The sequence below is a fragment of the Hylobates moloch genome, unplaced genomic scaffold (assembly GCF_009828535.3).
Source record: "Hylobates moloch isolate HMO894 unplaced genomic scaffold, HMol_V3 SCAFFOLD_6, whole genome shotgun sequence".
Taxonomy (NCBI): Eukaryota; Metazoa; Chordata; class Mammalia; order Primates; family Hylobatidae; genus Hylobates; species Hylobates moloch.
Genome location: NW_026652281.1, coordinates 78,899,722 through 79,043,289, shown reverse-complemented (window position 1 = coordinate 79,043,289; position 143,568 = coordinate 78,899,722). Strand labels below are relative to the sequence as shown.

The window sequence follows — 143,568 nt, the reverse complement described above, 5'->3', positions numbered from 1 at the left end:
CTTCCTTTAACTCTAGGAAGGAAGCAAAGAAAGGGTTAAATGGCACCAACTCTACCAGAGGCCACATGGGGTGGGCATGGGGGGAAATGGGTCTGGGGTAGAGTGGAAGGTGGTAGGAGAGGCTGCTACTGCTAGTGTCTTGAAGTGAGATAGATCTGGGTTCAAATCTTGTTCTCATTCCTCACCCCAGGCAAGTAACTTCATTTCTCTGAGCCTCAGTTATCTCATCTGAAAAATGGGGTGATTCCCACTTCAGAGTTAGAAGAATCAAATGCCTGACAGAAGCAGCAGCTGGCACCCAACAGGGTCTGGCCAGCAGGGCCTCTAGAAATGTCACTGAAGGGATACATCTGAGGATGAACAACTGAATACCTCCCAGCTATGCCAGAAAGCTCAGGGCTTAGGGTGGCTAGAACGGGACAAGATTTGGTACCAGGAGTGGGGTGTCCATCCCAGCTTCACACCTACCCTCTGACTGGGTCTGAAAGATGACCGGGTCACTCCACTCACTCCAGGTCCCCTGGTAGGAGGAGCCAGGCATGGGCCCTGCCCGCACCTGCAGCTCATAGCTCGAGTCTTTGCGGAACTCCAGGGAGAGGAGGGAGACACTTCTTGAGTCCACTGAGATCAGCTTTCTCCTCGGACTCTGCCAGTACAAGGAAAGGATGCACCAGGTCAGGGTTAAACCATGCCAGCCCCTGTCTCCAGCAGAGCCACGTCTTTTCCCAGCTTCCATCAAAGGGGCTGAGTGTCTCTTCTCTTCCCACAAGAATCAAGCCTATGCTTGAGTAGCTGGACTCGGGCATGGGGAGCACAGACTCACCAGCACTGCCTGGCCCTTGCATGTGATAGGGTGCTCTGCTTGATTTCTCTTTGATCCCAATTCAGCCACTCACAGTCCTGGCAGTGGACTCTCCCTGCAGGACTGGGCATATCTCAGGATTGGCAATGGTCTGGCAGCATTCCAGGCAATGCATACTTTTGGAATTCTTCAACAGTTGAGGACATTCTCAACTGATGTATTGATATAAGTCTCGGTATATCAGTTGAGAATGCCTTCAACTGTTGAAGAATTCCAAGAGTTGACATACTGACATTCCCAACAGCAGGCATTTCTAGAACTCTAACTACAGATATCTTAGCAATGGATACCTCTGGAAGTCTTCCACTGGGGACTTTCTAAAGTATAGCACTCATGGACATCTTCAGCTGGGACCATCCTAAAGGATGGGCAATTCTAGAACTCTTTAGCTGTGACTGTTCTATCATTGTTACTATTTTTTATTTTTTAGAGACAGGATCTCACTTGTGACTGTTCTAAATAGTGGGCTGGAAGGACATCTCTCAAAGCCTTCATGTTTGAAACAATGGGGCCTCTAACACTGGACCTTTTTTTTTTTTTTTTTTTGAGATCAAGTCTCACTCTGTTGCCCAGGCTAGAGTGCAGTAGTGCGATCCCAGCTCACTGCAACCTCTGCCTCCTGGATTCAAGTGATTCTCCTGCCTAAGCCTCCAGAATAGCTGGATTACAGGTGCATGTCACCACACCAGGCTAATTTTTTGTATTTTTAGTAGAAACAGAGTTTCACCATGTTGACCCGGCTGGTCTCGAACTCCTGACCTCAAGAGATCCACCCGCCTCGGCCTCCAAAGTGCTAGGATTACAGGCGTGAGCCACCGCACCTGGCTGGACCTTCTTAATCATTGATACTTCTGGAACTCTCCAACTATGGCCATTCTAAGCAATTGGGAAGCTTCCAGATTGCCCCGTTTCTGAAACTTCTTCTATTGTGACTATACTAGATCTGGGGTGGAGTCTGGGGAAGGGACAGTCTCTTTGGCATGCTGACAGCCGAGGAGACAGGTTTGGGGAGGACAGATTATTCAGGGGTCTCCTGCCTTGGGGAGAAGTGAGGGGAGGAGGAGGGCCTGCTGTAAGGGAGTGTTCCCACCCTTGGTCTCTGTTCTTGGCCATGAATGATGTTGCTCACCCGTCTCTCCCACCCAGATGCCCTTGCACTCCCTCCTCTCCCCTCCCCTCCCACAAAGCTGCACTGATCCCCACATTCCTCACCACAGCCCAGGGGTCTCCCCGGTTCCTGTACTGCAGCTCATACTGAAGCTTGCCCTTCAGCATGTAGAAGGCAGGGTCTTCGTAATCTGAGTGCCAAGAGATATTATACTGTCCTGAGAAGGTCACGGTCACGTTGAAAGGGGGAGCCGGCTTGACTTGGTGGAAAAACCCAGGAAAAGAAAATGGGGTGAGAATTTGCTGTAGGTGAAAAGGATTTGGTGATGGGAAGAAGTCCTGCCTGCCCCCACCCCTGCCACCGTGCCTGACCCAACGTGGATGAGATGAAGACCAACAACCCTGAGTGACTTTGGGCAAAGTACTCCCGACTCTGGGCTTCAGTTTATTCATCTGGGACCTGAGAAATTTAGACCTGATCAGGGTTGCAAACTCAGGGGCGGGCAGGTCACAGAGAGGGGTGAAGCCGGTTTAGGGACTGTGACGAAATAAAAGAGTCGGGCCAGGTGCGGTGGCTCACGCCTGTAATCCCAGCACTTTGGGAGGCCGAGGCAGGTGGATCTCTTGAGGTCAGGAGTTCGAGACCAGCCAGGGCAACATGGTGAAACCCCATCTCTACTAAAAATACAAAAATTAGCCGGGCGTGGTGGCAGGTGCCTGTAGTCCCAGCTACTCGGGAGGCTGAGGCAGGAGAATGGCGTGAACCCGGGAGGCGGAGCTTGCAGTGAGCCACGATTGCGCCACTGTGCTCCAGCCTGGGCAACAGAGCAAGACTCCATCTCAAAAAAAAAAAGAAAGAAAGAAAGAAAAGAGTTAAAAGTGAATGGCTCCAGCAGCACAGAGTGGTCAGCTTTTCTAAGTTTTCTAGGGAAACACACACGCACACACATACACACATACGCCTACACATGCACACACAAACACACGTGCACATGCACACCCACACACATGCATGCCCACACATGCACACCCACACGCATGCCTACACATGCAACACACACGTGCATGCACACACACACACATGCACACGCACACACATGAAATCTGAAGCCCTGCATTCTATGCACTGAAGGGCAAGTTTCAATATGAGGTGAAGAACGGGAAACAGGAGACCCCTGGAATCATCGTGTGAAATCTCCAAGGGTTTTTCCCTCTAGAGACAGGATCTCACTGTGTTGCCCAGGCCTGAGTGCAGTGGTGCCATCATAGGTCACTTGCAGCCTCAACCTCCTGGGCTCAAGCCATCTTCCCACCTCAGCCTCCCAAGTAGCTGGGACTACAGGGGGGTGCTACCGCATCTGGCTAATTATTTGTCTATTTTGTAGAAACGGGGTCTCACTATATTTGCCCAGGCTGGTCTCAAACTCCTGGCCTCAAGTGATCCTCCCACCTCAGCCTCCCCAAATCCTGCGATTGCAGGTACAAGCCACTGTACCCAGCCTATCTTAAGTTTTAAAGTTAGCAATCCATCCAAAAATGTTCTCAGCAACGTGCTGGCAAATCCATTCATTTTCCATTTCTGTTCTAAATGATGGTATCATTTTCTTCAACCCCAGCTACTTCAAGCAGTTGAAGACTCTTCTTAGCATGCATGCTAATGGGGAGGGCTGCCATTTATGCAGAGCCTGCGTGGCTGCCGTGCTCTGGGCAGGTCGACACCCCACAGTGGCCCTGGGAGGCCAATCTGATGGTCCTCATCTTTCAGCATCTCCCGGCAAGTGCAAGAGCCGAGCTCTGAGCTATAACAGCAAGCTTTCATGGGCGGCCTCCAGGTGAAGGTCAAAGCCGGCATTCTGTTTTTGCCCTATTCGAAGGACATTTCATGAACTTGAACAGAACGCAATATGTTAAGGGCCTTAAATTCCTCGCTTGTAATATGGGCCCAGTTCCTGTATCATGGGGCTTCAAGTTCAAAGGGATGAAGCTATTTAGCAGAAGGCAGTAACTTCAGAGGAACTGAGTGACAAGTGTCTATTAGTGTTGGAGAGGAGTTGCAGGCCTCTGCCCTCACCATCTCCACTTTCTCTTCTTTTTTTGTTCGCCTGCCTTCCTTCCTTCCTTCCTTCCTTCCTTCCTTCCTTCCTTCCTTCCTTCCTTCCTTCCTTCCTTCCTTCCTTCCTTCCTTCCTTCCTTCCTTTCCTTCCTTCCTTCTTTCCTTCCTTCCTCCTTCCCTCCCTCCCTTCCTTCCTTTTTTTCTCTTCTTTCTTTCTTTTTTTCTTTTTTTTTTTGAGACAGAATCTCTGTGACCCAGAATGGAGTGCAGTGGCGTGATCTCTGCTCACTGCAGCCTCCGCCTCCCAAGCTCAAGTGATTACACGGCCTCAGCCTCCCAAGTAGCTGGGACTATAGGTGCGCACCACCACGCCTGGCTAATTTTTGTATTTTTAGTAGAGAAGGAGTTTCCCCATGTTGGCCAGACTGGTCCTGATCTTCTGAACTCAAGTGATCCACCTGCCTCAACCTCCCAAAGTGCTGGGATTACAGGTGTGAGCCACCACACCCAGCCACCTTCTGCACTTTCAATCTGCCACCATCTAACACTCTGCACCTCTCACCCTGTGATTTTGTTTACCATGTGCCTCCCTCGCTGGGCTCTTAGCTCCTTGGGGTGGAGGTTTTGTCCTCCAGGTTCAATCTGTGCCCACAGCCCCTAGAACACAGCCTGGGGCACAGTAGGCCCTCAATAAATATTTGGCAAATTAGGCTGGGCAAGATGGCTCATGCCAAAAATCTCAGCACTTTGGGGGGCTGAGGTGGGAGGATTGCTTGAGGCCAGGGGTTCAAGACCAGCCTGGACAACACAGCAAGATCCCAGCTCTACAAAAAATTTAAAAATTAGCCAGGGTGGTGATGTGCACCTGTAGTCCCAACTACTCAGGAGGCTGGAGTGGGAGGATCGCTTGAGCCCAGGAGTTCCAGGCTGCAATGAGCTATGATTGTGTCACTGCACCCCAGCCTGGAGGACAGAGCTACACCCTGGCACTCTCTCTCTCTCTCTCTCTCTATATATATATATATAATTTGTCAGGTTAACAAATGAACCTTTCGAGGCCTCCAGAAAGGAGCTCTAAGGCTGCCTGTGATCCTGAAACCCGCACTGAGGGCTCCCACCACGCCCCGAGGTGACAGAGGTGCACGTTTTACAGAATGCCATGGTGAACACTGGGTTGTTGCTGTTGCTGTTCCAGCGATGGGATGTTTTTGACTGAAATCGTTTCTAACACCTCTTTTTTTTTTTTTTTAACTTTTTATGAGATTTCAGTTTTTGAAATATACAACTCTTACAGCACAAACACAGTATTTACATTTCAAGTTCTTTGTACAAAAGATATATGCCATTTTGAAAGAATATTGTTGAGATCATGATCTAAAATACCTGTCAGAGTTACTCATGGAATCTGCTCTTCACAAATCCATTGTATTATGACATAAACAAAATATGGCTAGACGCCAAGGTTTAACCATACATAAAAATACTAATTCTCGGCTGGGTGCAGTGGCTTATGCCTGTAATCTCAGCACTTTGGGAGGCAGAGGCAGGTGGATCACCTGAGGTCAGGAGTTCGAGACCAGCCTGACCAATATGGTGGAACCCCCGTCTCTACTAAAAATACAAAAATTAGCCAGGTGTGGCGGCGTGCACCTGTAGTCCCAGCTACTTAGGAGGCTGAGACAGAACTGCTTGAACCCAGGAGGCAGAGGTTGCAGTGAGCCGAGATTGCGCCACTGCACCCCAGCCTGGGCAACAGAGCGAGACTCTGTCTCAAAAACAACAACAACAAAAACTAATTCTCAGTGACTGGCAAATGATGGCCTGTGGGTCACATCTGCCTGGTGGGCAGTTTTTGTACAGCTGCAAGCTAAACATGGTTTTTACATTTTTAGAGGGTCGTTTGAAAAAAACAAACTAAACAACAAGAAGAATGTATGACAAAGACACAGGTGGCCTGCAATAATTTACTATCCAGCCTTTTACAAAGAAAGTTTGCTGGCCTCTGTTCTATCAAAAACCGACTGAGAGAGATAGCTACTGGAATATACCAATGAGTATTAAACAAGACACCACTGTAATGTGCCAGTGCCATCAGCACTACTCATTTCTAAAATGAGGCACTTCTGTTTGAATATGTACATTTCCAAAACATAATTACATCTGGTAAGTAGTACTGTTACTAACTCTAGCCCTTTGAAATTAGACCTGCACATGAAATCATAGTATTCTTAGGGGCTGAAGTCAATAATTACAAAGCATTTCAGATGTCAATCGTTGAGCTCTTCAGTAGTTAGTGGTTTAAGACCATTTAAAGTCTTAAATATTAATAAAACTCATAATTTAGGTATTGTCAATGAAAGGTGATATTGCTGCATTATTTAAATAACATCTATAAAAATAGGTTTAGACATCCCGATTCATTATACTCAGAAGCAAGAATAACTAGTTAACTTAGTAACTACTTATTTTAAAAATGGGAAATGAAAAAAAAAGTGCAAAACTTTAGCAAAAGGCTGTGGAATGCAAAGACTGGGGCCTCTTAGCAATCACTCCCAGCTGGCATAGGCTTCTCATAATAAAGTTAGTCTGCAATGATTGCTGTGGGAAATTAACAGCTGTCTCTTGTCAGTGAGCCTTTTTATAAAAAGGATGACAGGTCCATGAGCAAATTCTTTAAAAGTAAAATCAGTTCAGAGCTGCTCAACACACAAGTTTGCAGTGGGTTGGTTAAATAATTCCTGGTCAGTGGGCTATATTCATGCCACAAAACAGTATGGTACTGGATATTTTTCTTCTTCGGACCAAACTGCTAAGCATCACATCACAAAGACATCTCTGTGAAGCTGAGTTTTAAAATTCTCAGTAAATGCTGAGGTAGATGGTTTTCAAATGAAGATCTATACTCTGATTCGATTGGGACTAGCTTCTTTGTCTAACACCTCTTTTGTCTTCCCTGGGGCAGGTGGAGGCCGGCTCTGGGCTTCCCTGTGTGGCTGGATGAGGATCAGTCCCGGAAGACACCAGGGTACTGAGAACTGCCCCGTGGGTACTCGGGAGATGTTTGCAGAGCCTGGGGGTCGTGAAGAGGGGCTGCTCAGCCCAGCGAGGCCCGGCGCCCAGGAGGAGGAAGGGACCCTGGGCGGGAGGTGGTTAGAAAATCACTTCCTGCCCCAGCTGGGCCCAGGCTAGCTGCAGATCCTGGCAGGGAGGGAGGGGATGCCAGAGAGAAATGCTTGGATTCACGCTGCAAGAGAAGTGGCAAGGATGGGGCCCCTTCTCTGCCCTGAGCTCTCCTCTGCTTCTGAGAAGCTGTGGGAGTGAGGGGTGTGGGGTAGCCTGGGTGGTGGGGCTGCTGCCTGCCTCAGTTTACTCAGCCCGGAGGGGCCCCTGCTCCAGATGGTGCATGCGTGTTGAGGGGACCTCGTGTCCTGGATCCCAGATCTGTGTGGCTGTGAAAGAGTATGTGTGTGAGTGTGTGTGAGAGTGTGTGTGTGCATGTGTGAGAGGATGCATGTGTGTGAGAGTGCATGTGGGTGAGTGTGTGCATGTGTGTGCCCGTGAGTGATGTATGTGTGTGAGTCTGTGCATGTGAGTGTGCATGTGTGTGAGAGGGCATATGTGAGTCTGTGCATGTGTGTGAGAGTGCATGTGTGTGTGTCCATGTGTGTGCCCGTGAGTGGTGTGTGTGTGTGTCTGTGCATATGTGTGTGCATGCATGAGAGAGGGCAGTGTGCATGTGTGTGTGCATGTGTGTATGTATGTGTGAGTGTGTATGTGAGAGAGAGAGAGAGCAAGAGAGAGAGGCAGTGTGGGCCTCTGTGTCCATGCCATGAAGGCTGGTGCTGGGGAGACATCTGTGAGTTTGAGGGCGCATCTATGAGTCTGTGTGTGCGTGAGTCTGTGACCCTGGGAATTTGCGTGAGTGTGCATGTGTCTGGGAGTGTGTGAAGCTTCACTCTCACGCTCTGTAGTGTGACATCCACTCAGCAAAGAGGTGCAAACCTGGACCCCCAGAGTGTGAATCACAGACACCTCTCATACCCCAGCCCCTCTGCTGGGAATCTAGGGGCAGAAACTCCCGAGCTCGTGGGCGGGGCCTTCCTGAGGGCAGGCTCCCTTTGCAGCCTGTGTTTGCCTCTGGGGCCGCTTTGGGTATACACACACACACACATACATACACACACACACACACACACACACACACACACACACACACACACCCCATGCCAAAGCCACCTCCCAGGCCCTTCCATGCCCTGCCTAGTTCTGCTTTGTTTTGAGACAGAGTCTCACTCTGACGCCCAGGCTGGAGTGCAGTGGCATGATCTTGGCTCATTGCAACCTCCGTCTCCCAGGTTCAAACAAGTCTCCTGCCTCAGCCTCCCGAGTAGCTGGGATTACAGGCGTGTGCCACCACGCCTGGCTAATTTTTTTGCATTTTTGGTAGAGATGGCGTTTCACCATGTTGCCCAGGCTGGCCTCAAACGCCTGACCTCAAATGATCCACCTGCCTCAGCCTCCCAAAGTGCTGGGATTACAGGCATGAGCCACCGCGCCTGGCCCCTGCCCTGGTTCTTGTTTTGTGTTTTGAGATGAGGTCTTGCTATATTGCCCAGGTTGGTCTCGAAGCCCCAGGTTCGAGCAATCATCCTGCCTCGGCCTCCCGAAGTGTTGGGATTACAGGCGTGAGCCACCTCGCCCCGCCACCTGCCCTAATTCTGAACTCACAGATAAAACTGCTCCCACCAACCAGGCCCTCCTGCCCCTGGGACCCCCCTCTACCTCCAGCCTGGAGGGAAATCCCAGGCCTCCCTGGAGCTTATGAAGGGGAAAAAACCCAAGAGGGTTTTTTTCTGTGACTCAGTGTCCTCCATTCACCTCATTATGGGGTCAGGATCCCAGAGAGTCAGGGTTAAAAGGATATTTGCTCTACAAATAGGGAAGCTGTCCCAGAGGTAGATATGCCTCATCCATGGTCACACAGACGGGCAGAGCTGAGTCGGAACATGAACCCAGAAGTCCCAGGTCCCAGCCTAGCTCCTTCAATACCTCTCAAACCTAATAACCTTTCACACTTTAGTAAAAAATAGAGCAACTCAAAACAGAACTCTAAGGTGTGGTGAGGACATAGGCCAGGTCAGATCTGATGGAATGAGGAGAGCTGGCCCAGAGGGCAGGGAGTAGGGGGCCCATCCCCTACCTATAATCCTAGCACTTTGGGAGGCCAAGGCGGGTGGATCACTTGAGCCCAGGAATTTGAGACTGGCCTGGGCAACATGGCAAGACCCCCGTCTCTACTAAAAGTACAAAAATTAGCTGGGTGTAGTGGCGTACACCTGTTGTCCCAGCTACACGGGAGGCTGAGGTGGGAGGATCACCTGAGCCCGGAGAGGTCAGGGCTGCAGTGAGCTAAGATTGAGCGCCACCCTAAGCCTGGGGTCCCAGGATACTCACTGCTCTCAGCCAGGAGAAAGCTGCCACACTCCTGGGAGTAGTTGCCAGACTGGTCTGTGATGTTGACACTGAAAATGTCGTCGGCCATGAAGTGGAATACATCCATGTGGCAGGTGTAGGTGGCATGGGTGGCATTGTGGGCCGACCTGTGGAGGCTGCAGGAGGTGGCCTCGCCCTTCAGCTCTTCATACTGGTCTTGCCTTCAAGGACAAAGCAGCCGGTCATGGCTGGAAGCCAGGGGCAGGGGGGATGGTGGTGGGCTCAGTGGTCAGGGCCAGGGCAGAAGCCCAGACTCTCAGGGCTGGGAGGGATTTGAGGCAGGGCTGGGGGGTGGTCACCTGGTCCAACCAACCTTTTCCCAGGGAAGGTATCACCTCCCCTGCAGCATCCTCAATGAATTGTGTCCCGGCTCAGCTTGCACACCTCCCAGGGGCCAGGAACTCACTGGCAGCAGCTCTCAATTTTGGAAATTTGGGCCATTCTTACTTGGACCAAGCCTAAATCTGTCCCTGTTGGTCCCAACAACCAGATGGCTGTCCTACAGGAAAGGCGCTAGGTATTTTGGGTTTCCTTCTCTCCTTTCTGTCCAAATCCACTTTTTTGAGATCTCTGTCTCACTCTGTCCCCCAGGCTGGAGTGTAGTTGTGTAATCACGGCTCACTGCAGCCTCGAACTTTCCAGGCTCAGCTGATCCTCCCACCTCAGCCTCCTCAGTAGCTGGGACTACATGCCTGCACCACCATGCCCAGCTAACTTTTTGTATTTTTTGTAGAGATGGGGTCCCACCATGTTGCTTAGGCTGGTCTCGAACTCCTGGGCTCAAGTGATCTGCCAGCCTCGGCCTCCCAAAGTGCTGGGATTATAGGACTGAGCCACCTCACCCGGTCCCCAAATCCACTGAATATCTAATAAGAGCCTGTGCTGAGGGACAGGGAAAGAGCTAAATAAACCTCATCTCCTCCTCTGGGTGGACTTCTGGGAAAGCTGGTGGGATGGGATTAGGGAAAATGCTGTGGCTTTTTAACTCCCACTGGACAAAAATGATGGGTTTTGAAGTATGTATAGGAGTTTACCAGATATTAATTTCCCTACCTAGATGTTCAGGATCTGAACATGACCACTCTCTAGGCCCAATAGGGATGTGTGGACTGAGTTCTCTGCTAAATTTGCTGGAATAGAAGTTCCTGCAGAGTAAATGCTCTCCAAGCCTCCCGGCCTGAACTTGCTCCTTATTCCCCCTCACCCTGCCTCACTCCACTCCAGCCACACTGACCTTCTCCCTATTCCTCAAACTCACTAGCTCTTCTCCCACAGGGCCTTTGCACTGGCAGTGCCCTCTGCCCAGCTCCCTGGCTGCCTCCTTCTCACTAAAAGTTGTTGTCCCTTTACCTGAGGTCCAGTGCTCTGTTCTTGATATAGCACCCAGTATTATTAGAAAGTATCCTGTTTGGGGCAGAACACAGTGGCTCATGCCTGTAATCCCAACACTTTGGGAGGCTGGCCATGCGGGAGACCAGCCATCCCGGGGTCCCAAAACCACGGCCGACCTGCGTGGGCGAGAGAGTGGTCTTTGAAGCTGGTGGATAGACCAACCCTGTGGGCTCCTGACTTTTCAAGTCCTGTGAGCCCTGAGTGGTTGTCTGAAAGGCGGGCACAGTGGGTGTTTCACTTGAGGACAAGAGTTCGAGACCAGCCAGGCTAACATGACAAAACCCTGTCTCTACTTAAAATACAAAAATTAGCCAGGCGTGGTGGTGCACACCTGGGTGCAATCCCAGATAGTTGGGAGGCTGAGGCAGGAGAATTGCTTGAACCCAGGAGGTGGAGGTTGCAGTGAGCCAAGATCATGCCACTGCACTCCAGCCTGGGCAACAGAGTGAGACTCCGTCTCCAAAAAAAAAGAAAGAAAGTATCCTGTTTGGGCCTGGCATGGTGGCTCACACCTGTAATCCCAGCACTTTGGGAGGCTGAGGTGGGCAGATTGTTTGAGCCCAGGAGTTTGAATCCAGCCTGGGTAACATGGCAAAACCCTGTCTTTACAAAAACTATAAAAATTATCCAGGTATGGTGATGCATGCCTGTAGTCCCAGCTACTCAGGAGGTTTAGGTGGAAGGATTGCTTGAGCTCAGGAGGTCGAGGCTACAATGAGTTCTGATCCCACCACTGCACTCCAGCCTGGGCAACAGAGCAAGACCCTGTCTCAAAAAAATAAAAGAAAAGAAAAAAAGAAAAAAAGAGAAAGCATCTTGTTGGTTGTTTTGTGTGTCTGTCTCCCCCAGCCTCCGCCCCACTGTGGTACGTCAATTCCAAGGCATCTGGGACCTGGTCAGTCTTGCTCTGCTGAATCCCCAGTGCCTGCAACAGTGTCTGGCAGGAACTTAATACATGTTTTGTTTTGTTTTGTTTTTGAGATGGGATCTTGCTCTGTCGTCCAGGCTGGAGTGCAGTGGCATGATCATAGCTCACTGCAGCCTCGACCTCCTGAGCTTGGTCCTCCCGCCTTAGACTCTCAAGTAGCTGGGACTACAGGATTGTGCCACCATGCCCGACTGATTTATTTTTTGTAGAGACAGGGTTTCGTGATGTTGCCCAGGCTGGTCTCAGACTCCTGGGCTCAAGTGATCCTCCTTCCTTGGCCTCCCAAAGTGCTAGGGTTAGAAGCATGAGCCACTGCACCTGGCCTATAAATGGTTTTGAATGAATGAAAGAGCTGGTGGATAACGGAAGTTCTTTTTTATCCTGAGCTGCATAGGGTCTAAAAGGGACCCATGGACTTTGGAGTTGGGTCGGTCTGAATTTGAATCCCAGCTCCAGCATTCACTGGCTGTGTGACCTTGGGTGAGTTGCTTAACCTCTCTGAGCCTCAATGTCCTCATCTGTAAAATGGGAGTAATCATTGTGAGGGTTGGGAGTGACCATTCATGGGAAGCATGTAGCTGGGGGCCTGGTACCTACTAAGTGCTTGAAAAGTCATGCGGGAGACCGGCCTTCCCGGCGTCTCAAAACCATGGCCGACCTGTGTGGGCGAGAGAGTGGCCTTTGAAGCTGGTGGATAGACTAACCCTGTGGGCTCCTGACTTTTCAAGCCCTGTGAGCCCTGAGCGGTTGTCTGAAAGGCGGGCACAGTGGTCCTCAGTGCACAGCGTCCTCCTGGGGTAATCACTGAGCAGGCACCCTGAGTTGCATCCCCGGGGACTGGTGAGGCCCGGCCACTTACCAAGTAAGGGTGAGCGTGCTGGGGTGGAGGTTCCACATCTCCAGGATGCAGATGACCGTCTGGAGGTAATCGGTGTAGCAGACGAGGTCGGGGCAGCCCCAGCCTGGAGGGTCAGTGGGGAGAGAGGCCTTGGTAGGGGGTGGCTTGGGACTGCAGAGCTTCCTCTCCACCCCTTCGAGGGCTGGAGGAAGAATGGGTGCAGGGGTCCCCAGGCCGGGACAAATATGAGGACTCAGGAGCTGCTAAGATGTAGGCCTGGCACCCAGGGGGCCTCACCACCTGGAAATTCGTTGTTTAAGCACCAATGTTTCAAGGCTGACTATGAAGACAGGATGCTTGTGATGGCAAATAATATTAAACTAGCTGGTCCCCAGCTCAGCACCCTCTGCCAGAGCCCTGTGCCCGGCCACCAGGTCTGTGTCCCTCCTGGCCAAGCTCCCACTCAGAATGGCAATATCCTAAACGTCCCAGATGCAGTAGGAACCCAGCCAGCGCACACCCACACACCCCAAGAGGGTCAGGACCTCATAGAGTCAACGACAGCTATGCTGAAAATGTCCCAAAACCCTGACAAGGAGGAGGTCTCGGCTCTACAGAAGTTGGCTCCACAGGACACTCACTCTCAGAGATTCAGAAAGTGCTTCAAGGAGTAGGAAACCGTGAGAGAATTAAGAAGCCCTCGGACACTTTTGCAGAAAGTTCCGCGTGATCCTGCGGCCAAAAATGCCACCACCACCGCCACCGCCACCGCCACCAAGAAGTCATCAAGGTATTGCCCTATGGGCAATTTTGTTGGAAAACTTAACACCTTTCCATCCTGCTCCCCAAACATTAATTGTTTCACTGTGTTCTAAAACAGGGGTGCAATCATCATCTAAATTTTGTTAAATGTTGGACAAAATCATTGGAATAATTTGTAGTTTTGTTTTGTATATTCGAGTGCCAATTCCACTATTTTTTGCTATTTACTAGAAACTTGTACCGCTCACCTCTTTTTTTGAGATAGAATCTCTTGCTCTGTTGCCCAGGCTGGAGTGCAGTGGTGTGATCTCAGCTCACTGCAGCCTCCACCTCCTGGGCTCAAGCAAACCTCCCACTTCAACTTCCTGAGTAGCTGAGACTACAGTTGTGCACCACCATGCCTGGATAATTTTTGTGTTTTTGTAGAGACAGGGTTTCACCATGTTGCCCAGGCTGGTCTCAATCTCCTGAGCTCAAGCGATCCACCCGCCTCGGCCTCCCAAAGTGCTGGGATTATAAGCATGAGCCATTGTGCCTGACCTTGTTCCCCTTTTTAAGTAGGTTCATTTTCGGTGGCTTTTTCCTATTTTCCCTTGACTAATGAAGACCCATGAGGTGGTGGTTGTAGGTTCCCTTCCTGGGTCTCACTCTAGGATCGAACCTATATTCGGAGCCAAGAATACTGTGTCTGGAAATATCCTTTAGTCCATTGTAGAGATGAGAACAATGAGGCTCCAAGACTAGACCACGCCTCTCATCTCTCTTGGTCTGGGCTGCTGAGACACTCACCCAGGGAAGGAAAAACCTAGTCTGTGCTAGTTTTTCATAGCTGCACACATGGCAGACATTGCTAATGGATCACAGCACTCCCTCCCCTGGGCGTGACCTCAGAATGCTTCTCAACTTCTCTCCAGGCAGTGGCTACCAAGGGGTCTGAGTCATGGAAATAAATCTTGCTCTAGGAGGGGGCTTTCCTCAGGGAGACACACAGGACTTGTTGGTGGTGTGCAAAGGAGCTAGTTCCAGCACTTGGTGGAGAAAACAGGACTGATTTTGGCAAAACCTCAACACAGAGCGTCTAAGTAGCTGTGTCGTCTCTGAGTTTGTATCCTCGTGATTCTTTCTCAGAGCTCTAGGAATTTGGAGAAGAGCTGCCATTCCTAGCCAGGCCCAAAGCTACTAAGGGACAGGGTTTGTCTCCAAACTTGGGGAGGCAACAGCAGCCCCCGAGTGGCATGGAGGTGGCACCAGGGATGAGAAGGTGGGAATATGCCTGGTCAGTACCCCAGCCACAGGGCAGAGAGCCCCAGGGCCGTCCCATGTCTGGGGTTATGAAAGCGTGCAGGAGGCAGTGAGAGGTGCACAAAGTGGCTGTGCTGTTCCTAGCTCTGTGACTGTAAACATGTGACTCAAAACTGCTTCTCCTCCCCATGTGTAAGCCGGAGACACTGCTTGCCCTAGAGGCTGTTGAGGTGTTGAGATGAGATCGTGCCTGTGCCTGCATGCTGCCCGCACATGGCTGTCACTCAACAGATAGCAGCACAGCGTGGTGAAGGCCATGCTACGGTTTGATGTCTGTGTCTCCCCAGAATTCATATGCTGAAACTCAGTTGCCAATGTGATCGTATAAAAAGGTGGGGACTCTAGGAGATGATTAAGCCATGGGGGCAGAGCCCCCCCCCCCGAATGAATTATTGATGCTATAAGAGGGCTGGACGAACCCAACATTCAGCCCCTTTTTGCCCTTCTGCCATATGAGGATGCAGCGTGTGTCCCCTCTGGGGGATGCAGTGTTCAAGGTGAGATCTTAAAGGCAAAGATGGGGGCTGGGTGCAGTGGCTCATGCCTGTAATTCCAGCACTTTGGGAGGCCGAGGTGGGTGGATCATTTGAGGTCAGGAGTTCAAGACCAGCCTGGCCAACATGGTGAAACCCCAACTCTACTAAAAATAGGAAAATTAGCCATGGCATGTGCCTATAATCCCAGCTACTCAGGAGGCTGAAGCATGAGAATTGCTTGAACCTGGGAGGCAGAGGTTGCAATGAGCCAAGATTGCACCATTGCACTCCAGCCTGGGTGAGAAAGAAAGGCTCAGTCCCCCACCCCAAAAAAAAGCAAAGATGGGGCCCTCACCAGAATCAAAGCTACTGCTGGTGTCTTGATCTTGGACTTCCCAGCCTCCAGAACTACGAGCAATAAAAGTCTATTATTTATAAATTACCCAGTCTCACGTATTCAGTCACAGCAGCACAGATGGACTAAGACAGACCCCAAGAGTGAACTGATCCCAGCTCTGCCTCTGCTCAGTGGTGTGGCTGTGCACCTGTCTCTTAGCCTCTCTGAGCCTCTTCAGCCAAAAAACTGGGTGTCATTACAACATGGGCCTTGCGGGGCTGTTGGGACAGTGGAATGGGATGATGCTCTGAGCTTTGCATGCAGCCAGGGCTTGTTATCTGCATCCACCAGATGTGGAGCCATGGTGGGTGACCCAAAGGCTTTTTAGAACCAAGATGAGGATGCTTGCCACTCAGAAAGGGAAAATCAAAGCTTGACATCTGTTTCCTGAAGGAGCTATTTGAGGTCCTGGGTCTTCTGGTAAAAACCAGAGAAAAATGCCCATGAGTCAGCAGAGCAGCCGTTGAGTTCCTCCCCTGCCCCTACGCCGGCCTCCACACAAGTCTGTGCTGGATCCTGCCTCCTCATGACCCCCTCCTCCAGGAAGCCCTCCAGGATCTCTTAGTCCAAGGCAGTGCCCTTTCAGTCAGACTCCTGGCCTTCCCAGTTCTGCTTTCTAATGTCACCCCCTCTAACCACAACATCTGGTCCTCCAGGGGCTGCCTACCAAGGTTCGGTCTCCTTTTGGCTCTTCCTCCTGTCCCCAGCCCAGGGACCACCAGTGCCTGCTAAGCATCCAGCGATTTTTTTGTTTGTTTACTGTTGTTGTTGTTGCTGTTGCTTTCAGACAGGGTCTCGCTCTGTTGCCCAGGCTGGAGTACAGTTGTCACCTTGACTCACTGCAACCTCCACCTCCCAGGTTCAAGCAATCTTCCCACCTCAGCCCCACAAAAAGCTGAGACTACAAGCATGCGCCTGGATAATTTTTTTTTTTTCTTTTGTAGAGACAGGGCTTCACCATGTTTCCCAGGCTGGTCTTGAGATCCCGAACTCAAGTGACTGCCCTCCTCGGCCTCCCGAAGGGCTGAAATTCCAGGTATGAGCCACCCCACCTGGCACAGCAATTGTTGAAAAACATTTCCAAGGAGAATCATTACATAAGGAGAAACTGAGGTTAGATGGAAGGCAGAACTTCCTCACTCAGAGAGTTGGGAGCCAGCCAAGGCAGAGGTCAGGGGAAATGAAGGATGAAGCCTCTCATCTCCACAGTGACACCCGAAGACACAGCCCATGGGCTGGGCCACCTGAGACTCATGTCTACCGCTTCTGGTTCGTGGAGCCCTTTGGTGGGTGGATTCTGGTTAGTGGAGAGCTGGCTACTGGACTCGTGTCAGCCTCAAGGGCACGGATGCCATCTGTTCTGAATCTGTGGACTCTAGCCATATTTTTGAGCCCACAAAGCCAGCCCGGTCCTGGCTCAGCTCTGTGATGGGGGCCCTCCCCACCCGCAGACCACGGGGCAGCCACTTACCTCCCTGGAGCAGCAGCAGGAGCAAGGGGGCGGCCCAGCCACACAGCATGCTGACTCCCACGGGCCTGCAAGAGACGTACAGCGGAGGGTGAGCCAGGTGGGGCTCAGGGCTCCCCCGATCTCCCCCCATCCCGTCTTTTCCCAGGTAGACTTGCCCCCGATTCTTGGAACTGTCTCAAGAAAAAAGCAAGATCCCAAGGGGCCTGTGGATGACCCCAAGAACTCCTACCTCTTAGAAATGGCAGATTCACCCTGAGAATCCCTTCTCCCACCTTCTTCCTGCCCCCGCCCCATCACATCACAAATGCAAAGTGAATTTGTTTTATTATTTTATTTTAATATTTTTAGAGATTGGGTCATGTTCTGTTGCCCAGGCTGGAGTGCAGTGGCTCAATCATGGCTCACTGCAGCCTCAACCTCTTGGGCTCAAGCGATCCTCCTGCATCAGCCTCCCGAGTAGCTGGGACCGAAGGCACGTGCCACCACGCCTGGCTAATTTTTAAAACATTTTTGTAGAGATGGCAACTTGCTATATTGCCCAGGCTGGTCTCAAACTCCTGGGATCACGTGATCCTCCTACCTCGGCCTCTCAAAGTGCTGGGATGACAGGTGTGAGCCACCATGTCCAGTACAAGGTGAATTTAAAGAGGGAGGAGATTGCTGACTATTTTGCCCTTGCTGAGTCTATTGATGTAGCATTGTGTGTGAAATTAAACTTATGTATTTATCTGTCTAACAAAGAAAGAGGGAGGGAAAAAGAGAGGAAGGGAGAGAGAAAAGGAGAAAAAAACTAGTTTGGAAAGTGGGATCTGCTGAGGGGCAATTTTGGATCTTCCTTCCTATAAACACCCATGTTGATAGCCCAGTAAATTGGCTTTTTTATTTTCATTTTTTAGACAAAGTCTCACTCTATCGCCCAGGCTGGAGTGCAGTGGCCTGATCTTGGCTCACTGCAACCTCTACCTCCCAGGTTCAAGCGATTCTCCTGCCTCAGCTTCCCAAGTAGCTGGGAATACAGGTGGCCGCCACCACACCCCACTAATTTTTGTATTTTTAGTAGAGACAGGGTTTTGCCATGTGGACCAGGCTGGTCTCGAACTCCTGGCCACAGGTGATCCACCCGCTTCAGCCTCTCGACGTGCTGGAATTACAGGCATGAGCCACTGCACCCAGCCATCAATAAACTGGCTTCTTACTGAATAATAAATCCAAAGTTTACCCATAAAGTTAACCACTGCTGAATACTTCAGATAAGGTCAGCCCAATAATGAGGCTCCTTACTCCATCACAAAGCCCAGATTAGCCCACTGGGGAGCATGCTAGGAAATCCAGGCCTGACGAAACAGAGACAACCTGACCTCCTAATTTGGGCCAGGATGGAGAAGGAAACTCTTTGGGGAAAGAGTGAGCTTATCCAGAAAGAGTGGCCTCTTCTGTCTTGGGCAGAGGAATGACCCACCAGGCTGGCGATGCCAGGCTCCTCCTGGGACTTGTCTGTTTCACCCACCAGCTCTGTGTCTGTTTGAGGAAGTGCCAGCCAGAGGGCAGTGGTCCACCTGCCCAGACTCAGGAGCCCCTCCCAGACCAGCCCCTATAGACAAGAATGGAGCTAAAGCTAAACCTAAGAGGGATGTCCCATGCAGGACCCAAGTCACAGGCATGGCTTTCTCCAGATGCCATCCCTGACTCCACAAGGGGAAGATCCTCCTCCTCTGTGCCAGGGTTCCCAAAGATCCTACTCTGGCCCCATCCATAGTTCCCTCTGACCTCCCTCACAGAGTCATCAAAGAACCCCGGGGCAGGGCTCAGGCTAGGGGGCCAGGGAGGTTCAGATGACCAGCTGTGTGGCTCCGGTCCAGTCCCTTGCCCTCTCTGAGCCTTGTAAAGTGGAAACAGCAAGGCCTGCTTCCAGGCTTCTTGTGAGAATTCAAGGAGGTGATTTGCATAAAACCCTGGGGATGGCTCCCATCACATAAACACTCAACCAACAGCTGTTAATTGATGGAGAATGTAGAGCATCAGAAACGAAGAGGGTCTCAGAATGATCTAGCCAAGAGTTGCCAAAATATCTCACTTCCAAAATTTTGGCCATATTTGTATATTGTGTGCACTGTTGTTTATTTTAATATATATTTTAATATATTTTCTATAGATAAGCACACTTAAAAATTTAACTCCAGCATCATCCTAAGCAATAACATCGCTACTTAAATAAAATAATGTTGGGGGAGATGCAGTTTCACCCTGCTTTTAGGAATATGAATCTTGTGTGATTCCAGCCCCCACAGAGGTCCCATTATCGCACTTTGAAGATGTGGCCTCTGATCGCAGGAGGGGGAGTCTGTGTCTGCCCCCCCACTATTCTGTCCACATCCATCACCCCAGCCATGGTGCGAGTCCTGACATAGCTCTGTTCCCGTCGCTCCCTGATGGCTTTATCTTGACCACAGCACAGCAAAAAGTGCAAACTCCTTTGCCCAGATTCAGTATTCCTCATCCCCAGCTTGATCAACATAGCAAGACCTTGTCTCTACCAAAAATAAAAATAGAAGTAAAAATAAGTTAGCTGGGTGCTGCGTGCCTGTGGTCCCAGCTATTCGGGAGGCTGAGGAAGGAGGATCACTTGAGTGAAGGAGGTCCAGGCTGCAGTGAGCCATGATTGCACTATTGCACTCCATCCTGAGTGAAAGAATGAGACCCTGTTTTTAAAAAAACAAACAGACAAACAAAAAACTCCTCATCCCTCCTAATTTCTTACCTCTGCCTACATCACAGAGCCCTAGGGATGCGGAGGGGGTACCCTGCTGCTTCTGCCTGCCCGGCGTCTCTTCCCAAAGAGCTCCTCTATCTGAGCTGCCTCTAGTGGTTTGCCTGAGGCTGACTCCACCCCATGCTCCACAAAGTGGGCTCCTGACCCAAGCTTGGCCAATCAAAACACCCCATCTGTCTGACCACAGTGATTGCATCAGGGATGGATGTCAACCCAGGCAAGGCCAGTGAAAGCAGTCCTGAGATTTTTTTTCTAGAACTCTAGAAAACTGATACTTTTTTTGGTATCTTCTCAGAGCTTGTAGCCATCTTTGTCACCTCTTAGAGACAGCCTCCTTGAAAATGACAGCCATACTGAGAAATACAAGTCAGGAATCCCCATGGCATCATGTGAGGTCCTGGATCCAGCCATATCTGATGTCCACCCCGTGGACTTCTCATTTCCATGAACCAAAAACCACCTATGTTGCTCAATCATGTTGAATTCTATTTCTGTCACTTGCCACCAAAGATCCCTGACACAGTAGAGTAGAGAAAAGGGCTCAGAATTTGAAGCCAGAAGATCTCGGAGCAAATAGTAGCTGTTCTCTGGCTCTTTTACTCTCTGAACTCAGTTATCATCTCTGAAATGGGGACAATACTCACTGCACCTGGCAGTGAAGAAGAGGCTGTGAGAAAGCAGATGTGGTAGTGCTTCATGGACTGTGAAGTGCTGTACCAGTGCATGGGTTTCCTGCCATTACTGGCTGACTGCCCTGAATTACTCATCGTCTCCCCAGCAGCCCAGGCTTCATCATGCATCTCTGCCTCTGCCGGAGCAGACTCCTCCCCTCCAACACCTTTCCCCTCCCATCCTCTCAACTCAACTTTCATGGTCCACGTGCTGTATCCCTGCAGCCACACTGGAGTGTTGCAGAATTCCTGCCACTGGCCTATTGCGTTTGAGGTTTTCACTGGTGCTACTATTAATTATCCACTTACTATTGATCTTTACCTTGCCTCCTATTTTTTACTCCAATAAACATGTCTCAAAAATATTATATCATGACCATCAGCAGATAGCTGGCATGAAATAGGCAGTGTGTGCCATGCTGGTTAAGACACAGACTACGGAGCTGGCCGGTCTCAGTTCAAATCCCAGCTCTGCCACTTACAGGCTTTGTGGCCTCGGGCAGTTTGCTTAACCTTTCTGGGCCTCATCTGTAAAATGGGAGTAATGATAATCACAGCACCTGCCTCATAGGTCTTTGGGAGAATTAAACTAGTCAACATTTATAAAGCATTTAGAACAGTACCTGGCATATAGTAGATATTATATAAGTGTTACTTGAACAAAACAATCAACTTACCGTAAAACTAAATACAATAAAACATAAAAACTAAATACAAGAAAAACAAAGGCAGTAATTGAATTTTAGTGAGATGCTACTGCCTGCCTGAGAGTCCTAGAAGCTGGAGATGTGATTTGTCTTTGTTTAAAGTTAAGAAAGGGAGGCGGGGCACACTGGCTCATGCCTGTAATCCCAGCACTTTGGGAGGCCGAGGTGGGAGGATCATTTGAGGTCAGGAGTTCGAGACCAGCCTAGCCAACACGGCGAAACCCCATCTCTACTAAAAATACAAAAATTAGCCAGGCATGATGGTGTGTGCCTATAATCCCAGCTACTCGGGAGGCTGAGACAGGAGAATTGCTTGAACACAGGAAGAGGCAGAGGTTGCAGTGAGCAGAGATTACACTACTGTACTCCAGCCTGGGCAACAGAGCAAGACACTTTGTCTCCAAAAAAAAAAAAAAGAGAGACAGTAGTGTTTAAGATGCGATAGCACCAAATCGAGAGTCTTGCCTCCTCCATCAGCAGGGTAAGTGATGAAAGGGCCTAACGCTTTCACTAGGGGATCCAGGGATATTTAACACTGTTTAAAATAAACTGCTCACTTCTGGGAAACATCAGCTTAAAAACACAGACTTTCTCCGTCACTCCCTCCTCATGCTCCCACAGCACCAAGTGGGGCCTATCCTAATTCCACTGCCTTCTCTGCCCCAAATCCATCCCCTTTTGGGTCTTTGCACGCAGGCTGACCCCTGAGGGCAACAGCACCTTATCCTCAGATACAGATCAGGCCACCATGTGTGTTTCCTGCAAGGACAGAAGGTGTCTTAGGAGGCTTCCTGCTACAGGAGCCCCTTGATATGGTTGGGATATTTGTCCCACCCAAATCTCATGTTGAAATGTCATCTCCGATGTTGGAGGTGGGCCTGGTGGGAGGTGATTGGTTCATGGGGGCAGATTTCTCATGATGGCTTAGCGCCATCCACTTGGTGATGAGTGAGTTCACCTGAGATCTAGTTGTTTAGAAGTGTGTGGTTCCTCTCCCTTCTCTTTTGCTCCAGCTCTCACTATGTGATGTGTCTGCTCCTGCTTCACCTTCAGCCTTGAGTAAAGGCTCCCTGAGGGCCTCCTTACCAGAAGCCAAGCAGATGCTGGCAGCATGCTTGTACAGCCTGCAGAACCATGAGCCAATTAAACCTCTTTTCTTTATAAATTACCCAGTCTCAGGTATTGCTTCGTGGCAATGCAAGAATGGCCTGACACACCTCTGCAGCACCCAGCCTCTGCAGTCTCCTACGGAGGAGTGAAGTGCACCTGAGTTGGAGTGTGCCAGGTCCCAGCTGTGTGTCTTTGGGCAAGTACTCTAACCCCTCTGATTCTCTGTTTTCTCATCTATAAAATGGAGGTCATCAATCTTTGCTGCAGGTTTGTCATGAGCATTAAAAGTGTCACGGAATTTGAAGTCCTGTAGGTGCGTTTACCCACCAGTTTCAGTGCTGAGAAATGTTTCCTGGAGTTGCTGTAATTCACACTAAAAGTTGACCAAATTTCAGGAGATTCTGGGGAAATGGAGAAGCTTGGGGCAGGAAATTAGATTGAAGTGAGTGCTATGGAGAATATAAGGTGCTTAACTTCATGGTCAACGTGGTGGCTCATGCCTGTAATCCCAATACTTTCGGAGGCCGAGGTGGGTAGATCACCTGAGGTCAGGAGTTCGAGACCAGCCTGGCCAACACGGTAAAACCCATCTCTACTAAAAATACAAAAATTAGCCAGGCGTGGTGGTGGACACCTGTAATCCCAGCTACTCTGGAGGCTGAGGCAGGAGAATCGCTTGAACCCGGGAGGTGGAGGTTGCAGTGAGCCAAGATCACGCCACTGCACACCAGCGTGAGTGACAGAGCAAGACTCCATCTCAAAAAAAAAAAAAAAAAGAAAAGAAAAGAAAAGAAAAACCACAATGACATACTATTTTAATTTTGTCAGATTGGCAAAAACTAAAAGTCTGATGACATCACATGTTGCTTAGGATATGACATAACAGGAATTCATTTATAGCCAGAGGAAATGTAAATTATTACAACTGGTCTGGTAAAAAGTTTGGCATGACCTAATAAAAGCAAACACAAGCCCTACCTAAAACCCAGTAACTTCACTCTTATGTAAATTGGCAAAGAAATTCTTCCTGCACGTCTATAGCAGCATTGATTTTAATAGTGAAAAATTGGAAACAATCTAAATAGCCGTCAGAAGAGTGAAAAAATAAATCACAATATTGTCACTTAGTGTAAACAAGAATCATTTACAGCCACACACAACAAAGTGAATGACTCTCACAAACAAAATTTGGAGTGAAAAAAGGAAGTTAGAGAACAGCATAGGCATAATAACACCATCGACACCACACTGAAAACCATACAAAATCATCCTATATATTGTTTAGGTGAGCATAACCATCACAAAAATATTTAAAAATTCACGGGGATAATAACATCAAATTTTGAATAGTATGGAAAAGGAGGGGGTGTGAGAAGGAGGAATGTTCAAGGGTCTCAACAGTTTGGTAAAGCTTGGTGAAGCTACCATGGGTGTTGATTATATTTTATGCCCTTTTGTATGTTCAAACTATTTCATAACATTTTAAATGTAAGTGAGACTTAGTTTTGTAAAATAAAATATGGATGAGGACTTCCACTTCTGGCTATAATGAAGTAGCTGTTGTCAGACTAATCCTCCCACTGAGGGCAACTACTAAGCAGAAAAAAAAACTGCACAAGAGAGTGCCAAGCTATATAGTACTTAAGAGAGGAAAAATGCATTGAAATTCTGCATGCAATTTCCCCTCAAATCATGTGCCAAGTAATTGAAAATAAGTAGCATGCCAAGAAATTTAGCAAAAAACACCTGCTAATAGGTGGGAAAACTAAGAAGGAATTTTCACAGTTTTACAAGCTGAGGGAAGAATTAGAGTTCAGGGCCTGGCAAAAAAAAAGGTGGGCCCTGGTGAGTACCCAGCTATTTAGAAAATACTATTCATTGGGAATAAGGAAAAATTAGAAATAGTTCATTCTTGACTGCATCAAGGTGTAATCTGCTTATATGCTATATGTCTGTTAGAAGAAAATTTAAACTGATCTAGAAAAAGTTAGCTTCATCCAAAGCCTCTATACTTTTTATACATAATGTCCAACATTCAGTTAAAATTACAAGGTAAAGCAGAAAACAGTATCAAATGATCAACAATGAAGATAAAATAGACAATAGAAACAGTTACATAGGTGAATTGGAAAATGACATTATCAGATATGGCTTAAAATAACTATGATTAATGTGTTCAAAAATTCTGCCAGAAATTTGGAATCTATTTAAAAAGTAGAAATCCTAGAACTGAAAAATATAATAACTGAAGTTTATAAGAACTGAAGAGATGGATTTGGCAACACACTAGCAACATCAGAAGCGAGGATTAGTAAACTGGAAGATTGGTCAATAGAAAATACCAAGATTGAAGCATGCAGAGAAAAAAAGTTCAAAAATACAGAAAAGAGCAAAAGAGACATAGAAGACATTGTGAAAAGATCTAACATACATGCATTTGCAATTAAGAAACAGAAGAGAGAGAAAACAAGTTAGAAGCAATAGCAGTGATCTTAAAATTTGTTTCCAAACTAACAAAAGACATTAAGCCACAGATTTAAATAGCTCTACAAACCAGGATAAATACAAAGAAAACCACATCTAGGCATATCATAGAAAAACTATTTTAAAAAATAAAAGACAAAGATATGCAGTATGCAGAAAAAAAAGACACTTCACCTTCAAGGAAGAAACAATAAGACTGGCAGCTGACTTTAACAAAATGATGGAAGACAGCAGACAATGGAACAACTTCTTTCGATGCTGAAATTTCAAAAGCCAACTTAGAATTTTATATCCAGAAAAAAAATCTCTTAAAAAATAAAGGCAAGGTCAATATGACATGGAGAGCTATAAAAGTATCACAGTTAACATCATACTTAATGGTAAAGAAATGAAAGCTTTGCTCCTAAGATCATGAAGAAGACAAGTATGTCCACTCTTGTGACTTTTATAAAACATTTTACTAGAGATTCTAGCCAAGGCAATTAGGTAAGGAAAAGAAATAAAAGACATTCAGATTGGAAAGGAAGAAGTAAGCCATTTCTCTTTGCAGATAGTATGATCTTGTATATACAAAACTAAAGGAATTTACACCTAAAACAAAAACCAATTAGAGCTAATAAACAAATTTAGCCTAGTTGTAGAATATAAGATCAATAGACACAAATAATGATATTTTATACACACTGGCAATAAATAATCTGAAGATGAAATTAAGAAAGTGATTTCATTTACAATAATACAAAACAGAATAAAATGGTTAAAGTAAATTTAACAAAATTCATTAGTTATGTTAACATGAGATGAATTCGTTTAATAGTGTGAGACTTGTGCAATAAAACCTACAAATGTTATTGAAATAAATTATAGAAAACCTAAATAAATGGAGGATATACCATGTTCACAGACTGGAAAACAATGTTATCAAGATGACACCTCAAATTGATCTACAGATTCAAAGTAATCTCTATAAAAATCCCAGCTGGCTCTTTTTTTTTTTTTTTTTTGCAGAAATTGACAAACTAGTCCTAAAATTTATAGGGAAATGTAAGGGACTAGAATAGCCAAAAAGATTTTGAGAAAGAACACAGTTGGAGGAGTCAAACTTCCTTATTTCAAAGCTTACTACGAAGCTACACTTATCAACACTGTGGTACTGACACATAGATGTACATATGGATAAATGGGATTGAACTGAGAGTTCAGAAATAAGTGCATACATTTATGTTTAACTGATTCTTGATGAGGGTGCCAAAACAATTCAATGGGGGGAAAGAATAGTCTTTAAAGCAAACGGTACTGCACAAATGGATATCCACAATGCAATACAATGAAGCTAGATTTCTACTTCACACCATATACAAAAATTTACTCAAAATAGATTAAAGACTAGATGTAAAACTATTAAACTCTTAGAATAAAACCTAGGTTTAAATCTTCATGACCTCATATGAGACAATAATAGTTTCTTAAATATGACATAAAAGCATAAGTAAACAAAGAAAAAATAGATCTATTAAACTGTATCAAAATTTAAAATGTTTATGCTTCAAAAGATACTATCAAGAAAATAAAACTATAACACACAGCATGGGAAAAAAGTATTTGCAAATCATGTATTTGTTAAAGGTCTGGTATTTAGAATATATAAAGAACTCTTGCAACTCAAGGTCTAAAAGACAAGAATTAAAATTTAAAATGGGCAAGAGATTTGAATAGACATTTCTCCAAAGAAGATATCCAAGCAACAAACACATGAAAAGGTGGCCATTGACATTACTCTCTAGAGAGATGCAAATCAAGAACATAATGAGATACCACTTCACATGCATTAGGATGGTAAGAATAATAATCAATCACAAATGTGAATGAGGGGGCAGAGGGTGAAAATGTAAAATGGTGCAGCCACTGTGGAAAACAGTTTTGCAGTTTCTCAAAATGTTAAATACAGTCATGTGCTGCATAATGACATTTCAGTCAATGACAGATTACATATACATAGGCGGGCCCATAGGCCTATAATGAAGGTGAATAATTCCTATTGTCTAGTGATATCATAACACAACACTTTACTCATGGGCTTGTGATGATGCTGGTGGAAACAAATTTACTGCACTGCCAGTCATATAAAAGTATAGCATATGCAGGGCTAGGTGCAGTGGCTCACGCCTGTAATCCCAGCACTTTGGGAGGCTGAGGCAGGCAGATCATTTGAGGTCAGGAGTTCGAGACGAGTGTGACAAACATGGTGAAACCCCGTTTCAACTAAAAATACAAAAAAATTAGCCAGGCGTGGTGACACATGCCTGTAGTCCCAGCTACTCAGGAGACTGAGGCAGGAGAATCACTTGAATGGGGATGCAGAGGTAGCAGTGAGCCAAGATCACACCACCGCACTCCAACCTGGACAACACAGCAAGACTCCATCTCAAAACAAAAAACAAAAAACAAAAAAAAGGATAGCATATACAATTATGTATTGTACATAATGCTTGATAATAATAATAATAAACTATGTTACTGGTGTATGTATTTACTATACTATATCTTAAATCGCTATTTTAGGGTGTACTCCTTGTACTTATTTAAAAAAAAATGTTGGATGGGCACAGTGGCTCACGCCTGTAATCCCAGCACTTTGGGAGGCTGAGGCAGGCAGATCACTTAAGGTCAGGAGTTGGAAACCAGCCTGGCCAACATGGTGAAACCCCGTCCCTATTAAAAATACTAAAATTAGCCAGGCACAGTGGTGTGTGCTTGTAATTCCAGCTATTCATGAGACTGAGGTACAAGAATCGCATGAACTCAGGAGGCGGAGGCTGCAGTGAGCCGAAATCGCACCGCTGCACTCCAGCCTGGGTGACAGAGCGAGACTCTTAAAAACAAACAAAAATGTTAACTGTAAAACAGCCTCAGGCAGGTCCTTCAGGATGGATTCCAGAAGAAGGCATCATTACCATAGGAGATGCCAGCTCCATGTGTGTTTTTGCCACTGAAAACCTTCCAGTGGGACAAAATACGGAGGTGGAAGACAGTCACATTGATGATCTTGACCTTGTGTAGGCCTAGGCTATTGTGTCTGCTTGTGTCTTAGATTTTTTGTTTTTTTGTTTTCTGGGTTTTTCTGAGATGGAGTTTTGCTCTTGTTGCACAGGCTGGAGTGCAATGGCGTGATCTTGGTTTTCCTGGGTTCAAGCGATTCTCCTGCCTCAGCTTCCCAAGTAGCTGGGATTACAGGCGCCCACCACCATGCTTGGCAAATTTTTATTTTTTTATTTTTTTGAGACAGAGTCTCGTTGTGTCCCCCAGGTTGGAGTGCAGTGGCGCGATCTTGGCTCACTGCAACCTCCGCCTCCTGGGTTCACGCCATTCTGCTGCCTCAGCCTCCCGAGTAGCTGGGACTACAGGTGCCCGCCAACACGCCCGGCTACTTTTTTTTGTATTTTTAGTAGAAACAGGGTTTCACCGTGTTAGCCAAGATGGTCTCGATCTCCTGACCTCGTGATCCGCCCGTCTCGGCCTCCCAAAGTGCTGGGATTACAGGCGTGAGCCACCGCGCCTGGCCTAATTTTGTATTTTTAGTACAGACGGGGTTTCACCATGTTGGCCAGGCTGGTCTCGAATTCCTAATTGCAGGTGATCTGCTGTCCTTGGCCTCCCAAAGTTCTGGGATTACAGGCATGAGCCACCATGCCTGGCGTGTCTTAGGTTTTAACAAAAAAAAATTTAAAAAGTTAAAAAAAAAAAAAAAATTTAAAAATATATAAAAAGGCTTTTAGAATAAGAATATAAAGAAAAAATATTTTGTATAGCTGTACAACGTGTTTGTGTCTTAAGTGTTAGTATAAGAGTGCACGAAAATACTTAAGTGTTATTACAATAAGATAACTGTTATTACAAAAGTGTTATTCAAAAAGTTTTAAAAAGCTAAAATGTTTATAAAGGAAAAATGTTGGCCGGGCGCAGTGGCTCACGCCTGTAATCCCAGCACTTTGGGAGGCCAAGGCGGGCAGATCACGAGGTCAGGAGATCAAGACTATCCTGGCTAACATGGTGAAACCCTGTCTCTACTAAAAATACAAAAAATTAGCTGAGCGTGGTGGCGCACGCCTATAGTCCCAGCTACTTGGGAGGCTGAGGCATGAGATTTGCCTGAACCTGGGAGGCGGAGGTTGCAGTGAGCATAGATCGCGACACTGCACTCCAGCCTGGGTGATAGAGTGAGACTCTGTCTCAAAAAATAAAATAAAATAAAGGAAAAATGTTACAGTAAGCTAAAGTTAATTTATTATTTTAAAAATTCAAATAAATTTAGAGGAGCCTAAAAGTTCAGTGTTGATAAAGTTTACAGGAGTGTACAGCAATGTCCTGGGACTTCACCTTCCCTCAGCACTTACTCACTGACATCCAGAGCAACTTCGAATCCTGCAAACTCCATTCATGGTAAGTGCCCTACACAGGTGTGCCATTTTTTCATATTTTATATCATGTTTTCACTGTACCTTTTCTATGTTTAGATATGCAAATACTTACAATTGTGTTACAATTGCCTACAGTATTCAGTGCCGTATCATGCTGTGCAGGTTTGTAGCCAATTTGCAATAGGCTGTAAGATACAGCCTAGGTGTGTAGTAGGCTATACCATCTAGGTTTGTGTAAGTATACTCTATGACGTTCACGCAACGACAAAATTACCTAATGACAATTTCTCAGAATGTATCCTCGTCTTTAAGCAATGTGTGACTGTTTCCATATGACCAAGAAACTTCACACCTAGGTATATAGTGAAAAGAATTGACCAGATGCAGTAGCTCGTGCCTGTAATCCCAGCATACTGGGAGGCCGAGGTGGGAGGGTTGCTTGAGCCCAGGAGTTTGAGACTAGCCTGGGTAACATGGCAAGACCTCATCTCTACAAAAATTAAAATTAAAACATTTTCTGGGCATGGTGGTATGCACCTGTGGCCCCAGCTACTCAGGAGGCTAAGGTGGGAGGATCACTTGAGCCCAAGAGTTTGAGGCTACAGTGAGCTGTTTTCACACCATTGCACTCCAGCCTGGGTAACAGAGTGTGACCCTGTCTCAAAAAAAAAAAAAAAAAAAGAAAGAAAGAAAAAAGAAAGAAAAAGGAAAGAAAACAATTGCGGATATATGTCCAGAAAGAAATTTACAAACCATTGTACACAAATGTTCACAGCAACATTATTCATAATACCAAAAAATTGGAAACAAGCAAAATTTCTATCAGCTGGTGAATGGATAAAGAAATGTAGTATATCCATGCAGTAGAATATTATTTAGCCATATAAGGGAATGAACAACTGATACGTGCTACAAAATGGATGAACTTTAAAAATTCATGCCAAAGTAAAGACACCAGACACAAAAGGCCTCATACTGTATGACTCCATATGTATGAAATGTCCAGCATTGGCAGATCCATAGAGACAGAAAGCAGGTTAGTGGTTGCCAGGAGCTGAGTCTGAGGGGCCGGGGGATAGAGAGTAACAGCAATGGGTGTAGGTTTGTTTTTGGAGTGATGAAAATATAGAGTTAGTGGTGATGGCTGCACAACTTCGTTGAATTGCACATCTTAAGAGTACATTTTCAGTTTTGTGAATTACATCTGAAATACAGATTTTTGAAAATGAAGGCAAAATAAGGATTTTTTTTTTCAGACAAAAATAAGCGAGAGATTTTGTTGCTGATAGACCTGCATCAAGAGATATACAACAGTGAATTTTTCAGGTAAAAGAAAAATAATTCCAGATGGGAAGCAAGGTACTGTAGGGTGAAATGAAGAGCAACAGAAACAATGCTAAATGTATGAATTAGGCCGGGCGCAGTGGTTCACGCCTGTAATCCCAGCGCTCTGGGAGGCCGAGGTGGGTGGATCACCTGAGGTCAGGAGTTCGAGATCAGCCTGGACAACATGGCAAAACCCAGTCTCTACTAAAAATACAAAAAATTAGCCGGGTGTGGTGGCACACACCTGTAGTGCAGCCTACTAGGGAGGCAGAGGCAGGAGAATCACTTGAATCCGGAAGGTGGAGCTTGTAGTGAGCTGCATCTCCAGCCTGAGTGAGAAAGTGAGACTCTGTCTCAAAATAAATAAATAAATAAGTGAATTACTATGATTTTTAATTTCTTAACATACTAATGATGTAAACTATATGCAGAATTAAAATACACGACCATGAAACCCCAAAGGTAAGAAGAGGTGAATAAAGTTAAAGAGGACTTTGTACAAGAGGACTTCAAATTTTACAAGAGGACTTCAAAAAGCTCATGGAAACATGGAACTAAAGATAACAATTTAAAAATAAACTTTATTTCTCAACAGAAATTCAGTCAAGGTCAAGGCACTTTTGTAAGTGATGATACCAGGCACATAGTCCATCTCCAAAGAACTGGGGGATGCTGGGAATGTAACCATATCAATGCAGGTTTTTTACATTATTAACTAAAGAAAAATGGGTGATCGTTAAAGATTGCTTAAGATTAGCAGACAAAAAGAAGTCAGAAGGTACCAAACAGGACTTTAAGGTGGATGCCTGATTTCTCATGGAAACTGTAAAATTGCCCTTGTTTGATGAGAAGAATGAGCAGGGCATTGCTATGGTGGAGGACTCTCTGGTGAAGCTTTCCTGCGCATTTTTGTGCTAAAGCTTTGGGTAATTTCCCCAAAATACTCTCATGATAAGCAGATGTTATCATTCTTTGGCTGTCTGGAAAGTCAACAAGCAAAATGCCTTGAGCATCCCAAAAACCTGTTGCCATGACCTTTGCTTTTCTTGACCAGTCTGCTTTTGCCTTGACTGAACCTCATCTACCTCTTTGGAGCCACTGCTTTGTCTTCAGGATGAACTGGTAAAGCCATGTTTAATCTCCTGTTACAATTATGTGAGGAAATGCTTCTGAATCTTGATCCCATTAGTTTAAAATTTGCACGGAAGTTTCTGCTGTTGTCTGCAGCTGATCTGGGCACAGTGGTTTGGCACCCAGTAAGTGGAAAGTTTGCTCAACTTTAATTTTTTGGTCAGAATTGTGTAACCTGAACTAATTGAGATGTCTATGGTGTTGGCTATTGTTTGGGCTGTTAATCGTTGGTCCTCTTCAATTAGAGCATGAACAAGATGAATTTTTTCCTAACAAATTGATGTGGATGATCGGCCACGGAGGGCTTTATCTTCATCATTGATTTCGCCATTCTTCTACCCTAGTTGCACCATAAATTTCATGTTTGTTCCTGCTTCAATTTTAGCAGAATTCATGTTGCAATGATAGGGGCTTTTTTGCAAATAGACGCCTTATCCTTCTTAGTGCCTCAAACTAGATCCTGTTCAGACATGTTATAGCAAGTTAGTACAAGTTTATTTTGGTGCAGAAAAAAGTTTGAACTTCCTGCATAGTTTTTTCATAGTTTGAATTTTCCACGAACTTTTGGAAGAATTCATATTAGGTAGATCCTAATAATAATAAGTATGCATGTTGTAATCTCTAAGATAAGCACAAAAAGAATTGTAAAAGAAAGTACAATGAACAAACTAATAGGAAAAATGGAATAATAATTTTTAAAACTTGATTTTCTAAAAACTAGAACAAAGAAGGAAGAATAGATAGGTCAAAAAAGAAAACAAATAGCAAGGTGGTAGACATAATCCCAAGCACATCAGTGCTTTCATTGATGTCTGAAATAAAAGGCAGTCTTAATACCATAACTTGACATTAAAGGAAAGTAGAATTACAGGTCAATCTTTCTCATAAACAATCTACAAAATATCTGAAACAAAATATTAACAAGTCATATCTAATAATATGTATAAAAATAGATAACATATTATTATCATATTGGTTTATTTCAGGAATGTAAGGTTAGTATGACATTTAGAAACCATAATCAATTTCACCACATTAACTCAATAAAGAAAATTTATATTATCACTTAATAAGTTCAGAAATCACATTTAGTAAATTGCAACACCCATTCATGATTTCTAAAACCTGTCAGGAAAGCAGAAATAGAGCCTTCTTTAATCTAATTATGATTACACACACACACACACACACACACACACACACACTACACATAGCTAACACTATCCTTAATTGTGAAATATTGAACACTTCCTCACGGAGGTCACGGCAAAAACAAAAACATCTTATACTAGAGGTGCTAATTAACATAATAAGGCAACAATAAGGAAATTTTAATTTATAAAGATTAGAAAACTATGTGTTTAAGTTATTTAAGAATTGAGGAACCAGAAAAGTCCACAATACTCAACAAATAAACTATTAGAATAATAATTGTTAAACAAAGAAGCTGAAGATGAGATCAGTATAAAAATCTATTGTATTTCTAACAATCAGCAAAATTGACAAACCCTTAGTTAAACTAAGAAAAAAAGAGAGAAGACTCAAATTAACTAAAATCAGAAATGAAAGAGGAGACATTGTAACTATGACACAGAGATAAAAAGGATTCTAAGAGACTACTATGAATAATTATATGCCAACGAGTTGGATACTTCAAATAAATTAATAAATTCCTAGACATATACAACCTACCCAGACTGAATCATGACAAAATAGAAAATATAAACAGACCTAAACTAGAAAGGAGATTGAATCAGTAATCAAAAACCTCCTAGAAAAAAAAAAAAAAGCCCAAGACCAAATGGCTTCACTAGAGAATGCTACCAAATATTTAAAGAATCAACACCAATTCATCCCTAACACTTCCAAAAAATCGAACAGAAGGGAACACTTCCAAACTCATTTTAGGAGGCCCCAGTACCAAAGCCAGACAAAGATGCAAGAAAACAAAACTACAGACCAATACTCTTGATGAATACTGATGCAAAAATCCTCAACAAAATGCTAGCAAACCAAATTTAACAACACATTAAAAGGCTATACACCTTGATCAAGTAGGATTTATCTGCAGAATTCAAGGATAGTTACAAAAATCAGATAAATGTAATACATGAAATTAACAGAACAAAGGACAAAAATCACATGGTCATCTCACTTGATGCAGAAAAAGTATTTGAAAAAATTCAATACTCTTTCATGATAAAGAAAACATTCAAGGAACTAGAAATAGAAACAAATTACCTCAACATAACAAAGGTTATATATAAAAAGCCCACAGTGAATATATTCAACAGTAAAAAACTGAAAGCTTTTCCTCTAAGATCAGGAACAAGGCAAGGATGCCCACACTTGCCATTCCTCTTCAACTGGAAGTTCTAGCCAAGCAATTAGGTAAGAAAAAGAAATAAAAGGTATCTAAATTGGAAAGGAAGAAATGCAATTATCTCTGTTCACAGATTACATGATTTTATATGTAGGAAACCCTAAATATTAAAAAAAAATGGTTAGAACTAATACATGCATTAAGCAAAGTTGCAGGATACAAAATCAACACTCAAAAGTCAGTTGCATTTTTTACATTAACAATGGACAATCCAAAAAGAAACTTAGGCAAAAAATTTCATTTACAATAGCATCAAAAAGAGAAAAGTACTTAGGAATAAACTTAGCCAAGGAGGAGAAAGACTTGTATAAAATATTTTTGAAGGAAATTAAAGAACACAGATAAGTGAAAAGACATCCCATGATCATGGATTGGAAGACTTAATATTGTTAAGATGACAATACTACTAACAGAAAACTGAATTTAATATAAACCCTATCAAAATCTCGATGACTGTTTTTGTAGAAATAAAAAAAGAACTCATCCTAAAATTCATACGGAATTTCAAGGGACCCTAAATAGCCAAAATAATCTTGAGAAAGAAGAACACTCAAAAAAAAAAAAAAAAAGAAGAAGAAGAAGAAGAAGAGAAGGAGAAGGAGAAGAAAGCTGGAGGCCTCACATTTCCCGATTTCAAAATGTATTAAAAAGCTACAGTAATCAATATAGTATGGTACTGGCATAAAGATAGCTATACAGACCAACGGAACAAAATAGAGAGCCCAGAAATAAACGCTAGTGTATATAGTCAAATTATCTACAAAGGCACTAAGTCTATACAAGAGGGAAAAGGAAGTTTGTTCAAGGAAATAGTGCTGGAAGAACCAAATATCCATATGCAAAAGAATGATGTTGGATCCTTATTTTACTCCATATGCAAACATTAACTCAAAATGGATTAAAGACCTAAACATAAGACCTGAAACTATAAAACTCCTAGAAGAAAACGTATGGGAAAATCTTCGTGAAATTGGAATGGGCGATGATTTCTTGTATATGATAACAAAAGCACAGGCAACAAAAGTAAAAATAGACATATGAGACTACATCAAACTTTAAAACTTCTGTTCAGCAGAGGAAATAATCAATGGAATCAAAAGGCAACCTATGGAATGGGACAAAATATTTGCAAACCATACAAGAGATATGGGGTTAATATCTAGAATATACAAAGAACTCCTACAACTCAATAACAACACAGAAACAAATAACTCAATTTAAAAATGGCCGGCAGTGTATGTACCACCACTTGTTTATGTTTTCTCTAATTTTTCTTAGTAATGTCTTGTAGGTTTCTGTGTAGAAGTCTTGTACATCAACCAGGTGCAGTGGCTGACACCTATAATCCCAGCATTTTGGGAGGCCAAGGCAGGCAAATCACTGAGGTCAGGAGTTCAAGACCAGCCTGGCCAACATGGTGAAATCCCATCTCTACTAACAAATACAAAAATTAGCCAGGCATAGTGGCAGGCGCCTGTAATTCCAGTTACTGAGGAGGCTGAGGCAGGAGAATTGCTTGAACCTGGGAGGCAGAGGTTGCAGTGAGCCAAGATCACACCACTGCACTCCAGCCTGGGTGACAGAGCAAGAATCTGTCTCAAAAAAAAAAAAAAATGGACAAAGGACATGAATAGACATTTCCCCAAAGAAGATCAGCAAATGGCCATTAAGCATATGAAAAGATGCTCAACATCACTACTCATCAGGGAAATACAAATTAAAACTACAATGAGATATCATCTTGCACTTGTTAGGATGGTCATTATAAAAAAAAAAGAAAAGAACAAGTGGTGGTGAAGATGTAGAGAATTGAAACCCTTGTGCACTTTTAATGGGATTGTAAAATGATGCAAAAGTTTTTAGATTTTTTTAAATTAAAAAAATAGAAACACCAGACATATATCTAGAAGAAATAAAAACAGCATCTCAAAGAGATATTTGCACTCCTGTTTCTGCAGCATTATTTACAATAGCTAAGATGAGCAAGTAACCTAAATTTATTGATAGGTGAATGGATAAAGAAAATGTAGTACATACATAATGGAATATTATTCAGCCTTTAAAAAGGAGGAAGTGCTGTTATATGTTACAACATGGATGCTTCTTGAGGACATTCTGCAAAGTCAAATAAACCAATGGCAAAAAAACAAATACTGCATTGTATCACTTATATGATGTATGTAAAGTAATCAATCTCATAGAAACAGAAAGTGGAATGCTGATTGCCAGGGACTGGGGGAGGGAGAAATGAAGAGTTGTTTTTCAATGGGTATAGAGTTTCACCCATGCAACAGGAAAAAGTTCTAGAGATCTCTTGTAAACCAATGTGCATACAGTTTACAATATTGTACTGTACATCTAAAATTGTTAAGGGTAAAAAAGATCTACTGGTTAATAAAATCCAAACCTGGGACACTATACTTTGCACTACAATACCCTCTCTTGTTAGATTAGCAGAGGAAAAGATCCATAAACATTACAAAAGCAAAGAAAGGCAGGAAGCCCTCAACTGGTGCTCAGTTGATGTGGGCTGGGTTTGATAGCTATTTCTTTTTACATCTGGAACTTTAGCTTTAAAAAGTGTTAATAAAGTTGTAAAGTATAAAAACTCATTATATTTCTGTACACTACAAACAGTCAAGAAATTTTAAAATTATGCCATTTACATCAGCATCAAAAAATCAAATATCCAAGAAGAAATCTAATGAAAGATGTACATGAATTTTTTATTTTGAGATGGAGTCTTACTTTGTCACTCAGCTGTGTCACTAGAGGCACAGTCTCTGCTCACTGCAACCTCCACCTCCTGGGTTCAAGCAATTATCCTGCCTCAGCCTCCCAAGTAGCTGGGATTACAAGCATGCACCATCACACTCAGCTAATTTTTGTATTTTTAGTGGAGACAGGGTTTCACCACATTGGCCAGGCTGGTCTTGAACTCCTGACCTCAAGAGATCCACCCACCTTGGCCTCCCAAAGTGCTGGGATTACAGGTATCAGCCACTGTACCTAGTTGATGTACAAGACTTCTACACAGAAACCTACAAGACATTACTAAGAAAAATTAGAGAAAACATAAATAAGTGGTGGTACATACTATGTTCATGGATTGGAAAATTTAATATTTTAAGGATGCTAGTCCCCCTCAAATTGAACTAAAGTTTCAGTAAAATCCAAAGTTTCAAGAAAAAAATCCCCAGCAAGATTTTCTTTGGTGGAAATTGACAAGATAGTTCTAAAATTTATATAGAAATGCAAAGGACTGAAAATAGTTTAGACAATTTTGAAGAAGAATGTCAAGATTTATAAAGTAATTTAGAAATTATGGCATTGTTGCAAGGAAAAACAAACTAACCAATGGAAAAGAACAGAAACAGTAGAAATAAACTCATGTATTCAACTACTTGATTTTCAGCAAGTCACCAGTGCAAGGCAGTGGAGAGAAAACGTGATGTTTTCTTAAATGATGGTATATTAATTGAATATTCATATGGAAAAAGTAAAGCTTGACCCTTACCTCACACCATACAGAAAAATAAACTACAGATAGGCTGTAGACCTAAATATGAAAGGTAAAACAATAAATCATCTAGAAGAAAACACAGAAAAATATTTTTGTCACTTCATTGCAGGCAACACTTCTTAAACAGCACATAGAAAGTTCTGGTCATAAAGAAAGACTTATAAATAAACTTCATTAAAATTAAGATTTTTTATTGATCAAAAGTTTCCATTAAGAGAATGGAAAAGAAACTGAAAGAGGAAGAGAGAAAGAATTACATATATATATGTAAATTTATAATAAAATATAAATATAAAAATATTTATTTATATATATTTATAAAATATAAATATATATAATAAATATATATAATTTATTTATATATATATATATGGAGAGAGAGAGAAATAAACACAAACAATTCCAAGTGCTGGAAAGGATACAGAGTAACTAAACTCTCTGTCTCTACTCAATATTCTGGCAAAAGTGTAAATTGACACAACCTCTTTGGAAAACTTCTGCTGAGCAGACTCAACATTTCCATTTCCAAGTTATATAACCAAAGAGAAATGCAAGCATATGCGCACAAGCAGACATGTACCAGCATGTTCATAGCAGCATTATTTACAACCTCCCCACACTGGAAAGAACCCAAGTTCTTGGTTTCCCTGTATCTTTTTTCTGTCACATGATAGAGGAATGGGATCCGTCTAGTTCGTCAAGTCAGCCATTCTCTCCAATGTGACCCAGGTGGGGACATGGGGCTGAAAGTGAAAGGTGGGGAGTGTGGTAAAAGTAAAATGGCCCTATTTCCCATAGGGATCACAAAGAAATGAGGTGGGCGAAGAGGGACTCCCCGAGGTGCCAGGAACAGGAGCCAACAGGTCATCAGAAGAGGAAGTGTTAAGGCGGAGGGACTTCCCGAGAGGGAACACAGAAGAAAGAACTCCTAAAGTTATCCAGGGTCTTCAAGGACTTCTGCCCACCTGCTCTCCTGCTGGTCCTCCTCCCTGACCTTCCTGCTATAGCTATAGAGCTGTGGTTTCTCCAGCTCCATTCTTACTCCAACCATGTCATTCCATGGCTCTCTGTTGTCCACAAGAGAAAAACCCCAAATTCCTTGTCTGGTATTCAAGGCATCTCAGGATCTAGCCCCCAGTATTCATACTGGACTTCAGGCTCATCAGACCACTGACAGCCTCACCAACATGCTCCATTCACCTGGCTTGCACACCTGTGCATGTGCTGTTTTAGCCACGGAAACTATCTGCCCTTTTTGACTGACTGTTAGCCTCCTACTCAGTCTTCAAAATCCCATTCAAATGGCAGCTCCTCTGTCAATCTTTGACTTCTCCAAAGAGCATGAGTCACTCCTTCCTCCGGGGTCCACCCTCCAAGTAGTACATAGCTCGTGGTGTTTTCATCTATATTCTGGGCACCATCTAGGCAGGGACAGTGTGTTTCTTTGTTACTGCTGAATCCCCAGTGACTAACCAGTGCCCACAGTGGGTGCTCAAAACATTTGCTACACGAGTGACTAAATGAAAGAGAATGCTTTCTATGGGAATGAATTGTGAACCAACATTATCCTCAATGTTAAGACCTATGTAGACCGTATACTCCAAAGTTAAATCTTACCCTTTTTGACCCCTTTTTCTGGAGCTTAGGGGATTGAGAGCCTTATGCATTTGGTGAGGATACGTTTTTTGTTGTTGTTTGTTTTGTTTTGTTTTTGAGATGGAGTCTCGCTCTGTCACCCACACTGGAGTGCAGTGGCATGATATTGGCTCACTGCAACCTTGGCCTCCTGGGTTCAAGTGAGTCTCCTGCCTCAGCCTTCCAAGTAGCTGGGATTACAGGCATAGGCTACCAAGCTTGGCTAACTTTGTATTTTTAGTAGAGACAGGGTTTCACCATGTTGGTCAGGCTGATCTCAAACTCCTGACCTCAGGTGATCCACCCTCCTCGGCCTCCCAAAATGCTGGGATTACAGGCATGAGCCACCGCACGTGGCCGAGGATAAAAGCTTTAATGTTTCAACCTTTTTTCCCTACATCAGGGCCTTTGCACATGCCATTCCCTCTGCCTAGAATGCTTTTCCCCCAGCTTCTTTCCTTTCTCATCCTCAGGTTTCAAGTTGCCTCTTCAAAGAGGCCATCCACCCTATCTGAACTGGGTCTATGCCACAGATCTCTGTACCCCACATCCCCTAGTTTGTCTCCTTCATAGCAGGTGTAATATGAGGAATAGTTTTGTAAATATCTCTGTGTATGTTTTTGTAACTTGTTTCTGTACTGAAGCATCAGCTCCCAGAGGCTGAGTAATTGACCTATTTTGTTCAGCACAGTATCCCTAGTGCAGAGAAGGGGACCTGTAGGTGCCCAATAAGTAGCTGAAGAAGAATGTTAAGTGAATGAATGAATGAATGAATGAATGAGGCTAAAAATTGAGACAGCCCCTAAGAGGTCCTGGTTTCCTCATTAGCTTCCTCACTGTCCCCAGAAACTCCCCCCAAACCCACCTCAGGGAACACCTTCTGCTCCCAGAGTGTGAATAATCATGAGTAATGTCATCAGATTAGTAACAAGGAACTTTCAGAGAAGGACAGTGAGCTGCCCAGGGTCACACAGCAAGTTCTCATCTCAGTGAGTTCTCAGGCTGGGGGAAGAACTAGCCCAGTGGCCCTGGGTCAGAAAGGAGATTCTGTCACTCACTCACAGTGGGAACTTGGCTGTATCTCTGCCTTTGTTTGAGCCTCAGCTTTCCTCATCTGTGGAATGGGGGCAGCAGGCTTAGCCTGGATGAGGAGCGTGAGGCAGGTTAGTGTGGTTAGTGTTAGGTGTGTGGTTAGTGTTAGTTGCTTTTCATCTTTTTTTTTTTTTCACCAGTGGCAAGGGGTGGGTTATGGGTGTCTGAAGACAGGTATGTTGGGGACCTCAGGCTTACAGCTTAATCAGTAGAAGATGAAGGTGAGAGGAACGGCCTTCCACTGCCCAGCTCGTGCAACCTCTGAGGCTGTGCGACCTCTCAGCCTATCTCTCTCTCCTAGCCAGGCAGCAAATTCTATTAGCTCCAGCAATCTTTCCCTTCTGGCACTTCTTCCAGCCTGTGCAACCTCTCCTAGCTGTGGAGCATGAGGTCCCAGTCCCAGCACCCACACCCCCCACTCCCCACCCCTGCTGCCTGTGCAACCTCTATCTCCCTGCAAGCCCTGCCATCCTCTGCAGCCTTGCCCAAACCTTGCAACCGCTCAGCCTCTGCAGCCAGATCTCACTCCAGCTCCATTTCCTCCAGCCTAGGAGGGGTTGCGCGTAGAGCAGTGAAAGAAGGCTTTGAACTATGCCACGAGGTGGAGCGGGGCTGGCCACCCACCCTCTCTCTCCCTTCAGTTCCCAGCAGCCCCCATCAGCCTGCCCTGGCCCTGGCCAAAGTGGACTGGTGTTACTGATTCATTCTGGGGAAAGTTGGCAAGCCTTCGTCCTAGTCAAGCCCACTTGGCAGATGGGGAAAGGAGGCCCAGAGAGGCCCAGGGCCTTGTCCTGTTCACACAGTGGGGGATGGCAGGGGCCTGGGCTGGGAGCCCAGCTGGTGCACTTGCCCCAGCTCCCTGGGGACAATTCAGGGCGGGGGTTGGGGTGGCCAGATCCTTCCTGTGGGCTGCAGAGACCAGCAGGCTGGATTCCTGATGCAGATGTCCTGAGCAGTTGGGGGCCCTCCATGGGGCCCCTGCCCCCCAGCCCGGGGAATATTCTCAGGTCGTTTCAGAAGTTCCAGGTTTACTCAGAGGTCTCATTTGAGCTGTCATGAAAAGTCCCTTTGGCCTGGGGCCAGGGCAGGGAGTGGGGGCGGTGGCACCTGTGAGCCAGGGGTGGGGGTGGGTTCCTCCCATTGCCCCCTCCCCTCCCCTTCACGTGTCTGGGGGCTCTGGAGGGCAGGGAAGGAGGGTGTGTGAGGAAGGGACTGCGAGGGCGAGAAGACCCTCTTCCTGGAGGAAGCATCTGTTCCCCTCTTCACTGCTCCCTTCTAGACGGTTCCCTGAGTGACCCTAGAAAAACCCCCACCCTGCTCTGAACCTCAGTTTCCCCATCTGTAAAAGGGGGGAAGCAGAATCATCGTAAGAGCTCTTATTTATTGAGGTCTCATATATGCCAATATGACCAATAATATTTACTATTTTGTTTTTTATCTGTATTTTCATAGCTAAAAGCAAACAGCTCTTACATATTTAAAGTAAAACATAGGCCGGTCACGGTGGCTCATGCCTGTAATCCCAGCACTTTGAGAGGCTGAGGCAGGCAGATCACTTGAGCCCAGGAGTTCAAGACCAGCCTGGCCAACATGGTGAAACCCCGTCTTCACTAAAAATACAAAAATTAGCCATGTGTGGTGGCAGGTGCCTGTAGTCCCAGCTACTCGGGAGGCTGAGGCAGGAGAATCTCTTGAACCTGGGGGATGGAGGTTGCAGTGACTTGAGATCACACCACTGCACTCCAGCCTGGGCAGCAGAGCAAGACTCTGTCTCAAAAAAAATTAAAAAAAAAAAAAAAGTAAAACATAATAGCGGCCACTTCTCATGAGCCATTTGTGCCCAGCTCTTTTGCCTTCCTCGTCACACTGGCTCTCTCTGTGTACCCCAGAGCTTCAGGACCTAGGGAGGTGCCTGGGCCATGGTAGATGCTCAATAAAGAATAGGGTGAGTAAATCCTCACCACAGACCTAAGACAGGCATTCTTATTCCTATTCCCACTCTTACAGATGCAGCAACTGAGCTGCAGAGAGGTTAAGTGGCTTCCTCAAGGTCACACAGGTACTAAGCAGTGGAGCTGGGACTTGAACCCAGGTCTGGCCAGTTCCACAGCTCAAAGTCACAAGGGGTGGTATGCTGGGAAGCCAGTTCCAGTGCCCCCATCTAACCATGGGCACCCCTTCCTAGTTATGTGGAGAAGGCCCCTGTGCCTGCCTGTGAGGATGCTGAAGGCACTAGCTTCCCTCTCTGGCTGTGGAAGGAATGGATACCCCGTTCCTTTCATTCATTTATTTATCAGGCACCCAGGTTGTCCTGATGCTACAAAGAGGTGGGTTCCTCCCAGAACTTCTGGTGGCTGGCTTTCTCTTGAATGGGCCTCCTCCTCCGGTATCCACCCCCTACTCTACTGCCCACAAGCCCCTTATTGGCTCTAACCCCCACCTCTCAGTTTCTTCTCCTGGCCTGACGCCAGGATTGCTGGGCAGTGGGAGCCTGCAGTCTGAGCTCAGAGCTGTCTTTGCCTTGCTCTCCCCACCTCTCCTGGTCCTGGATTCTGCCACCTCCTATCACAAGGGCTCTTAGCTACCTCCACTGTGGGACTGAGTAAGGATCCGGACACCCTCCTGGCAGAGGAGCTGGCAGGACAGGGGCATCACTGAGCCCACAGTGGGGAGCAAGTGAGCAGGGCCTCTCCTCTGGGGGTTGCCCATCCCCATGGGAATGAATACTCAACCATCCCCATCCAATGCTGCTTCCCAGAAACTACCCAGGACCACAAGTCTTGTTTTCATGTTATTCTATCTAGCAGGTGGTGGCTTTGTCCTACAGACTGGCATCCAATCCCAGCTCCATGTCATCTGGTCACAGTTAACCTGGGGCAAGGTTGTCCCCACTAAGCCTCACTCTTGTCATCTGTGAAATGGGCTGAATGAGGCTTCCCGCTTCACCTACTGAGGACTATGGGAGACCCTTAAGTACCTACAACATGTGAGTTGGCACTGGGGGGACCAGAGCCAGGTGGGTGGCCAGGCAGGACCACAGCAGCCTGAGTGTGTCCCTCACCCTCTGTCACTCTTGGAGTTGGGCCCTTCTCCATGGGCTCAAAGCTTCTCATGCCACAAACTCTCTTCCTCAAAGGAAAAGGGCCAGTTAGGAGCACAGCTTTCACCCTGTTCTGCCCTGAGGTCCCCACAACTAGCTCCACAAGGATGGAGGTATCTTGGTCCCCATTTCATAGATGAGAAAACCATGGCTTCTCGAGGCTAGAAGCAGAGAGACTTGCCCAAGTTCACCGAGTGAGGAAGGCGCGTGGCCGGGTTTTGACCTGGCAGGTTTTCCCCCACTCCACCATGTGCTTCTGAAAGCCCCACTCTCCCCCCAGGGAATCACAGACGTCCTCCTAGAAGCAGCCTCCTGGCTTTGAATGTCCCGCACCTGGTCTTCTGCCTTCACTGAGCAGAGACGTCATTCCTGCGGCAAGTCCTAAGTTCCCGCTCCCCAGGACTCCTCCACCAGAAATGTTTCTCCCTTTCCCATCCTTCAAGGCTCAGCCTCCACCGACCTCCCCACCCTCCTCTCCTCCACATGCACAGGGATCTGGGCTGGCCTCTTACCATCCGACCCATTCCCCGTGCTTCATGAGAAAGATGCAGCGACAGTTCATGGAGTCACCTGGCTTGACTGCCCGACCTGCTACGTCCTGGTTGAGTCACCAAGGGAAAATCACTCTACCTCTCACAGCCTCATTTCCTCATCTGCGAAATGGGCACACCAGCCCTTGTTTTGAATGACTGGGTGGAATCAAGGTGGTAAGACACAGAAACTGACACAGAATGGGTCCCATCAGGCTCTGCACCCATGCCCATCACCTCCCGGCTCAGCCGCCCAGAATTGGGTGATTGACATGTTAGGTTTGGCGTTCCTTCCCCAGCCCGCTACCTTTTGGAGGCTGGTTTTCAAGACAGAGGGTCATCTCAGCCACTTCCCTGCTGCCGGGCTCCTAAGCTGTGCTGAACAAGAGACCCCAACCTCAATTCTGCCCAGCCTCACTGCATGAACCTTCTTTGCCTCAGTGTCCCCAATTGTGACTTGGGCACAGTCCTCCGAGGCCTCCCACTGTGACACTAGATGCAGCAGGCAGGGAACAGTCTCTCCTGGGCAGAGAAGGCACCCTGGTCCCAGCAGAAAACCAGGGCTGGAATTACCTTCTGTTTCGGCTTCTTTCTCAGAAATCCATTCCGTGTGCTGGGGGCAATCTGATGGGCTTCTGGGGGTGGCAGCTGGGTTCAGCGTGGGGGTGACAGATGAGGGTCTGAGAAAGCAGGCAGAGGCCTGGGGTGAGAATCCACACCCAGCCCGAGTCACCAATCAGGCTGTCATAAGACCTGTCACTCCGATGACGGGCAGCTGGGCCTCCAGGCAGGTGTCCCACAGAGCAGCAGACGGAGGAAGGAGACGGCAAGGCAGGTACCAGGCGGCCGCAGCAGGGATGCACAGGCCGCAGACAGACAGACACAGCTGCGTGGCTGTCAGCCACACTCAGGGAGAGGCAGGCAGAGGGCCAGACGCCGAGCTTACGGTCACTCAACAGAGAGACGCCAGTGGGTCCGTCCGAGGCCGCTGGCTGCCACCCAGCCGCATGTGCAGAGTGGGGAGGAAGAGGAGGATGTGGTGAGCGGCTCCCCACCAGTCCCGCCCACCCGCAGCTGGGCTCCTCCTGGGAGGGAGTGAGAAAGAGGTGGGAGGGGGCCCGGCCCCACAGCAGGCACCCACTGTCACCAAAGGTCACCTGCAAGTAAGACATTTGGGGCCATCGGGGTGACACTTCCCTCTTAGGGAACTGTGACATCATCCCCACAGGCCTCTCAGTCATAACCCATGAAGCAGGCAGTGCCTCCGGGAACTACCACGTTGCACAGATGTGGAAACTGAGGCCAGAGGTGTGAAGATGTGGCACAGTTTGACCCGTGGACCTGGAGCCCTCAGTGGCCGAGTCCAACCCCTCAGCACAGAGAGAAGGACCAGAACCTTGCCCAAGGTCCCACGGAAGCCCCTTTTTCAGACTTTGCAAACCAGCCTGTTTCTTATTCTTGAGACTTACCTGCCTAGTAGGGTCTGAGCTTGGGACCCTCTGCTCTGGCTTGATCCCCATGCCTCTCTGCCTCCATTTCCTTTGGATCCAGTCTCCTGCTGCAGAGCTCCAGGAAACAGGACCCCTTGGGCACGTCACATCACCTCTCTGAATGCCTCACTTTGCCCATCTGTCAAATGGGGGTGCCTAGCTCTGAGGAAGAGGGCAGACTTTAACACATGGGAATTCAAGAAGAAAATAGAGAAAAGAAATTCTCAAGAGAGTTTTCATCTTGCTAACATGCCAGAGGCCCATGAGAGGGTCAGATGTTTCTGGAAGACATTTAAGAAACCAGGAGACAAAATTTAACAAGCTTAATGCCTAGCGCAGTCTCCAAAGAAGGAGAGCAAGAGAATTGCTACCACCACCACCACTACCACCACCACTGCTACCACTGCCATCACCACCACCTCCAATTACTTTGGTGCCTACATGATCTCACTTTATCCCACAAAGTGTGAGGCAGACAAGATTAGTCCCATTTTACAGATGGAGAGATTGAGGCCCAGAGGAGTGAAACGTCACACAAGCCAAGAAGAATTAGAGCTGGGATTTGAACCTGGTTGTATTTGATTCCTAAGCTTATACCAGGCTGTGAAAATAGGGCCATACCAGGATGAAATGTCCCACAGTTAAGGGAGGCTATTTTGTGCTGTTTTGATAACAAGGTCAGCTCAGATGCACTTGGTAGCTCTCCCTGCTGACTCATTTTTGGGAATCAACTTGCTGTTGACCTTCGTGACCACTCCAGAGAAAAAAGAGAAAGCGTCTTGCTATTCTTTCTTTTTTTTTCTAGCTGTTTTTGAGGAACTTGGTACAAATTCCCCTCTGGCTGATTTGGAGGATCCTGGCCCTGTAGAGCTCTTCCCAGCTACCGAAATGTGTCGTGTTCTCTGGAGAACGAATCTTGGGAAGATGCCAGCTTTTGTTTTTCTTTCTCTTGATCTTCAGGGTGCATTCTCTGATAACATGCACTGAAATTTGTGGTGGTTGAAAGATCAGGAGAAGAGACAGTAAAAAGAGCTAATATTTGCTGAAAGCTCACTGTGTGCCAGGGTTTTAAGGACTTTAAAGATGCACCCTCTCATTTAAACCTCAGAAATACTCGAGAAGGCTGTGTGCAGTGGTGCACACCTATAATTCCAGCATTTTGGGAGGCTGAGGTGGGAGGATCGCTTGAGGCTAGGAGTTCAAGACCAGTCTGGGCAACATAGCAAGACCCTGTCTCTACAAAAAAATTAAAAATTAGACAGTCATGGTGGTGCACGCCTGTAGTCCCAACTAGTCTGGAGGCTGAGGTGGGAGGACCACTTGAGCCAAGGAGCTGAAGGCTGCAGTGAGCTTTGACTGTAGTGCTGCACTCCAGCCTGGGCAACAGAGCAAGACTCTGTCTCCAAAAATAAAATCCCCAAAATGAAAAAGAATGAGTCTAGAAGATAGTTATCATCATCATCATCATCCCTGTTTTACAGATGAGGAAACTGAGGCTCAGAGAGGTTAAGTGACTTGTCCAAGATCACACAGCTGGTGAGTGACAGAGTTGGGATTTGAACTTAACCATTTGGGCTCCAGAGCCCGCACTGTTGTTAACTCACTACACTGCTCTGGGGTGTGTATTAAAACAAGGATGTTCAATTTCTCCTCCCTCCCTCCTGCCTGCCTTCCTTCTTTATCTACCTTCTTTCTACCCACCCACCTACCTATCCACCCATTCATTCTTCTCTGCCCCCACCCACCCAGCCATTCCTTGCTTCCTCCCCCTAATATTTATTGAGTAGGCTCAGAGAGGTTAAGTGACTTGTCCAAAATTACACAGTTTGGCTACGTCCTGGGGCTAGCCCACAGAAATATACACACAGTGACAGCCCCCATGGAGCCTATATTCTAGTAGAGAGAGTAGACGAAAAGAAGTAACAGACAAACTCAATGCAAGCTGTACCAAATGTCATAGAAAACCAATGAGAGATCAAGATTGTGACATTTGGGGGTACACTAGGTGCTAAGAAGGGACCAGCCATGGGAAGAACGTCATCAGCAGAAGGATCTGCAAGTGCAAAGGCACTGAGGTAGGAAAGAATGTGGCTGGCCCCAGGAACTTGAGAACAGCATGGCGTAATACAGTGAGCAAATGGAGGAACAGTAGAAGATGAAGGCATGGAAATCACACATCTACACCACACGGGACCTCACAGTTTCGGGTGAGGAAGGTAGATTGTTCCAAAGGAAATGGGAAGTCATCATTGGAGGGTTTCATCTTAAGAGTGGCTTAATTCAGTTTACATTTTCAATTCAGGCCAGGAGTTGGGGAGTGGGTGGGATCAGCAGGGGTCACAGTCCCTTGGTGCTTAAAAAGTAGATGTGTTTGGAGCTGCCAGGCCCATGTCCACTGGGGTAAACCTGAGTCCCCTCAGAAATAGACATGTGGTCCCTTGAGGGGTTCCTCTGGGTCTGTAAATGTCTCATAAGTATGGCCCCTATACCCTTGGAAGGAAGGTACCATAGGATCTCAGCAGCCCTCCAACCATGCCTCAGTACTCATAGCTGGTCAGCGGGGAGGAAGTGGTCACATTTGCATTTCAGCCAAGGGGCCTCCTGGGAAAAAATAATTGACACACCCCCTCCCTCAACCCGTTTCCTCTTTTTTATTTTTATTTTAAGAGCTTTATTTAGCTATGCTTTACATAACATAAAATCGAGCCACTGTAAATGTACAGTTCAATGATTTTTAGTGAATTTATCGAATGTGCAATTATAACCACAATCCAATTTTAAAACAATCCCATCACCCCTGATGGGTGCCTGCTTATAGTCAATCTCCATTCCCATTTCCAGGGCCACTTGTCTACTTTATGCCTCTACTGATTTTGCTTTTTTTTTTTTTTCTAGGCATCTCATATCAATATGTTGTCTTTTGTGTTTAGCTTCTTTCAGCATCGCGTGTTTGAGCTTCAACCACATTGTAGCATGTGTTGGCATCACATATCTAAAAATCCATTTTTAGGCCAGGCGCGGTGGCTCATGCCTGTAATCTCAACACTTTGGGAGGCCAAGGTGGGCGGATCACTTGAGATCAGGAGTTCGAGACCAGCTTGGACAACACGGTAAAACCCTGCCTTTACTAAAAATACAATAATTAGCCTGGTGTGGTTGCACACGCCAGGAGATCGAGACCAGCCTGGTCAACATGGTGAAACCCCGTTTCTACTAAAAATACAAAAATTAGCTAGGTATGGTGACGTGCACCTGTAGCCCTAGCTACTCGGGAGGCTGAGGCAGGAGAATTGCTTGAACCCGGGAAGTGGAGGTTGCAGTGAGCAGAGCTAGTGCCACTGCACTCCAGCCTGGGAGACAGAGCAAGACTCCATCTCAAAATAAATAAATAAATAAATAAAAATTCATTTTTATTGCTGAAGAATATTACATTGCATAGATATGCCACATTCATTTATCCTTTCATGATGATGGACATTTGGAGTATGTCCACTTTTTCCTTTACTACAAACAAGCATGCTGTGAGCACTTGCATGCGAGTCTTTGTGTAGACATGCATTTTCAAATCTTTTAGATATATACCCAGAAGGAGACTTGTTGAGTTAAAGGTAGTTTAACTTATTAACTTTTAAATAAGTTTAACTTATTAAGAAACCGACAAACTGTTTTTCACAGCAGCTGCCCTGTATTATATTCCCACCAGCAATGTCTGAAAGTTCCCACTTCTCTATGTCCTTGACAATATGTATTTTCTTTTTTTTTTCTTTTTCCTTTCTTTTTTTTTTTTATTTTTGAGATGGAGTCTTGGTCTGTCGCCCAGGCTGGAGTGCAGTGGCGCGATCTCGGCTCACTGCAAGCTCCGCCTCCCGGGTTCACGCCATTCTCCTGCCTCAGCTTCCCGAGTAGCTGGGACTACAGGCGTCTGCCACCACGCCTGGTTAATTTTTTGTATTTTCTTTAGTAGAGACGGGGTTTCACCGTGTTAGCCAGGATGGTCTCGATCTCCTGACCTCGTAATCTGCCCTCCTCGGCCGCCCAAAGTGCTGGGATTATAGGCATGAGCCACCGCGCCCGGCAGACAATATGTATTTTCTATTGGTTTTTATTATAGCCATCCTAGCGGATGTGAAGTGGTATCTCATTGTGGTTTTGATTTGCATTTCCCTAATGGCTAATGATGGTAACCATCTTTTCATGTGCTTGGTAGTCATTTGCATATCTTGTTTGGAGTAATGTCTATTCAAGTCCCTTGCCAAATTTTATTTTATTATTATTTTTAGACAGAGTCTTGCTCTGTCTCCCACACTGGAGTGCAGTGGTGTGACCTTGGCTCACTGAAACCTCTACCTCCTGAGTTCAAGCGATTCTTGTGCCTCGGCCTCCCGAGTAGCTGGGCTTACAAACGTGTGCCACCATATCCAGCTAATTTTTGTGGTTTTAGTAGAGACGGGTTTTCACCATGTTGACCAGGCTGGTCTCGAACCCCTAACCTCAGGTGATCCGCCCACCTCAGCCTCCCAAAGTGCTGGGATTACAGGCGTAAGCCACTGTGCCCAGCCCCTTGCCAATTTTTAAATTTGATTGTTCATCATTTGTTGTTGAATTTTAAGAGTTCTTTATATGTTCTGGAAACTCACCTGTATCAGATATATGAATTACAAATATTTTTCCCATTCTGTGGCTGTCTTTTCACTTTTTTGATAGTGTGCTTTAATGCAAAAAAAAATGAAAAAAATTGACTAGAGATTCATGGGTTTATTTCTGAACTCTAAGTTCAATTCCATTGATCTATATGTCTAGCCTTGTGCCAGTATTATCAAACTGTTTTGATTACTGTAGCTCTGCAGTAAGTTTTGGTTTTTTTTGTTTTATTTTTGTTTTTGTGTTGTTTTGAGACAGAGTTTCACTCATGTCGCCCAGGCTGGAGTGCAATGGCACAATCTTGGCTCTGCAGTAAATTTTAAAAGTGGGAATTTGAGTCCTCCAACTTTATTGTTTTGGCTTTTCTGGGTCCCTTGAAATTTCACATGATTTTTAGGATCAATTTTTCCATTTTTTAAAAAAGGCCATTGGGACTTTTATAGGAATTGCATTAAATCTATAAATTACTTTGAGGAGTGCAATGTTAAATCTTCCATTACATTAACATAGAATTTAAAAAACTTTATTTAGGTCTTCTCTAATTTTTTCAGCAATATTTTATAGTGTTCAGTGTACAAATCTTGCACCTCCTTGGTTAAATTTATTCTTAAGTGTTTTATTATTTTTGATGCTATTATAAATAGAATTTATTTAATTTCCTTTTGGGGTTGTTTATTGCTAGTATATACAAACACAATTTATTTTTGTATGTTGATCTTATACCCGTCACTTGGCTGAATTTATTAGCTCTAATAATTTCTTTGTGGGTTCTTTAGAATTTTCCATATATATGATCATGTCATCTGCGAAGAGCAGTAGTTTTTACTCCTTCCTTTTCCCGTTTGAATGCCTTTTATTTCTTTTTCTTGCTGAGTTTTTCTGGTTAAAACTTTCAGTACAATGTTGAATACCAGTGGTGAAAGTGGGCATCCTTTTTCGGGGGAAAAGTTTTCAGCCTTTCACTGATTTAGTGTGATGTTAACTTGTTAGCTGTGGGTGTTTCTTTCTCTCTCTTTCTTTCTTTCTTTCTTTTTCTTTCTTTCTTTCTTTTTCTTTCTTTCTTTCCTTCCTTCCTTCCTTCCTTCCTTCCTTCCTTCCTTCTTTCTTTCTTTCTTTCTTTCTTTCTTTCTTTCTTTCTTTCTTTCTTTCTTTCTTCTTTCTTTCTCTCTCTCTCTTTCTTTTTTTGAGATGGAGTCTCACTCTGGTCTAGGTTGGAGTACAGTGGCATGATCTCAGCTCACTGCAACATCCTGGGTTCAAGTGATTCTCCTGCCTCAGCCTCCCAAGTAGCTGGGATTACAGGTGTGTGCCACCATGTCCAGCTAATTTTTGTATTTTTAGTAGAGACGGGGTTTCACCATGTTGTCCAGGCTGGTCTCGAACTCCTGATTTCAGGTGATCTGCCTGCCTCAGCCTCCCAAAGTGCTGGGATTACAGGCATGAGCCACTGCGCCCAGCCAGGTTTTTCATATATGGTCTTTATCATGTTGAGGGAGTTCTCTCTTATTCCTAGTTTACTGTTTTTATCATGAAAGGGTGTTAAATTTTGTCAAATGCTTTTCTGCATCAATTTGGATGATCATGGGGGTTTTCTTATTCTATTAATGTTATGTATTGTGTTGATTAATTTTCTTATGTTGAACCACGCTTGCATTCCTGGGATAAATCCTGTTTGGTCACAGTGTAATCCTTTTAATGTGCTGTAGAATTAGTTTGCTTGTATTTTTGTGAAATTTTATATCTATATTCATAAGGAATATTAGTCTGTAGTTTTATTTTCTTGTGGTTCTGTTGTCTGGATTTCTCTCCTGTTTTGTGGAGGAGTTTGAGAAGAACTGATGTTAATTCTTCTTCCAATGTTTAGTGGAATTCACCAGTGAAGCCATCTGACTCTGGACTTTTCTTCATTGGGAGGTTTTTGATTCAATTCTTTACTTGTTGTATATTTATTAAGATTTTCTATTTTTTTTGAGTCAGTTTTGGCAATTTGTGTTACCAAACTTTAATATTTAAGTTGCCAATTATTATTATCTAGTTTGTTGGCATAAAGTCATTCACAGTACTCCCTTGTGATCCTTTTTATTTCTGTATGATTTGCAGTAATATTCCCACTTCCATTTCTGATTTTAGTGATTTGTATTTTTTCTTTTGCTTAGTCCAACTAAAGGTTTGTCAATTTTGTCAGTCTTTTTGAAGAAACGACTCTTTGTTTCTTTCATCTTCTCTATTGATTTTGTATTCTTTATTTTGCATTCTTTATTTTGCTTGTTTGCACTCTAATCTTTATTATTTCCTTCCTTCTGCTACCTTTGGGTTTCATTTGTTCTTCTTTTTTTAGTTCCTTAAAAAGTAAACTTAGGTTATGATTTGTGATCTTCTTTTTTCTTTTTTTTTAATGAAGGCACGTAGGGCTACACATTTCCCTGTTAGCACTGCTTTTGCTACATCCCATAATTCTGGGTGTGTTTTCGGTGCTTTCATTTTCATTTGTCTCTAAGTATTTTCTAATTTCCTTGTGATTTCTTCATTGACATATTGACTGTTTAAAAATATGCTATTTAATTTCCACATATTTGTAAAATTTCCAGTTTTCCTTCTGCTATTGATACCTAGCTTCATTGTGATCAGAGAAGATACTTCATATGATTTCAATCTTCTAAAATTTATCAAGACTTGTTTCGTGGCTTAACATATAGTCAGTCCTGGAGAATGTTCCATGTGCACTTCGTGGTCACTGTTACTGTTGGGTGGAGGGTTCTATGTGTGTCTATTAGCTCTCGTTGGTTTATAGTTGTGCAAGTCCCCTACTTTCTTAGTCTTCTGTCTAGATGGTCTCCAACTATTATTGTAGAACTGTCTGTTGCTCTATTCAGTTCTGTAAATATTTGCTTCATATATTTTTGGGCTCTGATGTTTAGCACATGTATGGTCATAATTATTATGTCTTCTTTTATTCGAGACAGAGTGTTGCTCTGTCACCCAGGCTGAGTGCAATGGTGCGATCTCAGCTCACTGCAACCTCTGCCTCCCAAGTTCAAGCAATTCTCGTGCCTCAGCCTCTCGAGTAGCTGGGACTACAGATGTGCACCACCATGCCCTGCTAATTTTTGTATTTTTAGTAGAGACAGGGTTTTGCCATGTTGGCCAGGCTGGCCTCGAACTCCTGACCTCAGGTGATCCACCCATCTTGGCCTCCCAAAGTGCTGGGATGACAGGCATGAGCCACCACCTGACCAATCTTCTTGACGAATTGACACATTTATCAACATATAATATCCTTGTTTGTCTCTTGTAACAATTTTTTACTTAAGACCCATTTTATCTGACATTAGTATAGCCACCTCAGCTCTCTCTTGGTTTCTATTTTCGTAGAATATCTTTTTCCATCCTTTCACTTTTAACTTATTTGCGTCTTTGGATATAAAGTGAGTCTCTTGTAGACAGCATAGAGTTGGATCATGTTTTTTATTCCTTCTGCCAATCCATTCTGTCTTCTAATCAGTGAGTTTAATCTACTTACATTTAAAGTGATTCATGATAAAAGGTTTACCTCTGCATTTTGCTAATTCATTTCATTTATATCAAATTTTCTTTTGTTATTCAATTCCCTCATTACCGCCTTCTCTTGTATTGATTGATTTTCTTCTAGTGCCCCATTTTGATAGCCTCCTCATTTCTTTTCTGTATATTTTTAGTTATTTTCTTAGTGGTTACCTTGAGGTTTACACTTAACAGGAAATTTATAACAATATAATCTGAATTGATAAAAACTTGGTTTAAATAGCAGTACAAAAACTCTACTCCTATACAGCTCCCTCTACTCTATTCTAGTCCTATCCCTGCCCCTCTTTTGTTGTCATTGTCACAAACTACATCTTTATGTGGCATGTGCTCATTAGCATAGATTTATAATTATTTTTATGTAGGTATCTTTTAAATAATATAGGAAACAAAAAGAGGAGTCATAAGCCAAAAATATAATTATACTAGTTTTTATATTTACCTTTACCGGTGTTCTGTATTTATTCATATGGCTTTGATTTACTGTCTAGTGTCCTTTCATCTCAGCCTGAAAGACTCCCTTTAGTGTTTTTCATAGGGAAGTCCTCCTAGTGATGAAGTACTTCACCTTTTTTTTTTCAATCTTTGAATGTTTTAATTTCTTAATCATTTTGGAAAGGAAGTTGTGCCAGATAAATAATTCTCAGTTGGCAGGGTTTTTTCCTTCAGCACTTTAAATATATCATCCTTCTGTCTTCTGGCCTTGTGGCTTCTGATGAGACTTTGGTCATTAATCTTGTTGAGGACCCCTCGTATGTGACAAGTTACTTCTCTCTTGCTAGTCTCCAGATTCTCGATTTGTCTTTGTCTTTCAACAGTTTGATTATAATGTGTCTTGGTGTAGATTTCTTTGGTTTTATTCTAGTTGGAGTTCACTGAGCTTCTTGGATGTACATACTCATCTCTTTCATCAAATTTTGGAAATGTTTGGCCTTTATTCAAATATTCTTTCTGGTCCTTTCTTTCCCCTCCTTCTGGGATTCACATAATGCATATGTTTATACACTTAATGGTGTCTCACAGGTCTCTCAGGCTCTGTTTATTTTTCTTCCTTTTTACTTTGTGCTCCTCAGACTGGAGTATCTCAATTTACCTAGCTTCAAGCTTATTGATTCTTTCATTTGCCTACTCCAATCTGGTGTTGGAGCTCTCTAATAAATTTTTCATTTTGGCTATTATATTTTTCAGGTCCAAAATTTCTATTTGGTTATTTTAAATAATGTCTAGCTCTTATTGATATTCTCTACTTGTTCTTACATAGCTCTAGTTTACCTTAGTTCTTCACTCATGGTTTCCTTTAGCTTTTTGAGCATATTTAAGACAATTGATTTAATGTCTTTGTCTAGCAGCTCCAATGTCTGGACTTCTTTAGGGACATTTTCTATCCATTCTTCCCCCTGTGAATGGGCTGGGTGTTCCTGTTTCTTTGTATACCTTATAGGTTTTTGTTGGAAACTTGGCACTTTGAATGTTACAATGTGGTAATTCTAGAAATTACATTCTCCCTTCCCCTGTCCACAAGCCTTGCTTTTGTCATTTGCTGTGAGCTTCAGCCATTCATTTATTTAGTGACTTTTCCAAACTATTTTTGCAAAGACTATATCCCTTTTTGTGTATGTTCACTGAAATCTCCATTCTGTTATCTCAGCAGTTAGTGAGAGATCTGTAAGAGGTTTCCTTAAATACCTGCAGCCAAAAAGAAAAACGAAATAAAAGATACTCCCCTAGTCTTTGCAAATTGGCTCTGAGCTGGGATACTTCTTTACACTTAGCCAGGCAGACTACAATTCTGTCTTAGCCTTCACCTCTGCTTGTGCAGAGCCCAATTAGCCAGAGGTGCAAGCCTAGGGTCATCTCGTATCATTTCTGTGCATGACTTCAGCCCTGTGCATATGTGTTATATTCTAGATTCCCTGGTATACATGGAAGCTTTTCAAAGCCCTTATTCCCCCATATATATTTCTCCTTAGTCTTTTTCTTCTCCCGCTTTTTGGTCGGTCTCTGCTTTTTGCTTTGTCTGTCATCCCTTGCCCCACATGGGTAGTTTGTGTCTTTAAAGTTTTTCAACAGACATTGCCTGGGAAGCTGCTCCAGCCTAGAGTTCAGGGGAAGGGGGAGGGCAAAACAAAGACAAGCACCTGAGTGGATCCTTTAGGGAGATGCCAAACAGATCAAGATGTAGAAACACAATTTTTTGAGACCAAGGCTTGTGTTGTTCTTTCTGGTACCAGCAAGCCATGCCAAGAATGCAGGCTACTGTACGCACAGCCATGACTAAGCTGATGAATGTGAGATGGTAGGCAAGTAAGCAAAAATGCTACAATATTTTCTTACCAAGAATTAGCAGCCTCTTCTGGTTGCTAAAGGGTTTTGATTAGATTTCAGAGTTCCAAAAAAGTTTCTTTTGACAGTTTCTTCCAGCTTAATGTTTGCTTTAGTGGAGGAGCTGATCCTTGGAGTTCCTTACTCTGCCATTTTTAAATAATGTACTGAATGGTTTTTTTTTTTTTTAAGCATAACCCTTTTAAATTTTATTGAAACCAAATTTATCCATTTTTTTTCTTTTGTGGATTGGACTTTTGGTGCCATATCTAAGAAATCTTCACCTAAACCAAAGTAGCAAAAATCTCCTCTCATATTTTCTTCTAAAAGTTTAATCGTTTTAGCTCTTGCATTTTTATTTTTTATTATTTGTTTATTTTCTGAGGCAGGGTTTTGCTCTGTTGCCCAGACTGGAGTCCAGTGGCTCACTGCAATCTCAGATCACTGCAACCTCCACCTCTTGGGTTCAAGCAATTCTCCTGCCTCAGCCTCCTGAGTAGCTGGGACTACAGGTGCACACCACCATGCCCACCTAATTTTTGTATTTTTGGTAGAGATGGGGTTTCTCCATGTTGCTCAGGCTGGTCTTGAACTCCGGGCTCAACTGATCCACCTGCCTCGACCTCCCAAAGTGAGCCATCGAGCCCAGCCTTACCTTTTTAAAATTATTATTTTTGACTTAATTTTGTGAACGCTGTGAGGTAAAGATCTAAATTTATCTTTTTTCATATAAATATCTAAATGTTTCAGCACAATATTTAGAAAAGATTGAATTGCCTCTCCCTATTGAATTGCCCTGGCACCTATTTTGATAGTTGACTATAAATATATGAGTTAATTTCTGGACCCTGTATTCTGATCCACTGCTTTATATGTCTGTCCGTTTACTAGCACCTTACTGCCTTGATTACTGCAGCTTTGTAGTAAGTTTTGAAATCAGGAAGTAGAAGTCTTCCAAATTTGTTCTGCTTTTTCAGAATTGTTTTGGCTATTCTGAGTCCTTTGCATTTCCATTATAAATATTAAGTTCCATATAAGTTTCAGCTTGCTAATTTCTGCAAAAACTCCTACTGGAATTTTGACAAGGATTGTCTTGAATCAATAGATCAATTTGAGGAAATCTACCACCTTAAAGACTTGGAGGCTTTCAATCCTGGATATAGGCACTCTCTCCATTTACTTAAATCTTTGAAAATTCTTCTCAGACAACCTCTTCCTCATCCATTCATTTTTTTAAATTAATTTTTATTGTAATAAATACATATCACATGACATGTATGACATGGTTTGGCTGTGTCCCCACCCAAATCTCATCTGGGATTGTAGCTCCCATAGTTCCCACATGTTGTGGGAGGGAGCCGGTGGGAGATAATTGAATCATGGGGGTGGTGTTCCCTATACTGTTCTTGTGGTAGTGAATAAGTCTCACGAGATCTGATGGTTTTATAAGGAGAAACCCCTTTCACTTGGTTCTCATTGTCTCTTGTCTGCCGCCATGTAAGATGTGCCCTTTGCTTTCTGCCTTTCACCATGATTGTGAGGCCTCCCCAGCCACATGAAACTGTGAGTCCATTAAACCTCTTTTTCTTTATAAACTACCCAGTCTTGGGTATGTCTTTATCAGCAGCATGAAAACAGACTAATGTGATGTACCATCTTATCCAATTTTAAGTGTAAGTTCAGTGGTATTAACTGATGCATTCCTTTCTGAGGTCCAACATTGTGGGGTTCCTCTAATAGACCAGATGGTCTGCTGAGGGCCACAGCCAAGAAAGGACAGGGGATGTTTCACGGGGAGCAAACCACAAAGGAAGGAGACGTCTAGAGGGCTGGATTGTGTGCAACATGTGGCTGAAACTGGGAACTCCCTTTTCACTCAGTTACCCTGAGACAGCAGGTTTAAGAGCAATGGCTGAATATAAAGAAAAAAACTAATAAATAGTGCCCTCAGTTATGAGTAACACAGAAAGAATATGTTTATCCTGCCTTAAAGGCTCATCTTGGTTTGTATTAGACTCTGGACTAATAGGGGTATCATTTAAGCAGATGATAACACTAAGAATTTTGTAAATTTCTTTCCAAAATTAGGATCTCTAATGGGCTGATCAGACTGCCCTTGCCATTGATCACATCAATTGCTGTTTGGCACATGAGCTGTGTCTTGGTTGGGTTCCCCCAGAAGCAAATTCTAAGACAAGGATTTAAGGATAAGTCATAGATTTGGGAAATAATCCTAGGAAACACTTACAGGGGAATGGAGAAGTGGGGCAGGGAAAGCGAGGAAGCCAGTAGAGGGCGCTTTAAGGAGAAGGCCACTGCTGTTGGCAAATGGAGCTGAATCCCACTGGGTACCTCTCTGGGAGACAATATAGAACATGTCTCCAACTTGTCCCAAAGGAGAAACAAGAAATCTGGGATATTTCTTTTCCAGGACTTCATTTGTTGTTAGTTGAGGGCTGCTTCCAGGGCCACGACTCTCCGACACTTCCAGCTTGCCGATTGTGTGCCTCTGCTGCCAAAAATGAACCCTCAAGCAGGGAGTTGCAAGTGTTTGCAGTAAAAATGCTTTGGTGTATAAAGCTGAGAAGTTAAGGTTAAGGCTTCAACATCTGCTACAGGGACCATGATAGGGACAATTAGTTGTGTCCCAGCTTCCATCTTGTCCTTCTTTCTCATATCAGGACCATAGCATAATTCTGGATGGCAACAGACCCAGCTAATAGACCACTTTCCAGTTTCCCTTGCAGCTAGTGATGGGAGTGTTCACATGGACCTTCTGGAAGCACCCTATGGCCCTTTCAGTATTCCCCTTCCTCCATTCTCTTGCCTAAAGTGTAGATGTGATGGCTGGAGCTCAAGCAGCCATTTGGAGCTAAAGAAAAAGAAGAGGATAATCACAGAGAACTTGGCCCTGATATCATGGGTCATGAACAAATGTCAGCAATCACTTGTCTCTAGACTTCTCATTCCATAAAGGAATTCGCTCTTAAGTGTTTAAGCCACTGTGGTTGGTCTCTATTAGAAGTTGGAACTTCTAATCATACAAGGGGATTGAGTGACTATCAAAAGGAGGAAGGGGCTTATCTGTGTGCCCAAACAGGTGAAGCAAGTTATGCTAGGTATAACCAGGTATGCTGTGTGTATAAAGTACTGACTAGGTTGAAATGAATCATGAAGAGAGGGTTGGATGAATAATTTATAAAACATCTGTGAAACAGAATACTCTGTAGCTATGCCATGTGAGGACATAGCAAGAAGGTGGCTGTCTGCAAGCTAGAAAGGTTGTTCAGAAAACAACCATCAACCACCTTGACTTAGACTACCAGCCTCCAGAAGTGTGGGAAAATAAACTGTTGCCTAAGCCACACAGTCTATGGTATTTTGCTATGGCAGCCTGAGCTGACTAAAACAGATGTATCTGTATTAGTCAGGGTTCTCCGGAGAAACAGAACTGTAACCAACACAATTATTAATAACAATAATACAAAATTGTTTACAGTTGTAAGGGACTTGCCATCTGCACGAAGCTATCAAAACCACCTTTTATTTTAATTTTGTATTTTTGAGGTGGGGTCTCACTCTGTCGCCCAAACTGGAGTGCAGTGGTGTGATCATGGTGTGATCACTGCAGCTTAAAGCTCCCAAACTCAAGCCATTCTCCCTCTTCACTCTCCCGAGTAGCTGGGACCACAGGCGTGCACCACCACGCTTGGTTAAGTTTTAAAAAGCTTTTTGCAGGGATGAAGTCTCATTATATTGCCAGGGCTGGTCTCAAACTCCTGGGCTCAAGTGGTCCTCCTGCCTCAGCCTCCTAAAGTGTTGGGATTACAGGCGTGAGCTACTGTGCCCAGCCCCAAACTACCTTTTAATATACCCATTTTAGACATAAGAAAACAGGTGCAGGAGACTAAGCAACTGGTTCACAAGCACACAGCCAGTAAGTGGCGGGGTCAAGATTTGAACCTGGACCGTCTAGCCTCAAAGGTTAATAGGCCCATTTCTGGGTGGCGGGAATTTTTATTTTTAATTTTTTATATTATTCTGTATTATCTGATTTTTAAAATGATATCTTACTTCTGGAATCTCGGAAAAATAACCAAGCCATTTCATTTTGAAGAGAAAAAAAAAGGAGGTCACAAAACATCAGTATGGTGGGAAAAGGGTGCAGAGAAGGGAAGGTATAAAAAAATCTATAGAGATGTGAGCCATGGTCCCCCCAAAGCATGCGACGTCCTTTACTTCAAGCCAGATTTCAATTACTTGTATATGAAGATTAGAACCACAGAACCAACATGTCACATGGAAAATGCTTGTGAGATTTTTGCAAAGTCAAGAGTATGTCACAGCCAAGGGGAACCTGAAGCACCCTAGGGTTGCATTAATAGAGGTATGGTGTCCAGAACAAGGGAGGCTATTCTCACTGCACCGGCCACACCTACAGTCTACATCCAGTTCTGGGCCTTCTTTTTTAAAGAACATTGGCAAATTGATGTATATTCAGAACAGGCAACCGAGAAGGTAGAGCAGCTGGTGTGGAGACAGTAAAAAAAAAACCATGAGACAGCAGAAGTATTTGGAAAGAGAAAACTCAGCGTGGGGGTCATGAGCAGGTCCAGACCAGCACAGTCAGAGTTGATGAACTGGAGAAGACAGTGAGCTCCCTGTCCCTGGTGGTATGTAAACAACTCCTCACTGTGGGGGTATGGTTGGATTAACTGAGTGTGTGGTTGGACCAAGGGCAATGAAGTCTCCTTTCATGCTGAGTGTCTGTGTGTCTCTGATTCTTAGAAAGACGTAGGAGGGCTTACAGTGGAAGGAGATAATTATGGACTGAATGTGCCGCTTTCAACCTCTGCCAAATTCATATGCTGAAGCCTTAACCCACAATGTGGCCGTATTTGGAGATGAGGCCTCTGACGAAGTAATTAAGGTAAAATGAGCTCAGAAGGGTGGGGCCCTGATCTGATAATGTTAGTGCCCTTATAAGAAGAGACACCAGGGAGTTTGCCCTCAATCTCCCTCACAGCAAGAAGGTGGCTGTCTGCCAGCCAGGAAGAGAGACTTTGTCAGGCATGGAATCAGCTGGCTTTCCTTTCTGACTGCAGAGCTGGGGAGATGGGAGTTTACCAAAGTTTTCCAGATGCTGCACAGAGAATTCAGGTGGTGCACTGAAAATATGCCTACCAGAGACTGGCACAAATGGGCAAAGGAATTTCCTTAGCATTCTGATCCCTAATGTTATTCCTGGACCAACTTGTTGATCATGGACTTTCCAGCCTCCAGAACTGTGAGAAATAAACGTCTGTTGTGCAAACCACCCGGCCATTGTGTTATAGCATCCTGAGCAGCTAAGACAGAGGGTTACAGCAACCACTGAGCTGATTGGGCACCTCTGCAAGCTTTCTCTTAGGGGACCCTGGGGCTGAGCCCCGGCCTCCAAGATCGGGGTGGGGGAGTGGTGGGGTGAGCTGATTACAGTCTTAGGGTAAAGGAGGAATTGCCCGTCTCCTCCCTCCCCTGCCACCTCCAAAATTTTCACAGTTAACAAAACAGATCTTCTTTTCACTGTCAAAGGTTTTAAATTCAACAGGAAGGCGGATACACAGGTCTAAAAGCAAAGCACTTGGGTTAGTGGCATGTACTAAGTATAAGAGGTACTGCCGGGCATGGTGGCTTAGGCCTGTAATCCCAGCACTTCAGGAGGCAGAGGCAGGCAGATCACCTAAGATCAGGAGTTTGAGACCATCCTGGCCAACATGGTGAAACCCCATGTCTACTAAAAATACAAAAATTAGCCAGGTGTGGTGGCACATGCCTGTAATCCCAGCTTCTGGGGAGGCTGAGGCAGGAGAATTGCTTGAAACCGGGAGGTGGAGGTTGCAGTGATCTGAAATCGTGCCACTACACTCCAGCCTGGGCGATAAGAGCAAAAGTCCATCTAAAAAAAAAAAGGTACTTATAGTTGTTGCTGTTACTAGACTAGTATGATTATTATTAACAGCAGTAGCATATTGTCTTTGTTTTGGTTTTGATTTTGTTTTGTTTTCTAGCCCTGATTTACTCTTCTCCTGATGACTGTATCCAGGTTGTTTCTGAGATATCATGCCCCCTCCATTCTCAGTTCCTTTACCTAGGAGCGTGCATGACCCTAGCCTAAACCAATCCACTATATTCCCTAAGCCACATTAACAGATCCAGTCAGAGTCTAAGAGATCCCATGAGACTCTAGAGGGATTGATCGGGGCAAAGACTCTGCACTTGGAGCCGGGAGAATGCATTCATGTGTTCCCTGCAGCTGCTGTATGTCTCTGTGGCCACATGGGAGAAACTGCCTCAGGATGGGGTCGACCTGGAAGAAGTGACTCGAGAGATAAACTGGGCCATCAGGAATCAGGATCCCTTGATCCAGCTATGCCTGAAAGCCAAGACATTTTAGTTAAATAGGACAATAAGTTCCTTCTTGGCTTCAGCCAGTTTGGATTAAGTAAGTTTCTTTCACTTGAAACTGAAAGAATCTTGACAGATACATTACTGTGTGACCTTAAAGTGCTATGTTGGTGGTTGGTACAAAGTGCAATGACAGCAGACACGAGCGAACGCTGATGATACTGGCCATAGTGTGGAGGGAGTGTCAGGGAAGGCTGCATAGAGGAGGGGTCACTTGTTCTGGCCTTGGAAGGATGAAGAACTGTTCAGCATGTTGAAAAGATAGGAAAGTGCATTTCAAAACGTTCTGAAAATGTGGACAGGAAACCAAGAAATATGCTTCTAAATCACCCAAGAGACAATGAGAAAAATTGCAATGGAAAATAAGAAAACATTTTGAACTGAATAGTTTTTAAAAAAATCACATGTTAACTTGTGGGTTGCAGCTAAAAAAATACTTAGAGGGAAATTTGTAGCCTTAACATTCACAAATTAGCAAATAAGGAAAGCTAAAAGTTAATGTTCTAAATGCCTCTCTCGAGAAGTTAGAAAATGACAGTGAAATAAACCCAAAAGAAAGAAAAGGAAAATTATAAAGATCAGAATTGGCTGAAAGAGGAAGGAAGCACAGCAGAGGACCAACCAAGCCTGGAGTCGGTTCTCTGGTAAGCCAAAGACATGAGGGCGTGACTTCCCCGCCTGTTCGGGGAATGATGAGGGCCCTGGTGTGGGTGGGGAGGGCAAAGGGGGCCACCAGAGCAAGGAGGAAGTGTCGAGGCCATACCCTGCTGGCGAAGACAGTGCCAGAGCCTGGAGAAGCTTCGCTGCAGAGCAGCGGGAGCAGAACCCCACCCCATCGAAGGCCAGAGCCATGGGAGGATCTCAGGAGGGGAGTGATGGGAGCAAGCTACCCTTGGTCCCTATCCAACTGGGCTGGGGACTTGTAGGGCTCTGGGAGACTGTCTGCAGATGAAGGAATGTGGCCCATGTGCCTGGGTCTGATTGGAAAGGAGAAGATAAGCCACAGAGGATACCAAGTTTAGTTTTCCAGGAACCGGCCTCTGTCGCTGGGGAAACGGCCACCACAGCTGCTGGCTGTGCACTGTGATCTTGGCACAGGCTGGCTTCCCTTTCAGGGAGGGGCACCCAGACCCATTGAGTGGTGTCTGAGAAGGCCCTGGAGGGCTCGGGGGAGGCTGCCGAGCTATAGCATCTCCAGCCCTTCAGTAGAATATTTGGCAGGGTTTCTCCACCTTGACAGTGTTGACATTTGGGCTGGATCATTTACGGAGGGGGCCATCCTGCGCATGGTGGGATGGTGACCAGCATCCCTGGCCTCTTCCCACTAGATGACTTTCCCCCAGTTGTGACCACCAAAGGTGTCAACTGGAGAGCAAAATTGCCCCCAGGTTGAGAACCTCTGATTTCATGTTGTAGGGGGAGGAGCACCGGATCCAGAGTCCTATAGAAGATGTCGGCAGTGCCAAACTCAGCCTCTAGGGCTGCATGACCCCAGGCAAGGTCCTTCCTCTCTTTGAGCCTCTTCACCCCTACCTGCCAATTGGGGTGAGAATACTCACCCCCCCCCGGGATAATTAGGAGGATGCTGTGCCTGGAAGAGCAGGCTGCCACAAACAGCAGAGGTTAGGTGGGAATCATTCCCCCCGTACCTGGAGTGAGGCTGAAGAGCTGAAGGGCGTGTGGGGCGGGGTCCCCATGGGGACAATAGCATGATCATTCTTGCCTCCTTGCTTTCTCTCACCACCCCAATCCCACCCGTTGGGAATTCCTGTTGGTTCCACTTTCAAAACATGCCCAGAATCCACAGCTGTGGTCGCCGCCTGCTCTGGGCATTGGAAAATCAGGGCCTCCCCTACCAAAAACATCCCCTTCTAACTGCAGCAGGAACGATTATTTTGCGACAATCATCTGATCATGTCACTTCCACATCCAAAGCCTTCCTATGGTTGGTCAAACAAACCCTAGGTCCTGTGTGTGGTCAGTAAGGGCCTCCGTGGCTGATCCCCATTGCCTCTGAATTTGTCTCTTTCCTCTCCCCAGTTTTCTGACTCTGGCCTCCTGGCTGCACCCCCATCACGTCATTCCCTTCCCAGGGCCTTCCCACAGCCTGCTCCCTCCTCCTAGAACAATCTCTTTCTCCCTGTCCCTCCAGATATCTGCGTGGCTCATTCCCCTAGTTCACTCAAGCCTCTATTCAGACCTCCTCGGTGAGGTCTTTCCTGGCACCTCCTAAACAGCTCTCCACCAGCTAATTTCCCCTGGCCCCTCCCCTGCCTGCCTGTTCTGCATAGCACTCAAGCCCTCTGACGTCACACCGTGGGCTCACCTGCACATCTTTTGGCTCTCTGTCCTCACTAGGTGTCACTTCATGAGAGCAGGGACTCTGTTCTGCTCACTGCAGAACCTTCCTCAGTCCCTTTAGGCAGTGCCTGGCACACAGTAGGTGCTCACTAAAAAGTCAGCCCTGCTTCAGACCCACTTAGGATTCACTCCAGGAAAGAGAATCACCCCTGCCCCCCTGAGTCAGGTTGGCCTACAAATGGCAAGGCCCCTTCAGTCTCAAATCTCACATGTGGCTCACACAGCTCTGCCTTTCCCTCCTGCTGAATTGGCCTCTCACCTCACCCTCCCTTCTCGCATGATGTGCTCCAGCCGGAATGGGCTGTTTCCTCCGGGCTCCTGCATGGGCCGTGTCCTCCACCTGGTGCAGTCTTTTTGTTGCCATCTCTTGGAAAACTAGTTCCAGTCCTTCAGATTTTAACTTAGATGTCATCTCCTCCAGGAAGCTTTCCCTGATTGCCCAAGTCTGGGTTAATTGTCCCTCCTCTGAGCCCAAGCTTCCGAGTCTTGTTATGAACACACTGCATTGTTGTTGCTTACGCACTTGATGCCAATTCCATGCAGGTAGGGGCCAGTCTTGTATCCCCCAGGGCCTAGGACAGTGCTGGGACTCAAGAAACATAATTTAAGTGAATCAGTGGATGAATGAATGCTCTGAATGACACCACCTCGAAGGACCTGGGGCATTCTCCTTAATCACTCTTGTGAGTGCCAATCTCCTTGGCTGCCTTTAGAAGTGCTGTATTTTCTTCCTGAGTACTGCAGCTCTTTTTAGGCCCCTGAAAGGCACCTGGCTCTTTCAGTTTTATGGGCATTTGTGAAAGAACTCAGCCCAACAGACCTCTGATGGGCACACCTAGCACCACCTCCAGATGGATTCACCATGGCACATGCTGGGACCACCTTCTGCCTTAGAGAGATCTCCCCACCCATTCTCTCATGCCTCCCCTAAACAGTGAGCTGGCCTGGAAAAGTCTGGCCTCTCCAGGTGGGGAGGATGGAGTCAGGTGACTATGTCCTCTTTGATGAGTGGGCAGTGAGGTCCTCCAAGAAGAGGGGGCAATGCTCAGAGTGGAGACCCCTTCCCCACCCTCCAGTCATCTGAGACCATGACTTGGTTATTTTCTCGGAACCCACATGCTAATCTCGGTACCCATCAAAGACTGTCCTTGTCTCTCTAGGGCTGGGATGGGGGACATGCTGGAGGACCCAGATGTGCACACACAGGCTTGCACGACACACAAATGAAAACAGCAGCAGTAGCAGGTGTTGAGTACTTACTCGGTGCCCGATGCTAATATCTTATTTATTCCACTAAACAACTCCAAGTCTGTGTTGTTGCTGGATGCTTAGGGTCCTTGGGCCACAAGTGGGACTGAAAATAATCCTGATCTCTGTCTGTCTGTGATAAGAGCTAGTAATAATAATAATGTCTTCCTTCTGTTGTCGCCCTGTATTCCTGTATTAGTCTGTTTTCACGCTGCTGATAAAGACATACCTGAGACTGGGCAATTTACAAAAGAAAGGTTTAATTGGACTTAACAGTTCCATATGGCTGGGGAGCCCTCATAATCATGGCCGAAGGCAAGGAGGAGCAAGTTACATCTTATGTAAATGGAGGCAGGCATAGAGCTTGTGCAGGCAAACTCCCATTTTTAAAGCCATCAGATGTCATGAGACTTATTCACTATCATGAGAACAGCACAGGAAAGACCCGCCCCTATGATTCAATTATCTCCCACTGGGTCCCTCCCACAACACATGGGAATTATGGGAGCTACAAGATGAGATCTGGGCGGGGACACAGCCAAACCATATCACCCCCCAACAATAGAAGGCAGGCATTATTACTAGCGCATATCACAGATGGGGAAACCAAGCCACAGGAAATTTAAGTAACTTGCTCATGGTCACACAGATAAGAAGACGTGAACCTGGGATTCAAACCGGGACAGTTTGGCTGCAGAGCTTGAGCTGTTAAACATGACACTCCCATCTTTTTCACAAATGCCCACACAAGTCCCCTTGTGTACATATCAACATATCTCACATACATATATATGCAAATCAGCATATGAAATCCCACTCTTGCTCATGCACTCATAGGCCCATACAACCCCATCACAAAGACATAGATTCCCCTGTAGCATGAAATTCATCATACATGGTCAATAGGCAGCGAGAATTCACCAAACTCACGCATGTTTACACACAGGTGTGCATGTCCCTTTTAATATGCCTGCGTGAAAAGCATGCAGAACCTCCACTCACAAGTTCACACATGTGGAAGTGTTCACACATGTGGAAGTTCACACACATTGTCACGTAGGCATAGGCATATATATGTGTGCACACTTGCATATAAACATTTCTTGAGCACCTACTATGTGCCAGGCACTGTGCTGGTTCTGGGAATATAAAAGTGAAGAAAACTGAGTTTCTACTCTCCCAGAGTGTGTAATCCAGGGGAGGGGGAGGCATGTGTGACCAAATCAGGTAGAAAGTGCAGTGGTTCATGTCTGTAATCCCAGCACTTTGAGAGGCCGAAGCAGGCGCATCACCTGAGGTCAGGAGTTCAAGACCAGCCTGGCCAACATGGTGAAACCATGTCTCTACTAAAAATACAAAAATTAGCTGGGCATGGTGGCACATGCTGTAATTTCAACTACTTGGGAGGCTGAGGCAGGAGAATCGTCTAAGCCCGGGAGGCAGAGGAGGTTGCAGTGAGCCGAGATTGCACCACTGCACTCAAGCCTGGGCGACAGAGCAAGACTCCATCTCAAAAAAAAAAAAAAAGAAAGCTCATAGTTAGGGAGTGCTTATTATGCACAAGTTGCAGAGCTGAATTTGCCTCATGCATTAGGGGTCCGTAAACAGCACAGCCCCCATGCTTACATGCACACATATGAATATAAACCTCCCTCCCTGCAGAAGCCACATGGCACAACCTGGGCCCTTGACAGGAGTGGATGGGGTGTAGGGGACAGGGGTCAGCATTATGTTCAGGCCCCCTTGTGGCCCAAGGACCTCAAGCCTCCAGCAACTTCCCTGAGATGAGACCATGACCTGTGGGACAAAATGCACATGCAATTTGCAGACATGTGTACACCCCTCCACGTGCTTGTATGTGTGCAAGTCCCTCAGCAGTGCCCCATTCTCCTCAGGGCCTCCCACCCTATCAAGAGCCCCTGTCCCTAAGTCACAACTTCCTCCCCTACCCTCATCTTGCACCTTAGGGACCTGTGGGGTGGAGACATTTGGATCTTCCAACAGGCTGCACACACGGGCGGAGGATGGGCTGCAATGACTCGGCTTCCAGGCAGCTGTGGTGAGTTTCTGCAAAGACTCCCTTCCTCAAAGAGGCTCTGCTTTACTGAAAGTTCAGCCTGCCGTGGTTTCCCCGCATTCACATGGGGGAAAGGTCAAACTCTCACAAAAATATTTACCAAGAACTGTCTGTCAGTCAATCAACAAACATTTATGGACAGCTGCTGCTCCCACGCTGGGGAGAGAGTGGGGATGAATAAGCACAGGCCTTGTCCTACATAAAAGCTCAGGGGCCATGAGGGAGCTGTGATTGGCCCAGCAAGGGACTCAGTGGCCAGGAAGAGAGAACTGCTTGTCCAAAACCTGACATCAAAAGAATGTGCCCTGGTGAGACCAAAACAAACTTTTTTTTTTTTTTTAATTGAGACGGAGTCTTGCTCTGTCACCCAGGCTGGAGTGCAAGGGTGCTATCTCCGCTCACTGCAAGCTCCACCTCCCAGGTTCATGCCATTCTCTTGCCTCAGCCTCCTGAGTAGCTGGGACTACAGGCGCCCGCCACCACGCCCGGCTAATTTTTTTGTATTTTTAGTAGAGACGGGGTTTCACCGTGTTAGCCAGGATGGTCTCGATCTCCCGACTTTGTGATCTGCCCGCCTCGGCCTCCCAAAGTGCTGGGATTACAGGCATGAGCCACTGCACCCAGCTCAAAACAACCATTTTTTATGGCCCCTAAAATCACAACCAGTGGTGTGCTGGTAAACCAACAAAAACAACAGAAAACAAACCAAAAACCCAATGTGTGTGTTTGCTGCAAAATCCTGAAACACAGTGTTTGCTGCTTTGCATGGTGTAGATATTCTCACTGTAGCCAATTTCAGGCTACCAAGGTGATGTCAGGGGCTGCAGAGGCAAAGATGACCACAGGAGCTGGTGTAAGCTGGACTCAACACACTGTTTCTTCCCACAGACACAAGGAGGACGGAGCCAGAGCTTTGGTGCCTGGAACAGAGTAAGGAGTCTCAGAAGTGCCAGGGACAAGAACCAAACCTCTTGTTCATCTTTTGATGCATATTCCGATCTGTTCTTTCATTCACTCAGCACTTACCCTGTGCCAGGTACTGTGCACCTGAAGGTGCTGAGACCATTGCTGCCTGTGCTGATGGGGAAGTACTGGTGTTAAGGAACCCAGAAGAGAGGCACTAACCAAGTGCCTGGGGAGCTAGAGGACTTCCTGGAGGAGGTAGTATCTAAGCTGAAATGGAAGGGAGTAAAGCAGCAAGTGAGGGGTAGAAAAAAGTTATTTGCAAGCAGAGGAAATAGGATGTGCAACAGCTTAGTGATCTCATGCACCACCGGGTTCCCCCAGCAAAAGCATCCCGTTGAGCAGATTTTGTAAATGAACCAGCACCATCCTAGGTGCTTTACAAGTATTCACTCATTTAATCCTCAGATGATCCTATGGAGTATTTAATATTCTTAGCTCCATTGTACAGATGGGACCACTGAGACAGACGGAAGTTATTAATAAGTCAATATCCCCAAGATCACTGGTCTGCCCTTCCTCTCCACGATGCTACCTTGAAGCATCTGAAGTAGGTGCAGCTTGGGGAAATTTTAGAGGGTACCCAGATATGGGAAACAACTGTAAATTTAGTTCTGGGTTTAATGAAATGTCAGAGTGTGGGAAGCGATGGGTTCGGTCCCTCCCTTGCTCCCTGCCAGCCCTTCACACACAAAGACAAGAGTATTGCCCATCATGGACACATTGACTGAGGCTGTCGGTCAGCCAGTCAACAGAGATTTGTCAGAATCTTTATGTCTTGGTCTGGCCTAGGACTGGGATGTTTGCAGTGAACGTCTGCTCACATTTTTGTTTTGGTTTTCCTTTTTTTTTTTTTTGAAACAGAGTCTTGCCCTGTTGCCCAGGCTGGAGTGCAATGGCACAATCTCGGCTAACTGCAACCTCCGCCTCCCGGGTTCAAGCAATTCTCCTGACTCAGCCTCCTGTGTAGCTGGGATTACAGGTGCCTGCCACCACGCCCAGCTAATTTTTTGTATCTTTAGTAGAGACGGGGTTTCACCATGTTAACCAGGCTGGTCTTGAACTCCTGACTTTGTGATCTGCCCACCTCGGCCTCCCAAAGTGCTGGGATTACAGGCGTGAGCCACCGTGTCTGGCCTTGTTTTGTTTTTCTACTGAACACTTAATCTGGGCTGGGCTCTAGGCTGAGGATTGGGGCATAGAAGAAGTAGTGAATCTGTGTCCCTGTCATCAAGGAGCATGATAGGAGACATACAGGAGACATGGTTTTCTGTATGTTTGAAATATTCCATGATTTAATATAAAAAAATAATTTTTATATTAAATTTTAGATACAAGGCCTTGCTCTGTTGCCCAGGCTGGAGTGCAGTGGCACGATTATGGCTCACTGCAGCCTCAAACTCCTGGGCTTAAACAATCCTCCTGCCTCAGCCTCCTGAGTAGCTGGGACTACAGGCGCAAGTAGTCGATTGCAATAAATGACGATTACAATAAGTGATCAAAGAGGCCCAAGGACAAAGGAGAGAATAATTCTGCCCCCCATCGAGGGGAGGACTCACAGGGAAAGGCCTGCTGCCACTGGGCCTGAGAAGATGATGTTTTACAGCAGTTGCCAGGGAATCAGGGGAGGGCGATTCAGACCGACAGATATGGATAAGGATTTTGGTTTTTTTTTTTTTTAGAGAAGAGGCAATGGTGGAAATGTTCTGGAATTACATAGTGGAGATGTGTGTACTACAACATTCTGAATACGCTAAAACCCACTGAGTTATATATTTTTAAGTGGTTGAAATAGTGAATTTTATGTCATATAAATTTTATCTCAATAAAAAATAAGCTTATGACTGGGTGCAGTGGCTCGCACCTGTAATCCCAGCACTTTGGGAGGCCAGGGCGAGTGGGTCACCTGAGGTCAGGAGTTTGAGACCAGCCTGGACAACATGGCAAAACGCCATCTCTACTGAAAAATACAAAAATTAGCTGAGCGTGGTGGTAGGTGCCAGTAATCCCAGCTACTCGGAAAGCTGAGGCAGGAGAATTCCTTGAACCTGGGAGGCAGAGGTTGCAGTGAGCCGAGATCCTGCCATTGCACTCCAGCCCGGGCAACAAGAGTGAAACTCCATCTCAAAGAAATACATAAATAAATAAGCTTATGTTTCCACCACAGGGAGCTTTCTGGTTGTAATTGTAAGTGACAAAAATGGCTGTTTAAAAACAAAGTTTAGGCTGGGCATGGTGGCTCACATCTGTAATCCCAAGCTGAGGCAGGAGAATCACTTGAGACTAGGAGTTTGAAATCAGCCTGGGCAACCAGCCTGGGCAACATAGTGAGGCACCGTTTCTGCAAAAAATACAAATATTAGCCAGGCTTGGTCACTTGCACCTGTAGTCTCAGCTACTCAGGAGGCTGAGGCAGGAGGATCGCTTAAGCCCAGGAGTTTGAGGCTGCAGTGAGCCATAATCATGCCACTGCACTCCAGCCTGGGCAACAGAGCAAGACCTTGTATCTAAAGTAATAATAATACTTTTAAAAAATAAAAAATAAATAAGAAGTTTATGAGTATAGTTTCAGGCATGGATGGATCAAGGTTCTCAAATAATTTCTTCAGGTTGCAAAGTTCTACTTTGGGATCTGCTTTCTTTTGTACTGGCTTTAGTCTCATTCTCAAGCAAGCTGAGGAAGCCTCGATGGTGGCCAAAGAAAAGCAGGGCCCTCAGAAGCCAAGACCTATCACCTACCAGCTTTCAAAGCCCAAAGGAAAGAAGGCATGTTTTCCTAATGGTTCCAATGATGCTACCAGGAAAAGCTCTCATTGGTCAGTTTCAATCATATGCCTGTCCCTGAACCAATCTTCAGATTGGGAAAGGAATGCTCTGATTGGCCAAGCCTGAGTCATGTACCCTGTTGGAAAGCTAGGAGTTAGATCAGTTCTCTGGAAGTTAGATCAGTTCTCTGGAACTGAGAGTGGGAAGACGCTGTCCCGGCAAGGACCACCAGGTGGTGATGTCAGAAGAAGGGAGAGTAGATACAGGGCAGGCAGGACAGCAAGGTTCCTCCGGAGAGTGGTAGGGAGGGGCGTGCCTGCCAGAGGGAAAGGCACGAGAAAAGGCTTGGAGGTTGAAATTGCATGGTGTGGGCTGGGAACTGTGGCTGGGTGGTGGTGTGTAGTCAGATGATGGTGTCTAGAGGGGTCAGGTCATGTGTCTGAAGACATGAGAAGTGAGGGAACCAGGGCCAGGTGCAAAGAGGTTTGGACAGGGCCTGTACGCCAGTGTTGCCCAAACTCTCATCCCTATGCACACAAGTGATTTCTGCCGTATTTACATTTTTTCTCCATCATTACATTTTCTTCATATTGGCTTCCTCGTTTTGTTTAAATCACTTTATTGTCAAATGAAACATTGTCACCATCACACATGAACGATCAGCATCCTTTACTGTAAACAGAAGGGAACTGTAAAAACAAGCCCACTGAAACCAAAACTGAGTGATTAACTTCCAGCTAGATGCTGCAGCCTGTGGGAGGCTGATCTGGAGAAGAGAAAGAGAACTGAAAAAGGAATTTTTTCTCAGCTCACTATGCCCACATGCCACCTAAAATCATCTTAGGGACCCCAGGGAGCAGGGAAGGACACAGTCACAAAGATGGTCCTGGTCCTGGCACGGGGGAGTGTTTGATAAAGACACTACTGACATAAACCCAGGGGTTACAATAGGGAGGCTGACATGGCTGAACAGAGGAGCTGGAGAGCAGGGTCCCAGGGACAGACTCACAGCACCGGAAGTTCTGCAGGGAGGAAGGAGGTAGGCAATTGAGGGGCACCCGCTCTCTTGCTTTAGCAATCAAAACCAGGAACCAGAAGGAGGAGGTTTGGCGAGGATGAGAAAGAGCTCGTTTGGAGATACTGAATCTGAGATGTGGGGATGTCTCTGTGGAGATCCATTCATCTGTTCAAGAAGTATTTATTTACTTATTTTTATGTATTTATTTAGAGACAGGGTCTCTGTCGCCCAGGTTGGAGTGCAGTGGTGTGATCATGGCTCACTCCAACCTCGACCTCTCCCCAGTAGCTGAGACTACAGTTATGCACCGCCATGCCTGGCTACTTTTTGGATTTTTTGTAGAGATGGGGTTTTGCCATGTTGCCCAGGCTGGTCTCAAACTCCTGGGCTCAAGCAGTCCACCTGCCTTGGCCTCCCAAAGTGCTGGGATGACAGGCGTGAGCCATGGTGCCCAGCCAAGAAGTATTTATTGAGCACCTACTATGTGCCAGACACTGTTCTAGGCCCTGGGATAAAGCAATGAGCCAACCAAACTGAAATCTCTGCCCACCATGAGTCTACTTTCTATGGGGGAGATATGGGAGACCTGGTGAGAAATAAGAAATAAAAGACTTAATAATATATACAATATATAATAACATGTCGCATGAGATAGGAATGGCTACTAGCTAGGACATGAGAAATGTTTGGGTGGGAGATGTGGAAACTGTGACATACCCAATTGCAGCTGAATGTATGACTCTGGAGTTCAGGCAAGAGATCTCGGCTTGGGAGATATATTTAGAAGACATCATTCATTCATTCATTCATTCACTTAGTAAATGTTTATTGAGCATACTCTATGTGCCAAGCACTGTGCTGGGCTGTGGACCACACAGTTCTTGCTCCATGCAACTCCAGTCCAGATTTAGTGAAGGTTGTAATTAACTCTGTGGAAAGAGGAGAGGAGATGGGGAGGGCCCAAGATGGGCCCTGCGGACCCCTAACGTGTAAGAGAGGGCAGAGGAGAAGACCTTGGAAAAAGAGACTGGAGCCAGGTATGGTGGCTCACGCCTGTAATCCCAGCACTTTGGGAGGCCGAGGCGGGCGAATCACAAGATCGGGAGCTCAAGACCAGCATGGCCAACATGGTGAAACCCCGTCTCTACTAAAAATACAAAAAAATTACCTAGGTGTGGTAGTGGGTGCCTGTAATCCCAGCTACTTGGGAGGCTGAGGCAGGAGAATCGCTTGAACCTGGGAGACGGAGGTTGTAGTGAGCTGAGATCGTGCCACTGCATTCCAGCCTGGGTGACAGAGCAAGACTCTGCCTCAGAAAAAAAGAAAAAGAGACTGGACAGGAACAAACAGCCAGTGTCAGAGAACCAAGAGGGGCCAAGTTTCAGGAGTGAGGGAGATGCTAGTGCCACAGAGTGGTAGGGATTGAAACTGAGACTTGGCTTGGGTGGTGGAGCTGGCTTCAGTGAAAGTAGTTTTGTAGCAGAGTCAGGCAGACTCTGCACAGAGAGGGTTGAGGAGTGGGTGCAGAGGAAGGAAGTGGAGCCCAAAGAGGAGACAGCTTTTGAACACAAGCACTGTGGCTAGGGGAGAGAAGGCGAGAGAGAGAAATAGGAGCTGGGGTGGAGGGAAGCTTGGGCTGTCTGAAGATGGAAAGACTTGAGTAGACATGCGTGGCAATGAAGAAAGGCCAGCAGAGGGAGGCAGGTGAAGACACAGGGGAGTGATGATGTTTTAGGGTCCAGAGGGAGAAGAGAGCTCAGCCTGGGAGAGAGGGAATGACCCCGCATCAGGAATGGCTACATCATTGGAGGGGCACTTTGCAAAATAAAAATGCAGGTCTTCTTATTCAAAAAGGGCTGATAATTTGTCCAGGCGCGGTGGCTCACGCTTGTAATCCCAGCACCTTGGGAGGCCAAGGCGGGCGGATCACTTGAGTCCAGGAGTTTGAGACCAGCCTGGCCAACATGGTGAAACTCCGTCTCTACTAAAAATAAAAAATTAGCCGGGCGTGGTGGCTCATGCCTGCAATCCCAGCTACTTGGGAGGCTGAGGCAGGAGAATTGCTTGAACCTGGGAGGCAGAATTTGCAGTGAGCCGAGATTGAGCCACTGCACTCCAGCCTGGGGGACAAGAGCGAGACTCCGTCTCAAAAGCAAAACAAAACAAAACAAAAGGGCTGAGAAATCAAGATGGTCACTCTTGGTTCCTGGATTAGGAGTGGGCTGAGTTGTGGCTTCTGGCTGCCCAGCAGTTACCTCTGGGGTAGGAATGGCTGTCACCATGCTCCACCTCAAGGTCCCGTGAGGTGAGCTACTGACCTTGATCATCCTTTGCACCTGTGCCCAGGCCTCATTCAAGGGCAGAAGGCAGCAGTGGTCGTGGATGGTGGTGGAAGGGGGAGGATGAGTAGGGCCTGGTGTGCCGAGGACAGAGCAGCAGGTGGCCAGGAGCCTGTCCCAGGGAAGCAGGCAGGTGACAGGTGTCCCAGGGAAGCAGGCAGGAGGTGGGACCATATGTGAGCTGAGGCTCCAAGCCCTCAGTGGGTGCTCCTTGGTCCCACTAAACACCCCTACAAAACAAAACTTCAGAGAGACAATTTTTAAGAATTTCTTTTTTTTTTTTTTTTGAAACAAAGTTTCACTCTGTTGCTCAGGCTGGAGTGCAGTGGCACAATCTTGGCTCACTGCAACCTCCACCTCCCGGGTTCAAGTGATTCTCCTGCCTCAGCCTCCCTGAGTAGCTGGGATTACAGGCATGCACCACCATGCCTGGCTAATTTTTGTATTTTTAGTAGAGATGGGGTTTCACCATATTGGCCAGGCTGGTCTCAAACTCTTGACTTCGAGTGATCCGCCCACCTTGGCCTCCCAAAGTGCTGGAATTACAGGTGTGGGCCACTGTGCCTGGCCAAGAATTTCAAAATGGGGACTTCAGAGCATGACATTGAAGAGTAGGGGTCCTCCGAGCATGGGGGTATGGGCTGCTGTCTGGTGCACAGCTGTGGAGCCGGCCTGCCCTACGTCCACTCTAACAAGAGAGGGTGGATGCCTATATGGAATGGATAGGAATTTGGCAGGATCCTGTGGAAGTGAAGAATGAGTGCCAATAAAGAGGGAGAGGATGGGGATTGGGGAAGGAGCTTGAGGAAGAGTCCAGAGCCTAAAGTTGGATGTGTGAATGCATCTGCACGTTCATTTCCCATTGCTTCTCTGACAAATTTCCACAAGTTTAGTGGCCTAAAACTGAAATTTATGATCTTGCAATTCCAGAGGTCAGAAGTCTGAAACTGGTCTCACTGAGCTCAAAATCAGGGTGTTAACGAGGCTGTGTTCATTCCAGAAACTCTAGGGAAGTCTGTTCCTTGACTTTTCCAGTTTCAAGTGGCCACCTGCATTCCTTAGCCCATGGTCCTTTCCTCCATCTTCAAAGCCAGCAGCATAATATCTTGAAATCTCTCTCTGACTTGGTTTTTCCTGCATCTCTCACTTATGAAGATCCTTGGGATTATACTGGGCCTGTCTGGATAATTGAGGATAATCTCCCTCTACATCTAAGAGTCAGTTGATTAGCAATCTTGCTTCCATCTGCAACCTTAATCCCCCCTTGCCATGTAATGTAACATGTTCACATGTTCCAGGGATTGGGACATGGACATATTTAGGGGTTCATTATTGTACCTACTACAATTTTTAAGGTTGCTTTATGACTGAAAAAGAAAACTCACAGTGGTTTAAAGAAAAGCACACTTAGAGTTTATTTAAGAATTTAAGGTTGGTTTGATCACTTGGTGATATAATCAAAGATCCAGGCAGGCCTTTTTCTTCTTCTACTCTGCCATATTCAGGATGCCTCCTTTCATCTCCAGGCTTGTCTCCTCATGATTGCAAAGTGGCTGCCAAAGCACCATCCAAAGCAGAAAGGAAGGTGGCAAAGGAGCCTTCTCCTCCATGCTGCTTTTTGATTAGGAAGGAGAACTGCTGGCTTGCTCTGTGGTTCCATGGCGGAGAGGAAAGTCAGGCAGCCCAGCTATGTTGACCAACTCAAGCTAAATTTGCTGCTAGAAATCAGGAAATCATGGATGGTGGTGGAAGGGGGAGGATGAGTACGGCCTGGTGTGCCCAGGGCCGAGCAGCAGGTGGCCAAGAGCCTGTCCCAGGAAATGCCAGTTCCTAGGTGGGATCACGCTAAGGTGGGTCATCAGTATATAGGAGTGGTGGTTCAGGGCAGCCAGAATCAGAGATCATTCTATGGGTGGGGTCAAAGATCCATCTGTGGTGAGGGTCAGGGCTCAGCATGTGGCTGGGGCCAGCCTGCAACCAGGATCATGAGTAAGTCAGTAACATGGGTCAGGACTCAGTTCCTGGCTTGAGTCAGAGCTATTCTGTGGCTGAGGACAGGAGGTGGACTGTGGCCAGGATCAGAAGTCAGTCTGTGGCTGGATCAGGAGTCATTCTGTGGTTGGAATCAGATATCATAATGGAGTTGAGATCAATCAGTTTAGTCTTGTCTCTCTGTCTTTCTCTCTGCATCTCTGCTTCTCTCTGTCTCATTCTCCTTCGCTATAAAGACCTGTTGGAAGCTCAGCAACTTGGGTCCATGGGGAAGAGAGAAGTTGAGTCTGGGCAAGGTCCTATAAGTCCGGTATGGAAGAACATAAGGGAAAAAGAGAGAAAGTCTCTAGAAAAATGTCAGGAATATAAATATATATATATGTATGATGAGAAATGAATGATATAAAACTGCAAATATGCAAACACTGGCTGTGCATGTAAACAACATACAGAAGTGGCACAAACAGATACAAACACAAGTGGGTTGAATGATGGGATTGGAACAATTTTTTGTCCTGGATTACTGTTGCTCCATTCTGCCCTTTTTGTAATAAAGTCAAATTAAATTTAGAATGTCATTATTTCCTCTAATTATATTTTATACCCTCACCTCCCACAAAATCCACAGACATATTCAGTGTAATATTAAGGATAATGTCAGCAGACTGGGCACGGTGGCTCACATCTGTAATCCTAGCACTTTGGGAGGCCGAGGTGGATGGATCGCTTGAACCCCAGGAGTCTGGGACTAGTGTAGGCAACATAGTGAGTCCCTGTCTCTACAAAAAATTTGAAAAAAATTAGTCAGGCTTGGTGGTGTGTGCGCCTGCGGTCACAGCTACTTGAGAGGCTGAGGTGGGAGAATCACATGAGCCCAGGTGTTCAAGGCTGCAGTGAGCCAGGATTGGGCCACTGCACTCCAGCCTGGGTGACAGAGAAAGACCCTGTCTCAGAAAAAAAAAAAAAAAGAAGAAGAAGAAGAATGTTAGCAAATACTTTTAAGGCATTAACTATTTGCAGGCATAGTTCTTTTTTTTTTTTTTTTTTGAGATAGAGTCCCACTTGTTGCCCAGGCTGGAGTGCAGTGGCACGATCTCCGCTCGCTGCAACCTCCGCCTCCCGGGTTCAAGCGATTCTCCTGCCTCATCCTCCCGAGTAACTGGGATTACAGGCACCCGTCACCATGTCTGGCTAATTTTTGTATTTGTAGGAGAGACAGGGTTCCACCATGTTGGCCAGGCTGGTCTCAAACGCCTACCTCAGGGGATCCGCCTGCCTTGGCCTCCCACAATGCTGGGATTACAGGCGTGAACCACTGTGCCCAGCCGCAGGCATAGTTCTGAGGGCCTCACAGGTACTAACATATTTAATTCTCACAATAGCTACATGAGGCAGATACTATAATGATTCCCATTTTACAGATAACAAATCAAGCACAGAGAGGTTACATGCTGGCCTGGCGCCACACAGCATATCTAATGGACATTAGGCGCTTTTGTCTGGTGCTGGGGGAATTTCTGCAAAATGCAGAGATGGAAGAGAGGTGGGATCGGGTCGGGGCGGGTGGGGATCTCCCAGGCCAAGTTTTCCAGGCATGGCATGGACCTGGAGCTGCTGGGATGGAGCAGGCGCTGATGCTGATGTGGTCACCAGAGGGCAGCAGGGACCAGGGAGCTGACCTCCTCTTTGCACCCCTTCCACCACGGTGCCCCTGACTTGTCAATAAACGTCGTGGAAACAGGTGGGATTTGTGGAAGAACTGACACGGTCCTGCCACCACCACAGGCAAGTTAAGCTTGAGAGCAGCCGAGTGTCACCTGGCCTCCACCCACCACGTCATCTGCTGCTCACCCCACCACTGTGGCATGCAGAGTACTGCTCTTGTGTGCCTTTTACCAAGGAGGAAATTTAGTACCAGAGTGGGCAAACACTTTTCCCACAGTCACACAGCTTGGAATTGGAAAGCCTGGACCTAACCGGGCAGGGTGAGCACAGAGCCCTTGTTCCTCTGAGTCTCTGTTCTGAGCTGGAACCAGGGAAGACGACGAGCCCATGGTATATACAGGGCGGTTAGTTAGGACTCGGGTTCGAAGCCCGGCTATGCCATTCGGTAACGGCACGTCGTGGGCAAGTCCCACGCAGCCTCACCAGCTGTCGGGAGGATCCAGTGACGTCAGGCCTCCCTCGTGGTGGGAGCTCAAACACTTGCTGGGTTTTTTTTTTTTGGTGTTTTGCTTTTTGTTTTTTAATTAATAACTTTCGTGGGAAACATAAAGTCAGAAAGGTTGTTCAACCGGATGTTCACGGAGATACTACGCCTTCAAAAACAAGCGCTCATTTTGTGATCGCCCACACAGTGCCAGATGCTGGGGCGGGGATGGGATTTCCGGTGGTTTTTCTTCACTTTCCTCTTTATACCTTCAGGCTTTCTCTGAATAGGAAAAGGTCTGCACGTGCTGATAGAGTAATCAGAAAAATGCGATAAGCCATTTTTTGTAAAAAAAAAAAAAAATTCAGATGCACTCACTGCCTTCCTCCCCGCTCCTTCCCCCTCCCCTCATCCCCCACAAATTCTGTGTAAAGGCAGGGCTGAGGGAGTACCCCAAAATCAACATCTCTGGAAGCCCCCCCCGCAGGGGCCCGGGCCACTCAGCCCACGCTGGCGCTGCTACCCAGGGGCATCCCCTCCTGCCCTCTGGTCCAGCCCCGGAGGCTGCCTGGAAACTCCCGCAGCCGGCATCTCGCTGGGCCCAGGACCCTGAACCTTGCCTACTTCCTGCAGGGTGGGGGCCGGCCTGAGTTGGGCCCACCTGATCCACCAGGTCTTCCCATCCCTCCGTAGCTTCCCAAAGCCCAGCCAGTTAGTAATAGCTGCTGAGGCCAACAACTTGGATTTCTTTTGCCTATGCTCCTGGGGAGGGAACCATGAGTCCAGCCTCTATTCTTTGTTGGGCTCCCAGTCCAATTGCATCTCTAGCACTCAAATGTGTTTTTTATTTGCTGCCTAATTTTTAAATTAGATTTTTCTGAGACAATGCTCAGGCAAAGTGGATTCGAGCCAACATCTGTGTAGGTGTCAGGATGACATGAGCTGATCTATCACGATGGCTGGGAGCTCTTAGGTCAGACCTGGGTTCAAATCCTGGCTCCAGGATTTCCTAGCTGTGTGGCTCTAAGCTAATCCTCAACCTCTCTGGACCTGTTTCCTTATCTGTAAAATTGGGCTAATCATTGAGCCTGCCAACTAGAGCTGTTTGGAGACGTAAATGACACAGTGGCTGGACGGCACTTAGCATATTGCTTGGCCCTAAATAGATACCTATTTTTATTTAAAATTATGTTTTATTATAAAGAGCTTTTGGAGGCAAGAAGTCCAGAAGGCTAGTTCAGGCTTTGCCATTCTCTGGGTGACTTCGGGCAAGGCCCTCTTCGTCTCTAAAACTGTTTCTCCATCTGTAAACTGTGTAATTTGGGCAGCTAAAGGGATAGATTTGGGCTTAGAACAAGGTCTTTTTTTTTTTTTTTTTTTCTGAGACAGGGTCTCACTCTGTCATCCAAGCTGGAATGCAATGGCACAATCTCAGCTCACTGCAACCTCCGTGTCCTGGGTGGAAGCAATTCTACCAACTCAGCCTCCCGAGTAGCTGAGATTACAGGTACTTGCCACCACACCTGGCTAATTTTTGTATTTTTTGGTAGAGATGGGGTTTCACCATATTGGCCAGGCTGGTCTTGAACTCCTCACCTCAAGTGATACAGCCACCTCAGCCTCCCAAATTGCTGAGATTACAGCCGTGAGCCATCACGCCTGGCACAAGGAGGTGTTTCTAACAAACATCAGGCTGCATGTGAGGTAAAGGGCTCCCCATCATTTCCAGTGTATTATGTAGGCTCTTAGAGCAGGAAGGAATCTAAAATGGCCAAGCCCCTCAAGTGTGAAATCAGGGCAGCTACTCGGAGACGCAAAATGATACAGACATAGGAGCTTCAGGTTCCCAGCCTTCCCATCTAAGGCCCACACCGTCTCTCTGCCTGCCTGGGATGTGAAGCGCAGATCACTACAGAGAGCCTGGGTGATGGAGACACTGTCTGGATTCCACTATAGATCTTTTGCTAACTAGCTGTGTGACCTTGGCAGTGTGTCAGCCACTGTTGGTGTCCTGTCCATGTCTCCTTGGTGTGCCAGAGTCTCTCAACACCTCCAACTCTCAGTTCAAGAATTTTTTTTTTTTCCTGGAGTAGCTGGAAGTGCTGGAGAATTAATGCTCCAGGAAGCAGCTCTCAGCCAATGACAGATGGGAACTGGTGGACAAATACCCCAGCTCCCTCTCCTTTGCAGGCATAACTGGGCATGTGCTGTCCAAGGTCTTCCAGAGATCCCCAGCAGGTAAGCGTCAGTTGCTCATGCTGGTAATCTGTCGGATAACTCACCCTTTTGTCAGAGGTTTATTTAAACGGGAGCAACTCCATCTTGAAGAGGGGCTGGGTAAAATGAGGCTGAGACCTACTGGGCTGCACTCCTGGGAGGTTAAGGCATTCTTAGTCATAGAATGAGATAGGAAGTCATCACAGATACAGGTCATAAAGACCTTGCTGATAAAACAGGTTGCAGTAAAGAAGACGTCTCTAATCCACCAAAACCAAGATGGCAACAAGAGCGACCTCTGGTTGTCCTCACTGCTACACTCCCAACAGTGCCATGACAGTTTACAAATGCCATGGCAACATCAGGAAGTTACCCTATATGGTCTAAAAAGGGGAGGCATGAATAATCCACCCCTTGTTTGGAATATAATTAAGAAATAACCATAAAAATAGGCAGCCAGCAACCCTCGGGGCTGCTCTGTCTATGGAGTAGCCATTCTTTTATTCCTTTACTTTCCTCATAAACTTGCTTTCACTGACTCTGCGGACTCGCTCTGAATTCTTTCTTGTGTGAGATCCAAGAACCCTCCTTTGGGGTCTGCATCTGGACCCCTTTCAGGTAACACTTTCTTGGTTCGTGTCCTTCCCTGCCTCAGTTTCCCACTACCTTAGCAGGGTTTCCTGGGATTACTTCCTTAATCAACTATTTGAATCCTTGTCTGGGGAACCCAAACCCAGATGGCAAGTTTCTTAACCTCTTGCATCCTGGTTCCTCTGGATGGGTGAATTCCAGGAGTTAACAGAGACACAACACTCACAGCAGTGTATGGCGGTATGTTTGGTTAATACATAAAAAATAAAGAGACAAAGAAACTTTATTTATACAAAACTCCACCCCTTCTGTTCCACTCTCCTCAGCAAACACAGATAACAGGTGATGAAACTAAAACACACAGACGAGCATTACTCAACCCAAGGTTCCCGCCTTCCCTAGCACCTGAGGTCTGGGCCAACGTGCAGGGTAACTGGTGCCTTATGCCTGCTGTCTGGATTGCCCGGCCCACAGGGTGGCTGAGCATATTTATTCTGGGGGTTCCATGCATACAAGGAGCCCCCAGCCAGACAGCTGGGCATGGGTGTTTGGCAGCAAATTGTCCCTGCTTTAGTCATAGCAATTTTTCATGTCCCCTGCTGCTCCCCTTAACTGAACACCCCTTGACAGCCGGGATTCTGCCTCCAGCATCAACCTAAGGAAGCTCTGTTAAATGAATGAGCACCTCTCGGCAATGATCACCCTCCCTGAAGTTCAATTTCTCATCGATTTCCCAAGGCTGCCCAAGTCATTCCCTTGATGGCTGTGTTCGTTTCTAGGCTCGGCTTCTAGCTCAGTGAGACAGAGGCAGGTGGGCCTCTATGTGGGCCATGGTGATCTGGTGGGAAAACATGCCTTGGGCAGGGACAACAGGGACAGTCTGCTGCAGAAGCTGTGGAGGGAGCAGCCAACAACTCGTTCACAAGTCGAGGTGCCCAAGGGCCTCAGTTTTCCTGCAGGGGCCTGCCGTGGGGCACGGCGACCCAGTGCCCTCTACTGTCATGGGACGTGGCAAGCCCAGCCCAATGCTGGGCGGGGTCCAGTCTCCGCAGCCCAGTGTTAGGCCAACGTCAGTGGGACCAATCACCTTCATACCACGGTTCTTCAAGTCTTTTGGAAATCTGCCAGCCTGGTTGCCTTCCAGGAGGTGGCATTTCCCAGGCATGGATAAGCCCTAGTCCTCATCTGCAGACTCAGCAACCAAGAGGACATGCACCTAAGAGACCCTCATGTATGTGGGTCCCACGGAGACAAAGTTCACGATTTTGGGGGTCTGGCTTGAGCTCTGAGCATTGCCAGGGGCAGGATGGAAGGACGATGAGGATTTACTCTTCTCTGAGATGCCCGAGGGTGCCAGGGAGGCCGGACACAGGCTGGCCTCCAGTGGAACCCCACCTGGAGAGGGGTCTGGGGCCCTCAGGGGAGTTGTAGGGGGCGAGGACCTGTCTCCACAGCAGCAGCCACAGCAGGGACTGGCCACGACAGGGGTCTGGCCACCATCCTCCTGGCCATGACACTGCTTCAGGTGGCCGCACAGGTGGCAGGTGAGGGCTGAGTAGACAATGCCACTGCCCAGGCTGTCCCCAAGGGGGTCTGTGGCCTGCTCCTGGGGAAGTGGCGGCTTCGGCATGTCTTCTACCTTTTGCCCTGGCTCCAGACCCAGGTGCTCTGGGGAGCTGCTTGGGAGATGTGAGCTCTGCGGGCTGCGAGGTGGCTCCCTGTCCAGTCCAAAGGTGAACAAGGGGACAGGGACTGGGGCAGGGTCCCCAGGGCAGCCAGGAATGAGGTCTTGGAAAGGCTTATACGCCTCTTCCCCACTGCTAGCCCCAAACCCACATTTCTCCGGGGACACCGCACTGCTGGCAAGCAGGCTTGAGAAGGCCTTGTACCCAGCCTCTCCCGGGGGACCCAAGCCCACCACCGCACTGGCCTGGGTGCCACCCTGCTCCACCGCATGTACAAACTCCCGATAGCCACTGGTGGGGGCCGAGGCGGGGGCTGCGGCCACCCCGTGCTGGAGGACATTTCGGCGGAGGATCTGTTCCCAGGTTTCTGGCTCAGATGGGGGCACAGTGGTTGGCTCAGAGAGCTGGGGGACACAGGGCATCTCGGGTTCCACTTCCCCCAGGTGTCTGGCCAGCAGTGGGTCTGGACCCAGCTCTCTGGGACACGGTGACTGGCTCAGGGAGTTACTGAAGCTGCGGTAAGCAGGGTTGCCTGCAATGACGAGGGGCGTCTCTGTGCAAGTCAGGTTGTCTGGACTCTGGGTCGGGCTGGCAGGAGGACTTGGCTCCAGGTGGAGAGGCTGCTCCTTGCCCCAGGGAGGCACCTCCTTGGGCCCTGCACTTGGGAACTCATCCCAGGGCATGTGAGCACTCGTACTTCCCGAAAGTGGAAGAAGGCACGACTCCCCCATGTCCTGCTGGCAAAAGCCCCCATTCTCCCCCCCGAGCAGGTCCAGGAACAGGCTCTCTGTTAGCCGGGCCACAATGCCCTCCCTTCCCTCCTGGAAGTCCTCCCTGCTGCTGTCAGGCGATGCACAGAAGCTCCCTTTTTCTTCCTCTACCTCCTCCTCCTCCTCACACTCCACCGGGGCCTCAAACAACTCCACGCATCGCACCACGCTGATGCTCTCTGGCCAGAGGACTGTCTTGCTGATCTCCACCGGGCACCATGCTGATTTTCCAGAGCCCTGGAAAGGCATCTCTTTGGCAGCCTTGTGGGGATCCTCATCCCTTTTCATGTTGTGCTCCAGAAAACAGGGCAAGAGCTTGGTAAGACAATTCTTCCAGTGTCTGCAAAAGCAAAGTTTGGTCAGGGTTCAGTTTCGACACCTGAAAAACTCCTATTCATTCTTCAAAGCCCAGCCTGAAATCACCATGTCCTGATGGCTGTCTACTGCAGACACGCCTTCTAACATTATCATCAGTAATTGATCAGTCTATGTTGCTAGAATGGGAAATCCCTGAGGGTAGGGTCTGTGTCTTTGGGATTTCGGGAACCAGCACATGTCCTGGGCACCAAATACAAGCTCAGATCTGTTGAATAAGAAAAAGTCTTTATGGATGATGATAACTAAAAGCAACACCATTATCCCAAGCCATGACCAATTAGAAAGGATATGGAAGCCGGGTGTGGTGGCTTATGCCTGTAATCCCAGCACTTTAGGAGGCTGAGGAGGGAGGATCGCTTGAGCTCAGGAGTTTGAGAACAGCCTGGGCAACAGAGCCTGGGCTGTCTCTAACATCTCTACAAGAATTTAAAAAAAAGGAAAATTAGCTGGGCATGTTGGTGTATGATTGTAGTCCCAGCTACTCAGGAGGCTGAGGCCAGAGAATCACTTGAGCCCACGAGTTTGAGGCTGCAGTGAATCACTGCACTCCAGCCTGAGGGACACAGCAAGACCCCGTGTCAAAAAAAAAAAGGATGCGGGGTCCTAGGGGTGAAGCAGGGTCCTGGACCCCCTTTAGTTTCTGGAGTATGGAAAGGTCCAGCAGGCCCCAGGGAAGAAGCTAAGGAGGCCACGGTGGCGGGGCAACACAGCAAGAGCTTGTCTTTACAAAAACTTTTTTTTGTATTAATTATTTTTTTTGAGACAAGAGTCTCACTCTGTCACCCAGGCTAGAGTGCAGTGGCACAGTCTGCACTCACTGCAACCTCTGCCTCCCGGGTTCAAATGATTCTCATGCCTCAGCCTCCTGAGTAGCTGGAATTACAGGCAAAAACCTTTTAACATAGCCAGGCGTGGTAATGCACGTCTGTAGTATCAGCTACTCGGGAGGCTAAGGTGGGAGGATCACTTGAGCTCAGGAGTTTGAAGCTGCAGTGAGCTATGATCACACCACTGCACACCAGCTTGGGCAACAGAGTGAGATCCTGTATATTAAAAAAAAAAAGGAGGGGAGTGTTCAGGATAGTGGCTATTTTCCAACAAGTATACAATTAGGTCAAGATTTTAACAACAGGCACGGCTGCTCTGGTTGTTAACTATAACAGCACTCCCAAGGGGCGTCACCATGTACCTGACACACCAGTGAAACTCAGGGGGCTTGGCCAGCAGTCCACGTTTCCAGAACACCCCTCCTCCTGCCATCCCTTGAAGGCTAATGTCACAGGGCAATTACCGAATGTGGGGAAGAGAAGGCAGACATGGAGCTAGGGGCTTGCCTCTCCAATTCTATCACCTTCCCAATGCATGCAGTCTGTGACCTGAGTTCAGATACATACGGGCACTTGGTTGGTTCCTGACCTCGGGACCGCTTCTCCCACTGTGACACCTAAAATACAGAGACAGCCAATGAAAGAGCAGAGTGGCCTTGCAGCCCGGCCTGGAGTACGGCAATGCTCAGGAAGGGGTGCAAGCCTCGACATCACACAGATCAGAAGTCCAACAGGTCACTTACGCTTTCTGAGCCTCAGATTCCTGGGAATTAATGAGGTTGTCCTAATATTTACAGGGACTGTGGTCGATGGCAAAAGTGGCTATAGAGGAGTGCTCTGAATCTCCTCCCATCCCTTGAATCTACCTTGGCCCTGGGACTTGCTTGGGCCCATAGAATGTGATGGAAGTGATATCATGCCAGTGCTGCACCTAGGCCTCAAGAAGCCTTGGGACTTCCCACCCTTGAAAACTGAGCCACTCTATGAACAAGCCTGGGCCGGCCTGCTGGAGAGTGGGAGGCACATGGCTCAGGCACCTGCACTGTCCCAGGTAAAAGTCATCCAACTAGGCTGGGTGCAGTGGCTCATGCCTGTAATCCCAGCACTTTGGGAGGCCGAGGTGAGTGGATCACCTGATATTGGGAGTTCCAGACCAGCCTGACCCATCTCTATTAAAAATACAAAATTAGCCTGGCATGGTGGCACATGCCTGTAATCCCAGCTACTCAGGGGGCTGAGGCAAGAGAATTGCTTGAACCCAGGAGGCAGAGGTTGCAGTGAGCCAAGATCACACCATTGCACTCCTGGGCAATAAGAGCAAAACTCTGTCTCAAAAAAAAAAAAAAAAAGCCAACTGTCAGACACGGAGGGAGGCTACGGGGACGGGTCGGCTCAATCCAGATCTGCCCAGCCCAGCCCAGCCTCCCCCGCCACCCTCACTGCTGAGCCCAGCCCCAAATGCCAGGCTGCAGAAGCATGAGCTAAATAAAGTCGTTGTTGTAACCCTCTACATTTCAGGGTCATTTGTTACACAGCAGACACTGATACATAAATGGCACTTGGTATTTGCAAGAGGCTGGAATATGCACTTTATATGTATCGTCTCAATAAATTCTAATATCTGCCCTACCAGGTAAACATTGTTATAACCCACAAGAGGAAACTGAGGCTCAGAGAATTAAGCAACTTGCTCAAGTCCACACTGTCAGTGAGTGGCAGAGTCAGGATTCAAAGCCAACACCACTAGATTCCAGAGTCCCTGGGAAAGCAAGGACCCTCAGACCTTCCCTTCTAGACAGGACCTATATCCCCCCTTTCTCCTTCCTAGAGAACTCTCATCTTGCTCAGGCAAACCCCACCCACTCACCCACAGGACCATCGCCTTGGGGAAGCTGACTCCACCCCTGGCTTAGGGGTGGGATACATTTCAGGCCAATGAGAACCCGGAAGGGATTTGCTGGTGCTTCGGGGGCAGTTTCCTATGCTTAAGGAGAAGACACAGAAAGCCTGTCACCCTCTCCTTCCTCCTCTCCTTCTGGCCTCTAGCCCTGGTACTGGCACCTCCCCAGGGAATGACACAGTGATGATGACCCAAGGGTCGTTCTCCCAAGGGGAGGGAAAAAACAGGAAACCAACCCCAGAGAAGCCCACCCCAGGCTGGGATTGCCAAGGGGAAGGGAGGGAAAGCCTCTGGTCTGCTAATGACCTCATTCGGCTTTTGCCTCTGTCTCCCCTGCAACCTTCCTGACTGTCTATTTGCCATTCCAGAAGCCAATGAATGTCCTTAACAGCCCAGGTGTTCTGAACCACACTTCTTCATGTACACAGTCCCACATATCCTCATCCACGCCTACTCCTACCTGAGCATCCTGGATTATTATAGCCACGAGGGGGCTGCGGGCTGGGTTGGGAATCTGATCCCACCATTCTTTCTTAATCCTGAAAAACAAAAGGAAAAGGTGTTGATCTCTGAATGACAGGTGAACACTCCTCCCATAAAAGTGGTCGTTATCACCAACACTTATTTGGCGTCAGAGATCAGGCTGGTTAGTTTCTGGAGGTCAAACCACTGACTCCTCACTCTAACCTGGTGACATGGATTCTATTGCTAACCCTGTTCTACAGACGAGGAGAGTGAGGCCCAAGGAGGTGGAGTGACAGCTGGTAGGTGGCAGAGCCAGGTTCACACTCCCGCATTCTGTTACCCAGAGCAGAGTTCCTGATGAGGCCACCAGTGTCCTCAGTGGGAATGAGACCCCAGGGGATTAGGAAAGACTCAAACTGCAGAGAGAGGATTCTAGGTACCCCTCAACAATCCCTTTTTCAGAGCAGCTGAGGGCAAATGACCAGGGAGTGGCCTGGGATGGCCTGGGAAGCTGGGGGACCTAGGGAGAAACACACCCCTTCTCTCTTCCTGGGCTGCCTGGGGCCATGGTGCATCATCACTGGGAGGTAAGGTCCTCAGACCGCTTCTGAATTAGCCTCTGCCCATGGTTTCAGTCAACATGTATTTATTGAGCACCTTCTACGTTTGACTCACTGTGCCTGGCCCTGAGGCCACAACAGTGAACGAGACAAAGATGCCTGCCTTGGTGAAACTGACCTTCAAGAGGGGCAGATGGATGATAAATGGAGACAGAAATGCTTATATGAGGCCGGGCATGGTGGTTCACACCTGTAATCCCAGCACTTTGGGAGGCCAAGGCAGGTGGATCACCTGAGGTCAGAAGTTCGAGAGCAGCCTGGCCAATATGGTGAAACACCGTCTCTACTAAAAATGCAAAACTTAGCCAGGCATGGTGGCAGGTGCCTGCAGTCCCAGCTACTCAGGAGGCTGAGGCAGGAGAATCGCTTGAACCCAGAAGCTGGAGGTTGCAGTGAGCCGAGATCGCGCCACTGCACTCCAGCCTGGGGGACAAAGTGAGACTCCATCTCAAAAAAAAAGAAAGAAATGCTTATGTGAGGTTATTCATTCGTGGCAATAAGTGCCATGAATAAAGATAAAGGGGTAGAAGTTCAAGACCAGCCTGGGCTACATAAGTGACAGCCAGTCTCTACAAAATGTAAGAAAATTGGCCAGGCACAGTGGCTCATGCCTGTAATCCCAGCACCTTGGGAGGCTGAGGTGGGTGGATCACTTGAGGTCAGGAGTTCAAGACCATCCTGGCCAACATGGTGAAACCCCATCTCTACTAAAAATACAAAAATTAGCTGGGTGTAGTGGCACATGCCTGTAATCCCAGCTAGTCAGGAGGCTAAGGCAGGAGAATCGCTTGAACCCGGGAGGCAGAGGTTGCAGTGAGTCGAGATCACACCACTGCACTCCAGCTTGGTCTTTGAGACTCCACTCTGTCTCAAAAAATAAAATAAAATAAAATAAAAATAAGAAAATTAGCCAGGCGTGGTGGCATGTGCCTGTTGTCCCAGCTGCTCTGGAAGTTGAAATGGGAGGATCACTTTAGCCCAGGAATTGGAGGCTGCAGTGAGCCGTAACCGCACCACTGCACTCCAGCGTGGGTGACAGAGTGAGAACCTGTCTAAAAAACAGAACAAAACAAGAAACCAATGACAAAGAACAGCAAACAGGCTGGCATGCTGGGATATGGTGATGGGGAGTGGGAAGAGGTACAGGTGATGGGGAAACTGAGGCTCAGAGCAAGGCGATCAGTCCAAGGTTGCTTGGAGGCATCAGTGACAAGATATGGAGGGGAATTTGCATTCCCTGCCTACCTGGGGTGTGCTGGGCCCAGAGTGGGCACTTTCATCAATCATGTTAATAATCCTTAGCCACCTCTAATCCTGACTTGGTGAGGTTGAGCTTGCTAGTCCCATTTCAGAGATGGGAGGACTGAGGCTCTGAGACACCATGATTCCAAGGGCTGGCAAGAGCTCTCTGGAAACAAGGCTCCTTCCACCACCTCCCAGCCACTCGCCACTCCTCTCCTCCCTCAGCCTTTACTGTGATTCGGCCTTTTCTGGCTGATGAAATATGTTCTCACCATCACTCTCAATCTGCAAAGCAGGAACCCCAGGCTTAGGGGTTTCGGCAACTTGTCAGCCACCAGCTACCAAGCTCCAAGGCCAGGATTCAAACCCAGGTCTCCTGACTCCATCAGGGCAATCGTCACAAATTCCTCTGGCTCTTACCACATGCCCCCAAATGCCCCCAATTGCCCAGGCACCCAGCGTCATAAGGGGATATGGGATGACTCTATCTTGCTTATCCCTGGCCAGCTCATTCTCCCCAGTCAGGGCCCCCCTCAGATTTTCCCTCCTTGGAGAGCCTTATCCTGGTCCCCCTTGCAAAAAGCATCCCAGAAGATCTCTGGCCTCCACCCTGGTCTAGTGCATTTAGAGCACGGGTCACTATGGAAAACCACCTGTTTGTGATTGATACATATTTTCTGTCTCCCCAGTAGGATGCCGGTTTTAGAAATGTGGAGTCCTGGCTGGGTGCGTTGGCTCACACCTGTAATCCCAGGATTTTGGGAGGCTGAGGCGGGCAGATCACGAGGTCAGGAGTTCGAGACCAGCCTGACCAACATGGTGAAACCCCGTCTCTACTAAAAATACAAAAAATTAGCCGGGCATGGTGGTGTGCGCCTGTAATCCCAGCTACTCTGGAGGCTGAGGCAGAAGAATTGCTTGAACCCAGGAGGCAGAGGTTACTGTTAGCCAAGATCGTGCCACTACACTCCAGCCTGTGTGACAGAGTGAGACTCTGTCTCAAAAAAAAAAAAAAAAGTGGGGTCCTTGTCAATCTTGTTCTCAGCTCTACTCTCAAGGTGTGTAGTAGCTGCTCAATAAATATGTATTACTGAACGAGAGGACTGCAAAGGGGCAGATTGGAGGGGCAAGTCCCTGCCACCCTGCACTCCAGAGGGACTGCTCGGCGGCACTAGGCCCAGGACTCACTTGGTGATGCTGACATAGCACGACAGGCAGACGGCCAGGATGACAATGCAGGAAACGCTGACGCCCAGCAGGAGGTGCTGCTCGAAGGGCTCCCTGTAGGCTGGAAGTGGGAGGTGAAGCCATGAGCTGAGGTCAGCCGTGATACAGCCTGGGCTCCACTTCCCAGGACTGGAGACGCAGGGTCAGGACCCTCCTCCGAGACCCTCCACGATCTGTCCACCAACCACCCCTCCACCTCATCTCCCCGCCACTCTCCCTCTTGCACGTTGAGTCCTCATCACACCGGCCGCCTCATTGCCCCCTGCTCCTCCAAAGCTCAGTGCCACCTCTAGATCTTGAACTTGTTGCTCTTTCTTTCCGGAAGCACAGAAGTCAAATGCACCAACTTAGGAGCTGGGTGGCTCCTTGCTGTGTGACACAGGACAAGTCCTTTATCTTCTCTGTGCCTCAGCATCCTCATCTGTACTATGGGGTTAATGACAGAACTTATCGTGCAAGGCTGTTGCAAGGATTCCATGATGAATCAATAGATAATGCACTCAGAACAGAGTGGCCTGTCCACACCATTAGCTGCCATCATCTCAACATGGTTGACTTCTGCTTGTTCACTTTCATCACCACATTCTCCAAAAAGATTTCCCCGACACCCTCCCTACCGTTGCCCTCCCATCACTCCATCCCCTTCCTCTGCTTTTATTTTCTTCCCAGCATTCACTGTCATCCAGATCCATGTGATTTCCTTCTTTCTTTATATGTTTGCTTTTTGTCTCTCCCCTCCAGAATGTCAGCTCCACAAGAGTGGAGATTTCTATCTGCTTTGTTCATTGCTGATTCCCCAGTGTCTAGCACAGGGCTAGCCATGTAGGAGGAACTCAGCAACTATTTGCTGAAATAATGAATGAGGGTCCCACACATTGTTATCTGTTTCACACAAGCTATTTCCCTTCCCCAGGCCAATGGCAGATGAGAATCAATTCAAAATGTTCCCAAACACCTGGTTCTGTGCTGGGTTCTGGAGATACAGCCATGGAGACCCTGCCTATGGAGCTCACAGCCCAGGGCAGGAGACACGTGGCTCAACTGATATCCACAGAGCAGGATGAGCAATGCTGAGAGGGCTGTGCAGTGGCAGGGTCGGGGTACTGCCAGCCGCCACTGCACCCACCACGTTGAAGAATCTTCTTTCATTGACAATAGCCCTTACTCCTCCCATTATACAGATGGGGAAACTGAAGCAGTCTTCTTCACTCAACAGCTTTTTCCTCTCTCCCTTGTCAGGGAGCCATGCCCACCCTAAGGCTTGGGCCAATGACGATTATTCTGTTCCCTTTTCCAGGCATTTAAGTTCCCAGTTTTCCTTGCGATGAGCAAGTAATAACAGTAACCATGTAACATGTAACAATCTTGGCAAATGAGAAGTAAGGAGAATTTTGCTAGATAAGCTTCTAGAAAGATGTTTGCTTCCTGATTAAAAAAGAGAGATGCACAAGGTACACTCTCTCGTAGCAGCCTTTCCTTTCCTTCCTGCTTTATGTAAGGCAGTGTGCAACAGCCAACCTGAGCTCATGGGTGGCAAGTCTAAGGATAAAATGCCACCGTGTGAAGGATGGCAGAAGGGAAGATGGCAGAAGGGAAGAGATATCACTTGGCTGCTGCACAAACCCCCGTAGGTCCATTTGTAAGACTTCATTTTATGTGAGATAATATTTCTACTGCAAAAGAACTGTGGGATACCTCACTGAAAAGAGTTGTTTCTGGGATGCAGGTTCTAAGTGAGAAAGTTCCCAGATTCCTTTGTGGCTATGTGTAGTCATGTGACCATTTTCACCAATAGAATTTGAGAGGAAGTGATGCGGCCCACTTCCGGGCTGCCTGCTTTCAAGAAGCAGATATGATCTCCACACCATCAGGCCTCTTCTGCTGGCTGGATACAGACAATGGTGGGGCCCTAGAGCAGGGATTCTTCACTTGGGGTTGATGGACCAACATGGCTGCAGGTAGAATTCAGGGGTCTGAGAACTTGGATGGGAAAGAAATTACATCTTTACTTTCCCTAACCTCTCATACCTAGCATCTCCTTCCATTAAGAATGGAGGAAGGGGCCAGGAACACTGGCTCCCACCTGTAATCCCAGCACTTTGGGAAGCCAAGATGGGAAGATCACTGGGGCCCAGGAGGTCAAGAGCAGCCTGGGCAACATAGTGATACTCTGTGTCTATTTATTTTAAAATTTTAAAAATAAAATAAAATAAAATTTTAAAAAAAGAATGGAGGGAAGAGACCCCAGTAATGACAGCATCAGTGATCCTGTCCCCACCAAAACTCACAGCTATTCTCATATCACATCACAATTTCAGTATCATAAAGTATTATTTATGCTTAGCTACTTTGAAATTACAGTATTTATGAGATCTACCCCTAGAACTTATTATTTATATATCTTAATAAAGAAGCACATATATCTCTAGATTAAAAATGTGTTTAAATGTTTTATAACTGCATTTCAATACAATTAGTTTCCTCTGTAGTTCTATTTATTTTATTTTATTTCATTGTATTTATTTATTTTTAGAGATGGGCTCTTGCTCTGTCACCCAGGTGGGAGTAAAGTGGTATGATCACGGCTCACTGCAGCCTCAAACTCCTGGGCTCAAGTGATCCTCCCACCTCAGCCTTCCCAGTACCTGGGACTACAGGTGCATGCCACCATGCCTGGCTAATTTTTGTACCGATGGGGGTCTCATTATATTGCCCAGGCTGGGATTTTATGTAGTTAAAAATATTCTGAAATGAGGTCCATAGGCTTCACCAGGCTGCCAAAGGAAACCAGGACACAAAAACAGTTAAGAATCTTTGTCCTGGAGAATGATGGCACCACAAGATGGAAAGAACCTCACTCCCCAGACTTCTACAGGGAGGGAAACCACCTACAAACCAGCAACGTTCACGTTAGCTTGTTACGTGAGCAAGAAATATATTCCTATAGTGTTAAGCCATGGAAATTGTGGGCTTGCTTGTTACTGCAGCCTAGCCTGCCTACCTGACAGATACACCATGGCAGGTGGTAATTTCATTATTTGCCATTAGAGGCATCCTATGATATAAAAACCCAGAGACTCAGCCAGGGGAAGTGTCTGGCCACAGGGGAAGAATGGAGAGTGAAGATTAGCATTGCTTAGGCCTCTTGATACTCACAGTTGTGCCACTTGGTGCTGGGGCTCCACTCACTCCAGGTGGTGTTATAGCACTGAGCCCAGGCCCTCACCCGTGCCCTGTAGGAAATCCCAGACTTCAGGGTGCTGGCTGCAATGCGGAGGGAGGGTTCTAGGTAGGTCACGTTATAGATTCTGAACTGGTAGAGAAAAGGGAGACGTTAGTGCACCAGCCGGGGGCGAGGGGCACCAGTGCCCACCCTGGTTGCTGTCCTTAGCTGACCCCACCATGTTTAAGAGTCACCAGCCTGGGTATTTGGTTGTTTGTCCTGTTTAGGCCATTGCTTGCCACCTCTGTAACTGTGACCAGGCTAGAGCAACACGGGTCAGGCTCCCCAACTAACTAGCCATATTATGTTACTTAGGCAAGTTGTTTAACCTTTCTGAGTTTTCGTGAGATAATTCAACTCATCTGTAAAACAAGGGTAAGAGTCCCTACCACCACTTCCTGGCTATGTGACTTTAAGTAAGTGACATAACCTCTCTGGACCTCAATGTCCTCATCTGCAAAATGAGGATAATAAAAGTGCCTATCTCCCTTCCCACAGGGTTGTGGTGATAAGGAAATGGGTTAATATAGGTAAGTATTTCAAATAGGGTTTGGTATACAAAAAGCACAGGGTGATCTTTCTAAAGGACTGGCAGGGTCAAGGTATCTCTCTCTGTCCTTCATGGGCTTCCTAGTGTCTCCATGGTCAAGTCCAAACTCACTGGCCTAGAATCTAATGCTCTGCCCAACCTAGGCTTCACTGAGAAGTGACTTCCAAGATCTATTGTTAAGTAAACAAGGTAAGATGCAGATGTATATGTGTTCTCTGCTTCTTTTTATGTTTTTTGCTTGTTTGTTTGTTTGTTTGTTTTTTAAAGAGAGATGGGGCCAGGCATGGTGGCTCACGCCTGTAATCCCAGCACTTTGGGAGGCCAAAGTGGGTGGATCACTTGAGGTGAGGAGTTCAAGACCAGCCTGGCCAACATGGTGAAACCTGTCTCTACTAAAAATACAAAAATTAGCGAGGTACGGTGGCGGGCACCTGTAATCTCAGCTACTCAGGAGGCTGAGGCAGAAGAATCATTTGAACCTGGGAGGCAGAGATTGCGGTAAGCCGAGATCATGCCACTGCACTCCAGCCTGGGTGACACAGCCAGACTTTGTCTCAAAAAAAAAAAAAAGAGAGAGAGAGAGAGATGGCACAGTGATCATTGCAGACAAACCTACGATGACCCCCATGATCCCCACCTTGAATCATGTCTTTGTGTCATCTGATCTTCTCAAGTGTGGGCAGGACCTGCTACTTGTTTCTAACCCATAGAATATGGTAAAGGTGATGGGGTATATAGAGGATTTCATGGATGTGATTATATTACAGAAGACTTTACATATCCTACTTGCTAGGCAAGTCTCTCTGCCTTGATGGCTTTGCAAAGAGCACAAGGGAAGGAATTCAGGGTTAACTACAACCAACAGCCAGCATGAAACTGAGGCTCTCGGTTCAACAGCCTGCCAGGAAATGAACGTCACCAATATCGTATGAGCTTAGAAGTGACCCTTACCCAGTTGAGCCTCAGATAAAACTGCAGCCCCAGCCCACAACTTGATTATAGCCTCACGAGACTCTGAAGCAGAGAACCTGGCTAAGCTACGTCCAGACTCCCAACCACAGAAACTGTGAGATAATAAACGGGTGTTGTTTAAACCTGTGAAGTTGGTGGTACCATTATTATGCAGCAATAGAAAACTAAGACAGCAATGAATGAACACACACATTTGCTTGTATAGACATAAGCTCTCGCTAAAGGATGCACATGCCCTCTGCCTGCCCTAACCTTGCCTCCCTTTCCCTTCTGGCAAGAGACAGACAGCAGTGGTCAGTCTCTAGGAAGAAAAACAGGAGGCTGGAGTCAGGAGAGAAACATATTTCCATTCTAAGTCCTTTTGTACCATTTGTATTTTTATTTCATGTAACTATTACTTTTACCCTCCAAAAAAGCTTTAAAATGTGATAAATGAACACTATATTCATGACTGACTATGATGGCAGTGAGCAACCTGAGTTCTCATCCTGTCACCCCTCTCCCTGCTAGATCCAGGGCTATGCACCTCTCTGTCCTCCTCCTCAGCCCCCAGCAGTTTCTTTCTGGTTCCTGGCAGCTCCATTTCTGCTTGTGGTTGGAAGCACATTTGGGGAAATTGGTGCAAAGTGAGCCAAGGGGAGGTTTTTTCACAAGAAAGAAGCAAAGTCCCAATAGATTGCTGGAGCAACTACAGGGAGTTCAGAGGTTTTCCTATTACAGAGGAGCTGAGGGTAGGGTGTGAGTTGGGGGGGAGATTGGGGAAGGGAGAGAAAATTCTCACTCCCTTTCGTCTTTCTTTCTAAACATGAGTAAACAAGAAGCAACAGCTAGATGTAAGTTACCGAAGAAATCTTACACCCTGGAAGGGAGTTGGCAACTGGGCAATGTTTTACTAAGAAACAAAAGAGAAATCTGAGCTTCCAAAGAACTACTTATAGTTTGTCTGTTTTTTAACAAGAAGGCCAGGTGTTTGGGAGACCATCTCTGAGAGAAATGTCCATGGGAGGAAAAAGAGCACAGGCTTGGGAGTTCAAATACTGGGTGCAAATCTCAGATCTGGGCTGGATGCAGTGGCTTAAGCCTGTAATCCCAGCACCTTGGGAGGCTGAGCCAGGGGGATCACTTGAAGCCAGGAGATCCAGACCAGCCTGGACAACATGGCGAGACCCTGTCGCTACTAAAAATACAAAAAAATTAGCCTGGCGTGGTGGCCTGTGCCTGTAGTCCCAGCTACCTGGGAGGCAGAGGTGGGAGAATCACCTGAGCCCGGGAAGTCAAGGATGCAGTGAGCCATGATCACGCCACTGCACTCTAGCCTGGGTGACAGAGTGAGACTCTGTCTCAACAACAACAACAACAGAAACTCAGCCCTGCCACTTCCAGCTGTGTGACCCTGAGCGATGTGCCTGGCACATAGTAGGCATATAAAATATGGAAACCATTATGAGGCAGGCATTCAGGGCTCTAACTAAACTTTTGGCTTTGTTTGGTGATTTTCACTACACATATTCCCACATCCCCCATCCCCATAATCCTCAAACATTCCACGAATTTTCAGACCCATAAACCTTTTATCATGCAGTTCCCTCTGCCTGGTCTACCCTTCCCTTCTTTTCCTATCTAGAAAATTCCTATGCATCCTTCAATGCCCAAGCCAAAACTCCCCCTCTACTACGGAACCTTGCCTAGAAATCATCCAGGGGAATGAGTAGCTCTAGCCCCAAAATTCTATAGTAAGTTCCTAATGTTTCTTTCTGGAATTTATCCCACTCAGTATGAGCCACAGCTGGTGTCTGCAGTGCTGTGGCAGATGCAGGTGGACACCCGCCCAGCTTTTATGTCATCGGGTTTAGGTGCCCACTGCTTAGGACAGAACTCCACTGCCTGCAACTCCAGGGCCAACCCTCATTGGTCTAAGCCAATTGTGCCAATCCCATCGCCTGTCCTATCATTCATCAGAGGGGAGCATGTGGCCAAGCTCTGGCCAATCACTAAATTCTTTATGTTCAGCTCTGTCCTTGGGAAGGGAGAGATAGGGTATCTCAGTTGCCACTGTTCCAGCCAAAAGAGAAGCTGGATTTCATCCTTCTGCCTCAGACCCAGTATCCGGAGGCCTGTGGCATCCCTGAGCACCAACATGCCCCTAAGCCATAGCCCAGGCATGCTGACCAATCCAATCCCATGACTGGCATCTGGTGCCGGGTCTTAAACTTGGCTGGCATTTTAGCCAGCACAGTCCTGCTTTCTCTTCCCCAGTTTCCCCTGGGGAAGCCACTCCTGCCTTATTTTCAGTTCATCTGGTTTGGGTGGAGCTGAGCCCACCTGCAGCCCTAAAGGCAGGTATGTGACTCCTCCCTGGACAAGTAGGGCCCTCCACCAGCACCCTCTCCGCCCACAGCCAGTGATTGGTTCAGAGGCTGGCACAAGATCGAAGCCAGGCCACTGAGCAGTAGCCTCAGGACTCTTATTAGAACCATCAAGAAAAAAACCCTTTTCCCACTGTGGCTTTGGGATGTAGGCTGGGAGCAACTAGTAGGCATATCTGCCGCTACGTGAGGGAAGAGCCTGCCTAAAAACAAAGCCAGTACAGAATAAAGCAGGGCACAGAGCTGGACAGGTTCCTAGAAGCTGGATCCAGCCATGCCTGAAGGCAGATCTAGAAATATGAAAATACTAAATAACATATCTTTGGACTCTAAAGGTGGTACCTTTCTCTTCTCCCCAGCCCATCCTTGGGACTCTCCATAGGTCTTGCACAGGCCTGGGGCATGAGAAGGAGATTTATTGACCAAACAAAACTTGCCCCATTCTCTAGCATCTGTGCACTGCTTCCCCGCATGCCCCCAGCTTTCTGAGCCTCTGCTGTGTGAGCCAACTGCCCCATTCCTGCTCCTTCCCCATACCTGGCCCAGTGCCAAAGGGGAAACCAGACCTGAGAGATGTAAATTGACACCCCTGGCTTAGTCAGATTGAGAGGAGGCAGCGACAGATGTCAGCATGGGAGCTTAAGGTGGCGGGTGCCTGCTCCCTGAGAGCCAACCAGGCCCAGCCTGGGCTCCTGGGATGCACAGAGCCGGCCCTCACAAACCTCAAGGAACAAATGACAGACCAGTGTGTGGGACAGCAGGCAGATGGGGATCTCTGTGGCCTGAGGCACTCAAGACAAAGGGTACATGGCTTTTAGGACACATGTGTGCCAAACAGGGGAGCTCATCTGTATCACACACCTTGTACTCTCATAGCCCTGTGGACAGATGCTCTTGTCACTCCTGTGTTACAGATGAGGAAAATGAGGCACAAAGAGGTTATGGGATATGCTCAATATCACACAGCTGGCGAGTGGCAGAGCAGGTATTGGAATGCAGCTCTGTGGGACGCCAGGTCCCATATGCCCGGAGATTGTCCCTCCAATGGGAATGTGAGGAAGGTAGATTCAGGTTGGGAAACATAGGTGGCAGGAAATGACCTCTCCGCACACTAGCAGCAAAAATAGGGGGACTCAGCCACCCACTGTGGACAGCCCCTGCCATTATTGACCTGATAGTTTCCTGTAAATCCTCTCGCCCTTTTTAAAGATGTCAATACATGTATTTAAGAAGGAACTCCACTGGCCAGGTGCGGTGGCTCACACCTGCAATCCCAGCACTTTGGGAGGCCGAGGTGGGTGGATCACCTGAGGTCAGGAGTTTGAGACCAGCCTGGCCAACACGGTGAAACCCCATCTCTACCAAAAATACAAAAATTAGCTAGGCACGGTGGCAGGTGCCTGTAGTCAGTCCCGGCTGCTCAGGAGGCTGAGGCAGGAGAACCGCTAGAACCCAGGAGGCGGAGGTTGCAATGAGCCACGATCACGCCACTGAATTCCACCGTGGGTGACAGAGTGAGACTCTGTCTCAAAACAAACAAACAACAACAACAAAAACTCCACCAACACTACTGTGAAGGGAATGTCAGGACCAGCTTCCATAGGGAACAACCAACAAACTGATCTTGTTTTCTTGGGAAAGTCCAAGCCTGGGGTGTGGCCTCTGCTCTCTTCATTAAGAGGAATTAGTAAGTCAGCTCTATGGAGACTTCCTCCTTATCCGGTTGGCCTCAAAAGGGAACTGACGCGGGTCACTCTCTCTTGAGTCATTATTATTCTCTTCAATAATAGGGTTATTCAAGTGAGCTGTCAATGTGCCACCTACGATTGCTTGCGTCCCCCAAACTGGGAAACACAGATGTGGCCCACAGCCCTACCTTTACAGATGAGGAGCGGCGTGCAGAGATAACTCCCCTTCTCTGATGTGAGGGGTGGGGGGCCAGGAAGCAAAGGGACTTGCCTAGGGCAGAGCCAGGTGAGAAGCCAGGTCTCTAGCTCCTGGGATTTGCTATCCAGCCCCAGGGCTTGCCTCGCAGGCTCCTGGCTCCAGGGACTGGGCCTCTGCTGGTCACCCACCCTGTTCCCCAGAGGTCACAGAAAAACGTCAAAGCATGCCCACTCACATCTGCCGGGTCGTTTTCACTCCAAATGTTGACTGCATAGGTGAGATGATTATACAGGTAATTGTCAGGGGGATACGGGTTGCTCCAGGTCAGCAGCAGAGTGTCGGAGACATTGGTGTGAACTGTGAGGTTTCCTGGGGCCCTGGGTTTCACTGCAGGAGAAGCGGCCTCTATGTGAGGATCTATGCAGTGACTCCCCCATCACCCAGCCCAGCCCCAGCCTGCAAACCACAGCCAGCACCCAGATTTTTGGTCGACAAAAGCTCTGTAGCATACTTCTGGAGCACCACACAGATTCAGAGCCATAGCAAAGAAGATTATAATAATGATAATGTTGCTAAAATTATACATAGAACTTTAGTGTTTATTAATTACCTTTTTTTTTTCTTTTTTGAGACAGGGTCCCACTCTGTTGCCCATGCTGGAGTGCAGTGGCACAATCACAGCTCACTGTAGCCTCAATCGCCCAGGGCTCAAGTGATCTGCCTGCCTTGGGCTGCCAAAGTGCTGAGATTCCAGGTATAAGCCAGCACACCTGGTCTTTATTAACCACCTTTCTATAGTGAAGGCAAAGTGTATGAGCCAAAGTAACCCAAACTTCAGCCTTTTAAAAAATTTTTTTATTTTTTTATTTTTATTTTTTATTTTACTTTTTTTTTTTTTTTTGACGTAATCTCGCTCTGTCGCCTAGGCTGGAGTGCAGTAGCATGATCTAAGCTCACTGCAACCTCCTCCTCCTGGGTTCAAGCCATTCTCCTACCTCAGCCTCCCAAGTAGCTGGGATTACAGGCGCCCGCCACCATGCCAGACTAATTTTTTGTATTTTTAGTAGAGACGGGGTTTTACCATGTTGTCCAGGCTGGTCTCGAACTCCTGACCTCAGGTGATCCGCCCGGCTCGGCCTCCCAAAGTGCTGGGATTATAGGCGTGAACCACCACACCCGGCCTCAAACTTCAGCTTTTACAGCTGCATCCTTCACACCTTTGGCCACATCTCTGTACTTTATGATGAGTTACTGAGTATTTTTCTTTATTTTGATTCATCTGTTTTAAAACTTGGTCTCCTTTGAAGCAATCATATCCATGAGACCTCAGGTTTATATTCCTGTGATGCATGTTATATCATGCATCACTGGAATATAGCGCATGTTTTAAACTCCTGTCACCACACCCCAGCAAGCTCATGGGGGATTCCTGCAGGGACTCCAGGTACCAGGAGAAGGTCAGCCTTCCATGGTGGGACCATCCAAAGCCGCAGCAGCTGACCAGTGGACACAGAATGGAAGGACTGTTCCCAGTTTGGTTTTCAATCAGCAGCAGGCATGCCTTCCAGCAAGCACGCCTCATCTCAATATGCCTTCCTGGGCACTTAAGTTCAGGGGTGGAAACAGCTGGGCTGAAGGGGGCTTGGTGGTCTACTGCGCCCAGCTCCGTTTCAAAGATGGGAGGACTGAGGCCCAGGCAGGGGCAGGAATCCCATCAGATTTGGGAAAATATAGGCGGCTTCCTCCTGCTGTTGCTGTGACTCCACCTCCTCCCCTGCCCACCCCACCCTCAGCCCAGGTGGCTGTGAGAACACACCCACCCACCCCTGCCGCACTCCGCCCTGCTCACCATGCTCACTGGGCTTGAAGGAGCCCTTCCACAGCAGCTGCTGCCCAGCCCACAGATCCAGTGTATAGTTGTCTGCACTGACCATGTCATCCATGAGCAAGTGGCACACGCATCCCGTGCCTCCGTTGTTCTCGGGGACACACGTGTGGGCTCTGCAGATACAGGGGCTGGGTTAGGCTGGTCACCTGTAGGCTGGCTGGGCCCCACAGCTGTGCCCGGGACATGCCTCCAGGAACTGCATCAGACTCTTCCACCTTCTCGATCACGGATGTGAGGACAGATCTGGGGGCTTGGGAGCGGCCAGGGTGTGCTGGGGCAGCCGACCAGGGTTGCCTCCCTTGCTGGCCACAGCCTCTTACCACAAGCACCAGGGATGCTCCTCACACCTGCCTAGCTGCCAGCCCTGGTCCTGGGACTTAGCTTGTCCCTGAAAGCCCATGAAAGGGAAGAACCTGTGGCACTAATTAATTTAGAACAACATAAGCTCTGCATCGCACAGTTTGGCCATAGTAGGATAATTCCAATGTTCCACCTTAACAGCCAACCCACATCTCATGGGCTAGGCCAGGGGTCTGCAAACTTTTTCTGTAACAGGCCAAATAGTTAATATTCTGGACTTCAAAGGCCACACAATTTCCTTTTGTTTTTTTTTTTTTTTTTGGTTATTTGTATAAATTTAGGGGGTACAAGTGTTTTTTTTTTCCTGAGACAAAGTCTCACTCTGTCACCCAGGCTAGAGTGCAGTGGTGCAACCTCGGCTCACTGCAACCTCCATCTCTTGGGCTCAAGCAATTCTCCTGCCTCAGCCTCCCTAGTAGCTGGGATTACAGGTGTGTGCCACTACACCCAGTTAATTGTTGTATTTTTAGTAGAGGCGGAGCTTCACCATGTTGGCCAGGCTGGTCTCGAACTCCTGACCTCAAGTGATCTGCCCACCTCGGCCTCCCAAAGTGCTGGGATTACAGCCGCGAGCCACCGCAGTGCCTGGCCTTACAAGTGCAATTTTGATGGCAAGCCCCAGATCTGTTCTTAGTGGATATGCTGCATAGTGGTGAAGTCTGGGGTTTTGGTGGGTCCATCACCCAAATGGTGTACACTATGCCCATTAAGTAACTTCTCTTCCCTCACCCCTCTCCCACCCTCCCAAGTCTTCAATGTCTGTTATTCCATCGTACATGGAATAATGCCCATGTGTATACATTATGTAACTCTTACTTATAAGTAAGAACATGCAGTATTTGACTTTCCATTTCTGAATTATTTCAATTAAGATAAAGGAGGAGGCTGGACTCAGTGGCTCCTGCCTATAATCTCAGCATTTTGGGAGGCCGAGGTGGGTGGATTATCTGAGTTCAGGAGTTCGAGACCAGCTTGGCCAACGTGGTGAAAACCAGTCTCTACTAAAAATACAAAAAATTAGCCAGGTGTGGTGGCAGGCACCAGTAATCCCAACTACTTGGGAGGCTGAGACAGGAGAATCGCTTGAACCCGGGAGGCAGAGGTTGCAGTGAGCCGAGATTGTGCCATTGCACTCCAGCCTGGGCAACAAGAGCGAAACTCTGTCTCAAAAAAAAAAAACAAACAAAAGATAAAGGAGGGCCATGCAGTTTCTGTTACAACTACTCAATTCTGCTGATGTAGCACAAAAGCAGCCAGTGTGTTTCAATAAAACTTTATTTACAAAAACAAGCAGTGGGCCGGATTTGGCTCACAGGCCATAGTTTGCCAATCCCTGGACTAAGCCAATGGAAACAAAGCACAGCCCATCTACCTTAGAATGATCATGGAATACCACCTCTACTGGTGTACTCTGCATGCTGGTGTGCCGTACATCCCCAGTCTGCCCCATAACTGTGTGTCTTGTGTACGTGATTATGTCCTGGGCACCAGTGTAACAAAGCATCCTGTGCACCATGGAGTAGCCCAGGGAACCACCTGACTCCTATGCCAGGTGCCCTGGTCCATCCACCATCACAGAGAACTCCACACTCAACACTGTACTCCTCAATCAAGGGTCTAGTCCAGTGGTTCTCAAAGTGTGGTCTGGGCCCACCAGGTAAAACTCTTTTCATCATAATACAGGGACGTTATTTGCCTTTTCACTCTCTCTCACTGGCGTACAGTGGAATTTTCTAGAGGCTACATGACCTGTGATCATGTCATTGATCTGACGACTTGTTGAATGCGGGCTTGTGTGTTGTTGTGACTTAAAATTTCTCCATTTTGGGCCGGATACAGTGGCTCACGCCTGTAATCCCAGCACTTTGGGAGGCTGAGGCAGGAGGATCACTGGAGCCCAAGAGTTTGAGAACAGCCTGGGCAACACAGTGAGACCTGCATCTCAATAAGAAAAAAAAATTTTAATTGTTTTAATTTTTTAAAAATTACAAAATTTCTTCATTGCAAGTTCTAATTAGGTAAACATAGAACGATGTGTTACCTACACCAAAGCCCTTTGGGTCCTCACTCATTTTTAAGTATGAAAAAGGGTCCTGAGACCAAAAAGTGTGAGAACTGCTGGTCTAGTGCAGTATTCCAGCCATAATCATGTGCCATGTGGACCAACACTCCCACCATGCGCTCCACTGTATCTTACATAACATGTGCCCGGAGATGGGACCTCCCCTCTAACACCATATAAACAGCAGCAAACCGTACTCAGCATCCTGCGCTCCAGCACACCACCTGGACCCAGCTCACTCTTCGGGCAAACCCTTTGGGCACAACCTCCCCAAACCTCCAGCTCCAGCGCAGGCTTACTCGGAGAGCAGAAAAACCAGCTGGTACGACAGGCGGAGCTCAGTGCTGCAATTGGTGGGACCGTGCATCTTCCACTCGCAGGTAGAGATGCTCATGTAGTCGGAGACACAGGTGGGCTCCTGCAGGAGCTTCATGTTCCCTGGGGATACACAGGAGCAGCCTGAGCGGCCAGGAATGCAATGCGTGAGGGGGACTTGCACCCAAACAGGACCAAGGGGAACAGCACAAAACCACAGTGCAGGCAAAGTTGAGGGCCAGCGCCCACAGAGCTGGGGCCAGGACCAGGGCTGCTGGAGCTTCCCAGCTAGTGTTGGGATGACTGTGGAAGTTGAAGAAATACCCATGGGTGCGGGGGCCGTTAGAGAAGAATGAACCAAGTGCACCTTTATCTTACACAAACTTGACAACTTGTTCTTGGCCAAATTAAAGGGAAAACATGTAGCAGTTTAAGGAGTGCCATTCCATCACACCACGCCTCTGCCCTCGAGCTAGGGGAAGTGCCACTTCCCCATTTGCCCACTATCTGCGCCCCTCTTAGTCTCCACCCCTTTCTGCCCTCTCTGTGCTCAGGAGGCTGATACCACAGTCTTCATCAGCGGGTACCCTTGGCCTTTGGTTTCTGGTTGAGTTTGGCCAATGAGAGAGAGGAGATGGATGGGCTGGAGGAAACATCGGGGTCCTTCTCCTTTCAGCACCCTCCTAGCTTGTCAGTGGCCACAGCAGGACTGGAATTGGCAGGATGTACACTGAGTTTGCTAAATCACCTGAGCATGAGACCACCCAGCCCCCAAGCCTCAGGCGCCTCCATGCTTCCAAGCTCAGTGCCACGCCCATCTCAGCTGACAACAACTTGCATAAGGGCTTACCATGTTAAGGAGCTGTCTTAGATAGCAAATAAATATTCCACGCTCATCTCATGTCCAAAACTAACTCCTGATTCCTGCCCCTCCCCAAAGTACCTTCTCTTCTGGCATCCTTCTGCATTTCAGAAAGGACAACCGCGTCCTTCCCAGTAGTTTAGGTCAGAAATCTTGGGGTCATCCTGGCCACTTCTCTTTCTCTCTCTTTCACCTCAATTCCAATCTGTCCTCAAATCTACCTCCCAGAGGGATCCGGAGCCTCTCATCTCCTCCACTCCAGACCTCCCTCCAGACCTCCTGGCTTCCACCCTCGTCCTTTCTCCACACGGCATCCTGAGGGGTCCTTTGGAACATAATGGATGATATGGATCCTCTGCTCAAACATTGCAAGGTCCTTTTTGATTCAGCCACCCTGTCACTTTGCTGACCTTCGCTGCTTCCTCCTGCTGCTCACTCTCCTCCGCCACATTCCCTCCTGTGCTCAACCCTCCCGCCAGGCTCAGTGCCAGGCCTCTCTGCCAAGAATGAGCCTTCCCCAGATAGCCGCACGGTTCCCGCTTCCTCCAAGTCAGCTCAATGAGGCCTTCCCTGACTTCCCTACTTTAAACTGCAATCCGCCCCCTACTCCACCCAGCTTCCCCAACCCCCTCTTATGCTGTTCTGTGTTCTTTCCCTATCACCTTCTCTTTTTTTTTTCAGACAGGGTCTCACTTTCTCACCCAGGCTGGAGTGTAGTGGTGCGATCACAGTTCACTGCAGCCTTGACCCCCTGAGTTTGAGGGATCCTCCCACCTCGGCCTCCGGAGTAGCTGGGGCTACAGGCGTGCACCTCCATACCTGGCTAATATTTTTATTATTTGTAGAGACAAGGTCTCCCTATGTTGCCCAGGCTGACCTCAGACTCCTGGGCTCAAGCGATCCTCCCGCCTCGGCCTCCCGAAGTGCTGGGATTATAGGTGTGAGCCACTGCACCCGGCCCCCATCACTTTCTAACAATCTTTAGAATTTACTGATAATCAGGGCCACCTGTCATTGGCTGTCCCCTCCCACTGCAGTGTAATCTCCATAAGGCCAGGTGACATACCACAGGACCCTGGCATGCCATTAATAGCCAACAAATGAATGATTGAGAAGCGGTGACTTACCAGAGCTTGCCACCTGCAGCAGGACCAGGCAGCTCACAGGGAACAGGAACTCAGAGCAAAGCCACCCCATTGGGAGATGCCAAGGCATCTGCAGAGAGAGAGGACGCAGGTTAGTGCTGATCTGTGCTTCCAGCAGAGCTCATCTTATTCAACACGCAACCCTCCCCTGCCCTGGCCATTTATTTGTTTGTTTGCTTGTTTGTTTTTCCGAGACAGAGTCTCGCTCTGTCTCCAAGGCTGGAGTGTAGTGGTGTAATCTCAGCTCACTGCAAACTCTACCTCCTGGGTTCAAGCAATTCTCCTGCCTCAGCCTCCCAAGTAGCTGGGATTACAGGTGCCCACCACCACATCTGGCTAATTTTTGTATTTTTAGTAGAGACGGGGTTTCACCATGTTGGCCAGGCTGGTCTCGAACTTCCGAGCTCATGATCTGCCCCTCTGGTCTTCTCGAAGTGCTGGGATTATAGGCCTGAGCCACTGCGCCCAGCCATGCCCTGGCCATTTGTGTCTCTGCCGACAACAGGTCCTCCACGTTCACAGAGCTCTTTCTATAATCATGAAACAACACCCAGACCCACGAAGTCCAGAGGGTGAGCCACACAACAACTGTCCCAAGAGATGCTTCCGGAAGTGGCCTTCCTTGGACAACCCTCTACACGTTTCTCTGATTATTTCCTGAGGCTTAAATACCTGCTCTGTCACTGACTAGATGTGAACCTTGAGCAAGCTGTGCTTCAGTGCCTCAGTTTCCTTATCTATAAAGTGGGAATAAGAATAGCCCCATCTGATTGAAGTGTTGTGGGGATTAAATGAGCTAACACAGACAGAGCCCTCCAACAGTGATCGGAACACAGTGAAGTCTCAAGTAACATTACCAGTCAGCTTAGTCCATACAGGCTGCTATAACAAAAATACCTTAGAGCAGGTAATTTACAAAGAACAGAAATGTATTGCTCTATTGGGTGCAATGGTGTGTATCTCTAGTCCCAGCTACTCGGGAAGGTGGGGTGGATCACCTGAGTCCAGGGGTTTGAGACCAGCCTAGGGAACATAGTGAGACCTCATGGTGAATTTCTGAAAAATTGTTTTAAATTTTATTATTCAGGCCAGACGCAGTGGCTCACACCTGTATTTCCAGCACTTTGGGGGGCCAAGGCAGGTGGATCACCTGAGGTCAGGAGTTCGAGATCAGCCTGGTCAACATGCGAAACCCTGTCTCTACTAAAAATACAAAAGCTAGCTGAGTTTGGTGGTGGGCACCTGTAATTCCAGTTACTCTGGAGGCTGGGGCAAGAGAATCACTTGAACTGGGGTAGGCAGAGGTTGCAGTGAGTCAAGATCACATCACTGTACTCCAGCCTGGGTGACAAGAGCAAGACTCCATCTCAAAATAAATAAATAATAAGTAAATAAATTTTCTAATGCATAGTTCTGGAGGCTGGGAAGTCCAAGATCACGACACTAGGAGATCCAGATCTGGTGAGAGCCCATTCCTCACAGATGATGCCATGCTGCTGTGTCTTCATATGACAGAAGGGGCAAACACACTTCCTTCAGCACTTTCATAAGGGCACAAACCCCATTCATGACCAACAGCAGAGCCCTCATGACTTAATCACTTCTCCAAAGGCCCCATTTCTTAATATGACTACAATGGGGATGAAGTTTCAACATATGAATTTGGGGGAACACATTCAGACCATAGCACCAGCTATTAACATTAAGAAAAAATGTTCAGAAGCCAGGTGCTTCACCTGTAATCCCAGCACTTTGGGAGGCTAAGGAGGGAGGATGGCTTGAGCCCAGGAGTTCAAGACCAGCCTGGGCAACAGAGTGAGACCTCATCTCTACAAAAATTAAACAAAATCAGCCAGGCATGGTGGTGCATGCCTGTAATCCCAGCTACTTGGGAGGTTGAGGTGGGAAGATCGTTTGAGCCTGAGATGTCAAGGCTGCAGTAAGCCAAGATTGTACCACTGCACTCCAGCAAGACCCTGTCATAAAAAAAAAAAAAAAAAAGAAAAAAAAAAAGAAAGTTTGGGAGGCTGAGGCGGGCAGATCACGAGGTCAGGAGTTCGAGACCAGCCTGGCCAACATAGTGAAACCCTGTCTCTACCAAAAATACAAAAATTAGCCGAGTGTGGTGGCACACACCTGTGGTCCCAGCTACATGGGAGGCTGAGGTGGGAGAATCGCTTGAACCCAGGAGGCGGAGGTTGCAGTGAGCCGAGACCATGCCATTGCACTCCAGCCTGGGTGACAGAGTGAGACTCCACCTCAAAAAAAAAAAAAAAAAGAAAAGAAAAAAATGCTAAGAAGCAGAATCTCACAGAGTCAAGTGTGTACTTTTCCCCAGCACTTCTGGTACATAATGTCAAATCCCCTCCAAAAATTGTGTACTGGGGCTGGGCGTGGTGGCTCACATCTGTAATCCCAGCACTTTAGGAGTTCACAACCATCTGGCCAACATGGTGAAACCCCGTCTCTACCAAAAATACAAAAAAAAATTAGCTGGGCAGTAGTGGCGCGTGCCTGTAATCCCGGCTACTCAGGAGGCTGAGGCAGCAAAATCGCTTGAGCCTGGGAGGTGGAGGTTGTGGTGAGCCAAGATCGCACCACTGCACTCTAGGCTGGGCGACACAGTGAGACCCTGTTGCAAAAAAAAAGAAAAAGAAAAAAGCACGCACTGGGTTATATCCCCTGCAATGTTTCAAGTGCCCATCCTTCACTTCTCGCTTGGGTCTCTCTCCTGGGATCTTATTCAAAAAAGCAGCTCCCAGGCTTTGTTCTGCTAGTGAGTAGCTCTTTGCCATTAATGGCATTTCTCTTTTGGTGCTCTGGCTGTGTTTCTGTGGCACAGGAATGGTTCCAAGGCTAACCTCACAGGCTTGCAGCACACAGGAACTGAGGTGTTGCCTCTGAAGCACTGTGTGCAGTGTCTGGGGCACCATAAGACTTAAGGCCACCTCAGGAGCTTTGAGCCCCTGCTGATCGCTCTCCAGGTGACTTGGGCACACTTGAAGGCCCTCCCCAGCAGGGTTCCACCTCCCTCATGCATGGGCCCAGCACCTACGCCTGCCCATGCATCCTACGCCTGCCACCTGCACTTCTTCTTCTTCTTTTTTTTTTTTTTAACATTTCATTTCATTTCACTTCATTTCATTTCAATGAGACAGAGTTTCGCTCTTGTTGCCCAGGCTGGAGTAAAATGGCGCGATCTCGGCTCACTGCAACCTCCACCTCCCGGGTTCAAGCGATTCTCCTGCCTCAGCCTCCTGAGTAGCTGGGATTACAGGCATGGGCCACACACCCGACTAATTTTGTATTTTTAGTAGAGATAGGGTTTCTCCATGCTGGTCAGGCTGGTCTTGAACTCCCTACCCCAGGTGATCCACCTGCCTCGGCCTCCCAAAATGCTGGGATTACAGGCGTGAGCCACCGTGCCCGGCTGCCACCTGCACTTCTTAAACACACCAAACTCAGTCCCACCTCCATGCCTTTCCTCTCTCTGTCCCCTCCACCTGGAGGCACCTTCCCTTCCTCCCTTTTCTTTTCTTTTTTTTTTTTTGAGATGGAGTTTACTCTGTCACCCAAGCTAGAGTGTAGTGGTTTAATCTCGACTCCCTGCAACCTCCGCCTCCCAGGCTCAAGCAATCCTCCCACCTCAGCCTCCTGAGTAGCTGGGACCACAGATGTGAGCCATGAGGCCTGGCTAAGCGTTTGTATTTTTGGTAGAGATGGGGTCTCATTATGTTGCCCAGGCTGGTCTCGAACTCCTGAGTTCAAGCGATCGCCCACCTTGGTCTCCCAAAGTGCTGGGATTACAGGCATGAGCCACTGTACCCGGCCCTTCCTCCCTTACGCGTGCTTTTCTTCTCTTCCCCTAATTTATGATGGCACAAAATCAATGTGTGTTCAGTGGAAGCAGTACTTGGAGCACCCATATGACCATTCTGTTTTTCACTCTCAGTATTCCATAAACTACACGAGCTATTCAACACTTTATAACAAAACAGGCTTTGTGTTAGATGACTTTGCGCAATGTAAGTGTTCCGAGCTAGGTTAAGCTATGACATTCAGTAGGTTAGGAGTATGAAGTACATTTCTGACTTAATAATATTTTCAACTTATGATAAATTTATGGGGACAAAACCCCATCATTAAGAAACATCTGTGTATGAGACACATACACACACTCACATATCTCCATAATGAATAAATTACCCCAATACCTCAGTATGCATGTCAGAAAAACAAGGACATTCTCTGCATAACCACAACACAACCATCGAAATCAGGAAATTAACAGTGATGCATCACTGCTATCTCATATCATCCACAGCCCCTATTTATGTTTTGCTAATTGCTTCAATAATGCCCTTTATACATCCAGGATCCAATCCAAGATCATTCATCACATTTGATTATCATTCCTTCCTAGTGAGCAGGTCTTGGCTTCTAAATACTATTCTGTACTGAAAGGAACCAGAGCTCCTTAGAGAAATGGCTGATTCCAGGAGAAGGAAAAGTACCAGATACGCTTGGAATTCTTGTGCCAGACAATAAGGAAGTACTCAGCAGCTAGCTTGACCTGGACAAAATGGGCACAATTTGAGCATGAAAGTGAATATTGTGGTATCCACTTGGAACCCTTGGAGTTAAAGTCCAGGAGTCTGTATTGACATAGATCAATAAATGGAGGAAGCCGGGTGCAGTGGTGTGTGCCTGTAATCCCAGCTTCTTGGGAGGCTGAGGGAGGAGGATGGCTTGAGCCTGGGACTTGGGAGGCTGCAGTGAGCTGTGATCGCACCACCGCACTCCAGCCTGGGCAACAGAGTCAGACTTCATCTCTAATAAATAAATAAACAGGGAAGAAGGGAAAGCTCTATTTTACTATGACAGCCTCAAAGTAACTCCCGGCAAAACTTGTATTGTTTATTAACTAATGAGTGAAAATACTTATCAATGAACCTTACAATACAGAAACCTGGCAGACACCACCTTCACCAAGTGATCTAAACTCACCAACAGGAATGGGACAAATCTCCAACTTCACCTCCCTGAAACAATGCCTGAGAAGAGCACAGCATGTCTTTTCCTGGGTTCCTGCCAAGGATGCATAAATCATTTGGAAACGTCAGACAAATATACACCAAGGGCCAGTCTATATGCAGGAACTGGCCGCTACTCCTCACGAAGTGCCGGGGGTGCAAAGGACAAGCCAGCCTGGGACAACTGTCCCTTTTTAAATTGTCTGTCATGGTGAGTAAAATAATTAAAAAGGTAAGTGTCAGGTTATCGTGGTCAAGTACACGGCAAGACGAGATGATTTCAAGTTCCCATTCTAAATCAAGAGACTCCTGGCCGGGCGCGGTGGCTCACACCTGTAATCCCAGCACTTCAGGAGGCCGAGGCGGGTGGATCATGAGGTCAGGAGATCGAGACCATCCTGGCTAATATGGTGAAACCCAGTCTGTACTAAAAATACAAAAAATTAGCTGGGTGTGGTGGCAGGTGCCTGTAGTCCCAGCTACTCAGGAGGCTGAGGCAGGAGAATGGTGTGAACCCGGGAGGTGGAGCTTGCAGTGAGCTGAGATTGAGCCACTGCACTCCAGCCTGGGCGAAAGAGCGAGTCTCTGTCTCAGAAAAAAAAAAAGAGATTCCTGAAGTGGTGGAGTTGGAAGGGGTCTCAGGGGTCACCTGCCAAGCTCAACTGCCATCCTGGACAAGGATGTCCTGCAAACACCCCACCTCTGACATGTTGCCAGGCAGTTTCAGCCCGTATCCCGCCACAGATGGAGCAATCACTCTCAGGTCTCAGTTAAGCAGAGCCATTGGAAACAGCCTCCTTATGTTGAGTCAAGGCTTTGTGTAAACAAAATCCCTGCTTGCCCAGCAACTTACCTTGTACTTGACACTTTGCTAGGCGCTTTAGAAGTATTACCTCACCGAATCCACACAAGAATCCTGAAAGGTAGGCTGTTATCCCAACTGTCTAGCTAAGGAAACTGAGGCCAGAGAGGTCAAATAACCCATCCACCAGGTCCCACAGCTGGTAAAAGGGCAGAGCTAGAATCAGAACCCACGTTTGTTTGCTTCTGAGCCCACCGTGGATTCCGGTATACCAGTTCCTTCAACCTCATCTCCTAAAACTGCAGGCTGAACCCAAAAAGATGAAATAAAATGAGCCGGGTAGTGCTGGCCATCCTGCTTGTCAATTTCAAACAACAGTTCCACAAGTGTAGGATAAGAAAATCTGACTGAGCAGCAGAAAAGTCCTGGGGATTTTATCATCTGCAATATCTCCAAAAGCCAATGGTGAAGCAGCAACTTAAAAAAAAAAAAAAAAATGAGTCACCTGAGGTCATATTAACAGAGGTATCCATTTATAGAATGTTACATCTCACAGCAGCAGAATATACATTCTCCTCAAGTTCACGTGGAATAATCACCAAGACAGACCACATTCTGGGACATAAAACAACCTTAAGAGATTTAAAACATTAGAAATCATACAAAGTATGCTCTTAGGCCACAATGGATTCAAATTAGAAGTCACTAGCAGGAAGAAAGCCAGAAAATTCCCAAGTATTTGGAGATTTAAAAACACACTTCCGAATAACATATGGATCAAAGAAGAAATCACAAGAGAAATTAAAAATATTTTTAACTAAATAAAAATGAAAATATAGCCTATCAAAATCTGTGAGACGTAGCAAAAGCAGTGTTTAGAGGGAAATTTATATTATTGAATGTATATCTTAGAAAGAAAGTTCTAAAATCAATAATCTGTTTCCATCTAGAGTACTAGAAACAGAAAAGCAATATATGTCTAAAACAAGCAGAAGAAAAAAATACAAAATTGGAGCATACATCAATGAAATTAAAAATAGAAAATGAATCAAGGAAAATTAATGAAATCAAAAATTGGTTCTTTGAAAAGATCAATGAAATTGATAAATCTCTACCTAGGCGAATCAAAAGAATAAGAGAGAAGGCACAAATTAATAATAATGTGATATGGTCTGGCTCTGTGTCCCCACCCAAATCTCATCTTGAATTGTAATATGAATTGTAATCCCCAGGTGTTGGGGGAAGGACCTCATGGGAGGTGATTAGATTAAGGGTGCAGTTCCCCCATGCTGTTTTCGTGATAGTGAGTGAGTTCTCATGAGATCTGATGGTTTTATAAAGGGCTTTCTCCCCCTTTTCTTGGCACTTCTCCTTCCTGATGTCATGTGAAAAAGGATGTCTTTGCTTCCCTTTCCGCCATGATTATAAGTTTCCTGAAGCCTCCCCAGCCCTGCAGAACTGTGAGTCAAACCTCTTCCCTTTATAAATTACCCAGTCTTGGGCATGTCCTTAGAGCATCGTGAGAACAAACTGATACCATTGTAAACTAAAGAAAAGTTCTTAGAAGTGACACATGCCTGTAGTCCCAGCTACTGGGAAGGCTGAGACAGGAGGATCACTTGAGCCCAGGAGGTTAAGGCTGCAGTGGGCTGTGTTCATGCCACTGCACTCCAGCCTGGGCAACAGAGAAAGATCCTGTCTCAAAAAATAAAAAATAAAATTTTTAAATTAAAAAAAAGTGGCACTACATAATGATTCAGGAGTTAATTCTCCAAGAAGATGTAAATAACAATCCTTAATGTGTATGTAACAATAAAGGGTCAAAATATGTAAGGCAAAAACTGAGAGCAGCAAGGAGAAATAGAGAAATCTGTGATTATTCTGAATAATACTATTACTGGATAATAAAAGTATTATTACTATTACTTCAACTCTTTTGGTAATTGACAGATCCAGCAGGCAGAAATCATTAAGGACATAGTTGAATTGAACAGTGCTGTCAATCAACTGGATCTAAGTGCAGTGTGCAACCGCAACTTGGCATCCCTTTGGAAGGAATACTGCTGTCATGTATGACAACAACCAACACAGAGAGGGCCTGAGAATCCCAGGATGCCTAGAAAAGTCTTTACCTAGAAAGCTCTGCCCTCCTATACTGGGCAGCCTCACCATTCACTTAAACACACAGAGTTTACCGCATGCCAAGTTTTCTTTTACACCTTTTACATATACGAATGCATTTAATACTCTATGAAATAGGTAATATTATTTTCTCCATTTTCAGATGAGGAAACCAAGGCACAGAAAGGCTGAGTGATTTGTCTGAGGTTGCACAGCTGTGACAGTCATGGGTCTTAAATCCAGCACTCAAGCTCCAAAGCTTTGGTTCTTAACTACTATCTGTCTAGAAGTCAGAGTCCCTAGTGTTTTGGGGGTCAATGACCTATCGAGCATCTAATGCAAACCCCAAACCCTGTTTCTGGCAATGTGCATACACTTAATTCTGCATTCCATTTTAGGGGTTCACAGAATCCCTGAAGCCCAAGTGAGGACCTCAGGTCAAAGGCCTGTCCTCTAAGCAGTGGGCAGCTTTTGAGGGTCTTTGAGCAGGAGAGTGGCAAATTTTTGAGAAGTCTGGGGGAATGTGGGCAGTTAGCAGTTGCTGCAGATGAGGCTTACCCTGCCTCTTCTCCACATCACAGCCAGAGCCATTTTAAAATCAGAAATGAGGCCAGGGCCAGCTCACACATCCAATGCCCCCTGGCTCCTAAAGGGCTTCTTCACAGGGGCCACAGATCCCCAAGGGTTTCACAGCTCATTAGAGAAGCATCTCTGACTTAGAATAAAATCCAAGCCCTAGAGTGAAAAAAGCCAGTTCCCAGAGTACACACCCCGTGACTCCATTTATGTAACATACTTGAAATCACATAACTATGGAAATGGAAAACACATTAGTGGTTGCCAGGGGCTGAGGGGGTGGGTCAGGAAGGAAGTTGGATGTGGCTATAAAAGGAGAATTTGAGCCATCCTTGTGATGATAGAACTGTGCTGGATCCTGGCTGCATACACAAACCCATGCAGTGATAAAATTGCATAGCACTAAACCACACATGCGTATGCAAACACAAAAATGAGTACAAGTAAATCGGGAAATCCGAATAAGGTCAGTAGATTATATCAGTGTCAATATCCCAGCTGTGATACTGTATTACAGATTTCTACAATCTTGCCCTTGGGGGGAACAGCATAGAAGCAGGGGTCTCTCTGCGATTTCTTTTTCTTTTTCTTGTCTTTTTTTTTTGAGATGGAGTCTCACTCTGTTGCCCAGGCTAGAGTGCAGTGGTGTGATCTTGGCTCACTGCAACCTCCACCTCCCAGGCTCGAGTGATTCTCCTGCCTCAGCCTCCCCAGTAGCTGGGACTACAGGCGAGCCACCATGCCCAGCTAATTTTTGTATTTTTAGTAGAGACGGGGTTTCATAACATTGGCCAGGCTGGTCTCGAACTCCTGACCTCAAGTGATGTGCCCGCCTCGGCCTCCCAAAGTGCTGGGATTATAGGCATGAGCCACCACGCCCGGCTTTTGTATGATTTCTTCCAACTGTGTGTAAATCTTTAATTATCTGAAAATAAAAAGTTTAACTTAAGAAAATGAAGAAAAGAGCCAAGTCCCCTGACGATCTAGCTTCTGCTTACCCCTCTAACATTCCCCTCCTATCCCCTCTCCCTCTTCTGCAGAGGCCTCTGAGCCCTGGGATACACTCCCAGCTCTCCCTTCTCCAAGCATTTGCACCAGAAACACTTTAGAAGCCTTCTCTGACCCCCCTCATCTAATGTGGGCCCTCCCTGTGACTTCTTATCACAGCACCCTGTTTATTTCTGTCACAGTACTTATCACCATCTCTAATCAGATTAGTGAGGTTACATGTGTGAATGTTTATTTTATTTCAAGATGCAGATAGCAAAGATAGCTTTGATTGCAAAAATGTCTTCAACTTCACCAGATTTTTTTTTTTTTTTTTTTTTTTGAGACGGAGTTTCGCCCTGTTCCCCAGGCTGGAGTGCAGTGGCGTGATGTCGGCTCACTGCAACCTCCGCCTTCCAGGTTCAAGCAATTCTTGTGCCTCAGCCTCTCCAGTAGCTGGAATTACAGGTGTGTGCCACCACACCCAGCTAATTTTCTGTGTTTTTAGTAGAGACAGGGTTTCCCCATGTTGGCCAGGCTGGTCTTAAACTCCTGACCTCAAGTGATCCACCCACCTTGGCCTCCCAAAGTGCTGGGATTACAGGCATGAGCCACTGTGTCTGGCCTAGATTAAAATATGCCATAAGAAAAAGACAGAACTCAAGTGTGTTAGTCCATTTTTGCATTGCTATAAAGAAATATCTGAGACTAAGTAATTTACAAAGAAAAGAGGTTTAATTGGCTTATGGCTCTGCAGGCTGTACAGGAAGCATAGCACCCTATCTACTTGGCTTCTGGGGAGGCCTCAGGGGGCTTTTATTCGTGGGGGAGGCAAAAGAGGAGCAGGTGTACGTGGTGACAGCCAGAGCAGGAGAGAGGAAGGAGGTGCCGCACACTTCTAAACAACCAGATCTTGTGAGAACTCACTCCCTATGGCAAGAACAGCACCAAACCATGAGGGACCCGCCCCCATGACCCAACATCTCCCACCAGGACCCACCTCCAACATTGGGGATCACATATCAACAAGAGATATAGAGAGGACGACATCCAAACTATATCAGCAAGCAAAAGACTAGAAAAAGGTAGCAATCTACATTATGAATGGTTAATGGCCTTAATATATGAAGAGTTCTTACAAATCAGTAAGACAAACACCCCTTTAAGAAAAATAGGCAAAGAACATAAATGGTTCACAAAAGACATATTCCTTCATCAGATGTGAAATAGCCACTCTCAATATACTGCTAGTTTTTAAAGTTGGGAGTATAATGGGTAACCTCAAATTTAAATTATGTATTTGTCTATAAATGTATTGTTTGCCTCCCTCTGTGAGACCACAAGACCCATGAGGGCAGAGCTTTATGTCTGCTCTGCTCACTGCTTTATCCCCAGTGCCTAAAACAGTGCCTGACACGGGCATAGCATGTGTAAAATAAACATATATTAAATGAATGAATGGTTAAAATTCAGCAATAATAGGCTGGGCACAGTGGCTCACTCCTGTAATCCCAGCACTTTGGGAGGCCAAGGCAGGTGGATCACCTGAGGTCAGGAGTTCACCAACATGGTGAAACCCCGTCTCTACAAAAATACAAAAATTAGCTGGGCATGATGGTGGGTGCCTGTATTCCCAGCTACTCGGGAGGCTGAGAGGCTGAGGCAGGAGAATCGCTTGAACCCAGGAGGCAGAGATTGCAATGAGTCGAGATCACACCATTGCACTCCAGCCTGGGCAACAGAACAAAGTTCTGTCTCAAAAAAAAAAAAAAAAAAAAAAAGTCAGCAATAATAAATTCAATAATCTTTTTTTTTTTTTTTTTTTTGAGATGGAGTCTAGCTCTGTCACCAGTCTGGAGTGCGGTGGCGCGATATCAGCTCACTGCAACCTCCGTCTGGGTTCAAGTGATTCTCCTGCCTCAGCCTCCTGAGTAGCTGGGACTATAGGAGCACACCACCATGCCCGGCTAATTTTTGTATTTTTAGTAGAAATGGGGTTTCGCCATGTTGGCCAGGATGGGCTCGATCTCTTGACTCCCTGATCCGCCCACCTCGGCCTCCCATAGTGCTGGGATTACAGGCATGAGCCACCGCACCTGGCCTCAATAATCATTTTTAAACATGAACCAGGTCCCAAGCTTTTGTCCATAGTTAACTGTATATGCAGTACTTATTTTGTGCCTGGCCCTGTTCTAAGTACTTACAATATATTAATCAATTTGGTTCTCCCAACGACCCTATGAGGTAGCTGCCATTAACGTTCCCATTTTATAGATGAGAAGACTGAGGCACAAAAAGGCTAGAGCACTTGCTGATGGTCACAGAGCCATAACCTAGGCGTTGTCACTCCAGAATCCATGTGTTTAAGGACTGTGCTTGCTGACCCTTGAAATGCAGTCCCCAAAACCCTGGAACTTTGTCCGGGGAGCCCCACTGGCCTGAGACCCTTTGGCCTGAGCCCCAGAGACAGCAAGTGACAAGGACAAGGTCACAGAGTTAGGAAGCAGCAAAGTCAGTGAAGGCCCCAGCCAGGAAGTGAGCAGAAGCATGGGCCTGGGAAAACACGCCCGCCAGCAGGAGAACACACTTGACTCACTTTTTAAAAAAACTCGGGGGAGATTAAGTGATTAAGCCTTGAAATGTCAGAAGCCAGCAGCAGCCTGGAAGCGACCTAGCAGGACTCTTCCGGAACCCACAGCGGGTTGGGGGCGGGGGGCAGAGGAGTGGGGACGTGCAGGGGGCAGTACAGGCCTTCTGCTCTTCTTCCCTCTGGGCAGGAAACCTGGCTTGGAGGAATGGCTGGTTCTGCAGACAGGATGCAAGCAGCTCTGTGACAGGCAGCATGTGGAGAGGAATCCAGGGACAGCAGGGGCCTCGGGCGGAGGCCGAGGGCTTTGGAGCCACTGACCCCTGAAACTCCACGACAGAAACTGGCCTGAAACCTCAGCTCCTGTGGCGCAATCAGTTAGTCATGCTACTTATAAGAAACCAGCCCAGAGCTTCCTCTGGCTTCTGGGACGGCTGGGCTGGGCTGGCAGGAAGCTAGGCATGCACTTCTTCCTGGAACAGCAACCTTCCTATAACTGGGGTTTCCAGAACCAGCAGCCATGTAGGTGGCCCCACTGGGATGGTAAGGCAGGCCAGGCCAGGGCCCCAGAATGGCCCGAGCTCTGCCTGGTTGGCTCCGTCCCCACCCCAGCCAGTGGGAGGAAGGGGAGGCAACAGACTGGCTCTGCAGCCACCAGGAACACAAATCAGCCCCCTCCACCAACAGCACCCATCAGCCTCCCTGTGGGCCTGCTGTGGCTCACCCATCCTCACCCACTTGCTCAAGTACCTCATTTATTCTCCTTCTCTTTCTTGTTTTAGAGACAGGGTCTCGTTCTGTGGCTAGAATGCAGTAGCACCATCATGGCTCACTGCAGCCTTGAACTCCTGGGCTCAAGTGATCCGCCTGCCTTAGCCTCCCAAGTAGCTGGGACTACAGGCACACACCACCATGCTCGGATAATTTTTAAATTTTTGTAGAGATGGGATCTCTCTCTGTGGCCCAGGCTGGAGTGCTATGGCACAATCATAGCTCACTGCAACCTCAAACTCCTGGCCTCAAGCAAACGTCCTGCCTCGGCCTTCCAACATGCTACAGGCATGAGATGCCGCGTCCAGCCATCTCCTCATTTATTCTTGCTGTGGGTGTTTTCCAAGCACTTCCTATGTGCTGGCTATTACAAATGCGAACAGGCCATTCATTCATTCATTCATTCATTCATTCCTTTCTTTTTTTAACAAATATTTGAGCAAGGAAAAAGTTACTGGAGCGTTTTGAGCAAAGAAGTGACATGATGAGACTTTAAAAAAGACCTCTCTTGCTTGGGTGGTGGGGGCACAGGTAGAAGTGGGTACCAGTGAGGAGGCTACCACACTGGCCCCAGAGAGAGGTGCCAGGGCTCACACCAGGCTGCGGGGATGGGGAGATTGAGAAGGGGCTGAATTCCAGATCTGTGTTGAAGATAGAGCCCACAGGATTTGCTGACAGGATGGATGCTGTGGGGTGGGAGAGAGAACGGGAAGGCTAATAGGAGTCAAGAATGATTCCACAGCCATTGGCCTTTTCCAAGATGGCGACCTGTGGGGGATCCTGTGTGAGAAGCCAGCCTGCTGGGCAAGCTGCAGGACTTCAGATTAGCAGAGGAGGCTGTTAGCAGATCCTCAGGGAAGAGGCTCCCTCATCCTAGAGGGTCAGGTTTCTTTATCGGGGACGCACCAGAGTTCTCTGGGGAGGGGCCCGACATCCTGCATACAGCAGGCACTCAATACATGATCATGGGTATTTTCTTTTATTCTTATTTTAACAGGTATACAGTGTTTCCTTGGTGCCAGACACTGGCCTAGGTGCTTTAAGCCCTCTCTATGAGATAAGTATAATTATTAAACCCATTTTACAGATTCTGAAGGTTCTTTTTTTTGAGATAGAGTCTCACTCTGTAGTCCAGGCTGGAGTGCAATGGTGGGATCTCAGTTGACTGCAACCTCTGTCTCCCAGGTTCAAGTAGTTCTCCTGCCTCAGCCTCCCGAGTAGCTGGGACTACAGGTGCCGATGACCACGCCCAGCTAATTTTTTTGTATTTTTAGTAGACACAGGGTTTTGCCATGTTGGCCAGGCTGGTCTCGAACTCCTGACCTCAGGTGATCCACCCGCCTCAGCCTCCCAAAGTGCTGGGATTACAGGCGTGAGCCACTGCGTCTGGCAGATTCTGAAGGTTCTTATGAGAGGGCAGGGTGAGGGAGGGAATGAGGGAAGACCGAGTGAATAGGCAGGCAGGAGGGAGGGCACGGCCCACTTCCCACCCTACAAGCGGGGCCCTTGGCTGGAGCAAGGGGGAGAAGGAGTGGCTGGGATGGCAGCTGGAAGGTTGGCAGGCCAGGGACAACACCGTCTGCCAAGCCATGGCAGTAGACTCAAACTCTGTCTCTAGGGCAGTGGGGAGCCAGTGAAGGCTATTAAGCAGGAGAGGAGCGGGCTGAAATGAGAGCTGGCAAAGAGGGGGCAGGTTTGAGCCTGTTTGGGAGGGGGAGGCAGCAGGGACTTGGTGGTGCTTGGCAGGGAAAGCAGGGCGGGGAGAGCGGGGACAGAGGGAAAGTGGCCTTGGGCTGGGGTGGTGGGGAGGACCCCAGGGACCCTTCCCACAATGGAGAGCTGAGAAGAGAAGCAGATTTGCTGGGGAAGACCACGCGCTCCGGCGCACTCTGGACACTTTGAGTCCACACAGTCAACAGGCAACTCCATCCGGGATCCTGGAAGCCAGGCCTGTCTTCAGAAGATTCCAGAGGCCCAAAGGAGGAGACAGAGCCTGAGGAAACTGTGTCCAGAAGCCACCTGCTCAGGAGCAGCAGCCAGCCTGGCCTCCATCTTTCTGCAACCCATTATCTTGCTTTATTTCTCTGCACTCTTTGCGGCATATTGCACACTCGGGCGTTATGTGTTTGGTGCTCATATCCCCTACTGCAAGGCCAGCTCACACAAGGCCAGTGTCGATCCCACTCACAGCCATCTCCCCAGAGCCTAGCACGGTGCCTGGCACACAGCAGGTGCTCCATGAATATTTGCTGAATGGAAGAAGGACCGGATGAATTCCCCTGGCCGTGAGCAGGGAGGCCTGGTTGGTCATCCCCAATTTTCCACCTCTCCCTGCTGGGCAAATGCTAGCAAATCCTGGCTTGGAGTCCCCTTAAATGTCCTAATGCAGGCACAGATCTCAGCCACCTCGGGGCCCTGACCTCCAGAGAGCTGGTTATCAACTATCACTCACTGTCCTGAGCAGCGGACAATGGCCTCTGGCGCCAGGGTGCTGATTAGATTTTGACTGTCTTAGTGACAGCTATGGCTCCTAGCTAGCCTCCTTCCTGAGGTCTGCAGAGGTCACTGCGACTGGCCGTGTGTCCCCACTTCCTTCAGCCATGAAAGGCCATGCCCTGGGCCCTTCTGCCCTTGGTTTAGCCCCTCCCCAACTGGGTGCAACTTTGCTCATCAGCCTTGGCGTTGGTTGTACCAGTCTTACTAACAAAAAAGCACTTGAAGGCTGGGCGTGGTGGCTCCTACCTGTAATCCCAGCAATTTGGGAGGCTGAGGCAGGTAGATCACTTGAGTCCAGGAGTTCGAGACCAGCCTGGGTAACATGGCAAGACCCTGTCTCTACCAAAAATACAAAAAAATTGCCAGGCATGGTGGCACATGCCTGTAGTCCCAGCTACTAAGGGAGATGAGGCAGGAGGATGGCTTGAGCCCAGGAGGTCGCAGCTGCAGTGAACTGTGATCATGCCACTGCACTCCAGCCTGGGCAACAGAGTGAGACCCTATCTCTAAAAAAAGAAGAAGCCCTTGAGCCTCACTCACTCACTTAACCATGAACCCAATCCAAGGAGCATTGCAGATGCAATTAATATCATCTCCATTGCAGAGATGGAGAAGCCGAGGCCCAGAGAGGGTCAGGAACCTGCCTAAGTATGCACAGCTAGTGAGTGGGCTGGGATTTGAACCCAGGCCTTTGGCTCTGGAGTCCACAGCACAGTGCCTGGCACAGAAGCAGTCATAAACTCGCTTTTTTATACACCACTCTTTTTGCTTCTCCTGGAAAGCTCACTATGGAAGATATAGCCAAACACTCTCCCTGCAAGCACAGAGGGAGGAATGAGGCTGAGGGGGGTTCAGAAGTTGCCCGAGGTGACGGTGACGGTGACGGTGACGGAGCAGGAAGTAACCAGGCAGGAATTCAGAATCTGGCCTTTGTCACCATTTGCTCGGCCCTCAGCAGCAGTGAACTTGTCTCAACAATGACCAGGACTTTGCCCCCTGGGCAAACCCAAAGCCAGGACAACACATGGGCACAGGTAAGAGCTTCCAGTTCATTTTCTGCTTGCAGACTGGCATATGGAAGGCGGTGGGTGGGGGCTACCCATGGAGCTCTTCCTGTTGTCTCAACCCATACCGTTTCTGGATGGGTGGGAACACACTGACATGGGGGCCACCTTTGTGGGCAGGGACCCCCAAGCATCTGAGACACAGAAGCATAACTCTGGGCCTAAGTGCAGGCTCCAGTCTGACTGGGTGGGAGACTGTGGCAGGCTGGGGTCCACTCAGAGCCTCAGTCTCCTCATCTGTGAAATGAGAATAAGATCACTTGCTTCATGGCTGGTTGCAAGGCGGTGAAGAGGCCGTGGCTGGGTGGGAGAGACCTGGGACAGTGTTGGTGGAGTGGTTGGCAAAGGCTCATCTCTGAGCACCAAGAAAACTCTCTGAGACCTTGAGCAAATGACAGCTGCCACGACAGCACGCACAGGATGTCACAGGCACAAGCTGAGTGAGGGAAGCCAGGCTCAAAACAGCAATGCTGCTTGGTTCTGCTTAGATAAAGGAGATAAACTGATCTTGGAGTTGGCAGTCAGGACAGTGGCCTTGGAGGACAGGGCTGTGACCTGGCAGTGGCAGGAGAAAACCTTCTGGGAGGCTTGCCATGCACTGCTGCTTGATTAGGTCATATGCATGCACTCATTTTGTGAAAATGGATGAAGCTTTACACTTGTCTGTGCATGTGTCTGCACGTCTGCTGTGATAAAGAGGCAAAGAAAGCCAGGTGTGGTGGCTCACGCCTGTAATCCCAGCACTTTGGGAGGCCGAGGCGGGTGGATCACGAGGTCAGGAGTTTGAGACCAGTCTGACCAACATGTTGAAACCTCGTCTCTACTAAAAAAACAAAAATTAGCCAGGCGTGGTGGCGCGCACCTGTAATCCCAGCTACTCAGGAGGCTGAGGCAGGAGAAATGGTTGAACCCAGGAGGCACAGGTTACAGTGAGCTGAGATCGCGCCATTGCACTCCAGCCTGGATGACAGAGCAAGACTCTGTCTCAAAAAAAAAAAAAAAAAAAAGGTAAAGAAAACGACAAGAGGCTGAGGCAGAAGAATTACTTGAATAGAAGTTGCAGTGAGCTGAGATCATGCCACTGCACTCCAGCCTGAGTGACAGAGCAAGACTCCATCTCAAAAAAAAAAAAAAAAAAAGAAAACAGACAAGAACAAGAAGGAAGGGAGAGGGCAGAGCCTGCCATCTAGGCTGTTGGGTGGACAGCAAAGATCTCAGAACCACCAACCCTCAGGGTAGGTGGGATCCCAGTGGCCCCTTAATCCACTCCCGATGATACCTCGGTCCCAACACCAACCCTCTACTTCTCTGCCTCTGGCCTGCAGCCCACAGCCACCTCCCCCAAGGCCACAGAGCCACCTCTTCTGGAGTAAACTCAGATACCTACAGGGACACAGTCGTATGACCTAAGGAGTAGAGGCGAGACAAGTGGAAAACACAGCCCCCTGTGATAAAGAACAGCTACTTTTTTGCCACATGAAAATGAAGACTTGCATGTTGCTAGATCTTTTGATTTTTCAAAAGAAGTTAGAAATTTATATTTTTATGGGTGTTACCCTGATTTTTTGGTTTTTTTTTTCAGATGGAAAATCTTGCTCTGTTGCCCAGGCTGGAGTACAATGGCACCATCATAGCTCACTGCAGCTGCGACCTCCTGGGTTCAAGCGATCCTCCTGCCTCAGCCTCACGAATTGCTGGGACTGGTATGGGAGTAGTGCTGGGAAGGGAGAGTGTGGTCCCTTTAAATAATATAGAAGAGTAGAAGGGAAGGGCTACAAGGAGGAGGGCATGGTCCCTGGCTAGGGTTCCACCCCCATGGACCTAGGTGAGGACAGGCATTTCCCAAGACCACCCTGGCCTGCCATGCCCCCATCCTGTGCCTATAACCACCCCCCCACCAAAAAAATAAATAAAAACCCAGAGGGAAAGGCAGGACAGGTCATATTCCCATTTTATGGATGAAGAAATTGAAGCCCAAACCAAGAAAATGACTTGCCCAAGATTATAGTTACAGAGCCGAGACGTCAAAGCAAGCTTTGCTGCTGCTGTTGTTTTTTAACTCATCTGGCTTATTAGTACAGGAGTACTGACGTCAATAAAATAGAATTCATGACAATGACGTCTTGAGTAAGTATTAGAAGAGAGAAGGTGGATGGCTTTTTTGTTTTTGTTTTTTTGAGAATATCTCACTCTGTCACCTAGACTGGAGTGCAGTGGAGCAATCATAGCTCACTGCGGCCTTGAATTCCTAGTCTCAAGTGATTCTCCCACCTCGGCCTCCCAAGTAGCTGGAACTACAGGTGCACGCCACCACACCCAGCTAATTTTTATTTTTTGGTAGAGATGGGGGTCTCACTAAGCTGCCCAGGCTGGAAGTTGGCTCTTTTATACTGATTAAAGGAGCAATTCAGTCAGCTGCGGTGGCTCATGCCTGTAATCCCAGCACTTTGGGAGGCTGAGGAAGGCAGATTGCTTGAACCTAGGAGTTTGAGACTGGCCCGGGAAACATAGCGAAATCCCATCTCTGCAAAAAATACAAAAATTAGCTGGGCGTGGCAGTGCACATTTGTAGTCCCAGCTACTCGGGAAGCTGAGGTGGGAGGAACACCTGTGCCTGGGGAGGCTGAGGCTGCAGTGAGCCATGATCGCACCACTGCACTTCAGCCTGGGCAACAGAGTGAGACGCTATCTCAGAAAAATGGAACAATTCACCAAAAAGGTATAAAAATCCTGAACCCGTATTCTATTCATATGGCTATGCACTTAACAACATAGCTTCAAAAATAAAGCAAAAAACTGACAGACTCAAAAGGAGAAATTAACAAATCCTCTATTATGGTGAACTGTAATTGTATTACGGTGAGAGGTAAATCAGGTAAAAAAATACATAGTAACATAACAAATATAGATAACAAACATAACAAATAGATACATTTCTAGAACCTTATACCCAACAGAAAATATACATCCTTTTCAAACACAAGAGGAAAAAAATGACCAGAAAATCCTATAAAGATCTCAGCAAATTCTCTACCACTGGTATTATAGAAACCACATATATTGACCACAACAACCATGATGACCAAATTTAGAAATCAACAATAAAAAGATAACTTAAAAAATTCTCTCTCAAAAATTTAAAAAGCATATAATTAAATAAGTCTTAAAATGGGAACCAAAAGGGAAATTCTAAACTGGGCAGTGAATAACATTGTGTAACAAGTTGTGGAGTGAAACCAAAGCAGTACTCAAAGAAAAAATGATAGCCTTTTAGCCTGAAGTAGATTTATTAGAGAGCATGAAAAACTGGAACCTCTTAGCTTCAGACAAGGACTCTCAGAATAGAAGAAACTTGGATTAATAGCAGCTCATATAGAAGAAAAACATGGAGATTTTAGCTGACAAGCCCAATATGCACTCCAAGTGGGATATGGCTGCTACACAGTATGATTCCAGGTTGCATCGACAGAAGTATAAGCTCTAGATCCAAGGAGGTGATAGTCTCCTTCCTCTCTGACCAAACAGTCTTTGTGTGGGACTCCAACCAATTGACTCATGTCCAAAGCCAGGCCAAACTCCCTGAGTCAGGGAGAATGCCTGAAATAACTACAGTTGTGTAATCTGAATAAGAGAAATATCCAAGTTTGGAGGGAGATGGTCACTACCTCCAAGAGGCAGAAACAGACTCAGAAAGTGGAAGCTCCTAGAAAGCTAATTTGGGCTGGGCATGGTGGCTCACACCTGTAATACCAGCACTTTGGGAGGCCGAGGTGGGTGGATCACCCTAGGTCAGGAGTTTGAGACCAATCTGGCCAGCATGGTGAAACCCCATTGCTACTAAAAATACAAAAATTAGCCAGGCATGGTGGTACGTGCCTGAAATCCCAGCTACTCGGGAGGCTGAGGCAGGAGAATCGCTTGAACCCGGGAGGCAGAGGTTGCAGTGAGCCGAGATTGTGCCACTGCACTCCAGCCTGGGCAGCAGAGTGAGACTCATTCAAAAAAAAAAAAAAAAAAAAAAAGAAAGCCGATTTGGCTAAATCTCAAGAAGATTTTCTCCCAGTTAGAGCTGCCCACCTGTGGAAATGTGGCTTCTGGAAGAAATACGCTAGAGGCAAGACCATCGGGAGGCTATGGCCCTGCCAGCTTGGAGACCTGCCCAGCCCAGAGAGCTGGTGCCTCTCCTCCCTAGAATTCAGTCTTCTCTTTTGAAAAGGCAGAATACTTCCCTGGCCGCTTCAGGAAAACATAAGGCCTTCTCTGAGTTTTTCAAAAATGGTTCTGGGTGACTGTGCTCGCTGATTTCCAACCAAGAAATGTAATCCTTTTAAACTCTCCTCTTTGGGCTGGATAGCTCAGAACCATGGTTAAATGCGCAGGCTTCTGGGTCCACAGCCCTGGGTTTGAATCTGGACTCTGCCACTTAGGAGCCGTGTCACCCAGGTAAGTCTCTAGCCTGAGCCTCAGGTTCCTCCCCAGGGAAATGAGCAGGACACCCACCCATCTCCATTCCTGCACCCAGCACAGAGCATGATGTTGACTCCAGCCTCCACTGCCAGAGGCCATTGTTGGGGCCATGGCTTCGGGATGATTCAAGCACATTACATGTATTATGTACTTTATTTCTATTATTATTATATTGTAACATATAATGAAATAATTATACAACTCACCATAATGCAGAATCAGTGGGAGCCCTGAGCTTATTTTCCTGCAATTAGATGGTCCCATCCAAGGGCGATGGGAGACAGTGACAGATCATCAGGCATTAGATTCTCATAAGAAGCATGCATCCACAGCCGCGTGCAGTGGCTCTTGCCTGTAATCCCAGCACTTTGGGAGACTGAGGCAGGTGGATCACCTGAGGCCAGGAGTTCGACACCAGCCTGGCCAACATGGTGAAACCCTGTCTCTACTAAAAATACAAAAATTAACTGGGTGTGATAGCACAGGCCTGTAATTCCAGCTACTAGGCTGAGGCAGGAGAATCACTTGAACATGGGGAGGCGGAGATTGCAGTGAGCCAAGATCGCACCATTGCACTCCAGTCTGGGCTACAAGAGTGAAACTCCGTCTTAAAAAAAAAAAAAAAAGTACGCAACCCAGATCCCTCACATGTGCAGTTCACAAAAGGGTTCGTGCTCCTGTGAGAATCATCTAATGCCTCAGCTGACCTGACAGGTGGCCGAGCTTGGGTGGCAAAGCGAGTGATGGGGAGCAGCTGTAAATGCAGATAAAACTTCGCTCACTCACCAGCCACTCACTTCCTGCTGTGTGGCCCTGCTGTGTGGAGACCCCTGGTCTGAGACACTGAGGAAGGTGCTCATTCATAAAATAATATGTAAAATGATTGGACTGTCTGTAAAATGGAGCTTGGAGGAACCAGTCCTGTGCTGCCCACATTCACAGTATTGCTGGGCAGACGGATGGCAGGGAGTACACCGACAATGTAAAAAAGTAGATTGATCTAAATGGCAGGTGTGTCTTCAGCACTCACGCATAGATTTTATTGTGTTTAAACACCATGGTGAGGACTGAGGACTCTGGAGCTTCTAGGTTCACAGCCCTGCTCTGCCACCTTCAGGTGTGTGACCCTGGACAAGCCACTGAACCTCTCTGCGCCTCTGTTACTTCATCTGTAACATTTGCATGAGAGTAGCTCCTATCTGGTAGGGTTATCACACAAGTTAAATGAGACAATGCAGGTATCTGGCCCCAGCTCCCTCCCTGGTCTCTGTTCCTAGACCTCTTTCTTGCTTGGTTCCATCCAACCACACCAGCTTCCTTGCTGTGGGTCAAACATACCAAGCTCATTCGTGCCTCTGGGCCTTTGCACTCTCTGTTCCCACTGCCAGGATCACTCTTTCCCCAGATATCCACATGCCTTTGTACTTCAGGTCTCAGTTCAAAAGCCACTTCCTCAAAGTCACCAAGCCCAGAATGCTTTCAGCTCGATGAGGGCCCTCATTTCTGGGTCACTCATTCCCGTGTCCCCAGCCCCTGGCACATTGGCTAAGCAAGCGTTAAGCACCTAGCCCCGGGCTGGCACTCGAGATATGTGAGCGCGTGTTACGTTCAACTTTGCTTTGCAGGCTAAGGCTCTAAGACCCAGAACACAGCCCCTCCCACCAGGAACTCAATTCCACCAAACCCTTGGAAGGCCCCACGGCTCCTCTTCCCCTCCCGGGACCCACTTCCTCCATCTCCAGATGCAAGCCCAGCTGGGGACCATCCTCAGCAGAGAGGTTACAGCACCCAGGCTGGCTTTAGCGCAGACCTCAGATTTCTTAAGCAACCGAGAGGAGGTGAGGAGGCCTGTGGGGGCACCTAAAGAGAGAATGAGTCAGAGCCAGACCTGAAACCTAAGAGACATCAGTACTTCTTGGAAAGGCAAGAACGGATGCATTTAGACAGAACTGTGCATGCAGAATGAGGGGTAAGCACAGGCCAGTCAGGAAGTGCAGTCTTCCATCGTCTGTGAGTCCCTCCACCTGGCCCTCTCTTCCTCATCCCTCTCAAATGTCACCTCCTTAGGGAAGCCCTCCCTGATTCCACTTGCACCCAGCTTTGCTTTCCTTCCTAGCACAGTCTTCACCTGATAGGATATTGCAGGTCCATGTTCTCTCCCGTAAAATCCTGGGGGCCAGACATAGTTCAGAATTCAGAATGACTCAGGCTGTAGAAAGGTCACCTTGTATAAAATACCCACCGATGTGCCCATCATGCAGGGCGGGAAAGCACCCAACGATCAATTGCACTAATATCTCTGCAGAAAGACATCTGAGCATCACACCAAAGAGGATAAAGACTCTAAAAAGCCTCAAGTTTAGCTTCAAAATGAGTTATGAAAAACTTTCGGTTTTCAGAAATCGTGGATTTCAGAATAACAGATAAAGCTGCCGATCTGTACCTATGTATTGGTTGTGCATTGCCTGTATGCTCAACTAGAATCTAAACCCCAGGAGAGCAAAGGACTTGGTCCAATGCTCTGGCACATATAGGTGGTCAATAAATTCCTGAGGAAGAAATGCAGGAGGAAGCCAGGTGCTGGAAATGCAGAAGGGACTCGGTCCAAAATGCAGAGGAAAACAGCAATCACTGAGCCCCTTCCAAGGGCAAAATGTCTATACAAACTATCTCATGAATGCTCTCCCTGCAAATACCCATGACAAACAAAGGGAGGCTCAGAGAGGTTAAACAACTTCCTCCAGATTACACACTGGAGAGCTGAGAAGTAGCCAGCTCCGATTAAACCTGGGACCCCCTCTTCAAGCTCAGGCCCTTCTCTCTGCCTCAAGCTCAGAGACGCAGAGCAATTTGCTGGATATCATAAAATAATGGTGATGCACCCGGTCTGACAGTGGATCCCCCAGCCTCTGTAGGACCTCAAGCCTCTGCTGGGGCGCTCCGATCCACATTCACCAAGGGCAAGTCTGTGCAACCTCCAGGCAAGCTCCTGGCCTCTCTTCTAGCCCAGCCACGGTAAGTCTAGCTAAACGTGGCTGGGCATGTCTCCGCTGTGCCAGCCAGGAGGAATACTCAGAAATGTCTTTCTTGGTCACCCCAGCGAACTGGTACAAGCAGGAAAGAATACATGGGAAGAAAAGTAGGATGGAGTCTGTCCCTCAGATGTGGGCCTGAGGCAAGGCTACTGCATTCATCTCCGGGTCTCAGTTCTCACCTGCAAAATGAGTAGACTAAATCCCAACCAATAAAGCTCAAAGGAGGCAACAATAAAGATTTATTCATTTAGGCCAGGCACGTTTGCTCGCATCTATAAACCCAACACTTTAGGAGGCTGAGGCAGGAGGATTGCTTGAGACCAGCAGTTCAAGACTAGCCTAGGCAACATAGCAAGATCCTGTCTCTAAAAATATAAAAACAATTAGCCAGGCATGGTGGCACACACCTGTAGTCCCAGCTACTCAGGAGGCTGAGGTGGAAGGATTACTTGAACCCAGGTATTGGATGCTACAGTGAGCTATGATTGTGCCACTGTGCTCCAGCCCGGGAAATAGAGAGGGACCATGGCTCTAAAAAAAAAAAAAAAAAAAAAAAAAAAAAAGGTATTCATTATTCATTTAACAAATACATAGTACCAGGTACTGTTTTGTATGCTTGACATATATTAACTCATTTAGTAATCACTACAATGGCATAGTCACTATAATCTCATAAATGCAGAAACTGAGGCTCTGGGAAGTCAGTTAAACAGTAAGCAGCAAAGCCAGCATTTGCACTGGGTGATCTGGCTCAAGTCCACACTGTCACTCCCCAGCTATACGTCTTGACAGGTAACAACAGACATATACATTGATTGCGGACCCACTGGGTGTTGGACATTGTGTGAAATAGCTTATAAAACATGTCATCAACCCTCAAGAAAATTCACTTTTACAAACGTGAGGAAGCACAGTACCTAGGCGGCTTCTGTCCTGGCCTCATTCCCAGGTACCAGTGAGGGCAGTCAAGAGGTGGGGCATCTAATCCCAAACGCTCTCTTCCATCCTCCCAGATGGGGTGGAAGAGGGCAGGGAGACGGGGGAGGTAGAAAAGGTTCTTCTCATGTATTTATGTATTTGTTTATTTTGAGACAGGGTCTCGCTCTGTCACCCAGGCTACAGTGCAGTGGCATGATTATAGTTCACTGCAGCCTTGACCACCTGGGCTCAAGCCATCCTCCTACCTCAGCCTCCCAAATAGCTGGGGCTAGAGGCACCTGCTACCATGCCTGGCTAAGTTTTTAAACTTTTTTGTAGGAACAGGGTCTCACTATGTTGCCCAGGCTGGTCTAAAACTCCTGGGTTCAAGCGATCCTCTCTCCTCAGCCTCCTAAAGTGCTGGGATTACAGGTGTGAGTCATTGTGCCCGGCTTCTTCTCACTTCTTTGACAATTCATTTCAGCTCCTTTTTGAACTGGGAGCATTAGAAAACTGAACATCCCCACCCATGCCCTGGGCATTTTGCAACCTGGGATTGTATTGTATTAAACATGTCCGTCATTGAGTCACTTCCCAGCATTTGGAAACCCTTAGGTTATCTCAGACCTGCTGGTAACTGGATGTGTTGTAACTGGAGTGACTGCAGGTTTTCCTCCCTGCTGCCTTCCCAGTGCCTCCTCCAGATTCAGATCCAGAGGCCCAGGGTGGGGCCCAGGAATCTGCATTGTTGCTTTTACAACTCAAGCCAAGGTAAAATACACTGGCCCAAGCTCCTTGGCACGGCATTCAAGGCCTTCCACAATGCAGCCCAGCCCAACTTTCCATCAATCTCTGGCTTCTCCTTACTCCCTAGGTTCTGTACACAGTGCCCTTTCACACCTCCCAGCCTCCGCCCACTCTGTGCCTCCCTTTACCTCCCATCCTCCACCTGCCAGACTCCCTGCTCCACTTACAAGGCTAGCTCAGGGTCCCCCGGTGCTGGGAAGCCCGGCCCAGTGCCCTGTGAAGAGCTGATCCCCTCTGGCTTGTGGTCCTGCAGCCGCTGGCGCATCCGCACCCTCCCAGCCCCCACACTCACATCTGTCTTCCTGCAGAGGGGGTGCTCCTTGAGGCAAGCACCAGTGCCCAGAACACCACCCAGGGCCCTGCAGGAGCTGAATGAGTGCTAGTGAGTGAATGAGTGGCTTAGCGGGTCACCTCCCATTCATGGGCTGGGCTAGCTGAGTTCTGAGAAACCCCTGCAGGACCCTGGAATGCCCTAATGTGCAGGACACCCTGGCCAAACCTACACCTGAGCCTGTTTCCCCATTGGACTTTGGGATTTTGATAAAGGCACTGAGGTCCCAGCAAATGCCTTGGGCTCCTCATAGGCCACTGGGGGCAGGGAAGTGCAGTGGGTCATGCCTCCCAGAGGGCTGGGGAAGGGGAAAGACTAGAACTGGAGCAGGGTTAGCGCTGGCCTGGGGGAATTCCTTGAACCCCAGAAGCAGAAAAACTAGCGGTCCCCTATCTTGCTTAATTCTAAGAAATCCAGATTTTGTTTAAAAAAAAATCAGGGCTCAGTGGCTCACACCTGTAATCCCAGCATTTTGGGAGGCCGAGGTGGGACGATCACTTAGGCCAGCCTGGGCAACATAGTGAGACACCATCTCTATAAAATAAATTTTTAAAAAGAAAATAAAGATCAGATTCCTGGGTTTACTGAATCTGAATCTCAGGGCAAGGACCTGGGAATCTGCATTTTAAGTAAATCTCCCGGAGATTCTGGTTATGTGGGGGCTCCTCAAACGTGACTGAGAGATGGAGAGCAGCTGGATCTGGCGTGGGCTTGCCTGGGCTCTAGTCCTGCTGCCCCACGGACTCCCGAGTGGGCGGCACCTTGGGGCAAGTTATTAAAGCGGCCGGGGTCTCGGTGACCTCATCTGTACAATGGCCATGACGCACAGCACCGGCCACAGAGAAGTTAGTGGGAGGTTTCACTCGGCATCCTTTCAGTAAAACAAGTCCCAGTCAATGATCGCGATTATTGGGTCCATCTGATATTCGGAGGCGGAGACTGCCCCGATTCACTGACCTACTACTCAAATTTACAGTTCTCAGAACTTTCCCCACCCTTTCTGTCTCCGAAGTCCTCACTGACTTCCTGAGCGCGGGGCAGGGCGCCACTGCCCGGAGAAGAGGTGCTGCGTGGCCCCCCGACAGCCTAACCCCAAGCCCCCCGCCCCCGCAGGCCGTCCCGGCGGAGGTCTCACTGCCAGCACCGGCTTTGGGGAGCGCTGGGTGTCCACCTATCCCTGGCCTCGCGCCTCCGCTGCCTTTCGGCGGCAAGGACGGAACCGGGCACTGCTCCGCGCGCACCGAGAGTCGCGGGCTCGGGCCCCGCTCGGAGTCGGGGTGGTCCCCGTGGTCCCCGCGGTCCCCGCTGCCCGGGTCCCCGCCGGCGGCCGAGCCCTTCCCGAACGCCCTCAGCCGGCGTGCCCGGGCGATACCCTCGCAACCCGATCCGCGCGAGGGCCCCGGATCCTACCTGCGCGCCCCTGCTCCATTCGCCGTCCGGGCGCCCGAGCGGGAAGTGGGGGACCCCTGGGTGGCCCTTCCCCGGCCCACACCGCGCGGGGCTTTCCTGGGCGCGGAGACCCAGCCCGCCCCGGCTTCCTGCGCCCCGCCCCGGCGCCTGGCAGATTTGCATGCACCGCCCCGCCCGGCGCGCCCGGCCCGGGTCCCGGCCACCTCGCGCCCCTGTCGCTGTCCCCGCTGCTGCCGGACAGTCCGAGCCGCCGTCCTCTCCTGCACCCCGCGGGGTGTCTTGCAGCGCGCTTCCTCCCACGCTGCAGCCCGAGGTCGCGCGCAGCGGAGACTCCGCAGTGGATCCCCTTGGTCTCGGAATAAAACGCCCACGCCGACCAGGCCTCCAGGACCTGCTCCTGCCAGGCCTCCGCGGCCTCCTCTGCGCTGGGAGCAGTTGCGTTTGGGGTGGGAGGGCTGGGCGACTGGAATCCTCCTCCCCTTCCTAACAGCCCGGTTTCCAAGTGCCAGTGTTTGCACATTCTTCAATAAATGTTTACCCAACTCCTACTCCAGCCACATTTGGATAGTAAAACAGCCCTTCAATCAGTAACTAGTAACAATCTGTCAGGCACTGCAAATGTTAACTCCTTCAATCCTGGCAACTACCTTATAAGGCAGTGATACTATCACTGGTTTTACAAATCGGGAAACTGAGGCACAGAATCCTTAAGAAATTCAAAATGGGTTGGGCAACGTGGCTCATGCCTGTAATCCCAGCACTTTGGGAAGCTGAGGCGGGAGGATCACTTGAACCCCATAGTTCGAGACCAGCCTGGGCAACCCTGTTAGCCAGACCCCATATCTACAAAAATTGACATTTATAAAATTTTAAAAAAGAAAAGAAAGAAACTCAGAATCACTCTGCAGGTAAGCAGGAGCAGGGGTGGAGCTGGGATTCGAACACAGGCCCCATAGACCATTAACCTCTGGACACCATAAGAACCCGGATGCAGCCAGATGACTTGGGGGAAAACACTCAACAAAGTATTTCAGGTCAGGAGGGCCCAAGAAGAAAGTAGGGACCTCTTAGAGCAGTGGGGCAGATGGTCTGGAAGAGGCTTTCTGAGTAGAGGCCATTTGAGCTGAGACTCAGAAGAGCCTATGGGGGAAGACTTGTGTAGGGAGATGGAAGAGCTAGTGCAAAGGCCCTGTGGGAACCAGCTCAGCCTGCAGGAGGAATTGCTGAAGGCCAGCATGGCTGTGGAGCCCTGAGTGAGGAAAGAGCGGAGGGAGGGGAGGTGGGAGATACTTGGACTCACACTGGGCAGTGCTGAGAACCCAGAGAGTAATTTGACCCCCTCCTGCCCTCAAGGAGCTCTCAGTCTGAGGGTGGAAGCCAAGGACAACCCAATGGGATCAAGTGCTGTGGTGGAGGGTGAGGGTTGGCTTCCCAGGGCAGGGGCCACTGCACGTCAATCATTCTTTTTTTTTTTTTTTTTTGAAGATGGGGTCTCATTCCATTGCCCAGGCTGGAGTGCAGTGGGTGATCTCAGCTCACTGCAACCTCCTCCTCCTGGGTTCAAGCGATTCTCCTGCCTCAGCCTCCTGAGTAGCTGAGATTACAAGCGTGCATCACCACGTCTGGCTCATTTTTGTATTTTTAGTAGACATGAGGTTTCACTATGTTGGCCAGGCTGGTCTCAAACTCCTGACCTCAGGTGATCTGCCTGCCTCTGCCTCCCAAAGTGCTGGGATTACAGGTGTGAGCCACCACGCCTGGGCCGTATGTCAATCATTCTTTCCTGTACTCGGTCTGTCTTGGTCCTACTGTGTGTCTAACCCTGTGACAAGCGCCGATGACGCAGACCTGAGGACATGAAACAGACACAATCCCTGCCCTATGAGACCTTATAACCAAGTGAGCAAGACAGCCACCAACCCACCCCCGGAAGTGAAAGTAAAGATGACTCAGTTCCCTGGGGTCAGGGATGGCTTCCTGGAGGAGGTGACCTCTGACCAGTGCCTGAATCAATGCAGAAAAACATGCAGGTGGAAGGGACAGCATGAGCAAATACCTGGAGGTGGCGTGGGAGTGTGGAAAAACTCCCATCCTTCGGCATCCGTTTGTGGATGCCTCCATATGCCAAGTCGTGAGCTGGGGGCTAGGGAGAGCAAGAAATAGATCCAGCCCCTGCTTCCTAGCCCTGAGGATCTGGTTGGGGCACTGACAAGTGAACAGACTAAGCAATTGAGTGTAATAAACCCCGTACTGGGGGCAGCCCAGGCAGACGCTGAGAGGACTAGGGAGAGAGGGCCACAGGAAGGGCTTTCCTGGAAGCTTGGGTTTCAGGAGGAATAGGAATCCTCTGGATGAGGTGTGACTTCCACTCCCGTCCACACTCATACTCCCTCACACTCATTACTCACACATCTGCACACCCACACGGTTGATGCTTCATCCCAGGCAGTTCAGCCCTGCAAGCTGCCTTTGTCCTGTCTTTGTGTTTCTGAGTTTGTGCCCCATGTCATCAGGAGACGACAGCAAAAGTCTACCTTTGAAGTCCTTTAGGAATGTGTGGCTTGGGCTGTATCCCCTCCTGGACTCCCAAACTGGGCTCCCATCCTGTTTTCCCAGTCAAGTCATTCTTCATCAGTTTCCTCGCTTGCCTCTAGACTGCCCGCATTGGCATACCAACTCTGCTACGTATTGACTATGTGACTTTGGGCAAAGTAGATCATCCTCCCTGTGCCTCAGTTTCCCCATCTGTAAAATGGGGATAATAATAGACCCACCTCATAGGGCTATGAAATGGTGAAATGGCAAGGTACGTTTCGCAGCGCCCAGAACAGTGCCTGGCATGGATTAGGCATTCAGAATGTCAATTGCTGTTCTTATCAGGATGAAAATGAGAAAGAAGCAAAGTTGAAGCCTGTTGTCTTGGTCTGTTGCTTGGTTGTGAAATGGAGATGAACGTGGCATTGAGAAGACAGGCAAAGAAAGCACAGCTGTGGTCAGAGGCTTCAGGAAATCTGGGGGAAGAGACTTTGGGAATTCTTTGTACTCTTCTCCCAACTTTCCTGCGAGTCTGAAATTATGTCAAATTACAAAGTTAAAGAAAACAGGGCATTGTTCTCGGGTGCAAGAGAGAAAATGTGAAGTTCGTCTTCTTGCATACAGTCCCACTGTTCAAGTTCCTGCCCAAGATGCCCAGACTTTATCTGTGACTGCTCTGTCAGTCCTGGGAGCAGGTCCAAAGGCACCAAGATAGTAAAACCTCTGTTCCCCCATCTAGGGGTTCCCAAGTCTTGCCTCAGTATAAGCTCAATCCTCATTACATCCTAACACGCTTACTTGTTTCCAAGCCTTTCGGTCTTTAAAACTAATAGACTTTATTTTTTAGAACCATTGTAGATTATGGAAAAATTGAGGAGATAGTGCTGAGAGTTCCCATACATCCCCCTCCCCCATGCAAAATTTCCCCTTTTATCAACATCTTGCATTAGTGTGTAGTGCCTTCCTTATAATACGGATACATTATTATAAACTAAAGTCCATAGCATACATTGTTTCACTGTTTCTCAGGGGTTTTGTTTTGTTTTGTTTTGTGTTTGTTTGCTTGTTTGGAAACAAGGTCTCATTCTGTTGCCCAGGCTGGAGCAGCCTGGAACTCCTGGGCTCAGGGGATCCTCCTGCTTCTGCCTTCCAAATAGCTTGGGCTACAAGAACATGCCACCACACTAGGCTCTTTTTTTTTTTTTTTTAACTTGTAGAGACAGTCTTGCTACATTGCCCAAGCTGGTCTCAAACTCCTAAGCTCAAATTATCCTTCCATCTCAGCCTCCTAAAATGCTGGGATTGCAGGCATGAGCCGCTGTGCCTAGCCTCTGCTGCACAGTTCTGAGTCTTTTTTTTTTTTTTTGAGACTGAGTCTTGCTCTGTTGCCCAGGCTGGGGTGCAGTGGCATGATCTCAACTCACTGCAACCTCTGCCTCCCAGGTTCTAGCGATTCTCACTCCTCAGCCTTCCAAGTAGCTGGGACTACAGGTGCACGCCTGGCTAATTTTTGTATTTTTGGTAGAGACAGGGTTTCCCCATATTGGCCAAGCTAGTCTTGAACTCCTGACCTCAAGTGATCCACCTGCCTCAGCCTCCCAAAATGTTGGGATTACAGGTGTGAGCCACTGCTCCCAGCCAAGTTCTGGGTCTTAACAATGTACAATGTCATGGATCCACACATGCAGCAACAAAAAGAATAGTTTCCCAGCCTGGGCAACATAGCAAGACTCAGTATCTATGAAGAAACAAAAACAAACAACAACAACAACAACAACAACAACAAAAAACAGGCCAGGCATGGTGCTGTACCTGTGGTCCCAGCTACTCAGAAGCTGAGGCAGGAGGATCCCTTGAGCCCAGGAGTTTGATGCTGCAGTGAACTATGATCATGCCACTGCACTCCAGCCTGGGCAACAGAATGAGACCCTATCTCTAAAAAAAAAAATAAAAAAATAAAAAAAGAAAAAAAAAAGAAAAAAAGAAAGAATAGTTTCACTTCCCTAAAAATCCCCAATCCTCTACCTATTCTTCCTGGATCCTGGAAACCACTGATTTTTTTACTGTCTCCATAGTTTTGCCTTTTTCAGAATGTCACGTAATTGAAATCAGAAAGTATGTAGTCTCTTAATACTGACTTCTTTTACTTAGCAATATGCTTTTCAGGTTCCTCCATGTCTTTTCCAGGCTTCACACCTCATTTCCTTTTGTGGCTGAATAGTGCCCTATTGTGTGGATGTACCACAGTTTATCCATTCTACCTATTGAAAGACATCTTTGTTGCTTCCAATTTTTGGCAATTATGAATAAAGCTGCTATCAACACTCATGTGCAAGTTTTTGGGTGGACATAAGTTTGCAACACAATTGAGTACATACCAAGGAGCACAATTGCTGGATCATATGGTAAAAGTAAGAAAGTTTGGCAATAAACTGCCAGTGTCTTCCAAGGTGGCTGTACCATTTTGCCTTTCTATCAACAACAAGTGAGAGTTTCCATTGCTCTGTATTCTTGTTAGCTTTTGATATTGTCAGTTTGAGGATTTTAGCCACTCTAGTAGGTATGTAGTGGTATCTCATCATTGTTTGCAATTTCCTAGTGACTTATGATGCATATGTCAATGATTGCAAATTAGGAAATTTGCAATTTCCTAATGACATATGATGTTGAGCATATTTTCATATGCTTTTTGCCATCTGTATATCTTAATTGTTGTCTGTTGATAGCTTGTGCCCATTTTTTAGTTGTGTTGTTTTCTTATTGTCGAGTTTTAAAATTCTTTGTGTATTTTGGATACAGGTCCTTTATTAGATATGCGTTTTGCAAAGATTTTCAAATTTAATACAGTTTTCAATTTTCATAAACTCCAAACCACCAATTTTTTTTTTTTTTTTTTTTTGAGACAGAGTCTCGCTCTGTCACTTAGGCTGGAGTGCAGTGGCACAATCTCGGCTCACTGCAAGCTCCACCTCCGGGTTCACGCCATTCTCCTGCCTCAGCCTCTCCGAGTAGCTGGGACTACAGGCGCCTGCCACCACGCCCGGCTAATTTTTTTTTTTTTGTATTTTTAGTAGAGACGGGGTTTGACCGTGGTCTCGATCTCCTGACCTCGTGAACCGCCCACCTTGGCCTCCCAAAGTGCTGGGATTACAAGCGTGAGCCACCGCGCCCAGCCAAACCACCAATTTTTTTTCTCATTCCTGGATTATCCTTTTAGTGTTGTATCTAAAAACTCATTGCCAAACCTAAGGTCACTGAGATCCAAGATTTTATCCTATGATATCTTCTAGAAATTTTATAATTTTGTATTTTACATTTAGGTCTATGATTTATGTTGAGTTATTTTTTGTGAAAGGTGTAAGGTCTGTGTCCAAATTTATTATTATTATTTTGCATGTAGACATCCAGTTGTTTCAGGAACATTTGTTGAAAAGACTCTCCTTTTTCCACTGAATTGCCTTTGCCTCTTTGTCACAGACCAGTTGACTGTATTTGTGTTAGTATATTTTGGGGGTCTGTATTCTGTTCCATTGTTGTTTTTGTCTGTTCTTTCACCAGTACCATACTGTCTTGATTACCGTAGCTTTATTTTATAGTTTTAAAGTCAGGTAATGTCAGTCCTTCAACTTGGTTGTTGTTCTTCAGTATTGTCTTGGCTATTCCAGGCTTTTTGCCTTTCTGTTTGAACTTTAGAATCAGTTTGTCAATACTCACAAAATAACTTGTTGGGATTCTGATTGGGATTGTGCTGCATCCGTAAGATCAAGTTGGGAAGAACTCTCCATGAACATGGACTATCTCTCCATTTGTTGAGATCTTTGGTTTCATTCATCAGAATTTTGTAGTTTTCCTCATAAAGATCCAGTATATGTTTATTAGATTTATACTTAAGTATTTATTTTTCTTTCTTTTTTGGTGCTAATATAAATGGCATTGTGTTTTTAATTTTAAATGCCACTTGTTTATTGCTGGTATGTAGGAAAGCAGTTGACCTTTGTATGTTAACTTTTTATCCTGCAAACTTGCTACACACACTTATTAGTTCCAAGAGGGTTTTTTATTTAACTTTTTAGGATTTTCTGCATAGACAATAATGTCATCTGCAAACAAAGAAAGTTTGGTTTCTTCCTCCCAAATCTGTGTAACTTTTCTTTTTTTCTTTGTCTCGTTTCATGAGGTAGGACTTGCAGTATGATGTTGAATAGGAGTGGTGACAGTGGGCATCATTGGCTTGGTCATTGGCTTAGGGCTGATGGAATAGAAGTGGTTATTTTCCCAGCACTTCCAGACAGACTATAGGAGACCAGGAATGGGAGCAGACCAGACTCCACCAGCCAGGAGAAAAGCACTCAGGCAAAGAACTGCTGTTGTTGGAGACTGGAAGTCAGGCAAACACATGGAAAGGCACAGCTGATGGGATGTGGGCAATGAACTCACTACAGCACAGCTTCTCTGCATCTAAAATAAGGAAATAAGCCAGGTGCAGTGGCTTACGCCTATAATTGCAGCAGTCTGGGAGGCAGAGGTGGGAGGATGACTTGAGTTCAGGAGTTCAAGACCAGCCTGCGCAACATAGCAAGACCCTATCTCTACAAAAAAAATTAACAAAATTAGTTGGATGTGGTGGCACACACCTGTAGTTACAGCTACTCGGGAGGTTGAGGCAAGAGAATCACTTGAGTCTAGGAGGTTGAGGCTGCAGTGAGCTATGACTGCACCACGGCACTCCAGCCAGGGTGACAGAGCAAGACTTTGTCTCAATAAATAAATAAATAAGGCTGGGCGTGGTGGCTCACTCCTGTAATCCCAGCACTTAATCTCATGAGGCCAGGAGATTAAGACCATCCTGGCTAACATGGTGAAACCCTGTCTCTACTAAATATACAAAAAATTAGCCGGGCGTGGTGGCATGCGCCTGTAGTCCCAGCTACTTGGGAGGCTGAGGCAGGAGAATCGCTTGAACCCGGGAGGTGGAGGTTGTAGTGAGCCAAAATTGCTCCACTGCACTCCAGCCTGGATGACGGAGTGGGACTCCATCTCAAAATAAAATAAAATAAAATAAATAAAAATAAAATAAAATAACATGAAGTATTATCTTTTCTGAGCATAACTTATTCTGATTCTTCAAAAAATAGAGATACATGGTTCAGGACCTGGAGAGAGAGGGGGCGTATTTCAAAGCATATTTCAAACTTCTCCTTCATTCTCCATCCAACATGGTACTTTACAGTCCACTTACTTCCAGCTTTCTTGCAATGGGAGATGTGGCAGACATGGTTAACTGTTGAAAACAGGTTCTACTCTTTAATACTTCTCCCACAAAAAGATGGGAGCCTGGCTGGGCGCGGTGGCTCACGCTTGTAATCCCAGCACTTTGGGAGGCCGAGGCGGGCGGATCACGAGGTCAGGAAATCGAGACCACAGTGAAACGCCGTCTCTACTAAAAATACAAAAAATTAGCCGGGCGTGGTGGCAGGCGCCTGTAGTCCCAGCTACTCCGAGAGGCTGAGGCAGGAGAATGGCGTGAACCCGAGAGGTGGAGCTTGCAGCGAGCCGAGATTGCGCCGCTGCACTCCAGTCTGGGCGACAGAGCGAGACTCCGTCTCAAAAAAAAAAAAAAAAGATGGGAGCCTGATTTCCCTCCCCTACACGATGATGCAACCTCAGTGACTGTCTTCTAATGAATAGAATATGGTGGAAATTATGCCAGCACTTCCAAGGCTGAGTTTAAAAAAAAAAAAAAAGGAGTTACAGCTTCTACCTGAATCTCTCTCTCTCTTTCCTCACACCTTGAGATCCCTGAGTTAATATATGAGAAGCCCAAGTACCCTGAAGCCACCATGCTGGAGAGAAGAGATAGAAGCCCAAGGAGTCTCATCTGTTTAGGACTTCCTATCCCAGGTCCAGATATGTGAGCAAATGAGCCTTCAAATGATTCCACCTCCCAATTCTGGAGTCTGCTATGCTGACACCAAGTCATCCCAGCTGAGCCGATTAAAATCTGGCCAAATTGCAAAACCATGAGCAAAATAAATGTTGCTATTGTTTTAATCTGAGTAATCAAGTAATTTTAAACCAAGAGTTTAATCCTAGGTAACTTTAAACCAAGTAGAGCAGAGATGAACCCACTGAACCCTGTCCCCACTGAACTCTGTTGGATTGCAGATTCATGTGCAAAACAAATGCCACTAAGTTTGGGGATAGTTTGTTATGCAGCCACAGTGTCTTGAACTTCTATGATACCCATAATACTCACCTTATGCAGTCTTCTCCATCAACAGAACTCAGATTTTGTTTGCGGTCAGCAATGTGTCCTATGTGAGGCAATAGATCAAGATTCACTGTGGCCAGTCATGACAATTCGTTTTTTTTTTTTTTTTTTTTGAGATGGAGTCTCACTCTGTTGCCCAGACTGGAGTGCAGTGGTACCATCCTTGCTTACTGCAACCTCCACTGCTGGGTTCAAGCGATTCTCCTGCCTCAGCCTCCTGAGGAGCTGGGATTACAGGGGCCCACCACGCCCAGCTAATTTTTGTATTTTTAGTAGAGACGGGGTTTCACCATGTTGGTCAGGCTGGTCTCAAACCCCTAACCTCGTGATCCATGCGCTTCGGCCTCCCAAAGTGCTGGGATTACAGGCGTGAGCCACCAAGCCTGGCCTAATCGTGACAATTCTATTTCATCTTTCTCAGCCTCCCTTGTGCTAGTGGTGGCTGAGTGGCCCAGTTCTGTTGAAGAAAC

At 47.1% G+C, this 143,568-nt stretch overlaps 2 protein-coding genes across 9 annotated transcripts in view; both read right to left on the bottom strand.

Annotated features, from left to right (window-relative positions):
• IL21R (interleukin 21 receptor) overlaps positions 1 to 44,974 on the bottom strand; it is a 51,740-nt gene extending 6,766 nt beyond the window's left edge. Inside the window, exons 1-7 of one of the 5 annotated variants that reach the window (XM_032157177.2) lie at positions 44,535 to 44,974; positions 17,082 to 17,146; positions 12,695 to 12,797; positions 9,477 to 9,676; positions 2,075 to 2,229; positions 469 to 646; positions 1 to 12 (exon numbers count right to left, since the gene is read on the bottom strand). The exon at positions 1 to 12 is cut by the window's left edge and continues 88 nt beyond it. In XM_032157177.2, coding sequence (XP_032013068.1) covers positions 1 to 12; positions 469 to 646; positions 2,075 to 2,229; positions 9,477 to 9,676; positions 12,695 to 12,797; positions 17,082 to 17,130 — 697 coding nt within the window. In that variant the 5' untranslated portion in view covers positions 17,131 to 17,146; positions 44,535 to 44,974. The other 4 variants (XM_058440847.1, XM_032157178.2, XM_032157182.2 and 1 more) reach the window with 4 other exon arrangements.
• Positions 44,975 to 82,408: 37,434 nt separating this feature from the next.
• Positions 82,409 to 134,464, bottom strand: IL4R (interleukin 4 receptor). Of its 4 annotated transcripts, XM_032157175.2 has the most exons (11): positions 112,956 to 113,218; positions 111,895 to 111,975; positions 106,870 to 106,957; positions 104,865 to 105,003; positions 102,105 to 102,256; positions 100,491 to 100,642; positions 94,414 to 94,570; positions 91,219 to 91,318; positions 88,164 to 88,242; positions 86,371 to 86,420; positions 82,409 to 84,938 (listed from the first exon to the last, which is right to left on the bottom strand). In XM_032157175.2, the coding sequence occupies exons 3-11, from the start codon at positions 106,955 to 106,957 to the stop codon at positions 83,360 to 83,362; spliced, it is 2,496 nt and encodes an 831-aa protein (XP_032013066.1). In that variant the 5' UTR covers positions 111,895 to 111,975; positions 112,956 to 113,218; the 3' UTR covers positions 82,409 to 83,359. The 4 variants fall into 4 exon arrangements, with proteins under 4 accessions (XP_032013066.1, XP_032013065.1, XP_058296828.1 ...); XM_032157174.2 differs by lacking the exons at positions 111,895 to 111,975; positions 112,956 to 113,218 and adding an exon at positions 134,293 to 134,464; XM_058440845.1 differs by lacking the exon at positions 112,956 to 113,218 and having other exon boundaries at positions 111,895 to 112,858.
• Between the last annotated feature and the right edge of the window lie 9,104 nt (positions 134,465 to 143,568).

Coding starts and splice junctions, on each gene's coding strand:
- IL4R (XM_032157174.2), bottom strand. CDS start 134,454: ATGCAAATCTGCCAGGCGCCGGGGCGGGGCGCAGGAAGCCGGGGCGGG. Junction 106,958..134,292: donor AATGGAGCAGGGGCGCGCAG/GTAGGATCCGGG, acceptor CTCTCTCTGCAG/ATGCCTTGGCATCTCCCAAT. Junction 102,257..104,864: donor CTGGTTTTTCTGCTCTCCGA/GTAAGCCTGCGC, acceptor CTGTATCTGCAG/AGCCCACACGTGTGTCCCCG.